General features: G+C 32.1%; 14 protein-coding genes and 1 pseudogene across 33 annotated transcripts; 7 read left to right on the forward strand and 8 right to left on the reverse strand.

Annotated features, from left to right (window-relative positions):
* Positions 1–649: 649 nt before the first annotated feature.
* On the reverse strand, positions 650–5,174 carry LOC124841833 (uridine 5'-monophosphate synthase-like). 4 transcript variants are annotated; one of them, XM_088098798.1, is made up of 8 exons: positions 5,157–5,174; positions 4,955–5,002; positions 2,504–3,384; positions 2,227–2,310; positions 1,880–1,962; positions 1,698–1,785; positions 1,358–1,612; positions 650–1,054 (listed from the first exon to the last, which is right to left on the reverse strand). In XM_088098798.1, exons 3-8 carry the CDS (start codon positions 3,299–3,301, stop codon positions 926–928), a joined length of 1,437 nt encoding a protein of 478 aa, XP_087954924.1. In that variant the 5' UTR covers positions 3,302–3,384; positions 4,955–5,002; positions 5,157–5,174; the 3' UTR covers positions 650–925. The 4 variants fall into 4 exon arrangements, with proteins under 4 accessions (XP_087954924.1, XP_087954923.1, XP_087954926.1 ...); XM_088098797.1 differs by lacking the exon at positions 5,157–5,174 and having other exon boundaries at positions 4,955–5,096; XM_088098800.1 differs by lacking the exon at positions 5,157–5,174 and having other exon boundaries at positions 2,504–3,357; positions 4,955–5,090.
* Positions 5,175–14,206: 9,032 nt separating this feature from the next.
* Positions 14,207–20,609, reverse strand: LOC124841831 (uncharacterized; annotated as a pseudogene). Its single transcript, XR_015781881.1, has 14 exons — positions 20,433–20,609; positions 20,132–20,256; positions 19,867–19,987; positions 19,702–19,766; positions 19,471–19,584; positions 19,191–19,264; positions 18,687–18,725; positions 18,536–18,607; positions 18,252–18,365; positions 17,625–17,696; positions 17,489–17,525; positions 17,048–17,160; positions 15,385–15,591; positions 14,207–14,735 (listed from the first exon to the last, which is right to left on the reverse strand). The product of XR_015781881.1 is annotated as an uncharacterized LOC124841831 (transcript).
* Positions 20,610–22,136: 1,527 nt separating this feature from the next.
* On the reverse strand, positions 22,137–26,167 carry LOC148192471 (E3 ubiquitin-protein ligase DIS1-like). 2 transcript variants are annotated; one of them, XM_088098869.1, is made up of 4 exons: positions 26,001–26,167; positions 24,426–24,658; positions 23,132–23,518; positions 22,137–22,559 (listed from the first exon to the last, which is right to left on the reverse strand). In XM_088098869.1, the coding sequence occupies exons 2-4, from the start codon at positions 24,630–24,632 to the stop codon at positions 22,239–22,241; spliced, it is 915 nt and encodes a 304-aa protein (XP_087954995.1). In that variant the 5' UTR covers positions 24,633–24,658; positions 26,001–26,167; the 3' UTR covers positions 22,137–22,238. The 2 variants fall into 2 exon arrangements, with proteins under 2 accessions (XP_087954995.1, XP_087954996.1); XM_088098870.1 differs by lacking the exon at positions 26,001–26,167 and adding an exon at positions 25,588–25,925.
* Positions 26,168–33,263: 7,096 nt separating this feature from the next.
* LOC124841836 (uncharacterized) lies at positions 33,264–45,836 on the forward strand. 2 transcript variants are annotated; one of them, XM_088098868.1, is made up of 11 exons: positions 33,264–33,489; positions 33,579–33,635; positions 33,815–33,969; positions 34,372–34,647; positions 35,073–35,202; positions 42,808–42,915; positions 43,026–43,128; positions 43,206–43,331; positions 44,803–44,990; positions 45,105–45,232; positions 45,571–45,836. In XM_088098868.1, exons 2-10 carry the CDS (start codon positions 33,583–33,585, stop codon positions 45,199–45,201), a joined length of 1,236 nt encoding a protein of 411 aa, XP_087954994.1. In that variant the 5' UTR covers positions 33,264–33,489; positions 33,579–33,582; the 3' UTR covers positions 45,202–45,232; positions 45,571–45,836. The 2 variants fall into 2 exon arrangements, with proteins under 2 accessions (XP_087954994.1, XP_087954993.1); XM_088098867.1 differs by having other exon boundaries at positions 33,264–33,465.
* Positions 45,837–48,052: 2,216 nt separating this feature from the next.
* Positions 48,053–51,738, reverse strand: LOC124845039 (F-box protein SKIP5). Of its 4 annotated transcripts, XM_088098871.1 has the most exons (6): positions 51,543–51,738; positions 50,496–50,640; positions 50,334–50,412; positions 49,136–49,194; positions 48,419–48,572; positions 48,053–48,340 (listed from the first exon to the last, which is right to left on the reverse strand). In XM_088098871.1, the coding sequence occupies exons 1-6, from the start codon at positions 51,679–51,681 to the stop codon at positions 48,191–48,193; spliced, it is 726 nt and encodes a 241-aa protein (XP_087954997.1). In that variant the 5' UTR covers positions 51,682–51,738; the 3' UTR covers positions 48,053–48,190. The 4 variants fall into 4 exon arrangements, with proteins under 4 accessions (XP_087954997.1, XP_047178024.1, XP_047178023.1 ...); XM_047322068.2 differs by having other exon boundaries at positions 48,053–48,572; positions 50,496–50,677; positions 51,543–51,737; XM_047322067.2 differs by having other exon boundaries at positions 48,053–48,572; positions 51,543–51,736.
* Positions 51,739–55,504: 3,766 nt separating this feature from the next.
* LOC124845042 (DNA-directed RNA polymerase V subunit 5C-like) lies at positions 55,505–57,600 on the forward strand. Its single transcript, XM_088098872.1, has 4 exons — positions 55,505–55,803; positions 55,882–56,058; positions 56,709–56,822; positions 57,181–57,600. Exons 1-4 carry the CDS (start codon positions 55,579–55,581, stop codon positions 57,304–57,306), a joined length of 642 nt encoding a protein of 213 aa, XP_087954998.1. The 5' UTR covers positions 55,505–55,578; the 3' UTR covers positions 57,307–57,600.
* Positions 57,601–59,724: 2,124 nt separating this feature from the next.
* LOC124845038 (protein LNK2) lies at positions 59,725–70,870 on the reverse strand. Of its 4 annotated transcripts, XR_015781934.1 has the most exons (9): positions 70,562–70,869; positions 66,982–67,324; positions 66,686–66,815; positions 65,812–66,121; positions 62,131–62,835; positions 61,869–62,026; positions 60,414–60,787; positions 60,113–60,341; positions 59,725–59,947 (listed from the first exon to the last, which is right to left on the reverse strand). XR_015781934.1 is itself a non-coding variant. In XM_047322065.2 (8 exons), the coding sequence occupies exons 1-7, from the start codon at positions 70,583–70,585 to the stop codon at positions 60,445–60,447; spliced, it is 2,013 nt and encodes a 670-aa protein (XP_047178021.1). In that variant the 5' UTR covers positions 70,586–70,870; the 3' UTR covers positions 59,725–59,947; positions 60,414–60,444. The 4 variants fall into 4 exon arrangements, 3 of the variants coding, with proteins under 3 accessions (XP_047178021.1, XP_047178022.1, XP_047178020.1); XM_047322065.2 differs by lacking the exon at positions 60,113–60,341 and having other exon boundaries at positions 70,562–70,870; XM_047322066.2 differs by lacking the exon at positions 59,725–59,947 and having other exon boundaries at positions 60,017–60,333; positions 70,562–70,870.
* Positions 70,871–73,797: 2,927 nt separating this feature from the next.
* LOC148192472 (uncharacterized) lies at positions 73,798–76,917 on the forward strand. 2 transcript variants are annotated; one of them, XM_088098079.1, is made up of 9 exons: positions 73,798–73,970; positions 74,056–74,142; positions 74,267–74,354; positions 74,591–74,770; positions 74,872–75,051; positions 75,166–75,339; positions 75,556–75,707; positions 75,840–75,966; positions 76,565–76,917. In XM_088098079.1, exons 2-9 carry the CDS (start codon positions 74,096–74,098, stop codon positions 76,574–76,576), a joined length of 960 nt encoding a protein of 319 aa, XP_087954205.1. In that variant the 5' UTR covers positions 73,798–73,970; positions 74,056–74,095; the 3' UTR covers positions 76,577–76,917. The 2 variants fall into 2 exon arrangements, with proteins under 2 accessions (XP_087954205.1, XP_087954204.1); XM_088098078.1 differs by having other exon boundaries at positions 73,799–73,970; positions 74,059–74,142.
* Positions 76,918–82,366: 5,449 nt separating this feature from the next.
* Positions 82,367–89,335, forward strand: LOC124820100 (beclin-1-like protein). The gene is given in 11 exon segments (XM_047291731.2): positions 82,367–82,725; positions 82,927–83,267; positions 83,360–83,530; positions 85,075–85,199; positions 85,371–85,419; positions 85,853–86,011; positions 87,054–87,139; positions 87,716–87,787; positions 88,181–88,330; positions 88,976–89,138; positions 89,140–89,335. Coding segments are annotated over 11 exon segments (1,518 nt in total). The 5' UTR covers positions 82,367–82,574; the 3' UTR covers positions 89,191–89,335.
* Positions 89,336–91,886: 2,551 nt separating this feature from the next.
* LOC124820105 (uncharacterized) lies at positions 91,887–100,165 on the forward strand. 6 transcript variants are annotated; one of them, XM_088099694.1, is made up of 9 exons: positions 91,887–92,037; positions 92,794–92,857; positions 93,917–93,992; positions 95,977–96,154; positions 96,446–96,526; positions 97,982–98,231; positions 98,322–98,418; positions 98,932–98,997; positions 99,752–100,165. In XM_088099694.1, the coding sequence occupies exons 4-9, from the start codon at positions 96,007–96,009 to the stop codon at positions 99,944–99,946; spliced, it is 837 nt and encodes a 278-aa protein (XP_087955820.1). In that variant the 5' UTR covers positions 91,887–92,037; positions 92,794–92,857; positions 93,917–93,992; positions 95,977–96,006; the 3' UTR covers positions 99,947–100,165. The 6 variants fall into 6 exon arrangements, with proteins under 6 accessions (XP_087955820.1, XP_047147699.1, XP_047147695.1 ...); XM_047291743.2 differs by lacking the exon at positions 93,917–93,992 and having other exon boundaries at positions 95,965–96,154; XM_047291739.2 differs by lacking the exon at positions 93,917–93,992.
* A 3,284-nt stretch (positions 100,166–103,449) lies between these two features.
* On the forward strand, positions 103,450–106,485 carry LOC124820106 (annexin-like protein RJ4). Its single transcript, XM_047291744.2, has 6 exons — positions 103,450–103,608; positions 104,912–105,057; positions 105,172–105,390; positions 105,485–105,697; positions 105,826–105,915; positions 106,054–106,485. Exons 1-6 carry the CDS (start codon positions 103,536–103,538, stop codon positions 106,255–106,257), a joined length of 945 nt encoding a protein of 314 aa, XP_047147700.1. The 5' UTR covers positions 103,450–103,535; the 3' UTR covers positions 106,258–106,485.
* A 3,622-nt stretch (positions 106,486–110,107) lies between these two features.
* LOC124820104 (annexin-like protein RJ4) lies at positions 110,108–112,326 on the forward strand. The gene is made up of 6 exons (XM_047291737.2): positions 110,108–110,222; positions 110,417–110,562; positions 110,744–110,962; positions 111,233–111,445; positions 111,660–111,749; positions 111,836–112,326. The coding sequence occupies exons 1-6, from the start codon at positions 110,150–110,152 to the stop codon at positions 112,037–112,039; spliced, it is 945 nt and encodes a 314-aa protein (XP_047147693.1). The 5' UTR covers positions 110,108–110,149; the 3' UTR covers positions 112,040–112,326.
* A 2,952-nt stretch (positions 112,327–115,278) lies between these two features.
* LOC148192473 (uncharacterized) lies at positions 115,279–120,808 on the reverse strand. Of its 2 annotated transcripts, XR_015782309.1 has the most exons (8): positions 120,347–120,799; positions 119,484–119,543; positions 119,077–119,325; positions 118,882–118,958; positions 118,418–118,495; positions 116,160–116,292; positions 115,864–116,073; positions 115,279–115,780 (listed from the first exon to the last, which is right to left on the reverse strand). XR_015782309.1 is itself a non-coding variant. In XM_088099555.1 (4 exons), the coding sequence occupies exons 1-4, from the start codon at positions 120,756–120,758 to the stop codon at positions 118,873–118,875; spliced, it is 807 nt and encodes a 268-aa protein (XP_087955681.1). In that variant the 5' UTR covers positions 120,759–120,808; the 3' UTR covers positions 118,518–118,872. The 2 variants fall into 2 exon arrangements, 1 of the variants encoding a protein (XP_087955681.1); XM_088099555.1 differs by lacking the exons at positions 115,279–115,780; positions 115,864–116,073; positions 116,160–116,292; positions 118,418–118,495 and having other exon boundaries at positions 118,518–118,958; positions 120,347–120,808.
* Positions 120,809–124,295: 3,487 nt separating this feature from the next.
* On the reverse strand, positions 124,296–128,383 carry LOC148192474 (flavin-containing monooxygenase FMO GS-OX-like 2). The gene is made up of 7 exons (XM_088098722.1): positions 127,779–128,383; positions 127,542–127,612; positions 126,703–126,852; positions 126,401–126,483; positions 125,894–126,029; positions 125,191–125,364; positions 124,296–124,663 (listed from the first exon to the last, which is right to left on the reverse strand). The coding sequence occupies exons 1-7, from the start codon at positions 128,302–128,304 to the stop codon at positions 124,481–124,483; spliced, it is 1,323 nt and encodes a 440-aa protein (XP_087954848.1). The 5' UTR covers positions 128,305–128,383; the 3' UTR covers positions 124,296–124,480.
* A 1,148-nt stretch (positions 128,384–129,531) lies between these two features.
* Positions 129,532–137,470, reverse strand: LOC148192475 (hyperosmolality-gated Ca2+ permeable channel 2.5-like). The gene is made up of 10 exons (XM_088098721.1): positions 137,410–137,470; positions 135,960–136,100; positions 134,651–134,714; positions 134,267–134,479; positions 133,305–133,505; positions 132,550–132,848; positions 131,863–132,142; positions 131,346–131,624; positions 130,559–130,792; positions 129,532–129,903 (listed from the first exon to the last, which is right to left on the reverse strand). The coding sequence occupies exons 2-10, from the start codon at positions 136,001–136,003 to the stop codon at positions 129,754–129,756; spliced, it is 1,764 nt and encodes a 587-aa protein (XP_087954847.1). The 5' UTR covers positions 136,004–136,100; positions 137,410–137,470; the 3' UTR covers positions 129,532–129,753.
* Between the last annotated feature and the right edge of the window lie 7 nt (positions 137,471–137,477).

Below are 137,477 nucleotides of genomic sequence, written 5' to 3' on the forward strand. Positions count from 1 at the left end.
ACTTGTTTAAATTTATTTAATATTTTTTTTCCATTTATTCATTAATTATATTTCATCACTTTTGTCTTTTTTATTATTATTATTAGAAGATGAAATTGGATGTTGTAATGTAATTAATTTGAAATATTTGTATTTAGTATGTAAATATATTATCTTATCTTAATATATATTTTCTTATTTTAATAAATATGTACTTTTTAAATTTTAAACATTTGTATATAGTCATATAAAGTTTATTTAAATTTTAATCAATCAATTATTAATTAAAATTATTTGATAATGACAATAAATCTTTTTATCTTTTTATCTCATTTAATCTTATATTTTTAGTTTGTTTACCAAAGACTTAAAAGTCTATAAAAATAACCATGAGTTTACATAAAATATGCTTTTAAGTGTAAATATGTATACTCTTTTGATCCATATATATATATATATATATATATATATATATATATATATATATATATATATATATATATATATTTAATGTGTTTTAAAATTTTGATTCAAACTAAGTGTTCTTGAATCATCCATATATATATATATATTAAAAAGATCTTAACTAACGATACAATGTTACGAAGCTCGGTAGGAGACAACCTTAACAAACTCGATAAAAGAAAATCTTAACCAACTCGGTACGGCATGCTCAACAAGAGAAAACTTCAACAAGCTTAGCAAGAAACAATATGAGCAAGTTCGGAAAGAAACAACCTCAACAAGCTTAACAGGAGACTAGCTTGGCAAGGCAAACTTGAAGTGAAAAATAAAACTAACAAAAAATGATCCCCTCAAATATTGCAGTTGAAAAATGTCATCAATGTTATATTGTACCCAAAACAATCTTCCTCTGGGTGAGATTAGATGTCTCATTAAAACATAAATTTGACTCATCCTTTTCTTATTCTGTAGGGTTCAGGCATCAAGAACACTTGGCCAAATATGCTTTCCACCCTTCAAGTCGGTATTCACGAGCTGCCTCAGCAGGATTTGCTGCTTTGATTATGCCTCGTCCCACAATGATTATGTCACTGCCCCTATCATGAACCACCTGAAAAAGAAAGTGAAAAAGGAAAACTAGAATCAACTTTTTCATAACCTAAAATTGGTGTAAAAATTATTTCATATTTTTCTATAATCTGATTCAGTTTTTTTTCTATTTCACTTGTAGAAATTCAAACAAGTGAGATTCTCTTTTTAATGCTCTATGCAGAAAGCAAGGGACTGTATGGTAGAAACTAGCACACCCTCCCTCTTCCTTTTTCCTCCATTTTTTTGTTTTCAATCTAAGAAAGAACAACAAATAATTGGGGCAAAATACTTCTGCAAATCATTGTCAAAAACATTAACTTACGGAGTATGGAGTGTTGTATTGCTGGCCTAAAGCATCTCCACCGGTTACCATTTGAACTCCAGGGGTTGCCTGAATGAAAGAGGGATTTATAGGTGCTCTTGGCCATGATGCAGGATTGACTGAGATGAAGCCAATTACAAAATCAGAATGATCCTCAGCAATTTTTACTGCAGCTGCGGTATAATCTCCCTTGGCAAAGTTACCTGCTGAACTCATTTCAGCAAGCAGTAACAGACCCCTGCCACGAGGTAAACCCTGAGTATGGTTCAAGAAACTAGTTAGGCCATGAGTTGAGGTGTTGCTATGGTGTAAAGTGATTATATTTACTACTAGTGCATACCTTCAATTTTAATCCATCAACAATTCCAGGACCTGAGATTATGTGAGCATTCACTATATGAGCCCAATCCAATATTTGAAAGATACCTCTGAGACAGTGGAATAGAAATATAAGTCATGTTGAATGCAAAAATGGATGAGAGGAATGCCAAAAAGGATTCCATGAAAATTGAGCAGGCTTACCCTGCATACTGCATAGTCACTGTGTTACCAATATCAGCAAATTTACGATCCTCAAAGATCAAGAAGTTATGTTTTTCTGCAATCTTCAATAGAATAAAACATACATTAAACTCAAGTAGACCATAAATTTAAAAGATTGCTTGAAACATATCACAGACAATGCTCAAAATACATAACATAAGGCCCTTATCATCATAGGTTAAAAGCAGGAATCACCATCCTGTTTGAATAAATCCAAGCAAACAGTCTAGGTGTGATTATGTCAATGATATCAGGAACCAAAAGGTTTCTTGAGCTATCCGGAAAAGAGAAGAATATGAAAAAAAAAACTTCTTTTAGCACTATACCGAGAGAAGCTTTGAGCCAAATTCAGGAGTAAAATCTGGAAAAATGTCCACATGAGTCTTCAGCAGGCAAATCTCAGGTCCAACCTGAGAAAGAAAACCAACCAAATAGTCAAAAGAAAATATATGATCATTGTCAATCTTCTAATCAGAATCCAATTGATGTTAATAGGTCAGAAAACACCGAATTCTTTAAAGTACAAAAGCAAGAAAGAATTCTGCAAACTGATGATCCGAGTGAGAAAAATAGTAGTGTCCAAGAAAATGACATCAGAACTACCTTCTCAGCGATTTCAATCAATTCAGCTGCAGTTCCAACATCGGCAGCCAGACACAAATTACTCGTCTTCGCAGCCATGATCTCAAACAACCTCTTTCCCATTGGATTCTTTGAGAGCCTAGCCCTCTCCTCAAATGGCAAAGCCTTGACCTTTGTTGCAGGCTTCTCCACCTTTGGCACAGCCGCAACCTTCCGATTCTCCTCTAAGAACTTTGTAACAACCTCTACCATCTCCTCATCAAGTTTCCCATGATTGCCCAAAATTTTCACCATATCCGTCAATTTAATAATTGCATGCAGCTTGATGCCATTCTCCTCCAAATTTTCTCTCCCTCCTTGCTCTCTATCAATCAAGACAACAGCATCACTGATCTCCAACCCAGAAGCACGTAGTGGTGCCGCTGTTTCCAAAACCGATGTGCCGCTTGTAACCAAATCCTCAATGATCAAGCAACTTTGTCCAGCCTTGAAATCACCTTCAATAGCTTTAGCAGTGCCATAATCTTTGATTTCCTTGCGGCGCATGACCATGGGAATGTTTTGGGTAAGGGAGACACATGTAGCAATTGGTAAGGCAGTGTAAGGAACACCACATACAAGATCATAGGAAGTGGAAGAGACAGAGGAAATAAGGGTTTGAGAGATTTGCTGGAGGAGAGAAGGGTAAGATATGATGAGGCGTAGGTCTATGTAGATTGGTGAGAAGATGCCAGATTTGAGCTTGAAGTTGCCAAATTTGACAGCTGAAATCTCATGGAGTTGAAGAACTAGAGACTCTACCAATGATGATGCTGACATTTCCTTCCTTTTTTTCAGTGTGTCTCAGAAAGAGGATTTATGATCTTAGAGATAACCTGTCTCACCCAGTATGCATAATAAAACTGCTAAATTAAAAAGCTCGAACAATTAGTGTGCAGAAGTAAAAACTGCATAGATATTTTTGTTCTACAATTATAAGCAACAGAATGGAATCCAAAACATAGACTCAGAATCATAGTTACAACATTCTCACCTTACCTCAGATCAAATCATAGAATGAAATCATAGATTGACCAATTCGTACAACTTAATCACAATCATAATAATAAATAATGCGCAATGACTAGAAGAAAAAGAAAACTGGGTTCAATAGCATAGCAGGTAGCATAGCAGGTCACACAGACATAGATCAATCCGACAACCTCAACACAAATTCTTAAAAGAGGAGCCAAACCATAATCCGACCAAAATAATTATAAGACTTCTAAGCATCTTTGTGGAATGCCTTCCAAAACATGGTTTTGGCCAAAACTTATTAGATCTTAGAAAAAAAAAATACAATCTACCTTATAAATAATTTAAAACGTAATTCTCAACTGGTTAAAACATAGCCCAAAATCACCTAAAATATAAAAGAAATCAAATAATTTATAGCATATAAAAAAGACAATAATATCAAATTTACATAGCATAAGCTTATAATCAAAGAAATAACCAGAACGATCGCAGATAGGTGAGGCAGGAGAAAAATAAAAATATTAAGCACGGGTATCCAAATACTAAAAGAGAAATTTGGTGTTGATAATTCTCATTATCATATTACAAGTTATAATCGCACAACTAGATATAAACCGTGTATAGCAACCCATCAAAAATGAACAAAGTAACCTTGAGTGATTCTATGTATGCATTGTATGAAGAACCTATTTCTGAAAGCTTGTACTAGTTGCAAATTCATATCAACTATATCACGGTTCCCATTTTAGCATGTAACATCATGTATGTAATCCTAAAAGCATTCCAGAAAAGATTGACTATACTGAAGTCAAGCACTCAATACATCAAGACAGTCGATGTAAATGCACTCATCATCAAAATGCATTGAAAGACATACACCCACGTTTAGCTCCCCCATACATACAACAAATAAAACCGGTAGTGAACACAGTAATCACAGTTCAGATCCCCAGTATTACTCCCCATTGAACAACCCAAAAGAACTAAACCCTTCCTTATTCAGCTCATCCCCAGATGCAATTCAAGCATCCTCAAAATACAAATTCTAAATGCCACACACAAACGTCCAATCAAGTAACTCCGAAAACCATCGCATCCCTAAATTTGTCCTTTTTTTCTTGCACAAGCAATAAAAAAGAAACAAAAGAAATCAGCACACATCTATCTCCAGTCTTTCTCATTATGTAATATATATAATTGATATTAATAAGAGTACCCGAATCTAAATAATAATAATAATAATTAATAGTAATAATTAATACTTATAAAACAAAAAATCGAAAAAAATTCCACAAACTTTAGAATCAAAGGATACGCCAAATCTACCCCATGAATTGGATTCTCGAATACAAACTGAAATCATTACATCAACCACAGGTAAAGATCGAAAACCGTATCGAAAATACCCAAACCGATTCAGGTAACGAAGACCTTGTAAGGTGAGAAGGACGATACCTTCTTGAAGCTTACGTGGTTTGGAACAGATTGTGAAGTGTAAAAACCCTGCAAAAACCCTAAGTCACTTCTTTCGAATTTTTCTTTTTAATCCAATCAGCAATCCCTCCTCCTCCAACTCACACGTTTTGGGCCGTTGGGCGTTGCTTGTTATTTTCATAATCTTCACTTCACTTCCTCATTGAGCTAAAAGAACACACACCTGAGAGAAAGAGAGAGCTGTGATGGATGGAGATAGAAAGACGGCGCTGCTTAAGTGGCTGCGTACAATCTATGCAATGCTCTTTATTCGTAAAGAAATGCCATGTCTGGAACTGCGCTTTTATATATTTATTATATATCATCTAACCCTTCTATTTTCATTTATTGCCACTTGGTCCTCTACTAATAATAATTACAACTCGGTCCGTTAAAATCTGTTAAGAGGGATCTCTTCCTTTCGCAGGCAAACGCATGGTTCTACCAAGTTGATGGTCTTTAGAGAGTTAACATTCAATCATTTTAAAAAAATTGATAATTTTACTGCTTTCTTCAGCATTTGTTCACTTGAATGAACTTGAGTAAGAATTGAATGGATTTGAGAGATTTAAAAATAATTTTTTTATTGTTTATTTGAGTGGGTTTGAGATAGGTGAAATGGATTTGAAAATAAATTTTTTTAATTTGTGACATCAATTAAATAATACACTAATTCTCATAAAATTTATTTTCAAATTTATTCACATCTACCTTCAAATTCACTCAAATAAACAGCAAAAAAATTTATTTTAAATTCTCTCAAATTTACTCAACCACCCTCCTCAAATCCATTTAAATGAACAAAGGATAAAAGATGATAATCTTTTTGAAAGAAAAACACAAAAAATATTTTCTATAATTAAAATTAATATTTTTAATGTTAAAGTCATACCATGTAGTGCTTAAATCCTCATATTTTTATCGTCTTCTCAAGCGAAAACTTATCAAACAGAATATATTATATATATATATATAATGTATTTGTAAATAACAAAAACACTTTGAATTTGTCAAAATTTAATGCTTATAAAAGTCATATTTATCCTTTAATGTAAATTACTTAATTGAAATATAATGAATTTTGATGTAATTATCTTCCTACAATAAAGTATAAACAAACATATTTTAGAAAATAATTTGATAAAAATTAAGCTGTCACAAACAATGTTCTGAAAATCCCTTCAAATAAATAAAAATTTAAAATGAAAAAATTACTTTAAAATATTCTTTTTAGATATTGTAATATCTGAATTATTGCAAATATATTATAATATTATGATTTAAATAATTAATATCTATAGATTAAATTTCAATTAATGATTTTAATAACATAATTTAATATGTAAAATAATAAAATTTTTAATTTATTCAACCAAATATATTAATTAACTAATTAAAAAAATTAAATATATACATGATCAAATTATATATTAAAAGATTATGTATTAAACAAGAAAATTTCTAAATAATCATCAATTTTAACAATAAAAAATATATTTAGAAACCAATTTAGAGATCAATTTCATTCCTAATCAAAATTTTGGTAGTTAATGTTAGTAATCAATTTAGAGACTAATTCATATAAAAAACTATTTTAGTTACCAATTTAGAGACCAATAAAACTTTTTATTCATAATTGAAATTATTTTAGTTATTAATAATTTTTAATTTATAAATTAGTATTTAATTAGTCACTATAGTAATTAATTATTTTTAATCACTAAAATTTGTCATCATTTAAAAATTTTCTTGTGTATTGTAAAAAAATGGATTATATATATATATATATATATATATATATATATATATATATTATATATATATATATATATATATATATATATATATATATATATATATTATATATATATATAATATATATATATATATATATATATATATATATATGTATGTATATATATATGTATGTATGTATATATGTATGTATGTATATATGTATATATATAATTTATATAAGGTTTAATCCTTTACTACATTCCTATTTATGTACGAATTTCTCAATTGGGTCCTCGTTTTTTAAAGTGTATCAAAATGGTCCCTAATTTTGAAAATTGATATCAATTGAGTCCTCTCCGTTAAGTTGGCTGGACGGCGTTAAAAAAATTGATGAGTGGATGCTGAGATGACGAACGAGCGCTCGTCCAGCAGCGAACGAACGCTCGTCCAGCAGCGAACGAACGCTCGTCCACCAGAGAACGAACGCTCGTCGACCTCTTACTGCTGGACAACCGTTCGTTCCACACTGGACGACCGTTCGTTCGGTGGTCGACGAGCGTTCGTTCGCTGATGGACGAGCGTTCGTTCGCTGGTGGACAAGCGTTCGTTCGCTGGTGGACGAGCGCTCGTTCGTCATCTCAGCATCCCACTCATCAATTTTTTTAACGCCGTCCAGCCAACTTAACGGAAAGGACTCAATTGATATCAATTTTCAAAATTAGGGACCATTTTGATACACTTTAAAAAACGAGGACCCAATTGAGAAATTCGTACATAAATAGGGATGTAGTAAAGGATTAAACCTTTATATAACTTACTATATCTTTAACGAGTTAAAACTGAATTGGTGATATCAAACCATTTGAGAAAAATGATTATGAAAAACAAATATATAATTTTTTACAACATTGAAAATAAGAAACATTGATGAACAATTAATCTATATTGTACTATTTTTAAAAAATGAAACACCAATATAATTCTAAAACATTTCATTGAGTAAACTATGACTATCTTTCAATCTTTTTAAATTCAAGTGCAAGACATAACTTTGAATGTTCTGAATGACGAAACATCCATGTTTTGATGATATCATTACTTTGCAAATTATGATTTTCGAAGACAATTTTCCACTCGCCATTCAACACATAATATTTGTTTGCCCACTTCTTGAAGGTCAATGAATAAAGATTCTCATAATCATAGTAGGCACAAACCTCTACTCCTTCTTGGATATCATCCTCATATTTCAATATTTTCGCAACCGAAATCGCGACGGGACAACGACCCGAAAAAAGAAACGAACGGGTTTTAAAAAAAAGAGATTTGGAGTCGCCACCATAGTTTATTCTGGAAAACTACGGAAAAAACCATAAAATGATAAGGCATGGTCTACGAAAATGAGATTCTAAGTTCGGGAGTCGGTTACGTGTAGGGAAGATATTAGCACCCTACAACGTCTGCCCTAAGGCAGTACCTTTAACTAAATACGCGAATATAATGTGGTTTTCAAAATGTTTAACTATCCCCTAAAATAAAACTCTAAAAAAACAAAATATATTTTTTTGGTTTTTTGTTAGAAAATTTTGTATGAGAAATTGTTTGAGGAATTAATTACGGATAAATTTGGATTTTTGGGGAAGTGAACCTGACAAGGACTAGCCTTGCTCCTACGTATCTCCACTTTTGATGGAGAATCAAGGATCACGTAGTTCTGGCATAAAGATTGTTTGTTTTTGAAAATGTGGATGTTTTTAGTTTTTGAAGATTTTATATTGTTTTGGTATTTTTATAAGAGAAGGTGAAAAGTTTTTTTTTTTGTAATTTTTAATTATGGGAACAATAAAAGCCTATAAAATTATTTTTGTGATTTTATGTTTTTTTTTATTTAAGCAAACAAAAATATCAAACAAGAGAGAAAACAAAATAAAACATAGCAAAATAAAACAAACGTAAAAAAATAATTTAAAAAAAAACTTCTTTTTTTTTGACGTTTTTATCTATCCGGACGAAATTGAGTATTGACAAATATTGGTAAAAAAATATTTTTCAGCTTCTTTTTTATTGAAAAGAAGTCTATTTAAATTAAAATTCACATCACTCTTTGTGAGTTTTTTTTCAAGACATTCTTCACTATGATATAAGACATAGTTTCTGTAATTTGCAAAAAGTGGTGAATAATAAGCGTTATTATGATCATTCTCATGAATCAAATATTCATGGGAACAAAAGTGTCAGACCTCGGAAAACGCATCCCAAAACCATGCTCAGATGCATTAAAAACGCACTCAAACTCCGATGCACTAACGCCAGGTGTCAAGAATGGAAGATTCGGAAGTCAGTTAGTGGAGTGCAGGTGTCGACAGGAGAGTGCACGACCGTTTGGACGTGGGGTAAACGAAAAATGAATTTTCTGAAAACCCTGCCCATTCTCTTCTGCACGCACCTTCTCCTTCAATTCTCTGACTTTCCATTTCCTCCTTCTTCTCTCTAGAAAACCCTTCCTTCTCTATACTGTAACTCACCCTTTCTCTTCTCCGATCATCATTCAGAGACCGTAGAAGCATTCACGGCGTCTCAAGCTTCACTTTGAACCGAACAGTTCTTGATTCTGAAACTGGTAAGTTTCTCGTCTTTATCTGTTCGTCCGTATGAACATGCAAGCCAAACTCTGGTTGCATGCAGTCACCTTATCTGAACCAATCTTGGTTTTCTGTAACTTGTTTTAGTTGAAGAGTTTGGTTGAGCGTTGAGGGTAGAAGAAATCTTATTGCTGCGAACTGAGTTTTGGTCTGAAGGACGTACGTTCACACTAGAGGTAAGGGAAGCTTATTCAATTTAATTCTTATGTTTTTGACTATACTGCATGAACGTTCGTTGAGTTGTATGAAGCATGACTATGTGATGATTGATTATTTGATATGTGAAAATAACTGAGTTGATGTATGAGTATGTGAAATGGACTATAGTAGTAAGTATGAAATTATGAAGTATTATGCTGAGGAATGAATTTGAATATATGTGAATACTGAATAATAAAATCCCTATGATATTGAACGTTCGTCATTGAACGGTCTTTGACCGTTCGGTGTTTCTTATGAACTCTTTTGAGAGCGAATTCTTTCATTTGGAAAGAGTTCTAGTTGAGGACGAGCGTCCTCTTGTAATAGTGCTACGTTTGAGCGTTCGGCCAAGCGTGGATGCCCTGAGTGTTATGTGAGGATTTGAGAATCTTGTAAACATATATCTGGATACTTAGTCATTTTAAACCCCATCTCCACCATCTAGTATCATATGTATTACTATGAATATTTCTATTATGAGTTTAAATCAGTGATGAGTCTCGACCCGAAGCGTTCGTGATGAGTGGCGCTCGGTCTTATACCGAACGCTCGTACTCGTCTTTAATCATCAAACTTGTTGAAACAACGTTCGTCCAAATTCAGTAAATCCTTTACCGTATTCGGTCATTGACTGGCATTCGGTTTCTGAAATTGAATTATTCTAAGTATGGTTCCTTAATCGTCTTGAGGTGTCTATATCCATTGGATCCGGCCTAGAACCTCTGTACTTAAATTCTTCTTTGAGTATTGATCTGATCTTTCGAGAGTCAGTTCATTTAACTGATTCAAGTGGCAAATGACGTTCGTCATATATGGTATGTTATTGTAGTCGGTCTTATTTTGTTCTGGAACGGGAGATTTCTCGGACTCGTTCTTCGCGTTCGTCCTCGTTATGAAGAGGGCTGAACGTTCGGCATTGTATGTCCTTGGAACTGAAGATGAAAATGATATTAAAGTGAAAAAATTATAAAGAATGAACAGTATATGAGATGAATAAACGGTTGTGGATTTTGAACGAGCGTTCCAGGGAGGAACGACTCTTGGATGAAAGTTGGAATTCTGTAAAGTATGAATGTGGACAAAGCTTAGCTGGCGATTCATCCTGATGTTCCGTGAGTGCTCGTCCTCAAGTAGAGGGGGGTATGTCATGTGTGGGAACGGCAGGAGGTCCTAGTCCTTAGAGGTACTTTGGATGGAACGGACTAACCTCGGGTGGCAGCTGATGAGAAATTCCAGTTACTACACCACCCGGGTGCACGAACGTCGTAGCTACACAGAATTCATACAGTCCGAACAGTCAGTCTAGTATCAGGGTTGATTGAACCTTATATTGAAATGTATTTGATATATTTGAATGTGTGAAATGCATGTTATTACTTGAATTAAATTAAATAAGCTTACCCTGTATTTTCATTGTGTTGTCCTGTATCTGTACGTCCGTCTTGTCCTTCCAATGATCATCCGTGTGGATGTGAGCAGATGGAGATGCGCTACTGGAAGAGGCGCTAGAAGAAGGAGTTTTTGAGGAAGAGAATCTCGTTGACGTGGAAGTAAAGGCCGAGCAGTAGTACGTTCGGTTCGCTGTATAGTTTAGCTAGTATAGTGTGTTGTCTTCGAACGACCACTTTCCCTTTTGCTTGTTTTAACCGTTCGGTATTCTGTTTTGTAAACCGTGCGGTCAGTTATGCTTATATGGTACACCTCTAATATTTGTACTTTGTTTTGTAAGGTCGTTCGGCCATGAGCGTACGCTCGACTTTAGTGTAAGACTGAACCGATATGTTGATTAATGTGATTATTCTATTGTATGGTTTATTACTGTATTTATGGGATGTTACAAAAAGCAATTATTTGACGATCCTTCAAATATTTGGAATTCATTATTACTTGGCTTCATATTCTTTTCACCTTTTAAACCTTCAAAAAGAAAATTAAAAAAATATTTATATATATAGTAAAAAAATTTGTGCATGGCATATTCTATAATAATATTCAAATCTATCAATCAAATATTAAAACACATATTTATGATGATAAGATATTATAAATTATATATTAACAACAAAAAGTTATCTATTGCAAATTTAGATGTAATTGTGTATTTTCAGAAACTCATTTTTAACCACTTATACATATTTATACTTAAAAAACGCATATACATATTTACACTTTAAAAACACATTTATATATACAAAATATGTATATCTCAATAATATAACACAACTAAAAACACCTATCTATTATTATGTATTAGTTTTAAATATACACAATAAAAAATACGTAATCAAACTTTAAATATACATTATGTAATCTTACCTGGAAGCATTGTTGAATCAAGTTGTAGAAGAAATGTCTTTTTTCTAAACCTGCGAACTCTTTTACGACGATTCTTTGAAGGTTTAATCCTTTTCGACATCCCTATTTATGTACGAATGTCTCAATTGGGTCCTCGTTTTCTAAAGTGTATCAAAATGGTCTTAATTTTGAAAATTGATATCAATTGAGTCCTTTCCGTTAAGTTGGCTGGACGGCGTTAAAAAAATTGATGAGTGGATGCTGAGATGACGAACGAACGCTCGTCCACCAGCGAACGAACGCTCGTCCACCAGCGAACGAACGCTCGTCCACCAGAGAACGAACGCTCGTCGACCTCTTACTGCTGGACGACCGTTCGTTCCACACTGGACGACCGTTCGTTCGGTGGTCGACGAGCGTTCGTTCGCTGATGGACGAGCGTTCGTTCGCTGGTGGACGAGCGTTCGTTCGTCATCTCAACATCCACTCATCAATTTTTTTAACGTCGTCCAGCCAACTTAACGGAAAGGACTCAATTGATATCAATTTTTAAAATTAGGGACCATTTTGATACACTTTAAAAAACGAGGATCCAATTAAGACATTCGTACATAAATAGGGATGTCGAAAAGGATTAAACCTTCTTTGAAATACGACAATTCTTTGAAAGCAAGTTTCGAATAATAAGAGGAAGACAACTACCAAACGATAGTTCACAAGAAAAAATCTCTTTCCAACACCAAACCCAAAAAAGAAAGAACTTTTGAGTAATGATAAGAAATAAATGAGAATGAATGAGTATTTTATGTGAACTCATATTGTTTTTATGGACTTTTAAATCTTTGATAAAGAAACTAAAGATATAAGATAAAATGAAATAAAATAAAATTAAAAGATTAAAAGATTTATTAATCGATAATTGATTAATTAAAATGTGAATAAACTGTATATAAATAGATACAAATAGTATTTAAAATTTAATATTAAGGTACGAAAATATCTATTAAGATAAGATAATATATATTAAGATAAGATAATATATTATATACTAAATACAAAATTCAAAATAGTTATAGATAATAATACAAAAGTATGATAAAATATAATTAATGAATAAATGAAAAATACATTTAAAGAAGTAAAGAAAAAAAAGGTGAAATTAAGAAAATATAAAATATAAAAATATAAATAAATAATAAACAAAATACTAAAGTATGTTTTAACTTTTTTTGTTTTAAACAAATAAAAAACAATATTAAAAGGATAATTAAATAAAAATGTTTGTTTGTTTTGTTTTAATATTTTTATTAAGTTTTCTTTCTTTTTCAAGAGATTTTGGTATGAAAAGTCTTCTTCTTTGTATCAGCACACCTCACTACTTCTTCAATACACACTGCTTTAATTCGCAGAACCTATTACATTTCTCATATTTGCATTGCAGCGTCTTCCTTTTCTTTTCTCTTATCTACATACGATGAAAAAAAATATATATCTACTTGTGGATATTTGAGATAAAATTATTAAATAAATATTTTTAATGAATATATATTGATAATGGATATGAATATTTAATGGGTGTTAATAATTATTATCTAAAGAAAATATAAAAAATTATTATTATTATTAACTTTTATTTTAGTATTTTTTTAAACTTATGTTATAAAAATAATATTATTTGTAAAGTTACCTTTTAAAGTAGCTTATAAATATATAAAAAAAGGCATATTAATTTTTAAACAATCACTTATATATATTTCTTTCAATTAAGTATTTTTAATATTACGTATTCTATTATTAATCTTAGCCTATATTTTTTTAACGAAATTTAAAATAATGTAAAATTATCAATAATTAATAATGATATATGTGTATTTATAAACATATCTAATACAAAAAATTATTAAAAGGGAAATTCATTAAATAGCTTAAGGATAAAAAAAATTATTAGAGGTTAATAATGTTTTAAATAATATTGCTTCTAGTAACGTCTCAAAACACATTACAAGCTAATGAAAAAGTTTGCTTATCGAACACTCTTATTAACATCAAACAAGTTTTTCATTTAGGAAAAAACTAGAAGCTAGCTCAAAACCCTTCTCAAACAAAAATTACATGGATGCCAAAACACAAATAAAGAATTGCATAAACAAGCTTCAATGTGGTCATTCTTTTGAAAAACATAAATTTCATTTTTTTTTCTAATAAAACAACTTTTTGTATACATGAGAAACACAGTTTTATTTGTTTCTCTATTTCCTCTTTATCTTTAGGATAAATTACCATATTTCTTAATCCTATGATTTGTTTCCTAACTAATCAGAATTATGGTTAGTGTAAATAAGAATCAATCCTATAAGAATTGTGAATATATCAATACATTATAATAAATCTCAGTTACTATATCAAGTCAGATTTTAACATTAACCAATTTATGATGACTTCTTACGATAGGGCCTTAAAATGTTAAGATACATCAAGCTTGCAGGCAATAAGAACCAAAGGACTGGAAAATTGATAAAAAAAAACATTTCTTGTTTCTTCAAGAAGGTTCAATATGGGAACATGATCTTCCCCACCAAACATTTTCTGGAAAATTCCTAGGCTCAGCCTACCACTCACTCAAATACTGTACAATGCTGAATTGCTTGAAGAGAAGTAATGAAGCCTTTGCTTCTCTTCATGCTTAGACTGGCCACATAGCTGCATAATTATTTTAGCAGATATTCAGGCCCGTGAAGGTTTCAGAATACCTATTTGACCAGGAAGTTCCATCACAAATTAGGATTTCAACCTTACTGGAGTGGCACTTCTCAGTTCTCCTGGCTTTTAGTTGTATCTATTATCTTCTCCATCTGTAAATTAAGCAGTTCATGCACTCTCTGCTTCAACTACACAACATAAGCAACACAACGCTTATTGATCAACAAGCTCATTCTCTGTTACCTATAAATAGGGAATTCTTAACTGACAGTAACTGCCTTTATCAGAATCCATAGTACAGTTAGATTTCAGTTAAATAATTTCATTGAAATCCATCAAGACACATAATTTTAGTTCAAATACATACATACATACATAGATATATATATATATATATATATATATATATATATATATATATATATTATGTATATATATATATATATATATAATGTGATTGAGCATATTTCAAACCCACGCGAGGGAAATGGCTTTGCATCATGCCAAAGAGATTAGCAGTTGCCTCAAAAGGATGCATTATGCACTAAAAAATGGGATGGAGCACAAAGAGTGCCACTATGGCTATCATTAGAAGTTTTCTGTTCATAAAAGAGTGATTTATTAGGGGAAAAAGTGGTTATGATTTGGTAGGCTGAGATTCTGCAAGACTTTCAGCACATCTAGAATAATATCATAAATTGTTTCACAAGTAAAGAATTCCATAAACCAGCTTCAATGTGGTCATTGTTTAGCTAATTCTATGGCGTTATTCTAACATACACCCATCATATAAGAGATTCTAGTCAAAATGTTAAAATAAGAATAGATTTTCCTCACCTCAAGTAGCCCTTCTCGTGTTTTCACAGATACATTAATAGCTCCATCAGGACCTGATTTCCGGTAGTTCTCAAGCTCAGATTGTAAGGGATGCGGCTCATCTGTTGCATAGACCACAGGAGAAGTCTTCAACAGATCACATTTTGACACGACATCAACCCATAAATGCCCAGTGAACCTTTCTCTGAGTTCTTTGTATATTGAAAACTGCATATAACCAACCGTCATAAATTGAATGTAATAGACAAAAGTTATAACCAAAAAGTCTTTCTTTGTAAAAATTTTCAGATTAATTATACACATAAATTCCCATTTGCCAACAATTACCCAATGGGATGGCAAGGTTTCTCCACTAAACTGAAGTACACAATTACACATAGACAACCATAAGCCAGCAATGTGTCACAATTTGAGAATAATAACATTGTGTTAGGACCAACCTTTTCAACTGTTTAATTTTCTACCCAAATCTAGAGTAAGCACAGTGCTACACAAGCAAGAATGGAAGGAAGTAGCGCTTAATACACAAGGAACAGACCAAGAACAGATGTCCATCAACCCCATACAGTGGCCTCTTTTAGCTTATAATGGCTAGTTTTTTCATTTCCCAACTACCTGAAATGGCTATCTTTTTGTCTATACTGCATGTAAAACCGGCCAAGAAAACAAACACATGTTGAGCTGTGAAAAAAAAAATTGCACCAATAGTTACCTGGGTAGAAGTAGCTGAACTGAAATAAATATCCAGCTCCCATTCTATATCCCTATCTTATCCCTTTTTCCAGTATATACTTCACATTGTAATCTTAAATACTGTCAGCATGGATGTGTTGGTACTCTTCATCATTTATAGTCCTTTAAGTTTAAAGCCATTAAATAGCTTTAATAAAATTCTTCAAAGATAAGAATTGTAAAATGTTTTTCCTCTCTTGAATTTGGAACCACTTTTAACTAGCGTAAAGATCTTAATAGGTTGGTGATATTTTGCTGCAGTCCAATTTGAATTGATTGTTGTAGCGATCAATTAGTTTTATATGATTGAACCGAGAGCAACAGAATCTCATGTGATGCATCCAAGTTAAGGTTAATGAATCCATTTTTTGTAATGCACAAGAATCCAATAACTTAGACCGTAGCTCATTAACAAAGGAACTTTCTCAAAGAAGGCATAGCACTTAATTTTTTCCCCTTTACAGTAGTATGCATAAATCAAAAAAGGATAGGAGCGGATGACCATAAAGAGAAGCACAGAATATCAAGCATCCTCACTTGAGTCCATCCCAATTGCTTCATCATCTCTAATTTCGTTATTGTTTTATTTCTGACTGCTATTAGATATACCTTTCATAGCTTTCTATGGAAGTAATTACATAATAAATAACCGAAAATTGATAGCCCCACAATACATTAGAATGAAGAATCACTGAAATTGAACACAAACACAAGTCTTTCATTGGCATCTAAATCTTATGGAGCCATAAGTCTAACTTAAGCCTATGTAGACTAGATAACTACATGATTCAAACCTTGAATGCAAATTGTCTTTTATGCATTTTAAGTTTGAACGCAATGAACCAGATAACTATCTTTATAGCCACTTGAAGAAGATTTATATTTCACACTTATTTTTAGTTTTAATAATTCAGTTGCCAAAGAAGCACACCTGATCGGAAGGTGAGGTCCCACACTCCCCCGAAAGGTCATGGACATACAAAACTGCTGTTGGCAGGTGTGAAAGGACGGCCAGAGTCAACTTTTCCAAATTATTCCTGTCCTCTAAATATCCAAACAAGAGAAACAAATTAAAAGGTGGGATCGATTGTGCTTAACTAAATAAAAAGGAAAACAAAACCAACAGTAAAATTAATTCATAATCACAAACTGTGATTTATTGGAGCTAACTTAGAGGATACAGGAGGTCTAAGATCCTCCAACAACCCATAGTATTATAATATATACCATACCCCTCCTCTTAGGAAAACTGATCCTAAAACCAATGGACTAAAAAAATTCTCCAAGAAAAACTTTGGAAATATAACATTCACCAAATAAGAAAAATCAGGACAACTAGAAAACTGATATAAACAAATGAAATGTTAATTACCATCATCCCTCCTCAGCAGGCCCGGAGTATCTGTAACCTACAGATGTGCAAGGTATAAAATTACAATTGCATGATATGGAGTTCACAATGAGAAAAGAATTCTAAAAACAAAATAAAAATTCACAAATTTGCTAACCTGAAACTTCGTAATGTTAAAAATAATATGACCCATAAGAATTCCTCTTGTTGTGAAGGGATAGTTACAAATCTGAAATTTTAGGTAGAAAGCAAAGGAGAAAGGATGAGAAATAGTGTGGATGATGGAATCTACAAATACTCAGCAACTAACAAGTTTTGCTTAAGCTTGAAGCAACATATGTCAAGATTTAATTTAGTTTAGTATCGGCTCACTGTACATATGATTAGTTAGGGAAATTATATATACAAAGTTACCTCACAGTCTAGTAAAAATCATTCCTTCGAGAGCAAGAGAAAGAAAAAGCACAAGTATAACATAAGGCACTCGAACATTTCTGAACCACAACCACATAATCATTGGGAATGGTCACAGATCAACCAAGTAACAATATAGAAATATTTATCCTTTAGTTACAATTAAAACCAAGGTGGTTGTATCCTGATTGATACCGCATGTATTTTTAATCTTTTAGGCACACCAATAAGGAGGAAATTTAAAGAGACGTACATTTATTGGAAACATGGATAGGATATTTAGTAGGATAAACAATTCCATTCAAGCCCAGATTTTTAAAGAGGCTAATGCAGTTTTAACAAAGAATTATTATAGCATTTAGTTGCATACCTCAGGTTTGCCGGTAGAGAGTACATGGACCAAAGAAGATTTGCCTACATTAGGAGCTCCAACAAGACACAGAGTTGGCATTTCCAAATTGATTACTGGCATTGCTCTGAGAGTCTGTAACATTTATCATTATCAGCTGGATGATATAAATTAAGTTGATGGATTATTATTTGACAAAACAAAATTAAATTTCACAGGTCACCCAAATTGTGAACCCTGATATGTATGTTTGTAGAAAACACAGTCAAAACCTAAGTATTTCATTTGCTGAAAATGCAGAATACCTTAGCTATGTCTAACAAATCATCAACAACTTTTCTTTCTTGAGCAAAAACCTCTTCAATTTTCTTAAGACCCTGCATAAAATCATGGTGCATACTGAAATCTTCGGAAAAATTGGGAAGCAGATGATTCCTCAAAAGATCTACACCTCACCTCACTCAACCTTTCCTCTGCTTCTCGCTTTGATGAAGACTGTTACAAGATGAAATAAATCAATTATGTTAGCAAAGCAAAGGATAAAAAGAGAAATCACCAATTTAAAAGATGATAACGTAAAGAGACATTGGAACAGTCCATCCGAAAGAATTCAACTCATAAAAGTAACAGGCTGAGGCTGACACGATGGTACAGATAGTGACATAAGTAAACCTCATACTTTAATAATGAAGCAGTGAAGACTGTAAAAATTATATAAAAATCTCTTTTTCTGAAAAAAGTTAAATAGCATAAAATCTTGCCATTGGGGAAGACAAAATTTCATACCTTCAACAAGAACAAATTAGTATTGACATCAAGACCTGGCATAAATATTCCAAATTTTGCTATTAAGGCTTCCTAAATATCATATAAAATAATACTTTCAAGCAGCATGATGAAAACTACATAATTACCCAGCGAAGAAATAGATCAAGATCAAATGTAAATTACTAAATAAACCTTAGCACAAAGTGAAGCATGTTCCTTTCCACAGATACTACTCTCTTCCTTAAACCATCTACCTTCTGTAGCACCTGTAAAAAATATTTAAAAACAAATTAGACAAAGTCTAAAATAACAATTTATATGAATGCAGCCATTATCCAAGAATATGTATCCATGCAGCATTGGGAATGATAAATAATGATAAGACTATTATATGTCATGTAATAACAAAGTGAATGCACTAGTGGAAGTTATAAAACATGTATAGTACTGCAAGACTGTTTTACTAACATACCATTTCATAGTATCCATCTCCAAGAGTTAGCTCAATCAGAGATCTTTCATAAGGATGAAGATATGTTTTGTTAGGAAAACTCTGCACATAGGTCCTCAAGGGGACAGCAATTTCCTAACAAGAGTTGCGCTATTAACTTATGATACATTCTTTTTCCTATAAAATGGACAGTAGAAACTGGCATACAAATTATAGCTCAAAGCATGACATATTCAGAAGTGAAAAACATACTTTCATCAATGCATCAAGTTGCTTTGCACCCTTGTTTTTCTCCCTTTTCGCAATGTTGGCAATTCCTAAAGTTTAAGCAAACTAAAAGTCAATGTCAACCATAGGGTTTAAGATGTAAACACAAATATCAACCAGGAACCGAAGAACATAATTTCAGCCAAGTACCTTTCGTTGGAGAAACCTTCCTCGCCTTTCTCAATGCGGATCCTAGAATGTCAATTGATGGCATCACTATGGGCAACTTTTGAAATGCCCCAATAGATTCAGTTTTCCTAGATGGCTTCTCCTAATTCAAAAATCCCTTCAAACAGTAAAACTAGCAAATCTTTCTTCCAAATTACCACAAAGACACTATTAAAAGGAATATACACATACAAACATAAATATACATAATACTTAAGCAATATGCTCATACTACATAATCACATACCATCGTATTTTTTTCTGTTGGGTGTTGAACAGTGGGATGATAGCTTCCATTGGAAATTTCATATGAATTAGTTTGGATGGCTTTACATAAGTACAACATGGGGTGCATTTTTACATTAGGTGTCCCTGCATTATGTACCCAATAGCAAACAACACTCTTTAAAGTGTATTAACTCAAACTAACCCAACAAAATAACAGATTCAAGTTCATTGCAGCAATAGTTATAGCATGAAATGGTTCGATTAAGATATGAGGGCTGGAACAAATCTAAACAAAATTGAAGGAGTGAAGCGTTACTTACGTTGGCTGTTTGTGAGGAGAAAAAAAGAGGAAGGAAAGACGTGGCCTTTGAGGAAAAGAGAAGAAGGGGCTTTCATGTCTCTGCTTCTTCTCTTGCTGTGGATTCGAACAGAGGAAGCAACGGCTAATGTTACAGAGAAGCTAGCGACCACTTTTATAAAACTCTGAATGACGTTTTCGTTCACCGATAATAGTCTACTTTACATAACATGAAATGTTTTTCTTTTTATTTTATTTTAAAAATTTGTTTGGTCGAATTTTAACATAATTTTTTTTATTCAATGCCAAATGAAGAAAACAATTTATCTAGGACAATGCCCTTAAATGGAGATGGTTAAAATGATTATAGTTAGAGGGTAGTTCAAAAAATAAAAGGGTTGTATATTTCGTAAGGTTTAATATGATTAATTACTATATAAAAAATATAAATATAAAAAAAATTGAAAATAATTATTATTTTAATCTTTTATACCATAAATTGCAAATGTTTATTTTTTTAATATAATATACACAATTGTGAATATCCTATTTAGTTATATATATATATATATATATATATATATATATATTATATATATATATATATATATATATATATATATATTATCGTAGACTCGTTTTGCGAGTTCTCTTTAGTGGATTACTCTTTAACTAATATTTTTAGTCTAAATTTTTTTGGATCGAAATTATCTACTCTAGACTAAGATCGATCACTCTCAAACATAGTTCTTTTGCCTAACTTGTCTACGTCATTCACTTTGGATCAATCAGTTATAAAATGACTATTAATAATAATAAATAAATTTCTTAATACAGACATGATTTAATCGTGATTAGATCAATAAAAAAGTAAAAATCTACATAAACTATTATATATAAAAGTCTAAGATATAACTTTAAAATAACATGCACATAGCATTGATTACTAACTAAGCAGTCATACTAACTTTAACATAATAATATCTTTTGTAAATATCATCTAAACGGACTTTAAAAGATGTAAAAATTGAACAGCAGAACAAAAACAACCTAGGAAGTGGTTCAACCCGTCCAATCTACAATACAACACATCCCATGGAAGTATTCTCTTTTTCTAAAACATAATGGTTATCTTCTTACCACCATTCTCACCTATATTGATGATATTGTTGTTATAGGCAACAACACTAAAGAAATCCAATGCTTCACTGCTCTTTTACATTTCACCTTTCAGCCCAACACATCGACAACACAGCCTCATAACACTAGTATAGCCTAGCAGCACACCGTTTTCTCGTTTTTGTTTTTCCTTCTTGTTAAATAGAAGTTCACATAGTATATCAAATACAATATACACATTAACCATTTTAGTTCTTTTCAATAATATTAAGTTTTCTGATTTCTCTTCTCCCTCTGATTGTTTCTTTTCCTTTCGTTTCTCTTTCCCTTTCTAGCAGCCTGGTACCTCATGACCTTTAGATAAAATCAGGAACTAAAAAACTTTTAAGACCTTAAGGATCAAATGCACGGAAGAGCCTGCAATATGAGTAGAAAGCATGTGCCTTTTGCAGCATAGAGTGGGAAGAATGCAGAAGATAGGAGCAAGCTAAGATTACACATCTATATTAAAATATATCATAATGAGCCTTCTTGTTCATGTATTTTGATCTAGAGCTAAGCAAGAGATGTTGCCACCCAAAAGGTGCCAAAACCTGCAAAATAAATTACAAAATGCAATACATGAACAGAAGATCCATACCACTACAAAAGAATTAAGAAATAGGTACACTACAAACTAATGTAGCTAATACAAATAGGTCATCATTGTTCACTGCTCTTTCCAAATTCTCCCAGTGACTCGTAGTTTCAGTTCCTTCTTGTCACCCCCAGAAAAGAAAAGAGCCATGCTCCTCTGAATGATGAGACCATCAAAACTGTCACGAACCTTGCGGTGGCTATCCCTAATGCTTCTGGGCACCCCTTGCCAAATCATCTTCCTCCCATTTCCACCCACCTCCAGACTGTACGTGTAGTTCTTCGCCTCATTGTCGTCCCCCATGAACCGCAAAAAGGCGATGTAGACAGGAGCCATTCCTAGCTGAAAAGCTTCAAAGTGTAGACAGAAATACTGACCAAAGCAACTGAAAACCTACAAACAAAAGTCACCTCCAAAATCAACTAAGTGTTCACATGTTTTGCACAAATCTACACTATATGAAAGCAAATTGTGTTGTGTTGTGTTGTGATGTGTTTTGTTGTGTTGTGTTATGTTGTATTGTGTTGTATTGTGTTGTGTTATGTTGTGTTGTGGTGCTATACAAAATGTTAAACACAAGTTTGATATGCTGCAAGATTGAAAAACATTAATCTAATGACTTTTCTTGTTGAAGCATAAGAAATTTACAAATGGTGATTTAGTTTAGTTTAGTTTACTTCAATTCTATGCTCCCATCAAGGTATCTGCTGACGAAGAGAAACGTATGTGGTTATTTACATACTAACACAGCTGAAAATAACACAATTTCATCACTGGATCCTTCAGGATTGCTAACAAGTAAAAACACACTATTATTATTGGTTAAAGTTTAATTGAAATCATGAGATTGTGAGAAAGACTCATCATACTGAAAGAACCACATCATTTTATGAGTCAGTCACAACAAATAAAAACCAATAATAACAAGACAAAGGAATAGAGAAGGGAGTTCGGCAAAACATTACCGTTAACATCCACGTGGCATTTTCGACTTCTTGTGGATTTGTTTTGACATAACGGTGATTGAAAGTACAACCATTGTGCATGTCCACTTTATGATCATCTTTCAGATGGGTCACAAGGTAAGGTATATCACCCATAACTGAACATTCTGAACCAGCATATGGGCAATTATAAGGTCTAAATGCACATTGAGATTCATGCTTTAGCTTGCTGTAATATGGGTATATGCCCATGCATCCAAAACCTTGATATTTACATGGAAGTTCTAATGATGCAGCCACCTTTTCTAGTGCCAGACATCTGATATTGCCAAGCTCGTGCCTACATGTAGGGCACCGATCATGGACTCTGGGTTTGCAACCAGAGCATAAAGTGTGACCATTTGAACACTGCAACAATAATCAACAAAGCAAATGCTGTTATGCAAATTTTAAAAAGGTTCTTTGCTATAAAATTGTTAAAGGATGATTATTTTGAGTTGAAAGAAACATAAATAAATTCCAGGAGATACATATGACAAACACCACTGAGTCCTTGTTAAGTTAAAAATGTGCTTTCATCCTTGTTCCATGCATGAGAGTATCACATCCTCTAAATGAAGTTCAATGGATTTATTTGAAATGACATGAAACTTATGAATCAGATTTAGTTATTTGACATTTCAAACGAGATATTACCCCTAATTTATCATCCATTTCCATAGCATGTATAATCCAAATTTCTTCATATCTTACCAAAAACAGTTGAAGATATCCAATCATCTCACATAGATCAGCCTATAGACATGAGGAGGGGATTACTTTTGAATCGCAATTAGTTCAATGACATGTGTTTGGAAAACTACTTCAGAAGTCCTCTAATTTTAATAGTTTTTCACAAGCAATGGTTAACTCTAAAAAGTTAGACAAGCAAAAGCACCATATACAGTGTTTTTCACAACAATTACATAGGAAAAAAATGCATGGCAAACAGTTACATAGGTGATCCAAGCTCCATACTTGGCATAATAAGAAACCCTTTCAAGCTATTTTTTCCATTCAAAAGTCACTTGCACATAAGCTTGTTCAAATCATGAGAACTAAATTCACACCTAATCATAGAAAAAGGCGAAACATTGCAAATCATGAAACAAAATCAAGGGCAAAGTACCTAGTTTTCAAAAGTCAATAGGACATCACAATCATTTTCATAAATCAAAGCATCAAAGCACAGTTGACCCCAGTACTACTAAATTAGAACCACATGTTATGTTAGGAACCAAACAAATCAGAGCAATTAACATCAACAAAAACAAACCTGGTGGATTGGAGGGTACATAGCATTTAAACACACAGGGCACTCTAACAGCTCGCGAACACTGCTTGTAACAGTCCCGTGAGGTTTAAGGGCAGTCTGCAGAGGCTCATTCACAAGTTCACCAACTTCAGTTGGCTCTTCCGTTTGAGGAGGATCGACGCTTGATCTGCTTCGGATATCATCAAAGAATGGATGACTAGAAGCCATGTTTGTCCGACCAACCCCCAGAAGCCCTTTTCAGAATGAAAAAGAAAAGCATTTCATTAATCACAATCAACCACATCAAATTTGATATGTAGAATTCATATATCTTACTATACAATATACATTATCACAGTTCACATAATTAGTAAGTATTACATGCATATTACCAACTTATTTTAACTTAGGAAACTAACATTTATATCCCTTCTCTATCAATTCTCTTGAACTAGAGTAGTTTTCCTGTATGGGAAGGATTAAGGTACAAGAATTACTGACGACAGTAATATTGATTTTGAAGTATAATTTAGAAACTTTGTATGGCTGAATAAAGCATAAAGCTGATGAATATAATTCACAAAAGCAAACAAAAGAAATCTAACTTCTAAAAGCTGCAATCATCATTAAAAAATATTCAAAGTTCAGTCCACTTTTCTACCTTAGGAATTGTTTTCAAAAGCACTGATCTATTGGGTATGTTTATCAAGTACCCATCAAAATAGCTTAGGTTTTCCATTTGCCTTAGACATTCAAGAAAAACATGAACGGTAAAATGAAATGGAATTACACAAAATTGAGACTAAAATCACCAACATTAGCATCAAATTGTGGCCTAAAGAAACTAACACTTACGAGATAAAAGTAATAAAATAAAATAAAAAGGAAACATATTGTACAACAATTAATTAACATAAAATTAAGTGATGAAAGTAAACAACGGCAAATAACTAAAAGATAATACAATACAAAGAAACCAGTAACCCAACTGTTAATTGATGTATGGCTGTCCACAAAAACCCACAAAAATCATTTCAATGCACATGATTATCGAATCAAAGTCAATACACAACAAACATATGAAAAAGGTCAACGGACACAGTGCCATCATAACCTAACCCCCAAAGCCAAAACAAGCCACATACATGCATGGTAATCCAAGGTACCCATTTTGAAAATTTACATTTTTTGCATGACCCCGAACAATCCAAGACACCCCAATGGACCAAGCAGAAACTGAAGCACGCGGATCAATCACAAGGGGTAGCAACAAACTGTTCCATCAATTCCACACGCTCAATAACCAAAATCCCAACCTTGGAAACATCAAACAAATGCTTCGGGTTTCAGACCAAACCTACCATAAATCTACCTACGACACACAAAAACAACACTCTCACCAAATTTTAAAAAAAAAATAACAATAATGAGGTGGGTCACACGAAAATTTAGTTCAAAATTGAAACTTTAAACACCCCGTGTATGAAATGTTTCGAAAAATCAAAACCCAGAAACGAAAACATACAAACTTCTCTAAAAAAGAATAAAAACTCAGAAAGAGAGAGAGGTAGAAAGTTGAATAGAAGAGACAGATACCTGAAATGATGGTTTGATCAAAGGGCCATTACAGAAACAGAGAGGAAGGGTTAATGATGAAAATTTTGGTGGGTGAGAGCGTGTATATGATCTGACAAGTGCAATAAATAAGAAAGAAGGCACGAGTGCGCGTCTGTGAGTGGAAGAAGAATTCAAACCAGAGACAGACAGAGGAGAGAGAATTTTCTCTATAAAAAACAAATCAACTAGTTAAAAATAAAACAACTAGCTTTGAAAATTTGAGAATTTTTCATCTTTTTCTCCTTCCTTGTCATTTTTCTTTCAAACATAATATATTGTCTTCAACAACAACAAAAAAATCTTAATGCTTTTTAGTCATTTGAACTTAATATTCTCAATTATGTTAGTCCATAATGGTCTATGAGTCTCTCTTTTCCATGAAAATTTACAAATTTAGCTTTAAAAGAAAAATTGATTATTAGTTCCTCTCCATTTATTAATTATTTAAAGATAATTTAAGAAGACGCATAACAATTATAGACAAATTTAATTCTTTAAATTAAGTTAAACAAGTAAAAACTTGCTTAATAAACATTAATAAATTATAAATGTCTTATAAACAAGGAGGAATGAAGTATTTTATTATGAGAGAGTAGATGCATGTTTGAACTTTGAATATGATTTATAGTATGTTTGGATTATGGTTATATTAAATGTAACATACTTTTTTTTCTCAATTCATTCATTACAATTATTGCTTCACTTTTATGTATTTTGGAGAGCTTAAATTTCTGTTTAAAGTTGGTTAGATGATAATCCATACTAACTAGTAAGTGTAATGAGATTAAAGTATACTTCATTTATATAATAACTTAAAATTAAAAATTATATAAAAATATTTACTGTTGTCAATGCCGATATTAATTACGCTGTGTTTATATAGAAGTAAAAATATGTTTTAAGAATTTAAGTGTAATTTTTAAATTCTTAAATTTAAAATGTAATGCATATTTTTAAGGAAAATGTAATGAGTATTATTAATTAGGAAAAAATTATGAATTCCAAAAAGGATATGATGAAATAAATGTATTCCCAAAGAGTTTTAATTTGTTAACAGCGAAAACTTGTATACACTAATAATGTACGTAAGTGATACTAGAAAAGAAGAAGATTTTTTTTTAGAATCTATTCATTATATAAATTAAAAAATAGGCTTAAATTAATTTTTTTTTATATTTATATAATTATTTAGTCTTATCCCTGTATTATTAAAGGCTTCTACTAAGTTCCTCAAATTTTAAATTAGCATCAACTTTGTTCTCGCTATAAATTAGATATATTGATTTGTTTTTAATATTGAATATTTATCATAATTTAACGTGGATTCTTTTTAAGAGGAAAAGGAATTAAAATTTTAAAGAGTTTAAAAAAAAATTATAAAAAATAAATTATTGATCTTAAAAGAAAATTAATTTTGATTATAAAATATTATTCTTAATGTTCTTTAATTTTTCATAATTATATAATATAGATTTTTATAGGTTTTTTCTTTCTTTCAAAAAGTCATAATTATATTAATTAATTTTAGTCTTATTTCGAGGTACAGATTCAAAGTAACGGTTAAATATCCAGTAAATAGTCTAAAAATCTAAAGTTATTTTCATAATGGTTCAAAAAACATACGAAGAAGACATTTTGATGTCAAAGTCAGCTTAACATTTAATCGTCTAAATATTAATGGTAGAATAGATACATATCACTATCTCTTTATTCCAAACTTATATTTATAGATTTTGGAATAAATTTTTAATTAACATCAATCTAATTACGGTATAATTGTAAAATATTTGATCTCTAGGTTATCAGTTTTAAGGTTAATTGTCTTAGCCAAGTGATTTTCTAATCCATAACTAATCGAATACTATACAAATCTTATTCATAACCCAATTTTAAGAAATTAACAAATGCATCATAGTTTTACTCACAGTAAATTTTGAAAGGTTTAATCAAATATTATATTTTATTTTACAAAATCTTACGACTTTTACAATTATGAATAGCAATTTGACGAAGTGGAAAAACAACTAAAAGAAGAAATTTTGTATTCATTTTCAAACTTTCAAAATAATTTTTTTGTGATATATAATTCTTTTTATAAATCATGTTAAGACATAACTGAAAAATTTATTTGAGACACCCATCATGACTTTTATGATAAAAAGTAATATTAAATTGTGGTTATTTAATTATGTTATTTTGTGTGAACAATGAAAAAACTCGTAAGATCTTCTAAATGAAGATATTAGAAGAAAATTTTAAAAGAAGAATGATAGACCCAAAATACTTAAAAATCAACTAAATTTCTTATGTTAAAAGAGAAAACTCAATTTTCTTACAAATTCATATATATTAATTATAAAGTGTATTCTTTTATAGGATGAATTAGAGAAAACTACGTGAATTACACGTTAGTTTTCAATTAATATTCTTTAATATCCATTAATATTGTATTTAATTCTTATTATATGAATCATTACTTTCTATGTTTAATTAAAAGATAAAAATTACAATGAAAACTGATCAAAAAATCTCTTAAGATCATAACAATACTATAAAGAAAATCATTTCTTTTATTTTTTTTTTCAAGAATTCAATATTTTTATTCTTCCAAATCCATGCAATATGAACTTAATTCATATATGAATGGTAAGAATTAAAGAAAAGATAACAACACAAATATATATTAGTCTTTCCTCACAAAAGAACCACGTTTAGTTGTTTAATCACACTGATTAATTAGCTCACTAATTTTTAAGTATTACAAAGATCTTTAAGACTTTGTTCACTTGAATGGATTTGGGGGAGAGTAATTGGATTTGAGAGGATTTGAAGATAAATTTTTTTGTTGTTTATTTGAGTGAATTTGGAGATAAATGAGAGTCGATTTGGAAGTAAAGTTTATGAGAATTAGTATAGGATTTTATTGACGTGATAGATTAAAAAAATTTACTTCCAAATTCACTCTCATCTCCCTTTAAATTCACTTAAATAAACAACAACAAAATCTATCTTCAAATCCTCTCAAATCACCTCAATTATTCTCTCTCAAATTCATTCAAGTGAACAAGACCTAAAAGAACAAGAAAATATACAACATAACAAAAGATTGAATCTTATAAAAACTTCTATCATCAGTTGTGAAACCTTATCACAAGCTACAAAACATCTTGAATCTTATAAAGATCTCTTACAATACAAAGATAAAAACTACTAAGAAAAGAAAAAAAAAGTTTTATGAACAAGATCATTTGGATAAATTTTAGTGTAAAGATTAAATTATGATCTTGATAAAGTGATTCTTGTATAAAAGTTAAAAAAAAAACTGTATTTAGAAAGCAAAACTCATGCTTAAATGTTTTTCAATACTGTACATTTTATTAATTCGTGATTAAATTCGTATTTAAAAAGAGTAAGTAGCGTAACTTTGTAGATATGATAGTTTTAGTTGGTTGAAACAACTTTAGAAAAAATAAAACAGTTGTACAAAATTCCATAATTTTTCACCAGCAAAATGACATTTTAAGTCAACTTGAAAATGGTCTTTTAATGATTAACTAGATATAACAACCTCAACTTCATTCCTTTGATATTTTAAATGACTTTAGTTTATTAAAACAAAAATTTAACATATCTACTTATGACTTGATAAAAATGTTTTTTCCTTTTTAATTATGAAAGTTTAGGAAAAAGAGCTTTAGACAATAGATAATATGATCAAAAAGCATATTAGATAGATGATAAAAAGCATCTTATGTATAAAATAGATAGATGGTAAAAATCATGTTATGTAGACAGTAAATATTGAGAGTGTAACATAGAAGAGTTGGGTTGTTATAGAAAAAGTTGTAGTTCAAGTTTTGATTTAAACGATATTTTATCCTATGTTTTTTATAATCAGTTTTATCAATATTTTTAATTAGATATCATCTACTGGACTGTTGGTCTAACAAAAACTTAAGCATTATTCTAATTACGGTTTAATCTTTGATCTGAATGGATGAACTGTACTAGTTGTTAACTGTTTGGCTTCCACTGAATACGATAAAGTGTGTATGATTTAATAGTAATAGAAGAAAGCTGATTAAGGGCCATGTAATAATTATGTGTAACCTATGTAGTTTCCATGGTTTCACAGAAAGAAAAAACATTATGAGAAGATTGATTTGCAACGCCATTTCTTTCCTTATCTTTAACAAAAACTTTAAAATCTGTAACAATAATAATAACAGTAATTATTACTGTATATATAAACTCTATAAAATTGACAAACGATTCCTCTTTTTAACTAATTTTTTTAGACAATCTTTCCCGACCTTAATCCTTTAAGTAATTGTTATTTTTAATTAAAGTAATTATTCCTAATAAAAAAATCATCTACACTATAAAAGAATTATTTATAATAAAATTATTTATTTTATAGTTTTTTTATAAAATTTATTTTATAATTTGATAATATTTTATTTCAACAATTATTACCAATAACACTAATAAAGAAAATTTCATTATGATTTTGCACTTTAAATAACTACTATTTTAAAATTAAAACAATTACTCGTTATGAAAAAACCACTCCATTGAAATATTTTATTTTAATAGTATACAACTATTAAAAGAGACTTCACACATCAACAATTAAAAGAACAAATTACTCAAAAAAAATATGTACATAAGACTATTACACTCATCTCATAAAGTAATTATAACATCTTATACACACATATACAATGATTTTATAATACTTAGAGTATTTGTATACTAAGTCAAAATTATAATATTGTTTTATAAAACTGAATAAGACAAAAAAAATCTAATAGTCTAACTCTAAACTTCAACGCTGCTCCCATCATGCTTTGTATCAATTGGAGTAACTTCAACTGCATTAAAGTGATAATTACAAATAAAAAGGAACATAGAGAGAACAACAAAAAGGAAGGGGTAAGCTAATATATACAAAAAACAATCATATATCATTTTTATATAAGTAAGCATATAATACATATAAATCAGTCAATCCTAAGACATACGATCATTCATTCTAGACTTGACCATTTGAATACATGTATTGATACTAGATTCTATGGTTTCATCACCTGTATGTGGTGGAACAACTCACCCACTCAAGCTACCACACATCAAAGTTAATGCGTCAAACATCTATGACCAAGCAACAACCACTAGACTAAGGACCTCCTGCTACACTTTACGACACACCCAACCCTTTTTTACTTTAGACTGGATGGTTATTAAGAGTGTCAGGATAACTCCCCATACAAAGTCTCATCAATACATACATTATTGAAATGCCACCATAAAATCTCTCCAAGAGATTCATGGAATTACGTCAAACACATATATTATACTCACAACTAATAACAAACTCATCATCATCACAATTTGATACTTGAGTAAACACTATACATGTTCACAATCATGTTATTAACCAACCATGGTTTCATCGTTCACATAATTACATACATTAAGCACATCATAAGAGGTGTAGGTAAGCTTAGTTAAAAATTTTATATTTTCACTCAGTCATCAGATATGATAGCAAAACTATTAGTACTTGACAATACACTCCCTCAACTACCAGATATGCTTGCTCAGTGAATAATGCCTGATACCACACTCACTCAATCACCAAAAATGTTCACTCAGCGAGTAGTACCTGACAACACTCTCACTTAACGACTACATTGCTTGCTTAGCGAGAATATCACTAGAACTAACTAATTTAAATCCTTTCAAAAGTCGCACAATGAGTATATTCTCACCCAACGACTATTAAGTCAGTGAACTCTTAGACTTTGACTTCAACCAAACAAGTTTGCATAATTCTGCAAAACAAAGTTCTGTAGATTCTAGTCTTGCAAAACCAGTTTAACACTAACTACAGATGCTTAAAACAACCAAACATCATATTATATATAATTCAATTACTTAAATCACCTTAAATGACATCTCAAATATACAACATATCTCCTATTCAGTATATAATCACCAAAGACAATTCAACCCGCCTAACCTAACTCAACAGGTCATATTTCATCAATCATCTCAATTACACAAATCAACTATCATACAAAAATACAATTAATAATTAAAAGTTGTCTATTAGTTAAAATTAAGGTAATTAGTTTCTCTTACCTTTTAAAAGCTCAAAAACTTTATAGAACTTAAATTGACCTCATCGATCACAAAACTATCTACACTTACAAATCACAAAATAATGATCATAGTATGCGGTTAGGACCACTGATTAACAAAGAGTCTTATAGAAGACTTGGACAACACATGAAAAATACAGTTGGCTTGCATGTACGGGAAATGAATCAGACCAAAGAAAAAAGTAGAAACTAACTTACTATTTTGCATAAACTAATCGGATAAACTGGAAGATCTCGTCTCAATGATGACTTAGGTGGTCTCTGATAACAATGATGAAATCTCTTAGAAAGAAGTCAAATAAATCTAGAAAAGTAGTTTATAGAGATAATATGTTTTAAAATAATGAAATTCCTTCACAACAAAACTTATTTATATTAAAACTTTTTAATTTTAAAATAGTCAAGTTTTACTATTTTTAAACCACGACCACTTTTAAGATACCATTTTATAAGGTTTTACATACCAACAATAAAAGAATTATTTATAATAAAATTATCAAAATTATTTATTATCTTTTTGTAAAAATAAATTTATAATTTAATAATAATTTTTATAATAATAATTTTATATTATTAAAGGTGAATATACTATGTGTTTTCATTAGTTATATAAAAAAATACAAATAAAATATATATTTTATATATTATGTTTTAGTTCTATAATTATAACTATTATTTCTCTCTTACAATGTTCCACAATTATCTCACCATGCATGTTAAAACTCTTTTTCTCCCATTTGTTTTTGCTAACCTTTAAATACTAACATTACATTATATTGATGGAAGAAGTTACATAAAATCGAAATAATTACTTAAAACAAATATATCCTGCCTAACCAGGGCTAATTTATAATCATTATTAAATTATTTCTTCACAATGTTTTGAATTTTCTCTGCATCATTTCATATACTTTTTTTTTGTTCTTTTTCAGTAACTATACTTTGATCCAAACATTCTTAACTATTATAGTTTATGAGTAGTAAATATTATAAAGTATCCCACATGTTATTATAATGTATTATATTCCAAGACAATTTTCTTTTGCATATTCAAAAGCAGAACATGAAACCTTAATATTACAAGCAACAGATACAATTTCTAAGCATTTTACAGTAACAACGGTGGCGGGTATCTCGGATTCAAAACTGGATTATCGGATTCCACAAACCCAACTATATAAAGCACACGGAACTGGGAATAAAACTCAAACCCAAATACTAACACTCTCCAATTGCATCTCCAATTTTGAACTCCGTATTACTAACTTCATATTTTGGTACTCTAACTCTTCTTTAATTAGGTCACCATTTTACTATATTTTCAATTTTCCGTTTCTCTTTATTGTTATTATAATATATACTATACTTTTTATTGTGTTTTTTTTTTCAGGAAAATGCCAGACGTTCAAGCCCTTGTTAATGGATTTGTGAATCTGCTCAAGAAGCGGTGAGTTTTTCTTCTCTGGTGATGTTTGAGTTCGATGAATGGTGTAATTGGGATGAGGGTGTTACTTTTGAGGTTTAGGATTTGATTTTGTTTTTTCTTTCTCTGTATGTGTGTTTGATTCGGTGTTAAATTGTTGTTTTTGTAATTTCTAGTTATTGATTTTGTTGTTGTGATGGCAGTAAAATTGAAGGGTCTCAGGCCACAGCGAAGCAGACAGCAGAGTTGCTCCGGTCAGTGATTTCGCATCAGCGGGTGCCACACACAAACCAGGCCACATCTCTGATTAATGCAGTAAGGGCTGTGGGGGAGAAGATTATTGATGCTAATCCTATTGGTATATATATCAAGTTTTCATACTTTTTTTATTTTATGACAGAGATATACTTTTTATGGTATCTGGTAGTTTGAATTGGTATTTTTTTAGCATGTGGGTAAGGGTTTGGTCTTGAAGTTCATGTATACGGAAAAACATTTATTGAGAGAGATAAACACCTTAAACGGATATGTACCATTAGGGGGACTAGTCTCTGGTTCTTGGCTGGTACCCTGGGTACCCCAAACACATTTTGTGTGTGCTGCGTTTAATGTTTTTATGACAGTCAAAGAATGTGTATTCTGATTTTTGTGCTTCCTGATTTCCTGGTTAAGCAGTTCTGGTTAAAGGATCCTTCAGTCATTTGGAATTGGGAAACATTAATTGTTTGCATATTGTAACATGTTATATATGGGATTGCAGAGTTATCTGTGGGAAATATCGTGAGGCGGGTTCTTCACATTATAAGGGAGGAGGATCTTTCCCTTGTTACAGATGCTTTGGCTGGTTCTGGAAGTGATGATGAAGATGATGTCGAGCGAGATGATTATCCTGCGTTATCTGCTGCTGCTGTTGCAGCTGCTGCAAGAAGCACCTTGCGTCCACCCTCATTACAAACTCTTCTAGAGGATGTGACCGATTCAGCTGCCGTTCCACCAACTCCTTCCTCGACGGGTGACTCTGATGGGAAAAGTAGATGTGAGGATGACGTGAAACTTGAGTTTTGTTATAACTTTTCGATCTTGTTCGTGATGTATTCTTTCTGCCTTTTGATGAAAAATGTTGATATTTCAAATGCAGAAATTCAAGCTTAAATGCAATAGAAAAGTTACTTTTTCATTTCAACTTTTCTCATGCAAAAATATTATGCTAATACACAAAAGAGGTATTCTTTTAGATAATTATCACCGATAAAGTTAATGCTAAAATGCAATATGTAATTGTTTTTCTTATTTTTATAAAAATATTTGAACACTTCATTGATATTACTTGATAAGTTTTTGGTTGATTGATCCCATTGATTATTGTAAAATATTGGGTCCTAGTTGCTGTGTGGCATTTCATGAAGAAATTGTTGTTTTGGTATTCAACTACGTTTATCTTTTGGTTTTCTGTTATTACAGCTGTTGAAAAGGGTACAAGAGGTCGGAAGTTGAAGCATGATGTCATTGAAGCAGTCAATGAACTTATTCAAGACATAACCTCTTGCCATGAACAAATAGCAGAACAAGCAGTAGAGCATATTCATCAAAAGTTCGTTTCATCCGAAACTACTCACAGACATGTTTATCTCTTGCTACTTTAAAGTGCTTGTTTCAGAACATGCCATTATAAGATCCCAAAAAGCAGATTGATCTGAGATTCAAAACTTAAGAGGAAAAACATATTTACATGTCAATCTATTTTTCCAAGACGTAATCTTTTCTTTTATCATCAATGATAAGACAGTTGGTCTTCTTATCACTGGTCATAAATACGCATTGGTAAAGGGTTCCAGCACCCAAGAATTCTCTTTGGTTAACTGAAAGCTTGTCTTGTGAGCTGAGAATTGTTACCATGTCATATAGTGATTAATAACATTACAACTATTTCAAGATGGGTTAAATTCTTAAATCGCAAACTAACTGTTGTGGTGATGTAAGAAGCCAATGCATATATTCAATGCTTGATGCTTTTCTATTAGGACACATGGAGAATAGAAATTAGTTAAGATAGTTAGAATGAGTTACTTGAGGTGTTAGTTAGATATAACTAGGAAAGAAGGAGAGGAGAAGGAGGTGAATTTTTGTAGATTGAGTTTTAGCTCTTTGTGAAGGGGAAACCCTTGAAGGACAAAGTGCTCTCTTATTTTTGTTCTTTTCAGTTATTCAATAAAAAACCTTTCTTTTCTTTCTCTTTTCAATTCTTGGTTCCTAACAAATTGGTCCAACTTGTTGTATATGGAGAAGGGGGAATTATGGAAAGTAAAGTGTGTTCTTTGGAAAGATAGGCCAGCAAGCAAGGAAGAGTGATTGTGGAGATGAACACAGATTTGTCTAGTATTAAAGATACCCTATAGGAACATGAGGGAGATTGAGGAACTTCTTCAAGATATCAAAAAAGGAAAGAAAGAGATCAAAGAACGGTTACAAGAAATCAAGAAACTCTTTGAAGGAGGAGAGTACTTGGTTAATGATGAAGAGAAGAAGGAAGAAAGATATCTACATTAAAAGAGTGGCGTTGGTCATATTTGAAGGGAATGACTCCTCAAGGTTGGTGTCACAAGCAAATCAAACACCATAATATCAATTGCAGGGCTGCAATCTAACATTCAAAATCAGATTCCACAACAAGATCCAAAGGACTTGATTAGAGTTATGGAAATTGCTCTAGATGTGGGAGAACGGTTAGCAATGAAGAATCACACCCTTTTGTAGTGAAGAAAAAACCAAAAGAGAAGTGAGATTTGTACTAGACTAAAGATTATGATGGAGGAAGAAGGGGATGCACCAATAAAGAGAGTGAAGATTATGTGCTGTGAAGGTCATTTTCTTGATAACCCAGTTACATAGTTAACCAATAAGAGAGTTGAAGGTGGAGATGCAGCCAAGCAACATTTTCTCCCAAAATCAGATTTACGTAATACGAATAAGAATTCATTGTTGAACTTAAATTTGATAATGATTGGAACATCAATAACATTGGAATTTTGGAATTCCAACTTGGTGGGTTCAGAGTATGTTATACAAAAATCACTCTCATCTTCGACACCACCCAAGCCTTCAGACTAAATTTGCAGGCAGTAGCCAGTGTGTTCCCTTCCTATGATATGAAAATATTACAATGCTATCAGGAGGGTAGATAACATGTTGATGAAGATGAGCCATTGTATCAAGCTTCCAAGTTCCAACCTTGAGGACAAGGTTGATTTTTGGAAGAGTGTACGGTTAGGACACATGGAGAAGAGAAATTAGTTAAGATAGTTAGAGTCAGTTACTTGAAGTGTTAGTTAGATATAAATATGAAAGAAGGAGAGAAGAGGAGAAGGAGGTGAATTTTGTAGATTGAGCTTTAGCTCTTTGTGAAAGGGAAACTCTTGAAGGAGAGAATGCTCTCCTATTTTTGTTATTTTCAGTCTAATCAATAAAAAACCTTTCTTTTTGTTCTCTTTTCAATTCTTGGTTCCTAACACTTTGTTTTTGAGTTCTTTTTACGTTGATTGTTATTGGATTGACAATGGCAAGGACTGACACAATGGAAGTTTCCAATTATTTTTGGTTTAATTAAGTATTAAATGGTAGAGTTTGGCAAGCTACTGTATAGTTAAAACTTCCCTTGTAGTCTGTTTGTACTTTATTTTACCTTTCCTTGGGGACTGCATTATTGGTCTTGGATGTAATAGAATAAATAAAATGATGATTTAATTATTTTATTTTGTGTGGCCAAGGGTGTTGGAATAAAACAAATATTGGGACCCATTCCACTATGAAATGCAGGAGCCATTGTTCCCCATCAACAAAATAATGCACCAAAATGTCTTCCACTTTGCTTGCTTTTCTGTAAATTCAGCTCACCACCTCAACAACCATTTTGTTTGTTTTGGCTTTCTCACTTCTTAAATTTGAGAAGCTAGGCAGCATCACAAGAATAGAGAGAAGGAGAAGAACCACCGAGAATCAAAACCGGTGAAGAGAGAAGCTAACAGAGAAAAGAGAGAAGTGAAGCCACGGTTGTGTGAGAGAAAAATAGAGAGTCTATTTTGTGAGTGTGTGACATAGAGAGAGTTTTGTATACCATCCGAGAGAGTGAGATTAATTGAGAGATCCTCAGAGAGTGAGCGAAACACTGTAATCATACTTTCATAGTGGAGATATTTTTCTGGACTAGGTCCCGTGGTTTTTCCGAGAGGATTTTCCACGTTAAAATTTCCGGTGTTATTTTTCTTACGCATACACTTCTATTTCTACGCTTCCGCACAGTGCCCATTTTGGGGTTCACAGAGGAGGGAACAAATACCACTGTTTCCCAACAGTGGTATCAGAGCTACCGGTTCGAAAAAGTCAGAATCCTGTGAAACTCAAGATGGAAGGAGACATGTTCAAGCTAACTGCGGATAATTATTCCTACTGGAAGCCGATGATGGAAGATCATCTATACTGCAAGGATTTGTATGAGCCGATCACAAATCCGGAAATTCCGGAAGGAAAGACCGAAAAAGACTGGGAGATTCTGAATCGTAAAATAGTGGCTATGATTCGGAAATACATCGACAAAAGCTTGTTTGAGCATGTATCGACTTATACCAATGCGTATGAGTTATGGACAAAGCTTGAATCTATGATTCAAAAGAAGACTCCCAGAAATAAAGCTCACCTTGTCAGACGACTCGTAAAGTTGGAGTACACTGACGAACAGAATATGATCGAGCACCTCAACACCTTCAAAGGTATTGTGAACCAAGTAATGAAGGCGGATATGAAGATTGATGACGAGTTACAAGCTCTTTTACTCCTTAGTTCTCTACCGGAGAGTTGGGACACATTGGTGGTCACTCTCAGTAACTCAACACCAGATGGAAAGCTCAGTCTGGATAACATCACCGACAGTTTACTGAATGAAGAATCCAGAAGGAAAGAAAGGGGATCAAGTAGTTACTCAGAAGCCAATGTTGTTGAGAATAGAGGAAGGAGTGAACAAAGAAGCAAAGGAAAACGTGAAAAGTCACGAGGAAGATTCAAGTCTCGTTCCAAAGGTTTGACATGCTTTTATTGTGGAAAAGATGGACACAAGAAGCCAGAATGTAGATTCCTGAAGAGAGATCAGAAGAATGGAACTGTACACCCTGATGTGGTAGATCCCAAAAAGAAGCTGGAAGAAAAGACCACAACGGCGGTGGTATCAAATGATGAGAATGTGTTCCTTATCACTGAGGTAAACTATCTAAATATTGCTTTTGATGACTGCACTTGGATAGTAGATACCGGAGCATCTTTCCATGTTACTCCTCATGAGGGATTCTTCTCATCCTATCAAAAAAGGAGACTTTGGAACAGTAAAGATGGGAAATCATGTCATAAGCAAAATTGTGGCATAGGAGAAGTGACTTTGACGACAGAAAATGGAAACAAACTTGTGCTGAAGGAGGTAAGACATGTACCAGAGATGTGTCTAAACCTTATCTCAGTTGGCAAATTAGATGATGCTGGAATGAACAACCAGTTTGGAGATGAAAAATGGAAACTTAGCCGAGGAAGCATGATTGTTGCTCGTGGCAAAAAGGAAGGCTCTTTGTATGTCATGCAAGGAAAGATATGCAAAGGAGAGACAAATGTTGCTCAAGAAGAAAGTAAGGAGTTGTGGCACAAAAGACTAGGCCACATGAGCGAGAAAGGATTAGAGATCCTTGCGAAAGATCATCTCCAGAGTATAAAAGGACAACCACTTGAATATTATGTGAAGACTGCCTAGCAGGTAAGCAGCGTAGAGTGTCCTTCCGTAGATCTGAAAATGGAGGAAGAAAAGAGCATATTTTGGATCTTGTACACTCAGATGTTTGTTCAACATCTGAAAAGTCCCTTGGTGGTGCTCAATATTTTGTTACCTTCATTGATGACCACTCCAGAAAGTTGTGGGTCTATCCATTGAAGAGAAAAGATGAAGTTCTACGAATCTTCAAGGAGTTTCATGCCTCAGTTGAATGTGAAACTGGTAGAAAGTTGAAATGCTTGAGAAGTGATAATGGTGGAGAGTACAGAGGTCCGTTCGAGCACTATTGCAAGACTCATGGGATCAAACATGAGAAAGTACCTCCCAAGACACCTCAGATGAATGGTGTAGCTGAACGATTCAACAAAACGATTGCCGAGAAGGTCAGGAGCATGTTGTCTCACGCAAAACTTCCCAAGTCATTCTGGGGGGAGGCAGTGGTGACAGCAGCTGATTTAATCAACTTATCACCTTCAAGACCATTAAATGGAAAGATTCCAGAAGAAATATGGTCCGGTAAAAAGGCCTCATCGCAACTTGAGAGTCTTCGAATGTAAGGCATCAGTTCACATTCCGAAAGATGAAAGAGCAAAGCTTGATGCTAAGGCGAAAGAATGTGTATACCTTGGTTTCAGATTATGGGATCCTGCAAACAAAAAGATTGTTCGAAGCAGAGATGTGGTGTTTTTTGAAGATCAGACAATCCAAGACATCAAGAAAGTGGAGAAACCAACATTTAAGGTGATAAGAGATCAAAGCCCTATTGTGATAAACAACTCAGGGGGAGAGACTCATCAAGCCGAACTAGAGTTACAACTTGATGAAATGGCTGAAGAAGCAGATCAACCTAATCTGACGGAAGAAGATCAACCAATTGAGGATGCTCCGCAAGAACCCCAATTGAGACGATCAACAAGGCAGAAGCAACCGTCAAGAAGGTATTTTTCAGATGAATATGTTAATTTTACTGATGAAGGCGAACCTCAAAGCTTTGTAGAAGCAATGGAGATGAAAGACAAAGACAAATGGTTGCAAGCCATGGAAGAGGAGATGCAATCCTTAAAGGAAAATCAGACTTATGATTTGGTAGAATTACCTAAAGAAAGAAGAGCATTGCAGAACAAATGGGTGTTCAAGCTCAAGAATGAAGAGAACAACCCAAGCCCAAGGTACAAAGCACGAATTGTCGTGAAAGGGTGCAACCAAAAGAAAGGAATAAACTTTGATGAAATATTCTCACCAGTAGTGAAGATGACATCCATTAGAGCGATTCTCGGTCTGGCAGCAACACTAGACCTGGAGATTGAACAACTGGACGTCAAGACAACATTCTTACATGGAGACCTAGAAGAAGAAATTTACATGAAGCAACCAGAGGGTTTTGAAGAACCGGGAAAAGAACACTTGGTGTGTCGTCTTAAGAAAAGCCTCTATGGTCTGAAGCAAGCTCCAAGACAATGGTACAAGAAATTCGATTCCTTCATGATCCAACATAATTTCAAGAAGACCTCCGCAGACCATTGCGTGTTTGTGAAGAATTATGAAAATGGTGAGTCCATCATACTTCTCTTGTATGTTGATGATATGTTGATTGTAGGGAAGGACAAAATTAAAATAACTGCTCTCAAGAAGGCATTGAGCAAGTCTTTTGCCATGAAAGACCTGGGTGTAGTAAAGAAGATACTTGGAATGAAAATCTCCAGAGATCGTTCTAGAAGAATGCTATGGGTATCTCAAGAAGATTATATTGAGAAGATTCTCAAAAGGTTCAACATGCACAATGCCAAATCTGCTCGTGTTCCAATTGCTGGACATTTCAAACTCAGCAAGTCTCAATGTCCAAAGAATGAAGAAGAAAAGGAAGAAATGAACAAGGTACCCTACTCTTCTGCCGTGGGTAGCCTTATGTATGCAATGGTTTGTACAAGGCCAGATATTGGCTATGCTGTAGGAGTTGTGAGCAGATACCTGTCGAATCCAGGAAAGGAGCATTGGGAAGTTGTTAAGTGGATACTAAGGTATCTAAGAGGATCTGTCAAAAGAAGCTTGTGTTTTGGCAATAGAGACCTAAAGCTAATCGGATATTCAGACTCAGACATGGCTGGAGATGTCGATTCAAGGAAGTCAACATCAGGTTATCTGATTACTTTTGCAGGGGGAGCTGTTTCTTGGCAGTTAAAGCTAGAAAAATGTGACATTGTCTACTGCTGAAGCAGAGTATGTTGCGGTGACTGAAGCCTCTAAAGAGATGTTATGGATGAAGAATTTCCTAAGTGAATTAGGACATAATCAAGATGATTATGTGGTGAACTGTGATAATCAAAGTACCATCCATCTAACCAAGAACCCCATGTTCCATTCACGCTCGAAGCATATCGACGTGCGGTGTCACTGGATACGAGAAGCGCTGGATGAGAAGAAATTGAGGATAGAGAAAATCCATACAGACTTGAATTGGTTTGACATGATGACTAAGTCAATACCAACCAAGAAGGTTGAAGACTGTTGCCAAGGTGCTGGTATCTTGGTACCTTCAAATTAAGTCAAGAAGTGATGGAAGACCCATTTTTGTTTTATGGGAGAGTTTTGTTGGAATAAAACAAAAATTGGGACCCATTCCACTATGAAATGCACGAGCCATTGTTCCCCATCAGCAAAATAATGCACCAAAATGTCTTCCACTTTGCTTGCTTTTCCGTAAATTCAGCTCACCACCTCAACAACCATTTTGTTTGTTTTGGCTTTCTCACTTCTTAAATTTGAGAAGCTAGGCAGCAACACAAGAATAGAGAGAAGGAGAAGAACCACCGAGAATCAAAACCGGTGAAGAGAGAAGCTAACAGAGAAAAGAGAGAAGTGAAGCCACGGTTGTGTGAGAGAAAAATAGAGAGAGTCTATTTTGTGAGTGTGTGACATAGAGAGAGTTTTGTATACCATCCGAGAGGGTGAGATTAATTGAGAGATCCTCAGAGAGTGAGAGAAACACTGTAATCCTACTTTCATAGTGGAAATATTTTTCTGGACTAGGTCCCGTGGTTTTTCCGAGAGGATTTTCCACGTTAAAATTTCCGGTGTTATTTTTCTTACGCATACACTTCTATTTCTACACTTCCGCACAATGCCCATTTTGGGGTTCACAGAGGAGGGAACAAATACCGCTGTTTCCCAACAAAGGGTTGATCGACATGACTAACGTCTAGAATCCATACCTTATTCTTCTATTTTCTACTATTTATTTTCTTACATCCATCTTGTCTAAGTAACGAAGGCAAACATTACTCTGTTGATTGATGTGATTATGTCTTGATTTTATAGTCTTATTTTCCTTATTTCTTAGAAAAAGTAAAATCTTATATTCTCTTTCTTATTTGTTTACACACTGCTACTTTTCAGTGAGGTAATATTGACGCTAGGCAGTTCTAAAACAGTGTTCGAATTTCTTTGTGCTGCAAAGGAGAAAAAGAGATCATTTAAGGTTTTTGTTGCTGAAGGTGCCCCGAGGTTTGTAGTTGTGGCTAATTAACATTTGCAAGGCATGATTCTGGTTTATTAGAAAGTATTTGTTTGTGTTCTTCCAGAAACAGCTGAATGTTTTTTGCATATGCAATCAGGTATCGGGGACATCTCCTTGCGAAAGAATTGGCTGCTAGAGGCTTACAGACCACAGTAATTGCTGATTCTGCAAGTTTTGCTATGATTTCCAGAGTGAATATGGTGGGTGATTCTGATGTAAATTTTTGAATCACGGCTCTTGGCAGATTTTAAATTAATTTCAGCTTATAATTATTTAGGTTATAGTTGGTGCTCATGCCGTCATGTCTAATGGTGGAGTAATTGTCCCAATTGGGTTGCATATGGTCGCACTTGCAGCTCGTAGGCATGCTGTTCCTTTTGTTGTACTTGCTGGAAGTCATAAGGTAAATTTTTAATACATTCTCTCTAACACCCTCACATATGTCATGTTATAGGAAGCAAGAATTCTTTTGACATTTGATGTCTCTATTATTTCTTTCCCATTCTGTTATAGAGTGGATAGGTTACTGCCAAATCTGTTGGAGGCAAGGAGTTTGATATTTTTTTTAAACTCGAGATTTTAGAAATAGTTGTTATGTGCTGTGCATTTACTGATCTAATAATAATATACATAAATTTGTAAATTGAAATATAAGAATCTAAAAAATGACTGCAGTGTTTTTAGATATTATACAGGGTTTTCAAAATGAATTACCATACAATAATTGATAGTTCAACCAACTTGTAGGCAACGTAATAATTTGATTTGAATTAAAATGAAGTCTTAACTGTGAACAAGTTTGAACCTGATTTTTTTATTTAAAGAAATGTAGAAATTGAGGATAGTCATAGAAATATTTAATTGGCAATGAATGATCAATCTAAAATGTTCCATAGCTGTTAAACCTTTGTCCTTGTTTAGGCTATCTAGACAACTTATTATGCACTAAAATGGTAATGAGGGAGAGGTGATAAATGATGGACTTTTGGAATTTATAAACAAATGAGTCTTTGAAATAGATCTATGTTATGGTATAGCTAATATTAGCGCTGTAGACATAGTTCGTTCTCTGTCTCTATCAGTCAACTTATTCCGTTGTGATGGTTATCTACAATTATCAACTGTGTCTGTAACTTGTGTGCGTATATGATACTGATACTTTCGATACTTCACCATGATGGTATCACTAATACACTTTGATGCACCACTACTTCAATATGCATCATATATCCATATCCAATCCTGATACTCTGTTACTTTACCAATATATATCAATCAAGTATCTAGACCTATGAAGCACAAATAATTTTATTTGTTAACGTATTTGATACTTTTAATACTTCACCGATATGTGCTGCTGAAGCGTCCTCACTTTTAGAGCATGTATATCTGATAAAACTACCAGATACATACAAGTATATATATGTAATATAGAAACTGTCCTCTCATAAATCAAAGTGGGAAAATGTCCTCTTTATGAATTATTTTTAAAAAAGTAATGAGATTGGTAGTGTTATTTCTTTATGTAAATAATAGGAAGTAATATTTGAGAATAAAGATTTATTCCTTTTTTATTTTGACAGTATCTAAGAAATGTGGTTTTAATTTGGATCTGCATAGTTGCAATTATATTTTTGCTATGTTTCAAGACTTTTTATACACTTTTAAATATGTACCATCGTATCCTATTCTTAAATTAGTGTATCGCTGTATGGTATCAGTGCATCTTAGCTAATACACATTACCTCAAGCATTTTCCTTAATTGCAAGTACGTAGACCTTGTTACCTCATCCTGATATGGAATTAAATTGTGATCTGCTGCTTGTCACCCGACTATTTGACTTTATTGAAAATTGATTTATTTTATTGACAGTTGTGCCCTCTGTATCCTCACAATCCTCATCTCCTATTGAATGAATTGAGATCCCCATCCGAGCTACTAGACTTTGGAGAATTCTCAGATTTGATGGATTCTGCAACTGCTGTTGGTTCTCTTCATGTTGTTAATCCTGCATTTGATTATGTGCCACCAGACCTTGTTAGTCTCTTCATTACTGGCACGTAAGTTAAACTGGAATTAATCAAGAAAACTAGCTCAACTTCATTGCTGAATTGAGAAAGTACATGTATTAATCTTTTCCTTTTCTTCCATTTTCTGGTTTTGGAACTTCTCAGTGGAGGGCATAACCCATCATATATGTACCGGCTAATAGCTGATTATTACTCTGCCGCTGATTTGGTGTTGAAACAGAGACCTACTACAGGGAATTGAGTTCAGCTACCCCAATGTTTGGTCTATAACGGTAAGCAATCTATTAAATTTTTTAATATGTTTGCATTTTGTATTTGTGTTTTAGTCTATTGCTTTAGAGTACTGATTAAGCAGTACTCTATAATTGTATACTCCTTGTTTCACCAGTCTTCATTCTTTTTTATGAGGGCTAATTTTGAATAAGCATTTTAATTAGAAATTCAACATGCAATTCTTCACTACAAACATATTATCGATGATTTTTCACTGTAACAGTCAATTATCAACGTTGCTGTTATCCATCCATCTTAAGGATTTTGCACTGATATCTGCAATGGATTTTGTTTTAAAGGAAAGTCTATTTAATGACATTTGGTGCTCAATTTTCAGGTTGTTTGAGATGTTCTCTGAGAATGGCGGGATGGTGATATATGTACAAGAAAATAAGTCTTGTATGAGAAATTTTAACAGGGGAAAATATATAGGAAGATTCTAACGGGTATTTGTTTACTATTACTATAGTCATTTCAATTTTTTGTCTGGTCATGGGCAATCACTTAGGCTTACTAGTATTTGTTTACTAATTAATAAATTATAACAGCTTCTTAGACATTGTATACAAATTGTTTGAGAAAGTTGATGAGTTGGGACTCTAACTTCTTGTTTGGACAAGAAAAAATATTTTACTTAATAAAGCTAAAAGATGACTTAAGAAAATAAAATTTAACTCTAACTCAATCTCAGTAAAGTGAAGTTTGTATTTATATATTATAATTTAGTTATATAGTTAGTTGATATGAGATTTATAACACCTTTTCATGTTAAGAACGGAATATCTTAGAATGAGATTAGATAATCTGAAAGTGGATGACATGATAAGTTTATTAAAGTAAATTAGAATATAATCTAATAACATCTTAAAGAAAATAAAATTTAGGTTTAATTTAATTTCATAAAATCAATTTAATAAGATGAACTTTGGAACCACTTTTATATAATAATAATGGTTAGATATGTAATAAATGTGAAATTTTCGAGAGAATGTTTGCAGGTAAAAATTAGGCTAATACAATAACTAATTATATTACTATTATTATTATTATTATAAATAATTGTGTTTTGATAATATTATTAAAAAGTAATTTAAAGATAATTCGTTTTATTATTATGAAACAAAAAACAAGTTTTTTTTATAAGAGGAGTGTACGAAGCTGGAAAGGAAAAATGTCACCAAAATATAATTGACAAAATTTTAATATTGTAGAAGGTAACTTATTCTTTTAAGTTTTTTATTTACAAATATAAGTTATTATCTTAAATATATAACCTATTCTTTCTTTTTCTCTTAAAAACAAGAAACGGTTGAATGTAAGATTTAACCTGTTAAAATCATGTTCTAAGTAGAAGGGATTGTCTTCAAAAATGCATATGAAATTTTGATCTTCATTTTTTGAACTTTTACACATTCTGTTTTAGGTAAGGACACTTTTTGTGTGATTCACATCTTATTTTTTAATAAATTAATATTTTGAATTTGTTATTATATTAGAAATCATTTTTATTATTTATTTAATTTATATTGTTTAACTTTTTAATTAATATTGTGCCTGATACAAATTATTTTTAAAATAAAATTTTATCTATTAAACTAATTTTGTCTTAAAACTGGTGAAATAATACGATGTTATTTTGTAAATACTTGTTACTTGAAAAAAAATGGCTTGAAATCAATACTAAATATTCGTACTTTTATACAGCTACCTTTAATTGAAGGTAATTCTTTATGCAAGAAAAAATAACTTAGTTAGAGTTAAAAAGCTTTGGAATAGGTTGATAAAACCTCAAACTTCTATCTGCATAAGCATCCTACTCTTTATTCGTATTACTAATGTATTTGCCTTTTATGTGTTGATTAAGAAAATGAGGGTATACAAATTTTCAATCCAAAAAATCTAAATAAGAGATAAAATCAATTATAAGGGAATTGGAATTGACATTGAACAAGCTTTTTTGATTGGCCTATCCATGATATTTGGATCGAGTGTTTCATTAAATTTCAGTCGTGCCTGGTATGTTAATGGATATGATTTTTGTTGTGTGCAGTGTTTATAATGTTAGAAATATTTTGTATTGAAGTTTGATGTTTTCAATTTAATAGCAGATTATTCATAATTTGGTTGTTGACAATAAAAACAAAAATACATTATGTGTTGATTGAAGCTTCGAAAGGTGTGAAGACCGTATGAATAAGCATCAAAATTTAACTTATTGCTAATAAAAAATTTTAAGTAATGAATCTCTAAATTACTCAACAAACATAATGCAAAGAATTTGATTAATATAATTTAGTAAATTCTTCTCAATCATATACGGAAAAGTACTATATAATGTTGGGTGTTTCTTTCTCCACTCATCAATATATATATATATATATATATATATATATATATATATATATATATATATATATATATATATATATATATATATATATATATATATATAACAATGTTTTAAAACCATACTCTGATAATTCTAGTAGTTCATACATACATTTGAGTTTAATATATTTAATATGTTTAATTTGAATCATATTAAGCAATGATTTTCAATTTTAGTACTGTTTTAAAAAATTACACTGGCGTTTATTTTATTGAGTTATATATATACAGAGATACATACTCCAAATGAATCTAAATCTCTAAACATATCATGTCCTATATTTCTCAAGATGTGATGAATCCCTGTAACAAATAAGCGTGGCATCCAATGTCCAATTCGTCCATCATATATTCAATTTCATGATATGTGAGAGTAACTTGCCTTATAAATTATTGCATTAAATGTAGACAACTCGTTATGAAGACCATGGTAAACTGAATGTTTGTTGCTTATAAGACATTCTAATAGTAAATCACAAGAACCAAAAGAGCACAAGTCAAAGAATGAAAATACCATAATCACTACTAAAGTTACAGACAAGTCTAGGTAACCAGAACAAATAATGATATCAGAGAGGCTTGTCATGGTCAATTTGATCACACATCTGCTCTACATCAAACCAGAAAAGAAGTGAAGTTCGAGCATAAATCACTCTCACACGTTGCAAAGCCAAATCCCCACTTGTTAGAACAGCTTTGGCACCCCCTTCAATTCGGGTCTGTGAAACAAAGACACCATCACTGTTACTCTTGGTTTGTGAGGGAAGCACCTCACTGCTACTACTGGCTGTACTCACAATGGGACATGAGAGATAATCCAGAGGATTAGATTCACATTGAAGTATGCATCCATCTATAGTTAACCTTCCCTTTCTATGTAGCAAGCAGCAACCAAGCTCAGCCCTCACAGTTAAGTTTGCTAATTTGCATGTGGATAGGAACTCTAGTGCACTGCTCCAACAAAACAAAAAACACATACCAAGTGTTGTTGAATATTGTATTATCTGGTGGTACTTTTCAAGGGATAAAATTAATGTTGACCAAGATTGTAAACATTATAATGCATGATGATATTGTGAAATTTTCACTTCAATCTTTAAGGATGTTTGGATTCCAAACAAACAACTTTTGACTCAATGCATTGGAAAGTATAAAACCTCTGTTCAGTTCAATGTTTCAAATACACCCTAACTTTGCAAAATGGCATTGGCTGAAACCAACTTATCCCTTATAATTTTGTAAAATGTCAGTCGAAAATGTAATGATCATCAAGGACGAAAGTAAAAGACATCTTTCTATGAGAATTTGTTTTGTTTCCATGAGTCCTTTCCAAGCTACTGGATAATGGTTGAGATGGCTACAGATATTATGAACTAACATTCATTGAAAGAGGATATAGACCTTTCTGTTTGGCCAAGAATCTTATCCATATAAACCCAGCAGCATAGAAGTGGTTCCTAGCTACTACCTCACAAGAACACACTATACAAAGTTTAAATGAAAGGAAAGCAAACCTGTCTGAGCCTCGAGAACAAACAAGTGTTGTGTCATCTGGAAGTTCACCTGCACCAATCTGAACAAACAACATTGATTTGGGAAAACCAAAAATATGGAGATTTTCTATCATTAATGCTTCCTTGAGAATTAGAATCACGAGAAGGTAGGACAACCTCTAACTACCAGTAATGAATTCGAGTGCATGAAATTAGCAGTGAAACCAGTAGCACTGTTTGTTTTAGTCCTTTTATTAATATTATTTTAATACAGTTCTGAAATATCATTTTAGAAAACAATAACAAATGAAAAATCTTGTTTTAGCTCCCTATTTTCTCTCCACTGGGATTAAAAGCACAAGCATCATCATGAAAAGAGGACTTCCAAACATGTCATCAACCTCAACCACTTTTGGGGTGGCGATTGGATGCAGAAGAAAATAGTGCTTCTTAATCTCCATTGTGATGGTAGACGCATCCGAATCTGAGAAAATTCTTCTTGTTGGCAATGGAGTCTGAACATTCTTGCTGTGCTTCTTTTCTGCATTCTGATTCCATTTTTAATGTTCTTTTTGCCAATTTGGTCACCTAATCACTCCAACTTGCGGTTCTTACCCATACTTCAATGAAACCAACTCCTGATCTAGTGTTAATAATAAATCCAATCCACGACATAGAAATTTTTGAAATCTACTTATTTGCAACATCACTAGTTGACCTAAACAAATTGGGATAACCTTATAGAGAGCAGAAGGGATGCACAATCATGTCTTATTTTTGTGAAACAAAAAATTAAGAGATAGGAGTCCTGCTCAGTACTCAGAAAAATAACCAAACAGCAAACAATAAAGACAAAAAAGGTGAAAATTGATGCAACAAACAATAAAGTTTCCCAATATCAATCCAAATATCTTGCTAAGAAGTACCCAAGCACTTGTAGAACCCAACCTTAAAAGCTAACTATTAAGGAGGGAGAACCAAACACTTGGAGCATCACATACCACTCGATGTGGGACTTAGGCAACCCAGAAAACCCAAGTTCCTATCATATCTCAACCAGTGAAACCCCATTAAAAAATGCACCTTTGGTTAGCTTTGGATAGACTCTAAAAGTCAAATGCCTAATCTCAAGGATGGTTGTTAGGGGAAACTGGATGAGATTCAAAAATCTGACTAAAGGTAGAATAATCTACGCACACACACAAATTGGATAACTCACTAAGCAAAGTGGTTTCCTTATTTGAATGTTTGCGACGTGATGACTTCCACCAGCTGCTATTAAAATGGTATCACCTGGTCTGCATGAAAGAAAGTGACGATTAGAATCCATACCCTGAAGAAAAATCTAAAATCATACACAAATAGCATTAATTTTACATGCCTTGAAGCAGTAACGGCAGTTTCAATGTTGGGGAAAACACCAGGTTCGGATAAGTCTTTCACTGATCTATCTACCCGAAGCCACAAGCGAGGATGACATGCCAAATAATTCCATCTGTGGCAAACGAGGGCGGTATTAAAGCGATCTGCAAACTCAATAGCAACGTTGTGATAGAGAATGATCTGCAGTATGTTATTAATTTCTTAATTTCTTCTTTCTTCCATAGAAGGAAAATTAATTGATGAGAATATCCAAGTGTAAGGACCAAGAGAGTAAGGATATAACATCATCTCAAACAAGCAGAAATAATAGAGAAAAGCTAACATTGTAGCAGGGCTTTCACCTGCCCAATCTCTTCAAAAATTATAATATCATGTCCTTAAAACAAATATGGGCTGAACAAGAAAACCAAACAGAGAGGGCGAGAGGATAAAAACACAATATTGAGCCAAAATAGATTTATCAGCAAGGAAACACTCTCCAACATGAATGCATTCAGCATCAAATAACAGATGCAGGTCCAATTTACTAGCTAAAATAACAGCTCGATGACGGAAAACTATGGATAGAATACAATCATGTCAACAAGGATGGGGATTGTAAGTTGTTAAATTCATTTTAGAGGCTTCACTAAACTTGCATAACATGAAACTAAACATGAGCATGGTTGTATTTTCATTTCACAATTATCCATCTTAAGGCCCCAAATTTTGACCACATACCCAACACACAAGTTGGTTCAGGTATCAAATTTTAAGCTTTTCATTCTCATAATACAACAAAAGCAAAGAAATAAAAAAATGTTAAACACCAATTAATCAAAATATTTACAAAGAGGGTGAGATATAAAAACAAAACCTAGTTCATGTTGCTAATTGCCAGCTTAAAAGCAGGTTAAGTACCATAAATCTCACGAAGGCACATCAAAGTAGCAAAATTGAACAAAACAAAAACAAGGGTGTTGTTGAATTGGGCGAAAAAGATTGAAATTTTAGAGAAAAGGAATTAGGAGGTCAAGGGGAAAAAAGGAGAAAGAAGGGGTTATACCTGGAATAGGGAGAAGGAAGCTGAAAATGTGCATAAGACATCCATCATCGAGATTGCTGATATGGGAAGAAGAAGAAGAGGATGACTTTGTCCTTTGCGACCTCTTCAAGTGTTGCTTCAGTGGTGGGTCATCCATCATTGGCCTCGTGTTCTTCTGTGAACCAACTCCATGTCCCTCTTCTTCCTTAGGTTCGGTTTGGCTTTTATTATGCATCCAACGAAACGAATATTTTAGTTTTTTTTTCAAAAAAAATATTGGTTCTTGAATTATTTAATTTAATTTTAACATTTCTTTAATTTAATCTTCAATTTTAATTAATTTTTTAATAAGGTTCTTTTTGCTAATACTTTTTAAATGTGAACTTTTTTAATTTTTAAAAATCTTTTTAAATTTTATAATTTTTTTTAATTTAAAAAAATATGTTCACATGCTAAAGTAAAATTGTGTAGTCAATGTTTTATATTTAATTTAAATTTTATGGTTTTGTTTTAGTTTTATTTTATTAAAGATAAAATAATTTTGTATCTTTTTAAATTGAGACTAAATTTAATTTTTATATAAATTGTTTATCAATAATTTTATTAAATGTTTTTTATTTAAGGTTATAGTTGGATTAAAATTAAAATAAAAAATTTAAAAGTGAAGAGTATCATTATTGGTTTAAAACTTTAAGAGATCGAATAAATAATATATAGTAATATTTATTTAAATTATCATTATTATTACATTAAAATTTTGTGTCCTTATAATTATAGAAACATGGAGAGTGAATTCAACTTTCATTTGGACTCTGACTTGACAATAAGTATAATTATGAATGATAAAATTTGGAAAACAAATGTATATACTTAGCTGATTATACATAATTGTAGAATAAAATATCTTATTATATGGTTAAATAATATAGGGTTAAATATGTTTTTAGTCTCTCATAAGCGAATTTATTTTTAGTCCCTCTTTCAAACTAAGGTACATTTTAGTCCTCCTCCCAGGAAATCATAATTTTTCGTCCTAAAAAACCAACGACGTTAAAAAAAAGCTGAGCTAGCTAACGGTGGAGCGACATGTCATTTTTTTTACTGAGTCAATCTGTCCCTCACCATACGGTAATGACTGAACGGTATTGTTAATGGTCGAACGATTATGATAACTGAATGGTGGTGGTGAGTAAACGGTATTGGTAATGGCCGAACGGTTATGACGACTGAATGGTGATGGTAATCGAACGGTGATGGTGACTGAATGATGATGGTGACTGAATGATGATGGTGACCGGACGATGGGACACAGATTAACTCAGTGTCAGAAAAAAAAATGACGTGACACTTCACCGTTAGCCAGCTCAGCTTCTTTTTAACGTTGTTAGTTTTGAGGACGAAAAATTAAGGTTTCCTAAAGATGGAGAACTAAAATGTACCTTACTTTGAAAGAGAGACTAAAAATAAATTTGCTTCATAAATTAGGGACTAAAAAAATACTTAACCCAATAATATATCACATGTGAATTATTCTAAAGTTAACAAGTTTGAAAATTGCGATTTTATTTTTCTATTATATGTGTATTTAAGGATTAAATAATAGTATAATATATATTTTTGGGTATAAATAATAAGGCTTTTGATTATTTTATTTGTGTTAAAAAAATTTAGTTTGACGATTAATATTTTATGATGATATCTAGAAGTTTGGGTTTATTGGGTTATATTGTGTTGGAAAAAAAAATAAAGAAAAATAAAATGTAGATTTGGGTTTTTATTAAAGTTGTCGTGGATATGATTATATTTATATAAACTTTTAAATTTTAAATAATGTAAATTGAATGAAGATTGGTGGTTATAGCTAATTGAGTGAATAATGAGTGATTTAGTTGGGCTAAAAATTAAATTGGGTGACAATTGCGAGATTATATGACTTATTAATGTATAGGATTGTTGGGTGTTGCCTTAATTGTATACTACATGTAGTAATGATATGAGTTTAAGTTATGTGGTTGTTTGATAATAAGAAATGGAATGTGAATTATGAACCTAATACTTGCATATGTGATGTGATGGTGTAGATGAGAAGCGTGTGCCTCGAAGGTGAGGGGCCTCTGGGAGCTGACCTTAAGGAAGCTCTAGGAGTTAAATTTGAGGACTCTAACTATGGTCTTTGGGAGAGCAGCAAGGAGTGATGCATCTTTGCTAAAGGTGATGGGGTTTTGGGAGCTAACCTTGAGGACTCTAGTTGTGGTCTTTAATGTCCTGTTCTCTTGAGTGGATTTGAGGGGATTTGAGAGGATTTGAAGATAATTTTTTTTATCGTTTTTTTGAGCAAATTTGGAGGTAAATGAGAGTGAATTTAAAAATAATTTTTTTTAATATGTCATGTCAATACAATTCTATACTAATTCTCACAAATTTTATTTTCAAATTCACTCTCATTTACCTCCAAATTCGCTCAAAAAAACGATAAAAAAAATTATTTTCAAATCCTCTCAAATCCCCTCAAATCCATTCCCTCAAATCCACTCAAGAGAACAGGGCCTAAGAGAGCAACAATGAGCAGTGCTTCTCAACTAGAGGTGAGAAGGCTCTAGGGGTTAACCCTGAAAACTCCAGTTGTGATCTCAGGGAGAGTAGCGGGGAGTTTGGACTCGATGTAGTTGTACCGAAGGTGAACTTCGTCAGAGAAACTCTCTAGGAAAAGTCATACCTTTGTACTTTGTAGAGTAAAGGAAGTAGGCTATATTTGGAGATTCCTAGGGAGTAAGAAGAGATAGTGGTTTTAACTCTAAAAATGAGGTAATTTTGGATGATAAGTTACATGTGAGGGTATGTTGATTATTGAACCTCTTGAGTTGTGTTTACATTTAGATTTATTATTGTTAAATGATATAACAATCATTTTCATTTAATTTTTTACTATTATATGAATTAAAGAAAGATTAATTATTATATTTTTTTTAAGTTAATGATGATTGTAAAACTTGTGTTATATGTAAGTAGATAATGCTGTAAGTGGTAATTCAAATACAAAATAACAAAAAAGTTTTTGGAATACGTTTTCTTTTATTTTATATGTATTTAAGATATATCTTAATTATTAACTAGTTTTAAATGTGTTTTTGTTATTTAAAATAAATTTTATTGAGTGAACATTTATTTGATGAAATAAATAAACGTTTTAACTGTGATCCTTAACATTTAAAAAAGAAATCTTAACGCTACCATCAAGAAACTTTAGATTGTTTTTGGATAGAAAAGCTCTCTTCATATTTCTACTCCAAAAAAATTGTAATTTGTCTAGGTCAAGGATGGTGAGACAAGGATCAATCCTGGGTAAGAACTGCTGGGAATGAGACGTCACGTTGGATGTTCCATTTGAAGAAGTCATCTTGAAAACGTAAAAGAAAAAGACGGACAAGGCAACGGAAACAAAGCAGACTATGATGTTCTAGTGGAACATCACATATGAAGAATTATAGTGGAAGTTTGTGATGTTTTCTGTATCATATGAACCATAGCGTACTACTGATTTTTCTATCTTGGTTCAAGTTATGTAACTACTTTATTTTATTTCAAAAACTCCTATCTATGTAATTACACTTAATATATATGTGCTCATACATGCTATTTATTACTTAAATTTGTAGGAACCCTGGTAATCGAGGAATTCCACTTTTAAAGAGTTGTTACAGACATTACATTACTTTCTTACAAAATTTCGTTTTTTATACAAATTTTTCTTTAAAAAATTTGGTGATTTAAATTTCTTTAAAATATATGTATTTCTAAATATTGATTTATTTAATTTTAATATATATTTATCCGAATACTTATTTATATACGAATTTTCTAAATATTTATGTATAGTTTTCCTAAATAATTAGGATAAAGGCAAAGGTCACACACACTATTGGCATGTGCCTGTTAGTCTACCCTCCTCCCACTAATATATATATATATACCTCACTCTCCCATAACAGAAAAGTGAAACGACAGATAATTTCATTTGTATTTGTATTTGCATTTGCATCTACATTTTGCAGCGACAATGGATTGCATCGCAAGTTTGATAGACAACGGGAGCGTTGAGAGCAGTCGCTACTTCCTGAGCCGTCGAACGGTGTTGGAAATGCTCGCAGACAGAGGCTACGACGTCGTTCAGCACGCAAACCTCATCTCCTCGCTGAGCGACTTCCGTTCCCGCTTCGGTCAACAACCAAACCATGAAGCCCTCGGTTTCTGCGTTTCGCATCTCTCCAATCCCTCCAACACTGTACGCATGTTTCTCACTTCTCTCCTCGCCCTTTTATCTTCCCTTCTCTGTATTTTTCCTCATCGTTTTGGCGTGCAGGTCCAGGTCGCGTTTGCCGGAACCGATGCTATAAAAATGGGAACCGTCATGGAAATATGCAGCCGGATTGTCGACAGCGGAAACTTGAAATCGCTCATAATCATTGTGCAGAGCAAAATCACTTCCTTCGCACAGAAAAAATTGATGAACTTGCCATACAAAGTTGAGATTATCAGGGTAACAAATCATTTTCATTCAATAAAATTTACTTTAATGATTGATAACTTATGGAAATTAAGTGGAGAATCTTTTGAATAATTGTATAATATGTGTAGGATTTTAAATTTATATATATATATATATATATATATATATATATATATATATATATATATATATATATTGAATGACTTTGAAATCGAACCGACTTTTGCTTCTCTCACAAAGAGAACATAATTTAATTATTTATTATTTAATTTTTTAATGTATAATATAAAGTAAGCTTAATGTTTTTTAATTATTATAATGATTTTTTTTTAATTTTGTCTTGCTGATTTAATTGTTTGACATAAATTACTATGATTTGACATAGGTTCTCACATTGGTTTATTTTTTAAAAAAATTTGAAACAAATCGAAAACATTAACAAAAGTGGAAAAATCATTATAGCAGAAGGAGAGAAAAACAATTAAACCCATAAAATATTTTAAAATCAGAGACGTTCCTCGTTTTTGTAAAAATATGTGTTTATATGTAGTTCAATGATGCATTTTTTTTTCGAGAACAATAATTAAATTCATATATAATCTTGTCCTTGTTTAGAATATATATAAATTTTGATGCATGAGGGTATTTGATATATATACTTTTATTTTTTTCTTTCTTAGCTTGAAGATTTGCTGATCAACATTACAAAGCATGTTTTACAACCAAAGTATGAGATACTGACTGATGAAGAGAAGAAAGCACTGCTCACCAAGCATAGCTTGGAAGAGAAGCAGGTAAAATATATGTTTCTAAACTGTTCTATTCATAAGAAATTATGAGAAAATTTGCATATTTGGAAACCACCTTTAACAATATACATTATGAATTAGATATGTTTTAGCTGAAAAAAGAATTAAAGCATCATATTCCTTTGTTTTAGAATTATGTATTAGATATGTCTGCATTTTCTATTTGAGTGAATTCTTATAACTCTGCTAATGTACTTTAACTAGTAATTTAACTATTTTAGGTTAACTTGTTACATGATTTAAGAGTTGAGTAATAAACACTATTAATTGTATTTTGGAATTTTATGCAAAATAGTTACTATTTTTGAATTGGTAGTGGCATAAATGAGAATGTCTTTTTCAGCTTCCTTGCATGTTAAAAACTGATGGTATAGCTCGCTATTATGGGCTGGAGAAAGGACAAGTTGTCAGAATCACTCATAGTGGTCCAGTGGTTGATTCTCACGTGACTTACCGTTGTGTTGCATAGTACATCTGTTTCATATGATGCTTAAGGTAACAAAAAATAATTATATGTTATATCTCTTTAAAAACTGTAAGCAATGATGGCAAAAAGTTTATTATGGTGGAGCCATTGCAAGAGGAGGCTATTAGTAGAACATTTTTAAATGTACTTAGAAATATAGTAGAATTATATTATCATCACATATGTTAGATTAGTTAATGTGAAATTTAAGGTAGGTTAATGATTTTTTTTTAATCTAGGCTACTAAAAATATGTTCTTCTATGTTTTCTTAATTAGGTCAAATTTTTTGGTCACCACATGTTACTTTTCGATGTTATTTACGTCTCAAGTTCCTTTATTTTAATTATTTTCATTAAAAAAATTTCTCTCACAAATTTTTAGTGCTTTTCAGGGTTTTGAAAAATAGAATTCAAAATAATACATTTCAAATTCTATCAAGAAGCTGTTGGATTTTGAAAGGAATTAAATCAACAAAAGTTCATATTCTAATTATTTTAAGTAAAAAACAACTTCTATCTTGATTTTTCATTAAAATATAAAGCATACCTATAACCCTCCTTTATTGTGACCAATTTAAAAGGATACATAGGTCTTATCAGGGAACATATGATAAAAGGAACTTTTACATTCGATGAGATGCGCTAACATGATTTCTTTTAAAAAACGAAGATAATTTGATATTTTATAATATTTATCGTATTATATACTAAATTAAACTGATGTGATATTTGTATTACAAATATGTTACATTTTTGTATTTTTTTATGAAATAGAAAGCCGTAATAAAAAATTTGAGCTTCAAACTTTCAAAAAGAACTTGATTTTTATATCAAGCACTCTGATATAGGCCTGCTCTAAACTACATTTTTTTACGTTTTATTGTTTATATAATTGTAACTAATTTAGTTGATTTGCTTTGTGTATATACTTATTTTTATAATTTATTTTAACTTTGATATTAATTTTTAATTTCATAATTATTGTAATAATGAAATTTTGGTAAAAAAATTAAAACATTGAAGGATATGGATTCTTTAATAAGAAAAAGCCGAGAGTTATACACATGCATTACCTTCTGCTTATGTAATTTAAAAAAGAAAAAGTAACAAGAGGTAATCCTATAGGTTGTATACATTTTAAGAATTATGTATTACTTTAATTTAGATAGATACAATTGGAGTAATATTGATATACTTTCTAAACATTATTTAAGTAACATAAGTTTTGTTATAAATTGAGTATAAATTATATAATTAAAACTTATTGGAAGTGTAATAATTAAAAGAAACTATTCTTAAATCATTTAGTCTATTTTCTTACATGGCAAATAATATTAATTTTAATTTTTATACATAGCTATTTCATTTAGACCTTTTTGATTTTGACTTTTCTGTCTTAATAAGTTTAATTAAGATGATTTTTTAATAGATTTAGAAAAGATTTAATTAAGTTTTAAGTTTTGTAAAAAGTCTGAAAACTTTCAATTGAGTAATTATTAAATTTGTGTTACACTGAATTCTCCAAATTTTTAAACTTTTTCAATTGAGTGTTTATTGTTAGATTTTTCCTATTTACTTATTTTTTTCTATTTATAATTTTACAATCTTATAATTTTATAACTTTATAAAGTTATAACTTTATAACTTGATAATTTCATATTTTATAATTTTACAATGACTTCATAATTTTATAATTTGTAATTTATAAATTTTTACTTTTTGCACACAAAAAATCCCTAACTACCTTTTGTCCTCTATATCTTTTAAACCTCCCTTCTTTGACTATAAACTTCGTTGTGAATTTTGTAAAAGATAACACTCTTAGTTAACTTCTTCCGCATGGGAACCATGCCTAAATTTAAAGGGTTTTCCTGTGCAAACTAACTTTCCAAATTGAGTCTTGCATATTTCCTTCACCACCCAACATTTCGAAATATGTTGAAGAAGGGTATTTTTGGAATGTGGGGATGCAAGAAAAAAGTGGGGGAGGTGCAAGGAGTAAAACTCTTTGCATTATTCACTTGTAAAAGCTCCTGTGCAATATTCACTTGCAAAATGTGGGTGAGGAGTGAAGGGGCGAGGAAGATTGGGATGAGCGTTATTTTGGGATTAAGAGTTTTTTTGGGGTGCAGGAAGGGAAAAAGGGGAGGTGCAGGAAGAAATCCCCACCTTGATATATCTCATCCCACGTATATATTATTAATCTTTTTCCGTATTTTATATAGAAAAAAGAATAAGAGTTTTAAATAAAAAGAAACATGCCGAAGCAACCCTGAGTGGAAGGTTATAGCTTGGTTGCTCAATCCTAACCATGTGTCCTCATCGCCATTATATCCCCATAATCTATTTCTTTCATATTAAGAACCTGAACACTCTTCAACGTCAGACAACATAGAAAGCGGTAACAACTTTAAAAAAATCTGAGAATTAAATAGATGATTTTTTTAGCTTATATCATGCACTCAAGCTGCAGGCAAGGACGAAAATAGTTTACAGCAGGTATTGAGTGCACTATCAAAATGCCACTAACAATCTACTTTGCCTTCAAAAAGCATGGCAAATATAAGCATCGACATGAAATACAATCGATGGGAATTTGGGAGACTAACCGAGTAAACTGTCCCATATAAGAATGCCAGTCAACCTGAAAATTCAATTAAAATGAACAGAAATATTATGGCTTGATATATCTCTCTTAGTATTTTGACATAAATGGTGAAAAAGTTAAATTCACATTAAAAATATTAAGTTTATGGCTCAATCTCAAATAGTGACAGAACTTAAAGAAATACGACATAAACTTTAAAACCTGGTCTAAGTCAGTCAGTCAAAGACTTAAATTTGACATCTGAGTGCAAGGCATTTTTGTTGCAGTTATGAACGATACAACATAGCACTCGCGACCTTAAGTATGGTCAGATACTGATATACACACTCCGTCATGTTTTGAAACAGAAGAAACGATAATAATATGACAACCATGAAACTGGTTCCCAGGATTCTACAGCGATAACTGTGCTTGCTTATGATCTGAGTGGCTGACAATAAAATAAAACATTTGAATTACCAGTAAATACATATATAATTGAAAGAAATAAGGAAGGGTTTACCTTCAAATATCTGGAGAGCCCTCTTTCTTCTTCATTGAGAGGCTTCAAGTTCCTGCGTGTTGGATGCATTCTCAGAAGTGTCTAGGCAGGGACTGTTTCTAATTTGATCCATAGACTGGGTATCAAACCAGGAATTCTTCAGCCCAAGGTGAGAAAGTTGTTGATTGTTTTTCGAGTCATCGTCTGGTAAGCAACTCATGGGAAAGTTCACCAGGTTAGCTGCTTTGCTTTCACATTGCACCTTAGTAGAAACAGGTGACTCAAGCTTGTCAGAATAGTTCTGGGTTAGCTCCACAGGACTATGAAAAAGTAAATGGGCTATGGTTCTATCAATGGGATTCGTTTCTGTTTCAACATCTGGCATCCTGGCATATCTGTAATACCAACATGGTTCGTACAGTAAAAATAGTTAGCAACATAGCAACTTTAGAGTTAAATCAAGCTGATGATACATAGCAACTTGTGCAATCAACCTACTTGAGATCATGGTTGATACAGTAAATTCATACACTAAAGATAGTTAGCAACATAGCAATTTTAGAGATAAATCAAGCTGATGATACATAGCATCTTTAAAGTGAAATCAACCTATTTGAGATCATGGTTGAAACAGTAAAAACAATGACGGTTCTAAATTCATTGTTGTTGTTTTACAAGATAAACATGCTTATAGTTATACTGCAGTTTGGAGATAATACTGAAATATCAAATAAGGTAAACTATAAACTGAAGCCCTACTCCATGAATTGATGTTTACTTGGTGTAACCTATTTAGCTACTATTTATGAGTAAAAGTGCCACACTTCCTAGACACGAGTGTGATAGGTTCAGGGGTAAAGTCTATACTAGGAGAAATAAATAAAGGAGGCAGTTCTAACCTCCACAGTTGTAACCTTGTAAAACAGACTATTATATAAGTCTGTGTTTAGGCTGTTAGTCAGCTTTTGGAGTTTAGGAGGAAAAAGATTTGGGAGAGTTAAGGTCCTCTAGGAAGACCTGTGTGTTCTGAGACATCTTGGTTGTATTCTTGCCACATTGGCAAAACAGTTGTGTTCATAATAAAATCATTCAAGAACCTCCTCTTGGATCTTTCTGTAGCTACTGAGTGCCCTATAAGAGTGAAACAACCCCTACGCATGAATAAGTACCCCAAATAGAGGAAGATTTGAACTTCCAAGAATATAACAGCAAGAAACTCAAGCACCAGATAATTTACTCATAATGTACTCCCAACATTTTCTGTTTAAATTTGCCCATTTGTCCATTAGTGAGGTAAAAGGAAAAACACAGAACTCAGTAGCACCAGAAATTTTCACATAAACCTATGGCATTTTCCTCCTATTCTGCTTTTGATGTTAATCATGATGGAATCATACTGAATTCATAATAAGTGCTCTTTGTAAAAGCAGAAAGTAATGGCCTTTAAAGTTGTAGTGCATTTGGTAATTTTTCTACCTATTTTGACTGTTGCTTTCTTCTCTTGCCACAACTTCAAGTTCGTCTCTGCTACTTTTGTTTGTACTGTTAGTATCACTAGCATAATGCCTTTGAGTTGCACTTTGTGCCAACCGGATCAAACTGTCTCTGATGCAGAGTCTTATTTTGATATCCAACTGTAGAAAAAGTTTGCCTCGGCATTGTAGCCATGTCAAGATTAGTATACAAGGAAACAATTCAATATATTATATAATATTAGCTAGTATCAATTCAACCATACCTTTGATATAATATCCTGAAGTTGGTAAAATATGGTGTCTTCAACAAAATCATTTCCAACTGCTACTGACATTGTATTAGAATCATCTTGTTCAATAGGTGGATCTGGAGCAGGAGGAATTCTTAGATCTTCATCAGTCCCGTCACTGAGATGACTTGGGATTTCTGGAGGGCATTTCTGGGTGCTTGATTTGCTATTACTAGGGACTTGATGGCCCAATTGTTGCCGTTGTTTCTGAATAGCAATCAGTGCCTGCATTTGCTGCCGCCTCCTCAATTTTTCAATTTTCTCCTGAGGAGTCATGATTTGAGGTTTGAATGAGTCCACAGAATTTTTCACAGGATTCATTATACCAGGAGACACCTCGTACCCAGAAAGCACAGGCTGCTGCCTAAGATCACCTGATGAAGTCTGCGACAGCATTGGCATAGCAGGATATGTACCAGTAAGGTTCTCATACACAGAAGACGCCGCATATGGATTTACAATATTCTGAAATAAGGTTTCAGCTCCTTGGATCTGCTTTTGTTGACCAAGAATTGGAGAGGGAGAAGATTGTATGACAGATGGTGATAATTCATTCTCAAATTGTCTTGCCAGTGCTACTGAAGGAGACCAATTACCATAAAAATCTTGCAAGTTATTCTCCTCTTGTTTTACCTGTGATTTTTTCCGAGTTTTCAAAAGATTCTTTTGCCTAAAAACCTGCATATATATGAAATGAAAGAGATCAGGTACTTACTTGACCTTGAGAAGGAAACAGGTATAAATCTTCTGCTAGAGCTGTAACGCATAATTATGCCAAGGAGATTCAGCCATGTATGATAGACATACACATCTAATCAGAATAAAAATACATTCAAAGGACACAATATAAGCGCAATTCTAAACACAAAAATGTTTAAACAAAAAAGATATCCATCAGGGAACCAGTGCTTTCTAAAGAAGTTGCATATTTCAAATTTCCTCAACCTAGAAACCAAGACAAATATCCCCTACTATATAAACTCCTAAATAATGTAAGTTGTTTTTGGAGATAACAAAACCATATATTGCCAAAATGGTTGGAGCTTAACTTTAAACTTTCAAAATGAGAAGGTATAGAAACCAAACAACCAAAGTAGTTCACAAGTGACAGGACTAGAGATATCAAACAAGGAATGTTGGTACGGTGCACTTAGGGATGAAATCAATAATATAAATGAAATACGCGTCATTTGCCCATGTATCATTCCTTTTCATTTACAACTAGCAGTTGTCCATTGCAACAGCAACATGGTCACTATCACTATCCATTCCAACACCAACATGGTCACTATCACTACTCTAGTACCTCCGGTAAAGGACATACCTTATTAACACAAATTACACATGATTATCAACATTGCTGAGCAAAAAACAAAACAAGAACAAAATACATGATTATCAACACACTCCTTTTAAGTTGGATCAGAGATGCTAATCAAGCCCAACTTGTTATACTGACTTGATGTAATTATCTTTTACTTCTCTAACTAATATCATTTTGAAAACAAATTATGCTATTTACATAATAAATATTTTATTACCAATATTGACAGTTGTTGAAGGTAATATTTGTGGTCAAAGTTAGTAACAAAATATATTACTTAAATTGATAAATTACACCCATCTTGTAAACTTTAGTGTAATTACAATTAATTTTTCTCTTTTACTCAATATCTAACAATTTGTGTTTGGTATCTTGAGAATCTGCCCCAGTCTTGCCTTGAAGAAAAATTTCACTATTGTAACCTGAGATTTAGCAAAACATATATGAGAATGAAATTCAAAGAAAATATTATTATTGTTAGAGATACAATTTGATTACATTAAATCCGGAGATATCATACGATTTGGTAGGGAAATATCTAAACAAATATTTCCCAGATATTGATTGTTTCTCATTATTGTATCTCTTCTTAAATAAAAAAGAAGACTTGTGTAGACAACACACGAAATTCATGACATTCTTTCATGGCTTCTCTCTTCTTAACAAGGTATCTCTTAAGAAGTGAATTTTAAAGCTTAACTAGACCCTATAAAACTGTATTGTATGGTGAGGTTTGCACACCCTTATATATTGTAAATTTACTTTATCTCGAGTCGATGTGGGATCTTCAACACACACATCTCAGGCCAAGGCATATACATTTCGAGCATGAGACTAAATATTAATGAGTGACCCGATAGCAACTTGATAGCAGATGGCACAATAAGACCAATGAACAACAAATCACGCTAGGATAGGCTTTGAATGACTCTTATACTATCTTAAGAAATGGACTTTAAGCATAACTCAACCCTATAAAACTAGCGTGTAAGATGAAGTTTTCACCCACTTATATACAATAAATATGCCTTATCACTAGTTTATGTGAGATCTCCAAGGGTACGATAGTGGTAACATCCTCCGTGACCATTTTTTCACTAGTCCTTTCAACATGGATCTCCAAGCCTAATGAGAAGCACACCAAATTCATGCTTTTCATATGGTCCACTATTGGTACTTCCTCTCCAGCCATGACTAGTAAGAAATTCAATTCCTCTTTCAAAGTTTCTAAAGTTATATGTATGGACTCTTAGGTTCTAGACTCTGGTGCGACAAATCGTATAACCCCTCATTCATCTCTTTTAACCAATGTGTCTCTTTTCGGTAACCACACTATTGTTTCCAATGGGACTCGTACCCCAATAACTGGACGTGGTAATGTTTCTCTTTTGGACTTTAAGCCTAACTCAACCGTATAAAACCGGCTTGTAAGGTGAGGTTTACACCCGTATATATACTTTAAATTGGCCTTATCTCTAGTCGATGCGGTACTTTCAACACAAATCTCTTGTATGGGACTAGACATTAATGGATGGTCCAGTAGCAATTCAATAACGAATGATATGATATGCCCAACACACACAAATCTCGCTAGGATAGGCTCTAATAAGACAAACCCAAGACCTATAAGAATTTTCAACCAACACTATGTGCCAACCAAGTGACATGAAGCTAAGATGTTTACAAAGTCATTACTAATGTTAGAATTTGATTCAAATATTTGCAGGCTGGGAATGATTGACCTCTATTGATCAGATTGAGGGGGATTGTTTGATTTGGTTTAATACCAATAATAAAGAGTGGTTAATTATTGATAGAGAATATTGGTTCCTTTTTATAAGATCTAGTTTAGTTAATGTTCAGGGATTCTTTTCTGTTGTTAACTCCTACTCTTTAGCTTCACAACAACCCGTCTGTTGTATATGATGTACCTTGGTTTTATAGCAAAACGATAATCAGATTTACATAGTTTAACCATGAGTTGCCATAGGCAAACAAATGGAGGAACCTATTGATAAAGAAGCTTCCCCTTAGTAGCATATTCATTTGTGTAAAAGAAAAACAAGATTGTCCGTTGCAAATGCATCCAACATAAAGGACTTGCTCCCTGCAAAGGTTTCCCTGTAAACTTAATCCAGCTACGATTTCTTTCATAAATTGTCCCAAGGGTCCAAGTTTTGCCATTTTCCTCAAACACCAACATATATCACAATAAACAGCTATTGAACATATTGTCTAAAAGAGAAAAGGGAAACAATTATTCATTTACTACTCCACTTTGCAAAAGGATAAATAATGAAAATATTAGATCATTGTGAAAATTGGCATACCTGCCGTTCCTTTTCAGTAGGCTTGCTTCTAACTCCATCATTTCCCGCATTACCTGTGATTGTGCATGAATTTTGTAAAACTTGGGATGCAGGAATCCCAATCTTCTCATAGCTGAGGTCCAACGATTTGCCACCATTACATTGAACATACTCTTCTTTGATTTCCAAAGGATCAGTTCCGTTCCTCAAAGCACCAGACAAACTTGGTGTATCCAATGGTAAAGGTGCTGGATTGTTGGTCACATCTTTGGAGGACCAAAGGTCATTAGAATTATCAAGACTTACATGACCGAATATAGGGTCATCATTGCTGAAAAATCATCAATTGTGAGAATACCCAGTCAGAAAGATGCCACTGTCAAATAAATGACTAATAACTGTAAGAATAGATGTATGTCTAAAAATATTTACTGTTAATCAGAACTCTGAAACTTCTTTCCGATGTTATACATCTCGTGCACCATATGACGAAAACCATGGAGGTGTAAAACTATCAAGTGACTACATTTCTAAATTGAAACTTTGGCAAAATGAAGTCATCCTAGTTTAAAGTGTAAAATTGTTATAAAAAAAACAAATAATGTAATCCCCTTTTTTCACTTTTAATGATATTACTTTATTGCTGAACCTTCAAAATTTTCCATTCATGTTTGATAGAAGGAGCTAAAACTATGATTGGCAAAGTGAGAGCAGTAATGAAAAGTGATGAATACTACCACAGTTCTCATAAATAGGATGACAGGTGAGAGAAAAGTTTAGACCATTTTAGGCTTCAGTAATTAAGTAAAAAGAATGAAATGATATTAAATACACTTGTGGCAAAGTGCTATAAGACACATGTATTATATAATGCAAAATAGATAATTTACTTTACCTAAAAATTCGATCAAGGTCATCAAAACTTCCTATGTTGGCCCATTCATAATCAACAAAATCACCTTGCTCTTTACCTTCATTAGCACTTCGGAAAATTTCAGCATCCTTTTCATGCTGTTTAGATTCTCCTGTCAAGCCTTAGTACAATTAGAAATGGCCAAGTATAACTACATATCTTGCATGTTTATTATTTTGTGAGACAAGAAGAAAAAACATCAACAGATAGGGGCCTACATAAACACAAAAATGAATTCACAGGTTTCTGGTCAGAATTCCAGTAAATAGCAATTTTACCAATTCTTGAACTGAATTTGCCAAGTTCTCTGAAATTTTTAGATACTTCAGTACCAAGGGTTCCCTGATCAATTTTAGCTGAACTGGACAAAGACAAGTCAGGCCAGGCATCTGTTCCATATCCTGAGACAGGTAATTCTACACTATTATCCAGGTTGGAACTGCTTCCAAGCTTTCTTTCATAAAAATCACTTTTAGCCTCTGGTCTCTTCAACTCCGTGAGCTTAGTTGTAGAAGCTTCCTGATTGAATTCTTTCTTGTTGCTAACATCTTTATTTATCTCTGGATAAGGCACAATATGATCATCACTCTCACCTCCTTCACCCCATATTATGTTAGCTAGCTGAAAACAGTCCATCATTAATGATTAGTTTGAAAATACCATTAACGAAGTACACTCTAGATGTTGACAGTAGTAACATAAATAGACACCAGGAAGAATAGTAATGTGCAAAGCAAGTGAAAAAGACATAAAATTTACAAAAACTTTACTACCAACTACACTCAACATTTCAACCAATGAAGGATATCCCCAATTTAATTGTGTATTTCAGTGAAACACCCAACTAATTTGGTATTATCAAGTCGAAAATTGTAATATGGTTGTGATTAATGGATATTGGAGTGATCGTCAGATCAGTTCACTACTCCCCTGTTATAACTTTTAGCTACTCATGCCAATGAGATAGTGTACAAAGCTTTAAGTTTTGCCTCCTTCTAATTGGTTTGATTGTGTCACATGTATCAAGTACAATGATTGTCGTTTTTGGTTCAGACTTCTTTTCTTGGGTTGGCCTCCGCTGGCTCTTCTGCCTCATCTATGGTAGACACTACTATTTTTCAAAAACTTCTGTCCCTCCATTGAGAAATTGGATGGTTCAAACTAGTCTACTTGGGCTAACATCATATTATGGATTAGTGGTAGTGGTCCAGGGTACAAATCTCACCTTATTAGTATCACTAGTTTTGCACCCATAGCTAATTGCCCACACAAGGAGAAGATTCATACCCAACTGTGTAGAGTCATTTATTCACCATCCATCATTTCCACTTTCTAGCCACATGTAACATGTGAATCAACATAATGATGACCTATATAATACCTAAACATTTTGACAGGCCTATCTACATACCTTGGTTGTATTTATTAATGTCATATGTTTGTTGTTTGTTTTTCTTATATTGTAATATAGTTTTATCACTTTTTCTGTTTTTTATTTCTCTTTATTTTGTCATTTTTGGAGGTTACACTATTTTGTAACCACCCATAACTGCTCATTACTTCTCTCTTTCTCTCTAGAACTGTTCTCTTCATCCTCCATTGAGCTACTGTTCTGATATGGTATTATATATACATATACATATATATATATATATGTATATATATATATATATATATATATACATATACATATATATATATATATATGTATGTATATACATATAGATATAGACACACACACACACATAAATATATATAGCTGAGAGAATGCATTTTTTGTTTGGTTTTGACTGTTTGATTCAATTGTTCTCTTCATCCTCCATTGAGCTACTGTTCTGATATGGTATTACAGCTTATAAAGCCTTGTAAAGAAGGGGATAGAAAATCAAGACTACAGGTGATGCCTGAGGAGTGAACTTGTCTCACTGTAATTTTAAGGTGGCTCCATACCACAGGAAATCAAAAGCTCTCATCGACCCACACTAAAATAATTTGTGATACAAAATCTCAAAGAGTAACTGTTGTTTAAAGACTAGAGAAGGAAGTCAATCGATGATACAAGCAGCTGTAGAGACACATTCTCCCCCAAAAGAGATAGGAACTTTAGATTGAAGGTGATTTGGTTTAACCACTGAATTTTGTTGTGGCCTGAGATCTGATCCTATAATTACTCGCCTGCACAGCATACTTAAAATCCAGCTTCAATTTGACCAACCAAAACCCCAGCCTGCCCAAAAGATTATTCCTATCTTACCCATTCAAACAACATCTCTTATCCTAACCAAAACTGCCTTGTCTATGCTAAACTTTCCCCAATTAACAGAAACTGCCAAATTTCCACTACCTATTAATTCACCTATTGCCACCAGGCAGTAATATATCCAGAATGGAAAAGAGCTATGAAGGAGTAATTACAGGATTTAGAGTGTAAACTTGGTCCATAGCACCACTTCATCCCAACAAAAATTGAATTGGATGTCATTGGATATATAAGCTGAAATATAAACCAGACGGTAACAATGATCAATACAAGTCCTGTTTGGTGGTGGACAGATACACACAACAAGCTGGAATTGATTTCAGACACATTTTCACCTGTTGCAAATCTCACTTCTGTTCAAGTTTTGTTAGCGGTTGGAGTAGCCAAACAGTGGCACCTTTTAGGGCTAGAGGCCAACCAGGCTTTCTTGAATGGAGAATTATTTCTACAGGCATTTACCATTAGGATATTCCACTTACAATAAAAATCTTGTTCACATGTTGAACAAGTCATCATAGCTTTTGTGAAAAATCATCCATCTTACACGCCAATGGGTTCAACCAGCCAAAGCACAATTATTATTTATTTACTGTTGACTTAGGAACCACTCACTACTTGTGCATCACACAATTCTTGATGCACTCCCAGACCTCATACTACCTTTGACGATACTTGAAACTTTCATCACTATTCCGCCTACTCACCCACTGCATCCTGCTAACTGAGATCTCTATTCTCTACCCTTCTCTTTTCATTCTTTATGCTCAAAATTCCCTTTCCTGAGAAAATAAATTGTTCATCAATTTTCTCTTCACAACTTTCTACCAACTGTGGGCAATGCACGGTGGCTCCAAGGTTCAACAACCAAAGAATCTCTCTCTCTCTTAATGTTTACTTCTCCTCTCATTCTTCTTCAACCTGCCACCGACCTTTGCTCAGGATTCTGTCGTTCAGGACTTGAGGGAAGAATCTGGCGGATCTGTGAATCTCAGCTGCTGAAGTAAAATTTCATTCAACAGTTTAGAGAATGATTTGGTCCTTTCTCTTGGCTTGGACTCCACCAGACCAGGACTCGTCAAAGCATTTTTCCCCCAGTCTACGAAGGATCATAATCAGTGAGATTGGGGTGAGACTTTTACAATAGCAGCTATCATGACTATGCCAAGTGCCTTAGTTCCCTGATTACAGTGACAGTGGCCTTTTAGTGCCATGCCATCTTCCACTCCCCTAGATCCAATCTCAAATTAGATGGTCATGATGGTGACTTAGTTTCCAAGGCTTCTTCCTAAAGAGGGCTAATAGGCCGTCTCATGCATTTGACCATATCTCGACATTTTCATCACCCAAGCCACTCGTGTAAGGAACGCTATGGCCATCTAAACAATTAAACAATATTTGTCTCTCTCTACCTATCTCTAGCTAAGGGTTAGGCCTCCACGACATCCCAATATTTGCACGACATAAGCATGTAACAACAAGAAACTAAGCAGGATTACTAATACCAACAAAATTACACTAGAAAATGGATCACATACTAACAAAAAAAATAAACTAAAAAATTCCAAAAGAAAAGTAAAATGTTGAAAAAATGTACACACCTCTTCGTCGTTCCAATCAAACATTTCATATAATTCGAGGAAACAAAACCGCAAAAGCGAAACCAGAATCAAGCATCAGGCACCGCATTAACACAATCATCGCCGGATTCCCCTTGAGATCACAGAGAAACGCACTCCATCAAACCAAGTTGAGAACGAAATGGCGTCGCTTCACACTTCACTGATCAACAGAGGAACAAACAAACATGCAACAAGTAAGAAAAATCGAAGAAGAAGCGCAGACCTTCACCAAAGCAAAGCAGTAACGGAGTTTCGAGAAAGTAGAAGAAACAGAATAAGATGTAGAGAGAAATGGTATGGTATGGTATGGAGTCGATTGCACGTGACGTCACGTGCGTAGGCGATTGGTTAACAATCAGAAGGTGGGTCTCATGCGTGCGACACGTGTGTGTGAAAACGTATCTGAAGTAGTGGTCAGAAATGGCTCTATCAAATACTCAAATTTCATTGGCTACGTCTTCCCCCTCTAGATTTTGCGTTTTACGATTTGGCAGTGTCGTTTTGGGATTTTTCTTTGTTGGAGAGCTTGTGAGCTGTGTGGGCCCCACGAAGGATCTGTTTGGTGGCTTGGGTCGCTTAAGGGGTCGCTTTCAGATGGGCCTGGCGTGGTTGTGTCCATATTATCCGTGAAGAAAAATCAACTTTAGCATTCACATCTTATACAATCAAACATTAATCAAAATCAAATTCAAATCATAAACCGTTTTCTCCTTCGGGGCAGTTTGGTTCTTCTGCACTTCTGCTTCTGCTGTTATGTATAACACCTAATATTACGCCACTTTACTTTTTATAAATAATTTTTTCACACGTCTAAATTTTTTACATTTAAGTAATATTATTTTTCTTATTTTTTACACTCTTTCTTCTTAAAAAAAATATAAAATTTTATATTTTTATAACTATTTTATTATACTCTGTATCATAACATATGTTCGGTCTGAGGAGAAAGTTCACCGGATACACAATACCAATGAGATATGACTCCAACTATATAAGGGGTCGATACCACCCTATATCAAAAACCTTAAGACAATGGGTCAATGGGTCTTTCAATTTTATATAGTGTTCTACTTTCTCATTCTTATCCAATATAAGACTTAGACTCATACTTGGATTCCCAACAACATACATTACTTTTATTTTTAACTCATTTTAGCAAAATTCAAAGAAAAAAGTCTAGCTCAAAAATGTAACTACTGTAAATGAAAAATAATATGTTCACACACAATTTGTTATTATCCACTTCTTCCTCAAAGAGTGTGTCTATATATATATATATATATATATATATATATATATATATATATATATATATATATATATATATATATATATATATATATATATATATATATATATATATATATATATATATATATATATATATTATTTTCGATGTTTATTAATTAATTGTTGAAAATATATGAATTTTTAAATATCATATTTTATGGTAAAAAGAAAAAAAGAACTAGCACTAAATAATATGATGAACGTGTAGATACCCGATATAAAAAAGTTAAAAGTTTTCATCTTAGACCTATATGTTATAGAATGATTGCCAATAATTATATATTTTAAATATGCAGTTAATGGTATGATAGGTATGTCTGTTTATAATTTATGACAATTAATAATAGAATTGTTTTTTTTAACGGCTTTCTTTAGGCATTTTTTTTTTACATTTTGTCTTATTTAACTGCTATAGGAATTTATACAATAAAGTTGATCACAAGAGTTCAATTTTTATCATTCTTTGAAACAATTTCCTAGTTGTCACAACAAATCTTTCTTGCATTGACATGTAAAATCTTTCTTGCATTGACATGTATATTTCATTGTTGTCACAACAAATTTTTACTATTTTTTGAAGGATCGTGACAATAATGTTGTTGTAGTTTTGTACAAATGGTTTTCTTGTTACCAAAATTAGCTTTGATATATTGTGGTAATATTTTACAATTAGATAAATCATAATCAATCATTTTACAATTTTAATCAAATAGAGATAGTCTCTCATATTTCACATCAATAATAATAAAATGCAGATAATGACCTTTCTATCAGAATGTGATTAGGTAATTTAAACATAAGTCAAAATCCCATGAGACTTATTCTTGATGTAATAATCTAAAGATAAAGGTGTGCCAATTCCATATGCAATGAAAATAATCACTTTCAATTGCCAATATTTCAAAGAAAGATCATGTGTACAAACCCAACATTGAGTTCTCATGAGTTTCATTGATATAGGAGCAAAGTTATTTGTCCAAGCAAAAACATGAAGAATACTAATAAATTTTACATTCCAACAACTAAAATCATTCTGGTATCATCCAGTGAAGAGAAAACAAATTCATAGATCTTTCGCCAAGAGAAATGTCTTCTATTGACCCAAATGCGTCCAAATGACATCATGTTTCTTCCAAAGATCTAAGTGCATAAAAGGTTTGTCACCTCCTCTCAACAATCATTTTCAACAATGAACACAAAAAATGTACATTTGTCCAAATCTCAATAAAACATATAATATTTACTTTCTCACAATTACTTTTCTTATTAAGTAATAATAATATTATTATAAGTTTTTTTATTTTTATATTGCATAAACTTAAAATTTCTCGTGTACAAGAGGACCTTGTTGATTTCTCTTCAAAATCCTTCACATATTATTAATTTTTGAATACAACATAAGATACCTCCAAGTGACAAACTTAAAATAGTAAAATAACAACTTTGAAGTTGGAAACCAGTGATAGTGAAATTCAATTTTGCTTCTATTTTTTCAATATCACGACTTTTTATTACACAAAAGTCTTGTTTTCATGCCACAATTCATAAGTTTTGACGTTCGTACCCAGCACATTGTACACTTCGATCATCCCCTAGAAACATCGCTCTATCATTTAAATGAATTTTATTGTGGTTATATATTGATATAGCGATATTTAAAAATATAATTATATCATTTTCAACTATATGTTATTATTATTATTATTATTTCAATTATAATTAGTATTTAAAATAAAATTTTGATCATCATTATTATTATTTTTTGTTTATATTAAATTATATATATATATATATATATATATATATATATATATATATATATATATTATCGAGAAAATGAAACATCTCTAAATGAACAAATAAAAATATATATATTGGTAGCAGATGTATGTATGATTATTTTCCTGGGTTTATGACCTTGAAATTATAATTATAACTTTTAAGAAAAAAAGTTTCTTTGGTCACCCATCTTGCCCCGTTCTCAGTTTCGCAAATCCCTTCCTCCGTCGCAGTATCTCATTCTCAATACCATCCACCGCCAAGAAGCCGTCACCTTCTCTCTGTCTTTGGTCGTTGAATCTTTCTCGCTCCCTCTCTGGTTCATTTTTCCCCTTAACCTTTCTTCATCAATAATTTAATTTCTGTTTCTATCAAATTTTAATCACTCACATTCCTACAAAAAGAAGGTTCAGGATTGGAGATTATAGAAAATCATCTCAAGTCATGGAAAGCAGTGCGAAGCATTTAGATGAGGACGTTATCAAGGAAGAGTAGGTTTTTTTGAATTGTTCCTCTTCCTTGAACGTGCATCAATTTGTGTTTGCTTCAAATTTTCTGATACGCAAGTAATAAATTGGAGCCTTTATCTTTTAAAAATCTTGTCGTTTTTCGCAGAGAATCGCCTAAACTTGCGGCGTTGTTGAAAGAGATGAAGGAAGGGTTCGATACTGTGAGGCTTAAAGTTCAATCTTTAACTGCCAAAGTGAGTGGCCCTTTTTTCAATTCAAGTAATTTTTTTTAAGGACTCCGTTAACGTCATTTCAAATTCATATAATATTAAGATTTAAAAGAAGTTTTTCTGTTGGTTGGACATGAAGTTTCGCAATTTGGGCCTTTTTGGGGATTCTATAAGTTTTCTGTTATAGCTAAATATACCCTCGTATCAATGAATGATATGATTATTATTATTATTGTGTCTCTCGATGTTTCTTATACCAGGTGAAAGAAGGTCAGTATCCTACAGCTGATGGATTTAGCTACCTTGAGGCTAAGAATTTGCTGCTTTTGAATTATTGTCAATCCCTTGTTTATTATTTATTGCGGAAGGCTAAAGGGTTATCAATAGAAGATCACCCTGTTGTTCGAAGTGTTGTAGAGATAAGATTGTTTTTGGAAAAGGTATAGTTTTATCCTTCTGTGTGTTGATCTTCAAGGGCTTCCATGTGTATATTTACATTGTATTATGTGTTAAACATTTGACTTCCTGGTTTCCATTGCAGATTCGGCCAATTGACAGAAAACAACAATACCAAATCCAGAAACTAGTGCAGGCTGGTGAAAATGCAGCCAAAAGTGATATTCAAAGTACGGAGCCAGATGCGTCCAATAAGAGTGAGGATGCATCAAAGTATCGTCCCAATCCTGACATGCTAGTTAGCAAAGTAGACTTAACCTTGCAGGTCAGTCAGTGTATATGTGATATTATAAATGGTGTAAAATTTGGTGTACGCAGGGTGGTAATATCTTGAAAAGGGTATTTTCCTGGTCTATCTAACTTTTATTATATGATGTAGGATGGACATGATACATATCAACCTGTAAAGTTTGCCCCTACTTCTATGGATCTAGAAAAACCTTCTAAGCATGAAAGAAATGCCTTGCGAAGAGAAAAAGAAATTCTGAAACAAGCTAAGCAGAGTGATTATATCAGGACATTGATGAATGATATGGAGGAAAGACCTGAAGAGGTAAAGTTATTTTTATTGCTGAATCATTATGACTTATAGTATGCTTGGGTTTCAGTTAAACTCCTTTCAAAAGTATTTTCAGACTCAAATGTACAAAGAGAGCATCCTTCTCGAAAGTACTTTTAACTCCTAAGAATATTTTTTGAACTATTATCCGAACTTGCATTTAATGATTTTACGTAATGGTTTGTTTTGGCTGCTCACTACTCTACTCAGGTGAGGGATTTTGAGGGAGCTAGCAAAGAAGTTGATAGATTTGTCTCCAAGATGGAGAAACGCGCTCAGCAAGAGGAGGAGATGTTCACTCGTGTTCCTCTTACGAAACAGGAGAGGAAGCGAGAAAAATACTTGAAGAAATCAAGAAATGGGTATGGGAAGTGTTTGGAATGTTTTCCTTTTGTTTCTCCATTCCTAACAAGTAAAAAGAATTAAATGTGTGATAGTATTTTTGTTTAAATACATTTTTTTCTCTCTTAGCTTTTGTGCTTTTTCTATTTCAGGTTGCAAGGTCTAACAGAAAGTTTCTATGATGAAATCAAAACATTACCCTTTGAAGATAGAACTGACGAGCAAGTAATGGGATCTGGTAAAGGTAGCAGCAGAAAGAGCCGAGTACACAAGCGAAAGGTATGACATTTTATTCTTTGAAATTATTATGTGAAAATTGTAGACTACTTTTTTGAACTTCATATACGAAATTTTGTTTAAGTCGAATTATGTGGATGTGGTTTATGTATTGTTGCATCTGCATTGCATATGACCAACCAAATTATTTGATGATTGCTCTAATATCCACTGTGTGTAATAAAAAATTATTTAAATAAACTAATGTCTTATTCCTCTGGAGTAAGCGTGTAGAGTTGGTTATTTGTCGACTAGTTTTGTAATTTTCGAACCAATTTTTGGTCATGGAGAGTTATACTATATGTACAGTTGTTTACTGATAGTTCTGAGCTGTGTGCTGAACACAGTAATAAAAGTGATACTATGATACCCGCACAATACGAAATAAAGTTAAAAATGCCCCTTGAGGGAATTTGCTCACCACCAACACAAATTTTGTATGTATTTGAAAATTTGAGTTTTATCCATCAACAGATACACACTTTCCCTTCCCTTATGCTTGGCTTTTAATTTGAAAAAGGACTTTTTAGTGTATGCATTATCAACCGACGTGATTGCATTGTACTGTTACAGAGAACTAACAATTTTGGCTTCTTTGCAGAGGAAACACTGAAGGAGGAGATTTTCAAGTTGGTATCAAGAGTCAAATCATTGTATGTCATTGACGTTTTTGTCCTTCTGTCGTTCGTCGTCACTGTGCACTGTCACCGTTGTTGTCCGTTGTCGCTTTTTTTTGATGAAGTTAAGGTTATGTGTTCCTCGAGAAATGTGAGTCAATTGTAAATTGTAATCTAAAATGTCTTAAGTCAGGTATTTTGTTAGAATGTTAATTGATAATTGTTGTTACTATCAATAAGTTATAAGTTAGTTGAACAAATTAAAATAGTATATGCATAAGAATTAAAATGCTCATAATCTGAATCTATGAATAGAAAAGTGATATTAAGTTTTGTATATTTTGAAATGGTTTTGGTGACCGTGAATGAAACTCTTTATCACAAGAGTTGGTTCAAATGCACCCACGGAGGGTGTGTTATTAATCTCTCTAATTACATTGCACACGATGAGAAACTCTATTGCAAGCACCACCACGTGCAATTGACTAAGGAGAATGAAAATTTAAGCCGAAGGCGACGATGGGAAGAGTGCAATTCAAGAGAAAACCAATGGTGAAGTAGTTGCAGCTGAGACATGAAATGAAATGAAAATGTAGATATAACATGTTTTAAAGCTTGTTCCATGAAGAACTATTAAGTAGATAAAATATTTGTATTTTTAATGTTCATAGTTATTTTATATAATATTAATTACTTTTGGTTTCAGATTATTATTATATTACTAATCATAATTTTTATTAATCAAATTAAGCAAATCATTTAAATTATTAAAAAAAATTAAATTAGTTGCATTACCGGTTTTTTAACCCAAAGTATGTAAACTTAGAAATTTTCGGCGATTTTGGACAACATACACAAGACCCCGCAGATTTAGACAATCCATGTAAGACGATTTTAAGTAGCCCGAACAACTATCGTCGGGTTTTGCAAAACCCCCCACAACTAGTGACAATTTTCATAAAATCCTGTAAGTGGCAGCGGTTTTTACGAAACCTCCGCAAATAATGATAGTTTTGAACAAAATCGCAAAAAATTATTTGCAACGGTGATTTTCCCAGCAATTTTGTCAACAACAGGAATTGCATTTACTAGAGTTAAAACGGTCGGTAATAAAAAAAGAATCCCTACTAAAATCACAAATTTTTGTAATATGAAAACTAATTTCATGAATTTATAAAAAATAAGGACCTAATTAGAATAAGTTTTGAAAGAATAACTAAAATCAAAATCACTTAATAATATAAAAAAACATAGTTAACACATTAAATATATAAACAATAATAAATTTCATAAAAAGAATTATATAAAATTTTAAATCTCTAATTTGAATATCAACAAACAATAACTAAAACTATGTTTTTTAACAAAATGATTACTATAAATATATAATAAAATAATAGTAATTTTAAAAATATTAAGATACAGGAGGTAGATATCTTTCTAACAGTTAAGCATGTCAAATCAAATTTTTATCTAATAATTTTTAAATAAATAATTAAATGATTTAATTGCAATAATTATAACTTTTAAATATTTTAGTCAAATAGAGACCAGATCAAAATGTGTAACATCCCAAAAATATAGTAGAATTGATTACATTTAATGATATCCAAATCAGTCTTACAATTACAGTAATTAAGCTTACAAGTGACCGAACGTTCTTTCCTAACTTTACAAAATTTACAATTTGTTCAGTAAACAAAACGACCGAACGACCAAATATAAGCAGAAAGAAAATGGGGCGCTCGTTCTAAAGCAGCCCGCTAACTTAGCAAAACTAATACATAACCGAACATATTACTGTTCGGCCTTCACTTCTACCTCCACTAAGTTTGCATCCTCCAAAATTTCTTCTTCCAACGTTTCCTCAAGCAACGCCTCCCCATCTGCTCACATCCACAAGGATGATCATCGCATAGACAGGACGGACGTACAATGACGATCGACAACGCAATGAAAAACGAAAGGGTAAGCTTATTGAATTTAATCCAAGTAAATAACACATTTCATAAACAGATCAATCATGTCAATAAATTCCAATATATATAGTTTAACTCATTCAATTTCTCAATCAACTTCTGATACTAGACAGACCGTCCGGACTATATGAATCTTGTGTAGCTACTACGTTCGTGCACCCAGGTGGTGTAGTAACTGGCATTTTAACATCAGCTGCCACCCGAGGTTAGTCCCTTCCATCCAAAGTACCCCTAAGGACTAGGACCTCCTGCCGTTCCCACACATGACATACTCCCTCTACGTGAGGACGAGTACTCACGGAACATCAGGATGAACGTCGGCTAAGCTTTGTCCACATTCATACATTACTATAATTTCAACTTTCATCCAAGAGTCATTCCTCCCTGGAACGCTCGTTCAAAATCCATAAACATAATTTCATCTCTTGAACTGTTCGCACATCATAATACATTCTTTTATTTACATTTTCCTTCTATGTTCCACTTCCATAAAAAGACGAGCGTCCAATCCTCTTCATAACGAGGACGAACGTCGAGAGTGAGACTGAAAGACTTCTTTTCCGAAGGGATAAAGCTGACCCATCTTTTATGACGAACGTCATTACAACTTAAATCAGTTAAATGAACTGATTCTAGAACGATTCAACTTATACTTAGAATAATTCAAAGACCAAGATTCAGAGTCAATTCAAATAAATGGAGATACCAAAGACGAGTACTAAATGTACTAAGTACAATTTAGTTAGAATAACCGACTGCCAATAACTGACCAAACGCGATACGTGAATTTATTGAAGTTTAGGACGAACGCTATTTAATTCAGGACGAACGCTATTTCAGCTCGTTGATAATTACAGAAAGAATGAGCGTTCAGTATAGGACCGAGCGCTACTTATCATTTACATTTTTGGGACGAGCGTTCGGTATAAGACCGAGCGCCACTTAAGACGTACGCTTTGGGTCGAGACCCATCACTGATTCAAAATCATAGAAAGATGGATTTATATAAGACGAGATGGTAAAGTTATGTTTTTAGCAAAAAGGCTAAGTGTCCGAATGTAAAATTTCAATCTTCTCAAATACTCACGCAACACTCAAGATATCTACGTTTGGCCGAACGCTCAAACATAAGACTAACATAAGAGGGCGTTCGTCCTCAGCTGGACTCCTTTCAGAATAAAAGAATTCTATTTATCAAAAGAGTTACTAAGAATACCGAACGGTCAAAGACCGTTCGATAACGAACGTTCATTATCATAGAATTTCATATTCAAAACCTCTCTTACAGTAATTCATTTTCCAATATAAACTCTCATACATTTAACTACTCATACCATAGCACATTTCATAATTTTCATATATCATCTCATCATCAAAATCATATACCAAAGATCAAATAATACATATTTCATGCTTCATAAAATCATGTAACTTCATACATCACAACACAATACAAGAATTAAACTTAATAAGCTTCCCTTACCTGGGTTCGTGACTGAAACGTCTAATAATTTGACTCGTCCACAACAGTTTTCTACCCTCAACGATTCTCTAAAGTTCTTCACTAAATCTAACCAAAAAAATGTAGAAGAATTTAGCTGATACCCTTGCATGCAGCCAACTGTTGGTTTGCATGTAACTCAGAAACGAGCGTCCAGAGTCGAGAGACTTACCGGTTTCAGAACTGGGATCTATTCGGTTCAGATTGAAGCTCTCAACTCCGAGGATGCTCCTACGGTTTCTGAATACGAATCGGAGAAGACAGTGGTAAGTTACAGTAGAGAGAAGGTAGAGTTTCTAGAGAGAAGGTAGAGGAATTTGAAAGTTAGAATCTTGGGGAAGAAGAAGAAGCATGCAGAAGAGTGGGAATGGGAAGAGGGTTTTTCTGAAAAATCATTTCTCTTCCCACGTAGGACGAGCGTCCATTCTCCTGCTGCCACTTGGACTCCACTAACTGATTCCAGATTATCATTTAACGACACCTGTCGTCCGTGTGCAAAGTTTGGGTGCGTTTTTAATGAAATCCGACAGGGTTCTTAGGCGCATTAAATGCGATTTAACAGGTGGGGTTTGGAGGTATAATTACGGGTATTACAAAATGCATAGTAATTTTAATATTAAATGAAACAATAGCAAAAAGACAGCAATTTAATAACTTTTGATGTATTAAAACTAACTCTATCAAAACTTTCAAAATTTAAAGAGCATCACATAATTTCTCTATATAAACGAACACGAAAGAGAAAGAGTTTTGGTTGTTTATAATTTGGTGGACAACGATAAGATGTGTGAGCATTGAAAGTGACATAGATTTTCTTTTATATTTGTTTGTGTGGTGTTGAGCTAAAGCACATGCTTAAGAAAGGTGCAATGGCAAAAATATTTAAGTATTGATGTTTTCAATAGTTTACTCAATAGAAAAGGGTGCGTTTTGACATTTTTTTTTATAGAATAATAAATAAAGCCTATATGTTTACATAAATTTTAATTAAATACATAAATAATTCTTAAAATATAAATAAATATTTTTTGTTTTTTAAAATAATAAATAAGATTTTGTTGTACGCGGTTTTTATTTTTAATATGATAAATTAAATTTTCCATTAAAAATATGTTTTTTTAATTATTGAAATTAACAATTTTTCAGATCTAGTCTATTTATGGTCTAGTGTCGGAATACTTATGCTTAGGTGCTCATCAATGATAGGAAGAAGCAAAAAAAGAGTTATATGAAAATAGTTATCACCACATGATCAGCCTATTTCTTTTGAGTTTCCCTTTTCAGTTAAATTAAATAACTAACTTCAAAATCAAATTTGTTGCTAGTGTCCTTTTTTAAAGTTTTAAAATTTTGATTGAGAAAAGGAAAGAAATCTCACAGAGATAGGCTTTTACAAAGTGATAGCTTTTAAACTTTTATTGAAAAATACATTTATGTTTAGTATTTATGAAAAAATTACTCTAAATAAAAAATAAAATTATTTTGTCATAATTTATTGAGTAAATATTAGTTTTATAATTTATTAACTATTTTTTTAACAAAACCCATTGGATTTATCCATTTACCATTGCTTAATAGTGTGAGAGTTGTATGTCATTTACCTTTTATTTCACTAATTTACTATTATACCCTTTGAAGTTTTTTTTTTTAATTTTATGTATTCTAGTTAATAAAAATGATAACGGATTAGGTTCACTATTTAACTCGTAAAATAAATTCATCTACTACTGCTTCCTTACTCAAGTGAATATCTATTTAAAAAATATCTATTGATAAAAAAATATGTTGTAGTATTTAATAAAGAATTAAATTAAAATTAATTTATATTTTATTAAATTAAATTTAATTAACATTGAAATTAATTTATATTTTATTAAATTTAATTTAATTAAAATTAAAATTAAAATTTAATTTATATTAATTTTAATTTATATTATATTTTATATTTTTTTATAATTTTATTTTAAAAATTTATAAAATATTTATCGATACTCACAAGTATTAAATTTTTAAATAAATATCCAATAAGTTATGAAATAAATAACATATAATTTTTTATTCAGGTAACAGATAGACCTACCCGCATCCAACTAGAACTATTGTCATTCATATATATATATATATATATATATATATATATGTATATATATATATATATATATATATATATAATGTTTTAGTATTCATTGGGTGCGTTTACTAATTATGGGGTGCAGGAAATTAAAGGCGACCAGAGGTTTGGGTTATTGAACCGGACCTTGCCCCACCCGAATCCACCAACTCGTCCAATAATGACCCGTACTAAATTGTGCTGTGCTTAGGGATCAGCTTTCAGTTACTTGCTTCGTCGGAATATTCTCACCTTTTTCAGTTGCCTGGATTACTGTCTGTCACCTAAATCACCTCACCCAGGCCCCATATTATTGTTACCCTTTTCTGTTTTCTTTTTCATTATTCTGTAATATAAATCAAGAATCGTCGAATCGGGCTTCAGTGAAGGAACTAAAGAAAACGATGAAGAAGGGCGATAATAAGGGTCGGACTCGGACCTTCCCGGTGGATCCGAACGTTCCCCGATGGGTTTGCCAGAACTGCCGCAACCCTCTCTGCATCGTCGGCGTGGACTCTTACGCTGACAAATTCTTCAACGATCCTTCTCGCTCCGGTTAGTTAGGGTTTTATTATTGTTTTGTTAATTTAATTGATTGTCTCATGTTATTGATCTGGCTGATTTATACAGTTGCTTACGTTGTTGATTTTGAAATAATGTTGGTATCGGCATTGGTTTTGAGTGAATTGTGATCATTCATCAGTGAATAGTTGTGTTGTGGTGATTTAATTTTTGACGAAGAGAAAATGAGTATAGGGATGCAAGGGTCGTCCGTTCATGGTGCCAGCAGTGTGCTGAGTGCAACTAAAATGGACAATTCGTATGTTGTGCTTCCCAAGCAGAGACCCCAGGCTCAGGGAAATGCTCATCGCCCACGTGGTGATGCTGCCGCCGCCGCCGCTGCACAGCCTGGAAAGGCGATGGAGGAGTCGTTTGTGGTTGTGTACAAGTCTGAATCGGGGACGGATGGAGGCGGGGCTCATTCGCCTGGCGCCGGTGCTGATTCTGGTGGCCATTTGCAGCCTCATAACTCTGGGTTTAATTCCACTATTACTGTCTTGACTCGAGCGTTTGAGATTGCCACGACGCAGACCCAGGTTTGTTGACTGAAACACGTAAATATGGAATGTATTTAATGGGTTTATTGGTTATTGGGTATAATGTCTGTGTTTTTTGGGTATGGTTACAGGTTGAACAGCCTTTATGCCTTGATTGCATGAGGATTTTGTCCGATAAACTTGATAAAGAGGTTGAAGATGTGAACAGGGACATTGAATCCTACGAGGCCTGTCTTAAACGCTTGGAGGGGGAGGCTAGAGATGTCCTCAGTGAGGCTGATTTTCTTAAGGAGAAACTGAAGGTGCTCATCTGGTTTACCATTTCTAGTCTGTGTATTACGTAACTATATATATAATATTTAAACCATTAGTAGTGTTAACTATGGGGAAACATCCTAGTGTTCATAATCTCTTTGACTAATATCTGAATCTCGGGCCAGTTTGCATTTAATGCTATGTTAGTTTGTTATGAGATAGAGGTAGATGGGTAAGACATAATAAACTTATAGTTAATGCATAGTAATTAGATAGGCTATTGCAATATCCTATGCCTTTTTCCTTTTTGGCCATACCTTCCAACTCCTGAAGTGGTTTCTTGTCTGCATCAGTGAAGATGCCATTTTCTCTTTTCCTCCTCCAGTGTCTGCTCCCTTTTGGCAGCAGTGCAGCATGAATTGGGGTTTTCGGACATATATAAAAGTATGTTTACCAGAGAAAAATAAGTGTATGTATGAATATATTTCTAAAATTATATGCACCTCTGCAATATTTTATGCAAAAAACTTGACCATTACAAAGTTTTTTGATGATATAAAATTTGTGACCATAAGGATGACAGTGATTTAAATTTGGATTATCTATTTTATATTACAAGCTTGGAAGAAAAGAGCTCTGATTAGCATGGTTCTCATGCATCTCTTTTAAGGCTTGGGAGAGAGAGGACAGATAATTTTGCTAGAGGTTGAAGAACATTCAGTGATGTCAGGTCAGAGAAGGTGTTTTCCTCCAATACTAGTGTTGGGATTACAGAAAAAGTTGGTTTTGGGGGCTTGGGTTTTATGGGATTAGGTTTACAAAAGCCCAAAATTGAAAAAAAAGGAAAAAATTTGACCCACTTCTGAAAGTTGGCTCACAAAAACATTATCCATGCATATTTTGAAAACTCTTTGATTTCACAGTTTTTATGATTCTACAGTCTACCAGTTCTAAGATTCGATGAAACTCACTAAGGCATGACAGAAAAGTAGAATTGTGTGGTCCTTTTAGATGGAATGCGATTCTGACTACCATGAGAATGCCATCCAGAATTAACTACAGTGAATTGCACCATTATGAATCTATTATGGACTGTTAGGCAAATTGCATTTTATTGCAACATCCTATGTTGGTTAGCATTTTTTTAAATATTCCAAATCTATCATGAGCCTTGGATGACATGTTATGGTTGTTACATTTCAATGGATTTGTTCTAAGTGTGACATGGCATCATTGCTCCCTTCACTTTTTCTTATTTGTCTTCTCTGTTGAAGTCAATTTTGTGGGGTTGAGTTGGACTTAAAGTGCACTTTTTAACAAAGCTATATATGTATACTACAATGTAAAGTGTATTTATTTATTTTTATTTCGGTGGGAGCCCTTTTCAGTTTTGAAGCAGGAATGTTCAGTTAATAACGTTTTTTGAATTTAAAATTTGCAGTTGTCTTTTTTTAGTGGAAATATGAAGTTTTGATTGGAAATGTCTTTATCCTAAGAAACAGTGGTTTTATTAAGATGATTTTCTTGATTGTACCATTAAGCTTTCTTCCAAAGCTTAATCAGTGATTTTGTACTTGGTATACCATTCAAGATTGAGGAAGAAGAACGAAGACTTGAAGCAGCAATTGAAGAATCTGAGAGACAAAACGCTGAAATAAATGCTGAACTGAAGGAACTAGAGTTAAAATCAAGTCGCTTTCATGAATTGGAAGAGAGGTGCATTTTTCTCTGTACCTTGATGACATGATTTTTCCTGATAAAACATCATAATCCCGAAATAAAATTTCAAAAATGTATATAAAATGGCGCTTTTTCTTATTTGGTTTATGCTGATGCTTGTGATGCTTGAAATCAATAATTGATTATACTTGTTTAAATGTGTAACAGGTATTGGCATGAGTTCAACAATTTTCAGTTTCAATTAATTTCACATCAGGTTTGTCATTGTCCTGCTGCGCCCTTCACATACCATCTTGTTGGGTAGAATTGTTCTGGCATATTTTTGTTGTTGTTTATGTCTTATGCTAGTCTGGGAAAGTTCTAAAGGATCATTGTCAAATGACAAAAGTGGCTTCATCTGTTTCAATTAATAGCTCTACTTCTACTGCTATCTTATTGGTCAAATATGTCACTGATATCATAGAGGAAATAACATTCATTTTCAAAGGACCATCCTTCTTCATGTATAAAATTTTCTTTCCGACTCTATTTTATGTTTGTCTTATATTATGTTGTGTTACTATAGGTTTCACTTATTTTGATACTATTGTAGTAAGAGTTTTAAGCATGTTTCGGAAAACTTTGCCTCTTTTTTCTGAAACATATAACTTCCAAGTCTGGGAAATAAGCACAAATACTTGAATTAACAGGAGGAGAGAGATGCAATCTTGGCAAAGATTGAAGTTTCACAAGCTCATTTAGAATTGTTGAAGCGAACAAATGTGCTCAATGATGCCTTCCCCATTTCTCACGATGGAGAGTTTGGAACAATTAACAACTTTCGACTTGGAAGACTCCCTAAAATTCCAGTACGATGCTTAGCATGCTTTATTTCTGTCTTTTATTACTGTCTCCATGTGTTATTTCTGTCTTTTATTACTGTCTCCATGTGTTATTTAGCTAATATGCATACTTGGTTTTCTCTGTAGTAACTGTTACCTTTATTAAAGTTTACAATAATTGATAAGCTACCATGAGATATCTATCATCTTAGGTAAAAACTTGTGATCCAAAGTGCTGGTGTTAGCATTCCATTCCAAACTTTGGAATTGTGGTGCATAATGCTAAAAGGAAAGACAAATAACATGTATTCACCATAAAATGATTGTGTTGAATATATTGAAAACTATGTATGAGATTAATCTCTAGTCAATGTAGAACTTCCAACACCCCCCTCGCTGAGATATATATATCTCGAGCATGAGACTAGACAATAATGGGTAATGCGGACTCTAATACCATGTTGAATATAGTGAAAACTATGTATGAGATTGATTTCCCTTGTGTTAAATATATACATAAGGTCCTCTATTTATAATAGAAGAAATATGGGTTAAGCCCAAAATACAAATAAGAAATAGTAACAAACTAACTAAAGATAAAAAATAAATATAAAATAAACATAATATATCTAATAGATTGAAAAAACTGACATGGCTCCTAGTAGTAGAAAATCTAGAGATGACTGCTAGTACATTATTGCATTCTGGATTAATAATTTCTAGGTCTTTAGAAGTTTTGTGGTAGATGTTGATAAGAGCTGCTTTTATTTTATTTTTTAAAAATTCTTTTAAGGCAAAAAGTTAAATTTCTTTTGCTGTGTTGTGCTTTTGAATCAGACAACTAATATATGGTGTTAATTCTTTCAACTTTGCCGTCATGCAGTCATGTTTTGCTTTGGAATGTTCCTTGATAAAAGAAAATGTTGTAGCTGCACGTGTCCTTTCCTCATTTGGTGATTAGAGATGTTATAATTATTTGTCCTAGAGGATTTATTAATCTTAAATTCTTTTTTCTTTCTACTTTGAAGTTTTTGATTATGATGTTTACTTTGCTATTATGAATGTGTAGGTTGAATGGGATGAGATAAATGCTGCCTGGGGCCAAGCTTGCCTTTTACTTCATACTATGTGCCAGTATTTCCGGCCGAAGTTTCAGTATCCTTTGTCATTAAGCATATTGGATAAGTGTAGTTACTTTTGTAAATTTAGCATAATTCTCTTTTATGTCTGCATGTATATGTGTGTGCGTGTAGTGATGAATCTAGTTCAGGACTGGAATTTACATTACAGCTATTGAAGCCATCTGCTAATTACTGTTTTTTTTTTTGTCAAGTTCTTCTGAGTGCTGCCTGGGCAAAACATCACAAGGGATGATTTTAGGCAGACAAAGACTGTTGTCTTCGTAGGCATATATTGTTACTTGCTAATATCTTTTATGAAATTCAAACCAAAATTTCTTAAGTATTGCCTCTTCTTCTGAATTGACACTACCAGGCCATTATAGTCTAGTTTGATTTATGATTTATGATTATTCTTCTTCTTAAGTATTGCCTTTTCTTAATTTCCTCTTGTTATTGTCAGTTTTCATATAATTCAAAGGAATGACTAGTAATATACCCTCTCTGACCAAAGACATCATATGAAACTGTGATTCACATATCAAACTCTCCCAACGGGAATAAGATTTTTGTTGATTTGCTGACTTGTAACTCCTAAACTTGTTACCTTTAGATATCGGATAAAGATAATTCCTATGGGTAGCTACCCTCGTATCACAGACACCAATAATAGTACCTTTGAGCTGTAAGTATTTCGTTGTTCTACATATCTACTTCAATTGTAAAATAGAATTTGATGCTGTCTGAAGTTGAGAACCAAAATCAGTAGTGCAATGTGTGAAAGAAATCAGATCTACCAGCTGATTGATTGGTAGCAATTTCTAAATGTCTGTTGTTAGTTTTATTACTTCTGTTTCTATGTATAAACATTAGGATAAACCTCTACATTGGGGTTCTTACACTATTTAAGGTCTTGCCATTTACTTGGCAGTTGACTTGTATGCGTGCTGAGATTGTGGTTGGTGTTATGACTTGTATAAAAAGTTGTAAACGAAGCAATTTAGTAAACTTTCTGTCTTTAGTTTTGTTCTTAAACTTGGCTACTGAATCATATTAGTAGATGGTATTATGTTACCAGGTTTGGTCCTGTCAACTTGTTCTGGAGTACACGTTATGACAAAGCAATGACATTGTTTTTAGCTTGCCTCAAGGATTTTGCAGACTTTGCCAAGTCTAAGGATCAAGAGAATAACATACCACCTGAGAAATGTTTCAAACTGCCTTATAAGTAAGTACTGAGTTTAATATATTCATTCACAGCAGTGTGTTTTATCTTTGGATGCTATGTGAGAATTGGATACAGAAGAATTTTGCTTTGATGCCATCAAACAAAACTCCTTTTGAGTTAAGCATATTATGTCCTTTGGCTAATTGATGGTGGAGAGAGTAGAGAATAGGAGGGCCAGATGTCTACTTCTACTACCCCTGAGCTTGTCTAATAGAGTAATCTGGCTTCAGGCATGATGATTTAAGATCTCGATGAACATGTTGAGTCCTTAGCCATTGCTTAATACCCTGAAAGTGCAAACAAAGAAATAAAAGTGAAGTCTACTAAGTGTCTTTAGTTGTTCTGATACACATGCAGGCCTTTCCCACTCTCTTGAACATCATAAAATGGATGTAGAATGGTCGGTGATGACCCAAGCCTTACTATGCTCGGTTTGGAATTGAGTTAGTATTAACAGAACAACATGTATTCCTTCTTGAGCTTTTTAGTATAGTATGATTGATTTTGCTTAATTTACATAACTCTTTTTTTTTGTAACAAATGCTCAACAAAGATATCAGGTGAAGATCATCATCATACATTAACTTTACTTGTTTTCCTGCATTAGTTTGATGTTTGAGAATGACATTTTTGGGTAATTTGTAGGATTGACAATGACAAAGTGGAAAACTATTCCATCACTCAAAGCTTCAATAAACAGGAAAATTGGACAAAATCTCTGAAGTACACGCTCTGCAATTTGAAATGGGCACTCTATTGGTTTGTAGGAAATACTAATTTCCAACCTCTTTCAGCAATGGTATCTTCGCATGCATGCTGAAGTACAGGCCGTAGGGTCCGTGTACACCAAGTGTACATAAAAATACGTAGCCTATAATTTAGGCTACATTCACTTGTACATATCCATGCTTGATAATGCTACAAAGTCTTTTAGAAGCTATACATACCAACTTTTTGTATCTTTGTGAGCTTCATTCTCATTGAATAAATCCCCTTTTTATTCAAGGCTGTTTGTCTGATTTTGTTTCTATTTATTTATCTTGCCCATTTTCTTATAAAGCAATTAACTAAAAAGTAAGATTGTACATGGAAACTTATGTTTGTGGGTAGCTATTTGAAGCATAGAAAAATTCATACAGTACTGAATAAATAAAATGCATTATTTATAATGATAATACATTAAACACTATAGTTAATATAAAAAATCACGGTAAACCCAACTCATGTTAAATTAATTATTTTTGCAGTTTTTTTCTGTTTTTTTTTGGAATGAAGTAATACAGACATTTAAAGTTGATATACACAATTAAATAAATGCTGCTATTACATGCAGTTATGAATTATACATCATTTTTGTAATTTCTGAATACTTATTTTTTGAATTTTATGTTTTAATAGATAACTCAATTTCTCGTAGTAATACAAGATTAAACAGATTTTTTTATAACAGTAATACTAGTTTAGGAAGTCATTTAAAGTATAGTAAATTTTCTTATGTCAACGGATTTGATTTCTTTTCATAATTGAAAAACTAACATTTTTATAATTAAAAATATATATTAAATATTGAAAACCGAAATTATTTTTCAAATGTAGATATTGTTTATCAAATATCATCAATAATATTTATTAACACCATTATTATCATTTTTTAAATTTAAAATAATTTAATTTTCCTAAAACATAACATGTTAAGACAAATTGAATAAATGAGTCTTTCAGAAAAAAATATTAGAACTACTTTATCACGCACAACATTCAAAAATAGTTTTACCATTAGTATAATATTTATTTAATATCTCATGAAGTCTTTTTTAAACATTGCGTTGGGTGATTGAAATAAATAATAACAGAGATAGAACAAATTTGCTTTTGTACTTAAGAATGCAGCGCAAATAGTAAATATAGATCTTATTAAATATATTCTTTTAAGATGAAAAAACATATGATATGATAATACATAATCAGAAAAACAAATTAATGCAAGTTATAAAGAATCAATATTGGAGATGGAAATCCCTTTCTGCCCCTTAATACCTTTTTCACTTCTCATATACAAAGCTATCAACTTGAGCTATGGTTTATGGGCAAGTTTAACTCACTCTTAAATAAATTCCTTTTAGGAAGATTATATTTTGTAGATTGTTTTTAAATGTAGGGTGTTGCTCCCTCCACCCCCACACATCTCTTCCTCCACCTCCCCTTTACTATTTTGCCCCTTCCTCCACCTTTCCTTTACTATTTTGCCCCTCAGTAAAATTTTATTTTTAAAATTTTTGTTTTTTAATTTTATTCATTTATAACATATTTCACTGATAACCTACGTAGTTTCTTGTATGAGTAAAATATTTTTCTACAAAGCTTGGTGATCGTGAAAAGAATTATCAAACAATCTTCTTCTTGTTCTCGGTGCAGTACGTGGTGCAGTGCGTTTATGGTGTAGTGTCCTTGTCGTGGTTCCTCTCCAGGTACGTAGTCATAATCCTTCCAATAATCCTAAACCCTAAATCCTTCCCATACTTCCAATAATCCTTTTAATATCCAAGCCTATAATCCTTGCATGAGCCGCAAAACGTAGTAAAATAAAAACGAAACGTAAAAGGAACACTACCTATGGACGGATGACATCCTTCAACGGATGTCAACATCCGTTTAAGGCAAAACGGATGTCGACATCCGTTTAATCCGTTTTGCCTTCAACAGATGTTGACATCCGTTGAAGGATGTCATCCGTCCAGAGGCAGTGTTCCTTTTACGTTTCGTTTTTATTTTATTTGTTTATTTTATTTACAGTAATTTATATTTAAATTTATAATTTTAAATGTTATATATGGTTAGTTTTTAAACGTAATAATTTTGTTAAAATATGAATTTGTTAAAATATGAATTTGTTATAGGTGGAGAAGAAGCTTAACGGAAGAGAGAAAGGTAAACGAAAATGGAAGAGAGGAAGAGGTGCAGAGGGAAGTAAATCAGAAGTTTTAAATAAATTAAAATATTAAAATAATAAAAATAAAAAATTTTAACTTTTGAGGATATAATTGTCATTTTAGAAGGATATAATTGGCATTTTAGAAAATTGGGGAGGTGGAGGAAGAGACGTGTGGGGTGGAGGGAGTAACACCCTTAAATGTATGTTGTTTTTACTTTATAAATATAGCCAATTTTATTGGTATGTAAAAAATTAATACCTTCCATTACCAATTTGTTATTGAGATGAAAATTAAGTGTTTACATAACTAAAATATTTCTATAATGATATATGAGGAGAATAGTGTTTGTTTTATAACTTTCTTTCTTACATTTTTGTTATAAATATAACTATTTTTGTTGGATTGTAAAATAAAATTCATAATAACCAATTTTATCACAGTGATTAAACTTACAAGTAATCTTATTATATACTTATAAAATTATAAAATTACTAAAATATAATTTTTTTTACATACAACCTTTAGTAATTTTAATATAAATTTAGAAAACATTTTTTTTTAATTTTTTTTTCATTTTAGATATTTTTTATTACAGTAGAAGAGAGCTACAGGGTGCACAGTTATTTCCGTCTCACCATACACTGCACTCCTCACACTAAATCTCTGAGTTGCTCCAGTAAATCACCCTCTAAATTAATCCCAACCCGAAAAGTGTGGTTTGTTCGGTTCCTTTAAGCTCTCATCATCACCCCTGAGCTCGCTGTGATCATGAAGGTCGTCATGACCATTTGTTCCTATGTAAATTCATTTTGACATGTTAATCTTCTAAGTATTTGTTCACTTGATGCTGAATTTGAAAATTTTGGTATTTTGGACTTGTTTCTGTGAGGATACTGGGTCTTGTGAGGCTATATTGGTTTAAGGAATTAGGAACTTGAAGTTAGGCAGTGATTTTTAAATGTTTGAATTTCTTAGTAGTTGTTTGGTTTCTCATTTGACAGCATTATATGCTTCTGCTTGAATCCCTCCAAGTGGATTGAAAAATGTATTGGACATTTATTATTTGTTTATACACGGAAGAAAAATGGGGAAGAGGACAGAGTTCACGTACAATTGGTACGAGGGATTGATAAGGGTATCCAGAGTTAGGAACAATTGGTGGTGATGCCTTGGCATCTTCAGTGGACTTATTACTGCTTCAATTAGTTCCCATTAACGTATATGTTGTGTTTTCTTTACTTTGGTCATTCTTATTTTATGCTATTGTTGTTAATTAATTTTTTCTACATTTTTCTGCAATCAGATGTTGATTATTATTATGGTTGAACATTTTAGTCTAATCTCAGTTCTGCATTTAGTTACTTGATTTGGTTGTTTTTTCTTCTTTTATAATTCTGCCCAAGTATTGGCTTATGTTTTGTTGTTGGATTATTATTTAGACTTTGCTACGATGCCTTATGTATACTTATTGTACAATTCTCTTAAGCTGAGATGTAAATAATGTTGTAAATATCTGGTTTTTTTCTGCAGAAGCTTGATGATTTGATCCCACCAATTCATAGTTTTTAATTTCAAATCCTGTGTGTGTAAAAGGGTAAGTTTCTTTCTTACAGTTCTTTAACTGTTTGTTCATAATTAAAATGCATACCCAGCTTCAGTGTAACAATAGAGGGCTATGATTTGATTGAAATATCATGATAGGGGTAGGATCAACATAAAGCATACGGGTAGCAAATATAATTATCCCACTAGTCAAAATATAACCCGTTATTTATTTGTTTTGTAGATAAAATAATAAAACAGGACTTGTGCGCTGAGTTTGGAGTCAACTAGTTTAAATAACATTGAGCTTTATTAAAGGGTGTGAGTTTGTATTTATGGACTCTTGTAAATTTGTGTCTTGAATTCTGGTTATGCTTTGGATAGAAGATATACACATCTAGAGTAATAAAGAAAAAGAAACGTGGCCTAGTTATCAACCATTTTGATGTGTCTACAACAAATCTATTTATATAGGCACTAGGATTTAGGGTTATTAGTCATATGTTTCTCACAATCCTATTTATCTAGAAAATCTGTGTTGGAAATTCCACATCAACTAGAGACAAGATTGATTTATAATACATATGTAGGTGCAAACCTCACCTTACAAGATGGTTTTGTAGGTTGAGTTAGGTTTAAAGTCCACTTTTTAACATGATATCAAAACCATTATTAGAATCTATCCTAGCGAGATTTGTTGTTTATTGGGCATATTGTTCCATCCGCTATTGGACCACCCATTAATATCAAGTCTCACACTTGAGATGTATATACCTTAACATGAGGGGACATGTTAGAAGTCTCACATCAACTAGAGATAAGACCAATTTATAGTATATATGTAAGTGCAAACCTAACCTCACAAGTTGATTTTTGTGAGATTGAGTTAGACTTAAAGTCCACTTCTTTACAATTTAATTGAGCTATCTATTTCACTAGTCACCAGGATCTTCTTAATCATCGAACTAGGCACAATACACCTTTATCCCCTATATATCAGGTAAGTGTATGATTAGTCTTCTTTAGATTTCTGTTAGTTTAAGGTTTATAGATCCTCCATTTATGTCTATTCTTCTAATCTTGATTTAGATTTTTTGGACATTTTGATCAGGGATTGCCTGGAACCCTAGTTCTCAACTCCCTGTTTGTCGTAAACTGTAACTTCAATTTAACTCTTATAGTAGTTGGTAATATTCCATTCTATGTTTTTTCATTATATTTTTTTTCTCATTCAATTTCTTTGTTAGATGTTTTGTCCCTTTGAAATGACTACAAAATGTTGTTGTCTGTAACCATGATTGTTTTGTTTATTCCCGTGCTCAACCTGTTGTTTGTTGTAGTTTACATTTGTTTGTCCATAAGGCTTTGTTCATGATTTTAAATTAGAGGATCACTTTCTGTGAAACTTTAACAGTTTGCAGTTTTTTTCTTAGTAGTGCATGTTCAACAGTGGGTTGTGGAAGTTTAAAATCTCTAAAAATCTAAACGTAAACACAAATAATATCCTCTATTTTGGTAGTGTGGCCATTTTCACTTTCTCAGGTTACGAAGTCTGTTTATACATCCCAAGTTGTGTAAATTTTAAATTGTTATGTAAAAGGTTACCTACAAGCAATAGGGTGAGCCTGCAATTAATCTTTGCGCCCACTTCCAAGTAGTGTGTATATTATGATGAGTGAAAACCGAGTTGCATATATTTAATAGAACAAACAGTTGAGAATATCTAGTTTGGCAAGTACTTATGTCAGTCCATGCAATCTCAGTATCAGGTCAAAGTAGGGATCAAAATATAAAAGACCATGTTTAAAAGAATAAATGGATGAAAACTGAACGGATGAAGAACTAATTCACTATGTTCAATCTTCATTGAAATTTGAGAATTGCAAGGCTGTAAGTTTGAATGATGAATCTTGTCCATGATTAATAGGAAAAGGCTAATGTGGAATTGAGTTTTGGAACTTTTTCTTCAAATATGAGATAAGGTGTCTAATATTTGAAAAAAGGCTAGTTGATGAAAGGAGTATTAAAATCCACAGGTGTTCCAAAAATAAAATAAATTCATGTTAATAGATGCACAGATCTCACCAATTTATAGAAATGGTTTGAAGGCATAGTAAACTGCAAATGCACTCAATATTCTATTTTCAGTTTCAGGGATAGGGATTACTCTAAAGAATTCGTGATTAGGTCTTTAGTTTTGTCTATGTATGAGATATTACTTTTCTGGCTTTCTCTTCATTAAGAACTTTTAAATTGGGTCCAGTTTGAATATTTCATAATAAGTGGTGTACTTAGCCAAACAAACTCGGTGAATAAAGAGATTATTTTCAGATAATCCTTAGCCACCAAAATTGTTTCTTTCTTTCTCTTGGGGACATTGTGTCTTCTTTCGCTTTCCATCTCATCTACTATGATTCTAATTTATTTTCAGATAACAAATCTGTTTGCTCGACTGATATATTTCCTACCATCTTAAAAGCCTTTGTTGTACAAATTTTTCCAGCTCTCACCAATTCTGAACTACCATTGTCCTATGATTTGTCTCATTATAATTGTTCTAAAAATTCTACCTTTAGTGACAGTTTTGTAATCTCCTTCTAGTGCTTAATCAAACTTTGATTTGTTTCATTCTAATAGTTATATTTTAACTTTTGTTTTGACTGTGGCAATGGTTGGTTTTATGCATTGCCATGGCATTTGTACAAAAGAAATGCTCGTAACATGTATATATTGTATGTACAGTTTCTCAAATTTGATCTGACACTGCTCTTTTATGACCATATGGGAATGGTTTATGGTGAAACTTGCTAAGTGTTTTTGTTTCATTAAAAATGCTGTGCCTTGCTTAATGATTTTCACTTGAGCATTACCAGTAGAAGGTAATGAAATCTCATGCCAAGTCCTGTATGTGCAATCCTTTAAAAAGTTTATTTTGCAATCTCATTTAGTATACAACTACCATGGATTTATCATTACAAATTTCAAAGAATAAGTACATAAAGGACTAAGATGCAACTTAAATGGGGGAGCAATCCATTTTTGTATCTTAAAGTTGAGCTATACAATTGCATAGAAACACAAAGGGATTTCTTATTAAAGATTTTTATCATTCTTTGATTATTATATTTGTTTTATACGAGTTACCATAAGTTTGATCAGTTTCATGTACAGATCTTCGTATATTATAAAGTTTAGACTGAAATGGAGGCATTGAAATCATGTTATGGTGATGGATCTTCTGATTCAGATTCGGAATCTGCACCTTCAGCTCCAACCTCTACTCCCCCAGCAGTATTCACACCATTGCCACCACCTCCTATCTCTCTCCTTGACCCGACAACATTTCTTGGTATTCTAGGTTTTAAGCTGATTTTATTTACTCATTACTAGAATGAAAAAAAGAGAATGAAGCTTTCATCTTGTTGGATAGGTTTAGGCGATCCAATAGGAAATAATAAGAATTGTAAATTTCACCAACCTGAAAATCTTGTTGATGTTACAATTTTTTTCTGAATTCATAAACTCATATTTCTTATGATGAAAGTTTCATTATAACCAACTTTATTTCTTATTATTTGGTAGCAAGCTTTGTTCCTTTTGTAGACAACTATTCATGGTTTTTATGGTAAATGTTCTTTAGATCTGCAGACAGGTCAGACAACAAGAGTTAGGAGCTTCCCTCACGTTGATGGTAACTATGCCTTACATGTTTACATACCAAGTAAGTTAATTGTGATCTTTGAAAGAATTTTTCTTTGTAAAAATATCTTTATATGTTTAAACGTGATGGTTTTTCTGCTGTGGTGATTTTTAATGAATTTACCCTATGCATTTGTCTGTGCACATTAGAATGCCTCACATTTAAATTTACTTTTCACTTAGGCCTATTACTTTCTAAGTGTAACATCTAACCCCAACAACGGAGAGATTAGGTACTCGTTGCCATGAGAAGCATCAAAATCTAAAAGGAAACGAAGAATCCTAAAAACATGAGCTAGGAGAGTTCTGAACAATGGAATAGTGTAATCTCGTGAGTTTTAGCACTTTGACCACTGCCAAACATTGCTCAGCAAAATTTCTTTGTCGAGCAATTTTTCTAATCTTACACATTGTCCATATTTCACTCAGCAAAGATGCTTTGTTGAATGAATCTTTGAGGAGTTTACTTGCTAGTCCAGTTTCATTCGACAACAAAAGTTTGTTGAGCAATTTTTCAAAAATCATCTTAGCTTCTTTTATCTCTTTTGTCTTGGGTTGATACCTTCATCTTTTTCCTCCTTCCAACAATATGAGATTGCATCCACTTATTTTAATTTGGTTATATATCTAATCAATATGAGATTTCCAACAATAACATAATTGTCCTTGTGAGTCTCACCGGTTACCTTTTCTCCTTTTAATTTTTCTCTTAATTAAAATATACTTTTTTCTTGGGGATAAACAAAGGTTTTGAGTTTGGGAGAATTTGATAACAACTCAGATTTGACTTTAATGTTAATTTATTTTTCAAGAGTCATTATGATTCTTTTATATTTGTGATAATTGCTCTAAATAGAAAAAAAGCCATAGTAAAGTAACTTCTGAAAATTAAATCACAAGTAAAGTCAAATTAAGCTATTCTCATACATTCTCATGCAAAGATGATTTCCTTGGTTGCACAAGATATCTATGCCTCCAAATTATTTGAGTCCTTTACAGTTTAGATGTCCTTGTGCCCTGTGATGCATCTGCAACAAGCACAGAGCAAGGTGCACTTGGTCTGGCATTTCAAAGCACTTGTTGGAGCATATTGTGAATGAATATTCTCATATGGACAGCACCTTCACTATAACAAGGTCCTGCCTAGGTCAAGCAACTGGTCCATTGTCTATGTCTGAACTTTCTGCTCTTGACTCCTGGAAATTTCTCGTGTTAGAAACAGGATCACCTGCACGATGTAGTTGTAAAAGTGATATCCTTAAAATTGAAAGGGGCATTCTCAGTTTCAGTTATGATTGTCGTTCCTAGAATTTAGATCAAGTTCAACCACCACATGCAAGGCTATTTTATATTTTATTGTTCCCTTACCAGTACCTTGTTGATTTCTTCATATATTTTTAATAGACTTCACCATGCTAGTAAGTTTGTTCAAAAGCTTTTCATGATAAATTATACAAGGTGCAGCTTTTGTTTACAGTTAACATTTCATCTCCGTCGAAGAAAGAACTATCTGCTTTCTTGAAAAAAGTGTCATCTCGGGTGCCAAATCTTAATGTTGTTGATGTCGATGTCCCATTAAACATCCTGTGCCAACATGATGAGAAGCTCGAACAAGTTGCCTTAGGAAGAGAATTTCACATAAGTTTGGGAAGAACTGTTCCAATACGAGTGCACCAGATTGACTCAGTGATCTCAATGCTCAAACAGAAGCTTCACATCCAACGCCAGTCAGTTTTATTTCTTCTATTCTTCACTTGTGAAAATGGAACAGTTTTTTCTTTTCCACCTTTTTTCCTCATTGTTTCCCTTTGAAGTAGGTATTGGATAGACTTTCACAAGTGGGAGGTCTTTATTAATGATGATCACACACGCACCTTTCTCTCGGTAGAAGTTGTTCAAAGAGGGTTAATAGAGGTATGATTTGTGGCCTTACATTTTCTTTTTGCATGCCCCTGTTACTTGTTTTACTCTTCAATCATACCCCAGTTGGATTTATGTGTTGCACTTGTCGCTTAAATGTGATTGTTAGGGGCTTAATATTTGTACCTTGGTTTGTTTTCTATAAAGCTGCTGATTTAGAACATGTTAATGCTCTCTTGATTCATGTCATTCGTAATATAACTATAGGAAGTTTGGAAAATTGCATTTGAAACTGAATTAAATCATTAGGGTGACGTGAAAAACTAAATTAAATAAAGATGGAAATGTAAATTCTCGAAACTCATAGTTCATCCTTTTTATCTTGTATAGGAAGTTGCACATATATAATTGGGAAAAGACTAGAGATGGGATGAGAACCTCTGGAAAATAGAATTGATATGTGAAAAGACTACTAATTTCTCACTGTTTAATCTTATGCCAATTCATTCTCTCCTTCTAGTTTATCAATTAATATGAAATGTATTTTTTCTTTAAAATTAATTGCAGATTACAAAGCAAATTGAAACAGTCAATACAATTTACAGACTTCATAATCTTCCTGAGTTTTACAAGGTGAGTAGTTTTGTTGAGTAATGCTGCCACCCTAACCACTGCATCATAACTACTGTCTTATCCCGATCTTTTTAAGTTTCTAGGCAAATTCAAAACCGTAATTACGTAAATGAATAAAAAAATTTCAAAATTACGGATATTGGCAAGTCGTGTAGCCCCCACACTAAGGTCATAATAGTAAACATGTCCATATAGTTAATAATTCTTACATCTTTGTATTTACCATTTTTGAATATTAATAAATTGTACTTCTTCCTTGTATCTTGTTATCTAATTTATACAATTTTATCCAAATTATGACGAGTATAAAGTAAAAATCACAAATTTTCTATGGTTAAATCCATCGATTATCAACTCCCATGATCTTTCATGTATTTTACCCATTTTTCCATCCGGTGATCAATTATGATTACACCCGCTGGTAATTGATTATAATAATATTATAATCAATTAACAGTGAAATCGTACATGATTTCAACGTTAAGTAATTGATTATAGTTTATTGTAATCGATTATCCGGACAAAAAATATCTGGGATTTCACAAACTTCACCTTTTAACATATGTCTGAAGTCGTACACCTGAGCACAACTTCTTTGTTTGAAGTTGTGTGGGGCTGCATAACTTGTCTATATGTAATTTTGAAATTTTTTGTCCATTTAGGTAATTACGGTTTTGAATTTGCCTAGAAACTTTAGAACACCGTCTTATCCCTGATTCAATTCTGGTATTTGAACTTGAACTACACTTTACAGGATCCACGTCCGCACATATCCTTGGCATGGTCACCGGGTGACATTGCCCATTCACTGAAGAAAGTTGTTGACGAGGAAATGAAGTACAATGCGGGAAAATCTTTCAAGAGTATTTTTAGCTGTAAATTCAAAGGTATTGAATGTAAGATTGGGAAGAAAGCATATGTAATATGCAAAATTCCCGATGGACAATAATAATTCGTGCTTTCTAAAGAAAATGTTTCCTAAAATGTTGGGTTTTCTTTGTTTGGTGGCAATCTGATCATGAATAGATTACCAGGGAGATGTGAATGTGTAACATAACATCGTTATTTATTCCTTGTGAGTTGTAGACTACACCAAATGCTTGTAGGAGTTCATCAAAGCTTTGTAGAGATTACTTCATGAAATATTATCATTATTGACATATTCAGAGACGAGATGTATGCTCACTTTTCTTCCATTGCATGGTTGTATTTTTTTATTAAATTAAAATTAAAAATAAAAAATTACATCGTTTAAAAAGAAAAGAAGACCATAGAAAAAGTTGAGTAATTGTTAAGGATACGGCAATTGCTTTTAACACCCTATTATTTCTTCTTCCTGTACATCCCGAGATGTGTAAAGACAAAAAAATATGTAAATGGCTATTATTTTCTGCATAGCCATGACTACTAGCTGTGTACACAAAATTACCAACTGCACCTCCACAATAATAAGAAAAGACTTAAAAATCCTCCACCACTGTTATAAATATAAGGGTCCACTATAAAAAAAATTATTATTTTGCGGGGATTATTTTGTGGGGTTATAAAAACTTTTTATAAATTAATATTATTTAAGATCTTAAAAAGAACTATTTGAGTGCTCATAATATTGGAGATTTTAATTGTTTTTTAAGAGGTTTTTAACCTCTCCAATTTATAATACAATTTTTACTATTTTACTTTCTCTTTTACACTAAAATTTTTCTAAATTTGTTACATGAATTTACTCACAACGTACCTCTAATTTCTCATTTCCCTTAAAGATTTTGAAGCAATCATATGATTTTTCTCCGAAGACAACTCTTCCTCCTTTCTCCTCAACAAATGCGGCTCCCCGTAATACAACTCCGTGTAACGTAGTTCATCCTCGCAATGAACAAAGCTTCAAGCAATGAATACAACTCCCACAACGCAGTTCATCGTTGTTTCATGGTCTTTGTTGTCAGGTAGGGTTCACGTGGAGTTTTCATTTTTGGTCATCGTCATAGCTCGTCATCGCATTGCATTGTCTCTTACCCCAACAAGATATATTTCTTTATTTTGAGTATTTTCTAAAGAATTTTTCTGTTTGTAAGGTGTATTGCGTGTGCGTATTCGATAAATCACCAAAGGGCAACATCATGCAAAGAATATGTCATCCCTTACCTTTATTTTCACTGACGTATGCCATCAATGTTACTTTTAATATCTTATTTGTCTCCTTCATTCCTTGAAATGGATCAACATTACCTTACGTGGGAGGTTCCTTGCTCAAACTAATGCATTATATGTGTCATTACAAGTTTTGACTCATTAAACACATTTTAGCATACCTAAACTAGCTAGAATTAGAAATTTTATTTTGCATTAGTTTTTTCAATATATTCTTTGTTTTAGACTTTGATTAGGATCATATTAAACATGTTTAGCTATTAAGATCATGCATTTATGCATTGCTAAATATTCAGACCCAAAATTGCAAACATATTGTGGAGTTAGAATTACAGTTGTTAAAATATTTTAAAATAAAAGATTGAAGTCGTCTTTGTCATTTGTTGGGGATTGAAGTTTTCATATAGCTTAGTCATTATTGTATAACATGTTTGCCTTTCTAATACTTGAACATTTGACTTCCCAATTAAGCTCAATGAGAAATCTACTCTTTCTAATAATATGCCTCTATCTGATCCACTATTGTACTATTGTTATTGTTGAGAATTTAATATATTTCCATTACTTGTCTTAATATTGTTTATGTTGTGAATTAGTTTCTTATTTCTCCTACTACAGTGCATTGGGAAACTATTATCCACATTCTTAGATACCTAGCTTTATCTTTTCCTCATCATCTTCCTTAGACGTTGTATGCTTATTCTTATGTTGTTGATTGAGTTGATTACTTTACTATATAAGTCTATTATAGATTTTGTGCATTTTTTCTTAAAAACCCTCTCTTGTTTCTCATTTCTTGATGAAGTTGAATATTGTGCCATAACTCTAACCATTAATGAGTTACTTTGTTTGCATTGGTTTCTTTCTAACATTAGTCATTTCTTTTTCTGGATAACTCCTAAGTAGTCTGGTAACCAAAATGCTATAAAATTTAGTGATAATTCAATTTTTAACGAGCATATGGAGAAATTCATTGTTCCTAGTCGTTATTTTATTTTTATCATACATCCATTATACTATCTTTCATCTCTTTTAGTAGCTATGCATTTTGTTAACTTATTTACGAAATCTTACACTACTAAGTGTTTTTATGTTTTAACTAACAAACTCTCTAATACATGGTGTTAGTCTTTTTGTTCTTATCATATTAATACATTTATATCTTTATTATGTCTTAGATATATAAATTTTCTATTAAAGTTAATGTTAGAAATTATATTCCTCTCCTTTTCCAGTATCCTTATTTGTAATTTTATTGTTTTCATACATCTTTAGATCCTTTAAACAAAACTATGTGGATGTTGAATTTCTCAATTACAATTAAAATTATAAATTCTTTATCAATAGATATTAGTGGTTAGTTTTGTTAGTAAAAAAAATTAAACTCAAAATCTCTTGTGCTATCGATCTAATTTTATATCTTTCAAATATTTGTTGAAAGAATTAAATTTAGCACTTTTCTTACTTTTTTTTTCCAACTTTTATCATTAAACCAATATTGTAATTTTAAAATTATAAAATTATATAATTAATCTAATTTTTCCATCAACTTATATTAAATATAAACAAAAAAATAATTAATAATATTAATTGAACTATAAGTATATATTAAATATAAAGATTACATCACACAGTAAACTTTTGACCTCACATAATATGTTATAGTCAATTATCACAATATGTAAAATTATTTAACCTCACTTGGGTTGATCAAGATAAGAATAAATGCCTATCACGTAACATAACTACTACACTCTAAAATTTGGTACTTCAGTCTCTTATATAGTACACTTTGAAATTTGATACTTCAATCTTATCTTAAAAAATGTTTCAATAAATTTAATAACGCCGTGAAAGTTTCAAATTTTTATACATATAAACAAAAGTAATATATATATTTATTGAATTCGAATTCAAAATTAAGAAAAAAAGATGAAAAAGTAAAAGAAACGTTACATGGGGATAAAGAACCCTATGACAGTAAATGAGCCGTTGCACAGAAATAATGAACCCTATAAGACAGTGGTGACATTTGTTCTTCATGCAAACAGAAAAGGACAAAATCTCACCTCAGGCTATGTAAATTCATAATTGACGCTTCATAAGCATTTTACTAGCAAACAAGTCTCAGCTACTGCAGCCAGCTCCTTTACATAACTTTATTTGTAATGCTTATTATTCTTTCCCTTTCTTCACTTTGTTTCTTAACGCGTTAAAAGATGCTTATTGAAGAAAGTGCACTGAAACGTATACTTAGAAACATGTAATATTGTGAAGGCGATAACTCCAAGGGAGCCATTCCTTCTATAAATTGAGATCAGAGCAAATGTGCATTCTCACATCACACACACATAGTTACTTTCAGAGTGTTAGAAAAGGTTATTCCAATGGCCACTCTTGTTCTTCATCATCAAACTTCTCCTGCTCAAGATGCTGAGGCTCTTCATCAAGCTTTCAAAGGTTTTCATAAACTTATACCATTTTAATTATTTATTACTTTCTCTGCTCTATCTATGTTTGATGCTTCTAATCATGAATTTATCTTCTTTCTGCTACATCTTGTCATTAGTGTTGATTAACTTTCTTCTGTTCGTTGTTAAGGATATTTTTTGTTACTTATGTTTTACTGTCATGAACCATTTCAGACATTCTTGATATGCTAAATCTATGGCAGATATCTACATTCCTGTTAATATCTTTTATTGTTCTGATTATTTCTCTTTTAACTTAGCAGGGAGAAAATGATACTCTTTTAGTTGAATAAAAAGTAAAAGCTTTCTTGATTTTTAATTTGATTTTCTTAAAATTGGTTTTCTCTTCTCTGTACCAAATGATACACCATGGAATAAGAGTAAATCATGAGTTATTCTGTGCACTAGTAACTTGTGCCAACCGAGTGAAAAGAAAAAGCCGAGGTACTTGAAGAATGATAATAATATAATATCTTGAAAACTATAAAAGATCAGCATAAACCTAACCCATGTTAAATTGTGTATTTTTGCTGTCTTTTTTAGAATAAAGTCATAAAGACATGAAAGTTGATATACATCATTTTATAATTTTTGTACAAAATTGTTTTAATATTTTTATTGAGTTAAATAAAGATATGAATGCACATGCACACACATATCTACTTTATATATACATATATATATATATATATATATATGTATATATATATATATATATATGTATATATATATGTATATATTTTATTAAGTTAATACTATATGAATGTCATGCACATATATCTACTTAATGTTTTATTATTTCATATTAAAGATAAAACAATTGATTTCTTTCTCATTTTGAAAAGCTAAAAAAGTTTTTAAAATTAAAGGAATTATAGAAATATTAAAAAATTGTCCTGTCCCTGTAAATGCAGTCTCAAATAACAAATATAAATCTGATTAGAATAATATATTTTATAGAATGAAAACACAATTGATAACACAATATATTTCCAAGACATTGGTATTATTGAAGACTCTTTAAAGATGTAAGAAAAAACAACATATAGTCCTTGTTATCAAATACCAATACAGAAATTGCGTGTCACTAAAAATTCTTTAATTTTCGTCTGACATGGGATACAAATATACAATGTGAACAAAATCTTTTTGTTTGACTTTGTTCTATACAACAGTCAGTGACGTAATAATATAATTTGTTTTGTTTAATGAGATACAAACATAACTGTGACAAAATGAATATGATGACATGATACTTAAAAGGAAACATGACATTGTTTTTGATGATTTAGGATGGGGTTCTGATGGCAAGGCCATTATAGCTATACTGGGTCACAGAAATGTTCATCAGAGACAGGAAATCATAAAGGCTTATGAAGAGATTTACCAAGAGAATCTCATCAAACGCCTTGAGTCAGAGATCTCTGGTGATTTTGAGGTATCATAACAACACTATCCCATATGACTTTAGAGTATCTAAGTAATTGGTTTTTGATAACAATCATGTGGTTCCTTTATCCTTACATTATGAAGAATTGTGTTCATAAATCAGAGAGCTGTGTATCGGTGGATGTTGGAGCCTGCAGATCGTGATGCTGTTTTGATGAATGTAGCAATAAAGAATGGTCCAAAAGAGTATAATGTGATTGCAGAGATTGCTAGTGTTCTTTCAGCTAAAGAACTTTTAGCAGTTAGGAGTGCCTATCATGATCGCTACAAACGTTCTTTGGAAGAAGATGTGGCAGCACACACCACTGGCCATCTTCGCCAGGCAAGTCATTTTCATACAAATAATTTGAGTGTTTGAAGTCACTTAATGAAATTTTGAATGCTAATGGTCAAAATCTGTGATTGGTTTTGAGCAGCTTTTGGTTGGACTGGTGAGCTCATACAGGTACGAGGGTGATGAGATCAATGTAAAATTGGCACAAACTGAAGCTAATATTCTTCATGAATCAATCAAGGAGAAGAAAGCTAACTATGAAGAAGTTACAAGAATTCTCACCACAAGAAGCAAAACTCAACTTGTTGCAACTTTCAACCGCTATAGAGATGAACATGGATTTTCCATTAGTAAGGTACTGATAAATGCAATACCCATTATATATAACTCATTAATTTCTACATGTTTGATAGCTAAATTTGTTTGTCTATATTTAATTTATCTTAAAGAATGATTAAAAATAATAGTGTATTTTCTTTGCAGAAATTGGTTGATCAGTCATCAGATGATTTTGTCAAGGTATCGCACACAGTCATTCGTGGCATCAATGACCACAAAAAGTACTATGAGAAGGTCAGGTTCTCACTTCCCTAAATGCAAGTTTGAAAACACAACATTAAGAAAAAGACTAACAAATCAGTTTCTTTTCTGTATAAGAAAATAGACATTGTATCATTGTAATCTGACCCTAAAGTTTTGTATTATGAATAGGTTTTACGCAATGCAATGAAAAAGTTTGGAACTGATGAGGATGGGTTGACTCGTGTGATTGTAACAAGGGCTGAGAAAGATTTGAAGGACATCAAAGAGGTGTACTACAAGAGGAACAGTGTTCATCTTGAAGATGCTGTGTCCAAGGAAATCTCAGGAGACTACAAGAGGTTCATCCTTGCACTGCTGGGGAAGCAAGACTAAAGAACTTGCCCTAATTAAGGGCATACCCTAGAAATAATGAGTTTCTGATGTGTTGTTTCATTAGGTCAGTTTGTGTCTTGTTTGAGGGCATATGTGCCTTTTCCTTGAGTTATGTGTCAGTACTTTGTTTTTCTCTTATTTGACAGCATCTATCTATGCTGTTTTCCTTTCAGAATTCCTTTGAGTTATGTTGTCTGTTACTTCATTTAATAAAAGCTCATTATCAAAGATTGAGTTCTTCATATTATATTATATTATATATATATATATATTGACACTGAAGGGACAGGTAAATAAAAAATGTTTTTATATTATATAAATCAGAATGAATATTTTAAATGGGGAGGTTTATTTTATATAGAAAGAAATTAGGATACATACTGTCATTATTCTCTTAATTAAATATTTTTAATATTTTTATATAGGTTTATTCTCTTAATTAAATATAATCTTTCAATGCACTTGTCCTTACATACCTAGGTGACATGTTCTTTTCATTTTTTTATCTTAATCCACGTTTTTTTTACTTTGCTTTATAGGAAGTGTGGTTTGTGTTAAAATCTTCTTGAATTAAAAAGATCCAACACATGTTCAATAGAGTACTACATCAACAACTATAAAGATTATAATTTGTTAAGAGTATATTAGTCTGATTAGGCCTTTTAGGTCTATTAGCATTAGCCATTAGCAATATTAATCCAAGTTTAAGAATCAAAATGAAACCATAAAAGTAGGATATCTCTGAATGAGTTTTTAATAATCTAATATTGAGATTTAATCCATTTAGATAAATCTCTTAAAAGTACAAGAATATGAAAATGAATAAAATCTTGTACCAAAGATATAATCAACAAAATAAAACATAAAAATGTAAAAACAACAGAAATATTCACGATAAAATGTGAACTTGAAACATTTTAAGAAAATCATAAGTAAAATCACTAAAGAAGAAAAAACAATAAACAACTCAAATCAAATCACATAAATGTGTGTAAAACTCGTATTAGTTTCAAGAACTCTATGAGTATACAAGGAATAAAAACATAAATGAGAAACGTGAAAATATTAGAAGACGATGAGGATGAATGAAGATAAATGAAAAGGAAATCATCAGTCGAAACTAAAAAATCCAAGATAAGACTCAAAGATTAAGAGAATTCTAAGCCAATGAGATAAAAACAACTCTTCAATTTCTTAATGATTTACACTAAACTTTATCACCTATTCAAACCATACAAATATGGAAGATAGATCTATAGAGAACTCATAAGTCTTTGATTCCAAGTTTATGTTACATTATGCTGAAACATTTTATAGTTTATCGTAATCTTATTTACCCGTAATTTAAAATCAAATAAAGATATTAGTCTCTAAAAATTATGAAAGAATATTTATTTTCTTTATATAAATTAGGATTTTTATATGGAAAAGACAACTGTTTTAATATTTTTTAAGAAGTCTCTAATAATTTTTTTATTTCTTTTTGTATATCCAATAATTTCACATAATTTAAAAATTGATATAAAAAATAATTTAATATTTTTAAAGACAAAATCCTAACAGAAATTTCAAACTCAAAAACAAACTTATTATCTCGAGAGCTTTAAGGTCAAACACTTTTAATATTTATTGTTTTCTTTTTCATCTCTTCTTTATTTATTGAAGAATTGTTAAATAGTTTAACTTTTAAAAATAGTCGAATTTAAAATAAGTAAAATCTGATGTCACCTGACTTATTTTAACCCATACGTAAAAAATAACAAATTAAAACACACTTTACATCGTATAGAAGAGAAAACTACATGAAAAAGAAAACAATCAGCTTTGATTTTATAAAAAAAATAATAATTTTACACTGCGAGAAACATGAGAACTGATTTTATCATTTTTTTTTCTATAAAATAATAGATAATGAAATTTTAACGACATTTTAACGATATTTTAACATAATTTACGTGTCATTATATATGTGATTGATCTAAAATTATTATACAATTAATAATAATTATTATAAACATTATTATAGACCAATCATAAAGGACACGTAGATAATATCATAAAAAAATGTTGTTAAAGTATTAATTGAAAGTACAAATCCTATGCAGTGGTTGGCAAATTAGGTCGGCACCTAAAATGTATAATTATAAACTATTACTGTCTTTGGCGGGAGGTTCTAACCAAACAAATAAGACAATAATGTACAAAATTAAACTAAAATGAAGTGAAATGGTTTCATCCAGTGGTTTTAACAATCGTCGTACTTTTTATAATCGATAATCCAATTCCTTATTTTTCATAGATAGAATAGGTCGATGATTTCAGTGAGAAAAAGGAAAAAATGTTCTCTAGAATCTTCTCAAAATATTAATTTTAATAGTTCTTTCTTAGTACAATGGCACGTCAATGATTCGTCTCCAATCACTATTCTTCATTTTTTTCAAAGTTTTAATTTCTAACATTATTTTGTTCTCCTCGGCAACTTACAAGAGTGGCAATTGAGAATACATTTATTTTCTAACACATTATTTGTATTAGTTATAATTTATTGATCACTATAAAATTTGTAAGAAAAAAAGAAAATTATTAAGGTCAATTTGTTTTAATTTGCAATTAATTTTAATTAATATTTTTTTCTAAATTTGAAAAGGAGTTGAATTTGATTCTTTTGTAAAGGAAAGATTTTGGTAACGTATCGAAGGTAGAAATAATAAATAGGACGGAAGTAGAAAGTTATCTTTATTTCTAAAATAATAAATATATTTGTTGTGACACCTGGGCACTCACGAGGGCGGAGAGTGATCGCCGGTGTAAGAGATACGAAGTATAAGAGACACAAATAAAGAGCGACTCCAAACTTCCAGTGGAAAGGAAATATGAAAGAATCGAACATACATCGGAATAAGAGAAATCTAGAGACGGTATAAGTATGAAACTATACCGTTGAAGGATAGTTTAAAGGAATTGATTTGACTATTCATATCATCAAAATGCATTTGTTTTTCGGTAGCGTAAACGATAACATTACATTTTTCACTGAAACTCTCAAATATATATTTATTTTTTCACCCACAATGATCAACTTAGTGTGATGTAGGAGTCTAAAATATATTTTAGGTTTAATCCTTTTCGACATCCCTATTTGTGTACGAATGTCTGAGATAGGTCCTCGTTTTCTAAAGTGTATCAAAATGGTCCTTAATTTTGAAAATTGATATCAATTGAGTCCTTCCCGTTAAGTTGGCTGGATGGCGTTAAAAAAATTGATGAGTGGGATACTGAGATGACGAACGAACGCTCGTCCACCAGCGAACGAACTCTCGTCGACCTCTTACTGCTGGACTACCGTTCGTTTCACACTGGACGACCGTTCGTTCGGTGGTCGACGAGCGTTCGTTCGTCATCTCAGCATCCCACTCATCAATTTTTTTAACGCCGTCTAGCCAACTTAACGGAAAGGACTCAATTGATATCAATTTTCAAAATTAAGGACCATTTTGATACACTTTAGAAAACGAAGACCTATCTCAGACATTCGTACACAAATAGGAATGTCGAAAAGGATTAAACCTATTTTAATATATTTTAGAGGACATAGTGAACACAGAAGCTATTGTATAATATGTTCAGTTTTTAAGAATATATATATATATATATATATATATATATATTGAAATATTCAAATTTTTTTATATTAGGTTATGTATCATCGTGTTAGTATGTTTGAATTTATTTGGAATAAAACAATTATAATTTATCATGTGAGTGTTGGACATTGTTAAAAAGTTGTTAAAAAGAAAATGGTTAAAAAAATATTTTTCATATATATAACTTTGCAGCTGTGTGTATAAATTTAATTAGCCAGAAGCTTAGAGTAAAAGTAAACAATTGAAGCATGGCTACATTGGTTGCTCCTCCCAACCACTCTCCTGTGGAAGATGCAGAATCTCTGAGGAAGGCCGTGAAAGGTCAGATACTGACATGATTCATCATATTTCCAAAAATTCATTTGATCATAGGTTTACATATTTTGAGTCCATCATCAAATTTCCAATAATTTGGTAGGAACTTGGAATAGGTGATGAGCATGCCAGATTTTTCAAAATTGTGATTTATACAAAAAAGACTAAGATTAAAGCAATGGATTCTGAAAACTTTGTAGGTTGGGGAGCTGATGGAAAAGCCATTATATCAATACTAGGCCATAGAAATGGTGCACAGAGGACCCAAATCAGAGAGGCATACCAGAATCTCTTCCAAGAGGATCTCATCAAACGCCTTGAATCCGAGCTCTCTGGTGACTTCGAGGTACACGAAATTGGCACTGGAAATCTCAGAAAAAGTTTCGTATTATTATTGTGAAATCCAACTGCTAAGAAAAAGTTAAACACCATATTGCTTTAAAGTCGTGGATTAGAAGCTATGTCAATCTATCTTACTAATAATGTAATTAATAAGTATTGTTGTGTGGGTTTTATGTACGAAACAGAGAGCAATGTATCGTTGGATATTGGAACCTGCAGAACGTGAGGCTTTGTTGGCCAATATAGCCCTTAAGAGGGATGAAAAAGGCTACCAAGTGATTGTGGAAATTTCCTGTGTTCTTTCACCTGAAGAGCTTTTTGCTGTGAGACGTGCCTACCACAACAGGTTCAAACGTTCCATGGAGGAAGATGTGGCTGCTAATACCACTGGCCATCTTCGCCAGGCATGTCTTATATAATTCCACAAAACTCAGATTGAGTTTCTTCTTGTGATTCTTCCATCTTAATTGAGTTTTGCCTCCATAAGTTTTAATGCAGAACACTATGATTAACTGAATGAAACTAATTTTCACTGGAAAGTTTCACCCAAAATATATACATTTTGTAATTTATACACACTTCATATTTTGCATTTGAAGAGAAAGAAGTCAACTGGTGAAATGATTTAGGGTATTTATTCATGATCTAATTAGGGTTTGGTTAATTTGTTTCAGCTGTTGGTAGGGTTGGTGAGCTCATTTAGGTACGGTGGCAGTGAGATTAATGCACGATTGGCACAATCTGAAGCTGATGCACTTCATGAGGCTATCAAAAACAAGAACAAAAGCAATGAAGAAATTATTAGGATCCTTACCACCAGGAGCAAGACCCAACTTGTGGCCACTTTCAACCGTTACAGGGATGATCATGGCATTGCCATTACAAAGGTACAACATGGAAGAACCTCTTATTTACTTTCTTCATGTTAAGATTTCATGATGTTATAATTATGTTTTAGACAAAAAAATGTCTTCCATGATGTGTGTCTGTGTTTCACGTGTCATATGTGTCGGGACACAAGGAGACGCCATTTGTAGGACCTGATAGCAGAAATTTTTTGAAGAACTAGTTTTCTTAGCTTGTTCCTTTTTCCATTTGCAGAAACTGTCCGATGAAGGGTCTGATGAGTTTCATATGGCAGCCAATTTAGCTATTAGTTGCATCAATGATCATAAGAAGTACTATGAAAAGGTGAAAATCTTATGTGCTTCTTTGAACATGACATGATGAAATACATTTGTCATACAAAGAATTGTTACTCTGAATCCATTATGCAGGTTCTGAGAAATGCCATGGAAAGTGTTGGAAGTGATGAGGAAGCATTGACGCGTGTGATTGTGACAAGGGCTGAGAAGGATCTGAAGGAGATCAAAGATGTGTATTACAAGAGAAACAGTGTTCATCTTGAGCATGTTGTGGCCAATGAAACTTCAGGAGACTACAAGAAGTTTCTGCTCACTCTGATGGGCAATGATGACTGATTTACTTATTCTAAGGATACAATACAACACATATTTAACAGATTTCATAGTATCCTTTTTTACAGAGTGACCTTTGTTGTATAAGCCATGGTTATGAATTGTGGTTTGAAAATTGCAATGGTAACCATGTGTTGTTTTGGAAAGCTTTGCTATCACCTTAGAATTTTTGCAACATTGATCTTAATTTTATAATTTTTTGCAATCAAACCAATTAAGTTGGTTTAATATTTGTTAAATAAAAGAAATTCAGGTCAAATATTTATTGAATACATAATTTGCAAATCTAATCAATTGGAACTAAATTAGTAATTTTTTTAATTAATTATTATTTCAGAATTTTATGTCACTATATTTTTTTATGTAATTTAATCATAATAAAATATGTGAAATATTTTTAGTGATAATTTAAAATCTCATTAAAACTCATTGTTGTACTTACTCTCAACCACAACAAATTACAAAGTAAGAAAAAGTAAAACAAAGCCTCTTACATATTAGTACAAGTTTTACAAGGAAACTACCTTTACTTATACAACAACTTTTACTAGCAATTATATATGTTAAGCTACGTAGGAGTGACTTAAATTTGTGTGAAATTGATTCCATTAAAGAATATTTAAATTATTTGGTGTGAGTATTTTTTTTTTCCATTAAATGAATTACTTTCATGGATACTTTTCTTTTGGTACTTTCGTATTCAAACTTATACTTGACTAGATTTTGGATCATGTGTTACTTAGCCAACATCTTAACATAAGAAGGTTGGTTATGACTTATAAGACTTTTGAACACATTCCTTTGATGTTCTAAGAATAGTAAGAGAAAGAAAACTTATTTAAAAAAATTTAACTAAGCAAGCATCACTTCCAGACAAAGAATATACAAACGGTTACTTTTATATAGATCCTAAATCAAACGGTTAACTCTTGTATATTGTTGATTTCCTAGTGTTAGTTTCTTTACTTTTATATAGACCCTAAATCAAACGGTTAACTCTTGTATATTGTTGATTTCCTAGTGTTAGTTTCTTTTCAAAACATATTCACTTTTGGTTGATATATGCTTTAACTCAAATGATTTTCTAACAATTATTGCTTTTACTCCTATGATGTTCTAACAATACCAATTTGAGCATACAAATTCAAATGACCCATACATTGTGTCAAAATTATCCTTGGGATGCATTCTTAAGAAATTCTTTCACAACTTTTAAACTTTGTAATGTGTATTGTGTTGAACATGTGTATTATGTATCTTGGATTTAGTGTTCCTTGCATTTTATTGACTATGGCTTGTGTTCATGTTGACAATACCTTAATGTTATCTTCATCTTGCATTTCATACATTTTTGTCTCATCAAGATGTGTATTTTGTTAGCATTATTTTAAATATAAAATAAATATTATAGCATTTTCAGTTTCTATTTTTAAGGAACATAAAGTGGTCCATTAAGCCATTATTTTTATCCTTTTAACTGCATAGAGGTTATGGAGCCGTTATTGATTTTTAAACGTAAAGCTCATTTATTTTGAAACCTGTGATGGCCAGACTTTATATAAGGGAATGGGTTACTCTCAGTTTTGATTACTAAGCTTACTCCTCTATTCAGAAAACACATCATCGAGTTTGAGTGAGTTAAGGTTTAGCAAAACAAAGTTGTCTGTGTTTGGATTACAAAATTGCAATGGCAGGAGGTACGCACATTATTCTTTCATTTTTTGCTTCCGCTGTTTTTGATCTGAATGTGTTACTGTAATGTTAATATAACATGTTTAGGTCAATTTTATACTCTACTATTTTATCATGTTTAGCATTTTGAACTTATTGAATCATAAACTTATGTACTTTATCTCTCTTTGATGTATATTTTGCTTGGAGAGTTTCTCTTGTCTTGCTATGCATATAGTACTTTTGTCCAATCTCCAAAGACTGTCTAATAAATACATTTAAGCATCTTATGTTAAGTCTAATTTCTATTTCACACTCAAGTAGTTTTCTAGATATACAAAACTATATTATTATTTGTTAACATCAAAATATGAGGATCTTCAACATGATATACAAATTAAGATTTGTATTTTATTATAAAACTCATACATGCCTTAACAAAAGAAGACAATCATGAATGACTTTATGTCTTTGTTGTAACTAAGAAATACCAATTGCAATCAATTATCGTTTTGAAATAAAGTATTGGCCCATACAGACACTACAAATAGTCATTGTTCACCATATATGTTAGTAAATTTATTTTATTATAATATATATTATCTATGACGTGTCACTTGAACATCATAATATCTTTACATATACTCTGACCGGGACCTCATATTAGAAGAGAACACGTAGGTGAAGTTCCTCAAAAACATATTGGCTTGAAGAGTGTAAGTAGACAAATTGAAAGAGCATGAGTACATCTCAACCTTTTATAAGGACACAATCAAATACAAGTACATTGTTTATTGCAGAGAGATTAGTACTATAAAAAAACAAAAAAGAATGGGTGTGAGAAAAAATTTCCCTTACATAATTTTAACAACCTACAAAGCTCTCCGTACAGTATCATATGTCATCTATCCGCAAATCTCAACTTTAACAGATTCCATCTACTTGCAGATAGAATAAAACAAAAGGAAAAAGGAACTTGCAGCTAAAAGCAGCCAGTTTTCTCCAACTGTCAAGTGCTGATCAACATGTTTTCTTCTCTGAGTTCAATCTCAAATGGTAACAATTAGCCCTTTGCATGTATCCACTGGGTCGCCAAGCCATGGTAGCATAAACCAAGACAAAGCAAGGGATGACACTTATACATAGAACTGTCTCAGGGGGCTCTGGTTGCAAGTAAAGAGGGAACAAGAAAACTGATAAGAGAAGATGAAAGATAAATAACACTACTGCCAACGTTTTGTTATCTAAGAGACTCATTTCTTCTCTGAGGAAAGCCAAAACCATAATGAAGAGAAAAAGAGAAACTCCCCTTTTATTACCTTCTCAGATTCTTCGATTTGAAGGTTGTAATTTATCTCATGTAATCTTATTTCACCAACAACAAATGTACAGTTGACACGTTCATTCTTTAATGTTGTGTCGGAAATATTAAAGCGTTTTTACCCAACACAGGATAAAAAACGTTTCTACTGCTTTTATAGTAATCGAACTGACAACCTTCGATGAAATGGAGGGGGCACTGTTACAATGTAATGTTATAGTGTGATTTTCCTTAGGGGAGAGATGGCAGGTTAAACCTAAAATTTGAGAAACTTGATGAAACAGTGCTGTATTTTCAACAACACGATAATAATACAGAGTTGGGGACCAGTTGGTCCCATTAAGGAACAGGAAGAGGGAAGAAAAGATACAAAATTAAAATTCAGTAATCCAGAAAGCCAGATTTCTAGAAACATTTATTTACAAACCATTTTCTAAGAGTCGTGATTAATTTAGCACGGGTAATAATGCAGGTAAAAAATTACACAATCTTGTGTAACACTCAGAATTATTCTGAAGAGAAGCTACCGTTCTCATGATGACTGTCTCTACTGGTATCACTTATTTAACAATGTTCGGTGCAAGTTGGGGCCAGCCTCGGGACATAACGGTCACTTGTTGAAACAGAAATTATTCCTTTAATTGCTGTCTGCTTTGGTAGACAAGGCGTAACATATGTGGACCATCTGCATAATATGCTATGTAGTACATACAGAGTAAAAGCAGCTTCACGTCAGATCCATATTCAGAACCCTGCACCAGAGAAAATGAACACAACAAATTACTTCAAAGATTTAAAAAATAAATCGAAAGTGCGAATGCTATATAGTGCTGACCTGTAAGCAACTTTGGAAAAGAAAATATTTCTTATGTATATAAGCTTCTGAGGCTCATTTTTTACAATTCAGAGTCTCCTCGATACTCCTAATTATAACACTCATGCTGCCACCGCTTTCCAATGCTTTAATAGCAGCTCGGTGCGCAGCTCTATGCCACTTGAGCAAATTATATGACTGCAAAACTGACCATCTTGCTTGGTTGGACATCTGCCCAAATACAAGAATGTCAAAGTTTAAATATTAATATCACAAAATACAAACCACCAGAGCAGATGTATCAGTTGTGGAAAGACCTCAGCTGTTGACAACGGAGGATCAAGAAGAAGACAGATGCCTCTAAATAGATTTTCATCATTTTCTCCACCCTCTGCCTCACCGTATACAAGCGCTTCAGCTGCAATACCAGCAAAAAGTACCATGCAGTACCTAAACCATTGGTTAGTGGTTGGTTGCATTACATAAAGCACCAGTCTCACTTGGAAAAAAATTCGGGATGGGGGGTGGAGGAGGAGGACTCGGTCCAAAACTTTCAGCAACAAGTTATTATGTTTCATATGTCCATCAACATAGGGCTAAATGGGCCAGAAGACAAGCTTGTATGTGCCTACTGAGATAGTGACCAGAATTGAAACAGGAATAGTGAATTAATACCTGAAGAACCTATAGTTAGGAATAAAACTATTTAACTTCACCATTACAGTTATTAATGGGAATAAGATATCAGAATTCGAGGACAGAGGTGCCTCCCAGAATAAAGAAGAGAAGGAAATCTCATTATATTCTGTATATATCTCTCATTGATAAGAATTAAACAAAGGATGAAGACACATGAAAACGAAAAGAAATAGGATTTCTGATATTATCCCTAACAAGGAGTCTGAAGATACAAGATACAACAAAGATCTTTGTTAAGCCTAAATAAAAATATGGTGGTGATCTTTCATGAATATATCATATGGTATGGGGATGTAGAGTAAATGATTTCTATTATGTGTCTAGTAAGCCCTAAGCATATGGAAATTAAGTTGTCTAATGTGTTTGCCATTTAGAGTGGAAAGTAATATATTTTGCATATTTGAACTTCATTTTCGTAACTATTTCTTCTATTTTTACCAATTTTTCTTAGTACAGGTTAATCCTTGGCTGTGCTTGTGTTGTAGGCACATATTTTGTGTCAAAAGAGTACTTAATCCATTAAAAAGAAGCTACAAGATCTCTCTGAGGAAGCTCAAGTCTCAAGATATTAGAAAAAAACAAATTATAGAAGTTTTCATTACGCATGACCATGGCATCTAGAGGCCTGGTTGTGATCTTCTCTCAAAGCTTATTATAACCATTATTTTAAAGGCAGGGTCGTGATCTTCTCTGAAAGCTTATTTTTCTCAATATCAAAATGTCCAACCATGACATTCACAGGAATGACCATGGCCCGTGGTAGAAAAATGTCACCCCCATGACTTCTTTCTAGGCTTTCTTGTTCTACATTTTAATTGCAATTTGGGCCCATAACTCTCTTACCCAATGTCTTTAAATAGATTATTCCTCTCTAGGCTTAGGCTCTCTACATTTTATTCTCTATTAAGTAGATACCAAAGGAGACCATGGATACTTCTCTTTTCTAGGTTTGACATTTCTGTTACTTTACTTTTTCCATGACTATGAGTGAGTAGTGTCATTATTATGGGATTAAGGCATAAGTTGACGAATGTTGAAGTTTAATTTATTTTTTTCTACAATTTCTTTTCATTTCTCCTCCTGATTTCTCTTCTATTGGTTTTCATCTTTGTGATGCGATTAACAATCATTTTTCATTGTCATAAATGCTTAGGAAAGGACCAAGAAGTGAATCTAATCATTGGAACTAAAAGGGAGGAACCTAGATTTACATCACAAGTGTAGATTTAATCCTTCAAGGAATCAATGAATTAGCAAAGAACCTGAAAGTTTTCTTACATCAATTTTATCCCAATTAATTTGCTTTCCTAGTTCCATTTTAAATTTTCTGCTTGAATTCTTTATTTCACAATCAATACCCAAATTCAATTAACTTCTTTTCCTTTTAATTTACATTAAATCGAAATAATTACAAAGCCAAAAAACACTATCAGATAGTTGATTACAATCGTGCACTTGTAATTTATTGTATCACTGGCAGAAAGTTGTATTGTAATGCCACAAAATGTTAAGGCCTAGGTATTGGAGTTGGGCATAAAAAGGCTGAAGGAATGGCATTTATTAAGACAGGAAATGAGGTGAGGGGATGATGAGCTAAGTTATCCATGTGGTTCTAAATTTGTTGGAATTACTAGCTAAACCCCTATTGGAACTTGTAGCAATTAATTTCAAATTTATGCAGAGTTATTTTTGTACCTAGAATATACCATGATTATACTTAGAACTAAAATCATACTTGTAAACACAAAATTTGTCAGTGCAAATAGATACTATCTCAGCTGAGTAACTCATTTAAGCTACTCAGAAATTTCATCATCATAATGTCTAAAACTTTCTAATGTATCACTATAACTAAAAGCTATAATGTTATACATACCTATCAAAAGTTGTACCATCAAGTCGGCCTTCCGCAAGGTTATTGGCAAGTTTTTTCATCCCAAAATTGAGTCCCTGCCTGAAAAACAAGGATTTACTGCAAGTAAAGTGATGTTGAACAATTAAAGAAAAACTTCAAGATTCAGGATTTCGTATTTGCTACAATACAAGTAAATAATGAAGCACATTATGTAAAATATTATTAAAGTAGAAAAATAGGAAATAAGAACAAGACTTGTACTTGTAAGTGTACAAGTGTTAACAAATACAAATAATTCAAAATCAAAGATACTGCAGATTGATCACTAAACTCGTCAATGCATTAACCAATCAATGTAGTCAATTTTCAAAAATCGACGTAAGATAATGAATGAAAAATATTCAATCATATTTAACACACAAATAATTGTACACTGCAACGAAAGATTAAGAGGAAAAATAAACTGTCCTTGAATATTAAAATACCTGTCCTTGAATGCCCATTTGCATTGCAACTATAGGGTCTAAAATCACCCCCCGAATTGGGCAACCCATTAGGTAAGCTGAAATTGCATTATCACGGACCTTGTAAGACGGGTAGCCAATTAATCAAACATAATCCAAATTGTATAACCCCACATGTGACCTTTAAAATCCATCTTAATAAACAACACTATTTACCTGTCACTAGATGTCCAGCTTCATGAACAAGAATTCGGCGCCTAAATGGTGGCCAGTAACTTGAGATTTGAGCTAAACAAGTACCGCCGAGAAAGATGGCATCTGCAGCTGCTAGACCCAATACCACTGCAAGGTTGGGCCTGAGGTCAATTCCTTGTGATATAAGAAAGGAAACCGCACCAAGAAATGCAGCCAAAACAATATTTGAACCATCTGAAAGACCCCACTTCTTGGGAGCAAGTTTAGTCACTGCCCAAAAGAAAGGAAAAATTATAAAGTATAACCATTTTTCTGCAGCATAGAATTGTATAAAAGGTTACTTGTCACAGCATAACATAACTTAAAAAAGAACTTTTAGCAATTTATAGCTAAGGGCAAAATATTGTGTCACAAATTCATATTTTTACCTTCTAAACCAGTTGAGTAGCTCAAGACGTCTGGTGTCACTTTCCTCGGTCCATCCAAAACTATACAAGACACCAGAAAAAGGGGGAGAGAAGATAAAGGAAAAATAATACCTGTTAGTGAGTGCATGAAAAGGCTTCACTAGAATGATTATAGAAAATTGTTAGAATCTTGTAAATATAGTAATAGTGGATATTAGGATTTATTAGTCTTAGAGAAAATATCATTTAGTGTGCTCATATAATTGATTATGTGAGTTTTCTTGCTAAAAAAATCACCAATTTCAGTGGGGAATAATCGATTATTAATGCATGCATGCTAAAAGTATGAAACGGAATTCCAATTTCACCAAATGACCCTACTCTTTATTCCTACCATGTGTAATTTAACATAATATGGAAACAAGGACAGCACAATCGTCGCCTAAATAAACCAATTACCATCTCTCTTGTATTCCATCAAATTAACCACAGACACTTACAAACTGTCTACTAAGATCTCTCCTCTTTTCACCTCTCTTATCTCAATCCAAACAATCTCATTTTCTACTCCAGTTCTTTTTTTTTTTCTTTTCAACTCACTCACTTTCTATTTCCCAATCCAAACAAAGTGTTATTCTCTGTACTATAAAACATTCCTTTTTACTCCCCGTATATATCATCTTTTAACCTCAATCCTCAACCTAGAGACTAAAATAGATTAAAAGGAAACGCACAGGCACTAAAATGCAAGTGCCGTGACTAAGGGAAGTTTTTATAAACATACTAACTATATAAATAATCAAGCAGAAGCAAAACTATCTTAACATTACTTATTACTAGTAATTACTGATATTATCTCGGAAAAGAAGATGACCAAAACTCACCAATGTTTCTGCATTTTCCGAAATTGGGCAAGAAACCCCTATCTTTGAGGAACTTGTAAGCGTTAGCAACAAGCTTCATGTCGTCAGCGTTCAAGCACGTGTCTAGAACCTCCCAATCCCTCTGCGGCCCGAACCGTTCCGACTCGAGAAATCGTAGCCGAGTCAACTCAGTTGCCGGAGAAACGCCCTCGACGAGCGGCTCTTGGCGTTCCCTTTCGAGGGACTTCAGGAACCTCAGAGCTCCGGCAAGGTCCTTCCGCTTCACCGCCTCCTCGTACTCCCGCCATTCTCGGAAAGCTCTGCATAGAGGAGTCGCAACAGGGAAAGTGCGGGAAAATCCGAGGGAAAATGGTTGGGGCACGAGAAAGTGAGGGGAAATTTGGAGGTTAGGGAAGAAGTTCGAAACGGCCATGAAAACAACACGAGAAAAAATGATAGTAGTGTGTCTATTCAATTATTCCAAAAACTGTTAAATCAATTATCAATTATATGTTTATGAAAAGAAAAAAAATTACAGTAATATTCTTTTTCTTTTTTTTTTCTATTTAAAATAACTGTCTACAAATTCAAAGAGTTCCTACCAATGATTAATTTACATCATTTTCACAGTGGTTTGGATTAAAGGTCCGCCTTTAATAATTTTTTATAACTAAAGTAAGAAAAAAAATAACTTGTTTACAGATTAATTTATAAAAATTCTATTATATTTTATGTAAACTAATTTTAGTTAATGAAAAGGTTTATTTTTATAAATATTTATGTAAAATTATCTAAACAAGACTTAGATAATATTTACTTGCACGGGTTCATGGTTAAAATTTTGGTTAAATATATTTTTCACTGTCAAATTATTGACTAAAATCATATTCTATTTTTATTATAAAATATGTATCAATTTTTTCTTTACATTTTATAAAAGAATGTATACTATCTTTGGTAGCAAAGAATAGTTAGGTTAAAGTCTCTCTCCTTACTACAATTATGTCCTTACTACAATTCTCTCCCCAATTATAAGAGACCTAGAGGTGGATTTAGATGTGATGAACTTGGTAATGGTGTACCTCACCTCTTACTAGGATAAAATTTGTAAGATTTTAAAAATTTTAATAATTAGAAAAATATTATTATGTATTATTATATATTAGTTAATATTCTTGAATATTGTTATATTATTACTTGGGGACAGTAACGAGTCAGGTTGTGTATGGATAATGTCTACCAGCAACCCGATCCGTAAAATAAAAATTTCTCATGTAATCCACTTGTTATCCGCATGAGTACTTGTTTCAAAAATACCCATGGATATTTTAAAATTTGTGAGTATATCGCAAATATTAAAAAATATATATTTTAAAAATAAAAATTTTAAATATAACTACAAAAAATATAAAATTTCATATAAAAAAATAAAATATAAACTAAATATTTATTTGTAATTAAATTTAATCTGATAAATTATAAATTAATTTTATTTTAAATTAAATAAAGTATAAATTGAATTATTAATTTTATTTTATGTGGATAATAGGTACTCGCGGGTCGGATAGTATAATATCTTCACCCGACTCATTTATAAGCGAGTATTAAAATACCCGTTATCTGCAACTCGCGGATAATAATTACCCACGGATACCAACTATCCATCGTGCAGATATTCGTGGATTCAAATATTTTTGTCATCCATAATTGTTACAAATAAAAATATATTTTGAGATATTTTTATATTCATTTATATATTATTATTAGATAATATAAGTAAGAATAAAATATTAGGTTTACAAATATATGGTTGAAGGGACGGAAGGAAGAAGTGAAAAGTGAGAGGTAGGACAGCTTACATTTTTTTTTCTTGTTTTCCTTAAAGAAGTGAAAAGTGAGAAGTAGGACAACTTACATCTTTCTTTTTCTTGTTTTCCTTTTTGTTTTTTTGTTTGTATGTGATGTATTATTTTATGAGTTTAAATTATGAAATAAATATTGCTTAATATGATTGTGATGACATGTAAATGTATGTTTGTGTAATGGTGACTCAATGAAAGGTAGGCATTATGTTAGTCTTTAGTGATGAGTATGAGTATTCACTTCGTCCACAATGTCTTGGATGCAATTTTAACTTTAAAGTATAAATTTTTAATTTAGCCCTCAAGATGGGAGGTTTATTTAAATTTGTTAAACAATAATCAATTTTATCCATACTTTAAAGTAAAAGTGTGATTACTTCATTTCTTATTTTCTAAAAACATAATAATGGTTTCCTTCTTCATTGGGAATTGTGATTTGTATTAATAAGGATTATTTAGGAGCCATATATGGAACTCATGTATGAATAAAAGTCATAAAATGAGATGCTCCCAGGTTTCAAGGGAGAAAAAAGAACTGTTGAACTCAAAATGTGTTTCTTAAATGTGATTTCAATATGAAATTCACGTTGATTGAAAAAAGACAATATCTGGTTCAAGAATTTTGAAAGATATTCTTGTACACGATGATATGTTGGTTGCAAAACTAACGCCAAGTGCACCCGTCATGGTGCTAAATTTATTCACATGAAAATGAAAAATCTTCATACATAGTGATAAAATTATACACGTAAAAATGAATTAAAAAGTAAAAAAAAATTATCAAAACAATATTTTACATAATAAAATAACTAACAAATAAAGTATTAAAAAGGCTAAAAAAATTAAAACAATTGCACAAAAAAAATGCATAATTAAAGATATTATAAGATAAAAAATACCTTCGATTTCCAAATATAAAAAAGTCGAATCATTGAAAGATAATAAAAATCATTTTAACAAAACAATTTTTTTTCAAATAAAAAATTAAAAGTAAAAAAAGAATAAAGAAGATAAAGTTTTATATCATCTAATAAACGAAGAATTGTAGCAATTGAATATTTGAAATTGAAAATCAAACTTTTTATATGAAAAAATAAACTATAACTAAAAATATTAAAAATGAGTAAAAATAATCAAAAATAAAACCTAAAATCTATTTTATTAAAATTGATAATACATTTTGTAAATATAAACTAAAAAAAAGCATGATAAAAATTGTTATAAGATAAAAGTATCACAAAGATAAATTTTGTAAATATAAACAAATCATACAATTAAAAGAAAGAATATATATATATATATAATATATATATATATTATATATATATATATATATATATATATATATATTAGGTTGACTAATAAACTACATATACTTTAGGAGTTTATACAACAACAAATGAAGACTATGTATATATTGACACAAGTATAATAAGTTTTTCGTCAAAAGAAACGAATCGAATTATAGTCACAAAAACAATCGAGAGAAAAAATATCCAAAAAAATTCCATAATAAAATATGTTCCAAATTTTCTAAACGTTATTAACCAAAAAAAAACCAAATATTTCTATTTAACAAATATTAAAACTAAATTAAATAAAAATATATATAAAAACTAAAATAAATCATAAAAATAAATATAAATATCAAATTACTAATTAAAAAAAAAAACTCTCATAAACACTAGAAAATCAATAAAGTAGCTAGTAACCTCTTTGACTAGCCTATTAACTTTACCAAACACACTCTCAATATTTTTCTAAATTCATTTTTATTTATTACCATTTTTAAATAACAATTATAAATACTAATCTTCTTAAATAATAAATAATTTCGCTACTGAATTAGAAAAAAAAACATATTACATAGTCTTTGATGTCATCTTTTACCAATTATGTCAATTACATTGCCTTATCTACATTACAAACCATTTTGTAACATTTTTATTTCTGAACTAATTTGAAAGAAAAAAAGCTTCATTAACTTGTATCCTTATAATATACCTTTCATTTTATTTCTCTTCCTTTTAGTTCATTTTCTTCTACAATTAAATTCCTTTTCGTTTTGGTATCTAAATTCCAAGGTTGGTTTCAGAAACTCCACGGGATAGTTTGGCAGAAGGAATCATTTATCTAAGAACCTATAAAACTCGTTTTTCCCCCCAAAAAAAAGTCATCTTAATCGTCTTACTTTTACAGTGTTCAATATGTGATTTAACACCAAACTTTTGGTAATTTAAGTTCAGATAGGAAATTACTTACAATACTTCTACAGGGAAAGTACTACATTATTTCATTTTTGTGTAAGAGATGCATCTTTAATGATTGCATTCCAGTGAGCATCATCCCATTGATCTCTGTAATTTTCTAGCGTGCCAAGTAATAAAGGTTTGATGCTCTCTAAATACATTTCCTCTCTCCAGGGCTCTCTAGGAAGCAAACCTACTTCAGCAGCTAACCAATTGCAATAGCCAACCTAGAAGAAAATTTTGCAAATGTGTAAAGATAATCAGAAAGTTAATGTTTGGCACCTTCATTAAAAGAAAAACAAAAGGTAACAAATTTTGAAAAGAAACATCATTTAGTATGTCACTTTCTATGAAAGAGTATATTTTTACCAATAAAGGGTGCAAATGAGTGAAGAGAAAAAAAGATAACTACAACATGATCAAGAAAGAAAAGTTATATATTGTTTCACAAACTACTTTACATTTTAGCATTTTCCAATGTGAAAACATTGGAGGAGTTCTACCAAAGAAGTTATGTCATATTTTAGAACTGAACAAGATTGAATAGTTAGAGTAACAACCAAATCAATGTTCATGAAACATTTAGAGTATTTGAAGACCAATTTATGACAAAACTGATGCTACAGATAAATCTTACCAGACTACATGGTTTACTTTTCAAACTGCTAAAACAAACACACGCTTGTGAATGCTTAAAGATCTTTCAGTATTCATCCCACAAATATTACTGGAAAAGATAAAGAGGGAGAAGTACCTCTTTAAAATGCAAGTAATGAGTCATGTGTCTGGGAAATCCATCTTTTTCTATTTGTTGATAGTATTCCTCAACATAAGCCATCATCTCCTTTTCAGTTGGTAACAGGACCTTACCAGATAAAACACGTGCTACCCACTTGCATTGCAACTCCGTCATTTGGAAGATGATGTCCTGATCACAGTAAATTATATACATTTCAACATACAAGCAATATAATTTTGGTAAATTTTCCGACATGGCATTTTTTTATGATGATAAAGTCCAGGTACACGTAGACTTTGAAGTTATACTTTTGAGACTAATGCTGATTTTACATCTAATTCTTAAAATCTAGGAGAGACCAGAAAGAAGAGTGTGAGATAGGATAACTGATGTGATGAAGAGTGTTAGACATCTTAGATATCTTATCTTTTATCTTCTGCTTATATGGTATTATTTCCTTCCTATCATTATTTGTATTTTGGACTTATCTCATATTTTCTTTATTATAAATATAGTATCCTACGTGTATTTTCTACACAGAAAATTAATCCTATACCTAGTTTTTACTATATTCAATAAAAAGAGATACAGAAAAAAATGAGTTGTCGGAAGGAAATGTTGTAAAACTTTGTCGAATGTACTCTTGTTTTCAACATGGGAACAATTGTTTTCACAGTGAGTTATGGCGTTACAAGAAGAGAAAACTGTAGCCAATTACCTTTTCAGGAATACCAATGAAAGAGAGCCAAGGAGCCAATGCAGGAGGAAAGACATGCTTGTATAATGGGCCAACACGATTATCCTCAATGGTCACTATTCCATTTGTTTCAAGAAATGGATACTGATGTTTGTATCTGTCAAAAGTAAGCCATAGATGATGTAAGCAACCAACATCAGAATATAGGTCTTCTTGGCTCTGGTTTTCTTTTTCAAACTATTTTCAAATCAATTCTGAAAAAAACAAATTACAAAATCGGTCTGAAGATCAAAAGTTTGAAAAAAAAGTTTAAAATGAAGTCATGGCTATAAGATCAAATCTCTATTTCAAAATAGTTCATTAGTGAAGCAGTGTTATCCCAGTCTTTTATTGTTTTTCTGAAATAATAAACTCAAACATCTATATAGTATTATTATTTTCTATCTCTTGAAATACCTTTCTAGTTCAATATTTTAAAAAATAAGACCATAAAACACCTATCATATTATAAATATATTATATGCATACCCAGTGCAGTAGAGTATGACATCTGCATACACAGAGGATCCATCGTCAAAAGCAACCAACCTATCTTCAGATACACATTTTACCTGTACAGACATGATTGATATGAAACTTATTTCACAGGATGCCTACACATTACGCTAGTTATAATGAAGCAAAAACAGCTCCTCACAGACACCAAATGAATTAGGGGACAGCAAAGATCTCATTCCTCATGTCATGTCCAAAGAGCAGAAAAATGTAAATAAGATGTTTTCTGACTAAAAGGCAACAGTAGAAGCTATACTGCCAACTGTTTAGCATACCATTTTATGCTGCCACATGTTATCATGATTTGCTAACTTCACAGCCTTTACATCTGGACTTCTAGTTGCTATATGAACCTCCTTAGCTACTGTTGCAATTTCTATTGAGATGTCAGTGGCACTAGATGCAAATCCAATGACAACCACGACCTGTTAATAAGGAGATATCAATACTTAGTAATTTTAATCAAAACTATTAGGGTTATATTTTAATAAAAAACTATTAGTGATACATTTCATATCCAATTGAATTTTATACTTTGTCATATACAAAGCTACGATATTACTTTAATTATTAAGCAAGGAAGTAAAACATCAATTGAAATCAATACATGCAATAAGAAACAGAATATACCAAAGCAACACATTAGAGCTAATTTTCTTACAAAATGGTTTAGGCTTAACTCAATCCTACAAAACCATTTTACTCTTGGAACATGCATAACATAGTGATTGGCCATTTCAATGTATCTAAGATAGACTTTGATACTGTCTCACAAAGTGATTTAGACATAATTCAACCATACAAAATAAACTCATAAAGTGAGGATTTATATATTGTGCTTTGCCACTGTCACTATCTTATTTTATATGGGAGTTGGGTTTTTCCCAATAAATTGTGTTATCTACAATGAGAAAGAAAGCGAGAGAGTCCTTTGCCTACAAGTCAAAAATGCTTCAACAAACTAGTTAATATGAAGCAGTTATCCATTTGGTTATTGTTGCCTGATACTACTTTGCAATAAAAAATAAGATTTAGAAGATAATTATGGTCCACTAGGAATCTAGGATACTACTTTGAGATATAGAAAGGTCTTGCTTAACACTGTTTACAGCACCTGATCCCGAAAAGGTTCTGGCACTCGGTAATTGTGACTATGAATTTGGTATCCTGGCCACTTTTCCATCCCTGAAAGACAAACCACAAAAATGAGAAACCCTGTGGAAAGTGAACTGTTTCAACATCTCTCCACAAGCCATAACCTGGGCGAGGAGCATTGTCTCTTGAGCTGGGCGACCATGGCGTCGCTTGAGCGACCACATTTCACTTAAGTATGCAATTATTCTCTACTTACCAGGAATTGTTGGCACCCTGGGTTGAGTGAAGTGACCAGAGCAAACAACAACAGCTCCAACAATCTCCCGACTCAAAACCGAGTCACAAGTCCTTGACTCAACCACCCACGAGTCTCTCCTCCCCGCGACTCGCTCTACCCGAACAACCTCCCACCCGAACCGGATCAACCCGAGAAGCCCGAACTCGTCCGCGAACTTGTTCAGAAACCACAGCACCTCCTCGTGACCCGGAAAAGTCCTCGAGTCCCCATCCGGACGGTCCGGAAATGGGTAGTCGAGAAAGCCCATGAGCTGCCTCGGCAGGTTGGTCCGGAGGGAGCGGTAGAGGCTCGTGTGCACGACCTCCCGGTTCGGATCCGAGCCGACAGGATCGGAGTCGATCCGCTGGTCGTAGCGCCAAGTACCTCCGAGGTGGTGGCTTTTCTCAAACACGACGACGTCGAGGCCCTCGCGGCAGAGCTCTCGAGCGACGGCGAGGCCGGCGACGCCAGCGCCGATGACGGCGACTCTGAGAGGATGAGACATTGCGATGGAGAAAGGTACGTCATGGGTGGTGTGATTGGAGCTCTTATTCTTCACACTCTTTGATTGGAATGGAAAAAGTGTTCGTAAGAGAAGTTGAAAGTTACTTCTTATCTTAACCTTTGTTTAACCTTTTGTTTCACCATGGTCATGGAAACTGAGCGTTTGAATAAACTGTGAGATAAATTTATTGCAAATTACTATTTTATTTTATTATATTTATTATTTCTATATTACTTTTTTAATTATTTTAATATTATTATAATGAATAAAACGTGAATATTTATTGATGTTTGTTATATACTTAATGTTTTATGCGTAATAATTATGTCCAAGAGTAAATATAATTAATTATATAAAGTAAATAAGTGTAAACATTGATAAAAGTGTGTAGTATAATTAATTATATAATATAAATATTTACGGTGTAATTTTTTATATTATGTTTTTATTTTTATGTGGAAAGATTTGGTGAGTCTATCATTTAATTGATTTATGATTAATATTAAATGATTTTGAAGTTGTATTAGTGTTAGTATTTATTTAAAATAGTACTGGAAGAAAATTTTAATTATTATATTAAAATGTAATAAGTGATAATAAATTTAAAAATCAATCAAAATCTTTAAACAATGTATAAAGTTGTTGAAATTGCTTTCAGAAGAGAAGTTGAAAGTAACTTCTCATCTTAACCTATGTTTAACCGTGGTCATGGAAACTGATAATAAAATAAGTGAAAAATAACGGAAACGAGCTATTGCATCATGTGAAATAAAGACAATTTTTTTAATTCTATAAGTTCAATAAAATCAAATTAAATGTAAATTTCTTTATTATTTTAAAACTTTATATTCATATTTGAAGGTAATTTAATTTTCACAATCACTTAGTTACGTTGTTGTTGTTGTTGAATTAATAGTATTGCCACATTAATTGTTATAACGTGGCATGCTATATTTATAAGTATCTCATCGAGATTATGCTAGGTAATTCAAGGGTAATAAAATTATAGGACAATATTATAAAAAGGTTATGTATCAAAAGCACTTGAGTGCAAACTTCACCTTAAGTTTATCATATCTCATTTCTTCCACTCTAAGAATGTTGATAAATAAGTCAATTATTAATATTTAAACAAAATAAATTGATATTATAACTTAGTTAAAAGCAAACTAAAATAAAATAATTAGTATTTTCTTCAGAAGCATATTAAAAACTAAATCTACAAACTCTCACAAAAGGAAAACCTTTGTTGTTATAAAATAAAATATTAGAAACAAGTTTAATAGCTAAAATTTTAAAAGCAAAGGGAAGATGTAATGCATGGATTCCTAAAAACTTCCCTCAGATTCCTTGAATTGACCATGCCCTTTCTTCTGCACTTCCTATTATTCCTTGATTGTGGTTTTTTTTCTACTGAAAATAAATAAAACATAAATGCAAAATGAATTATCAGGAAGAAACCAAGGGTGTGGAGCTGGACTCTGATGCCATGAAATTCACCGGTCGTAAACCTGGTGGACAGTAGGCATTCATTGCATTCTCATAATGTAACTCCAATAGTCCACATTTCTCATCAAGTTCATCATTTTCAGCAGCATCCTAAACGAACATAAACACAGTTTCAGCAAGATATAGCAACACAAAATATCTGTGTGTACAGGAATAGATAGATATGCACATCATAATCATACATGAAACCATAGGCTTCAAATTTATTCAGACTTTGTTAATTCATAAGGGTCTTTTTAACTTGTGTCATTGGCAAAATAGGTTAAGAAATCAATAATTGAAAGTTTTTTTTTTCTAAGTCTAATGGGTTTATATTTTTACCTGAGGAGGGTTTTTATTGAAGAGATAAGTCTTACCACGTATAAGTCATTGAACACCACTTTTAACCAAAAAGCTTAAGGTTCTAAAGGAGTTATTAGGGAGAGGATATATATATATATGATTTAGTCTAAAAGGCATAAGATATTTGACACCACTTTTAATCCAAAATCTTAAGACAATAAATTTATGGATCTTTCATCTTATATAATGTTTAACTTTGTCTTTTTTACCTAATATGAAACTTAAACTTAGATTATTCACAACAAAAATGCATTAGAAACCACAGAGGAGATGCATGATAACAACTTTTTAATAGTTTGATTCTCTTAACCGTGTCTTATTAACCATGTCTTAAGTTACTGGTTAGCATTGTCTTATTTTTAACCATAGACTTGTCCTCATTAATAATTGTTAGTAACTTTACCAGGAGAGAATAATGGTGGAAGGAAGGGAGAAAACGCATCTTGCAGTACTCATTGAACATCAATGTGAATATGATTAATGGAATGGTTGAAATAGAAGCAGCTGGTTTTAACTTCAGTCCAAATAAACCAATCATGGTTATCTGCATGAGAATGATTGCAAGGAGAATGTAGTGATGAATGTACGGCCAATATTGCCCACATGTTTGGTAAGTAGTTTCATACACGTCCTGAATCTGCAAAGGTAAGTTTTGCACGTCTTTAAGACAGCATTCATGGAAGACAAAATGAAAAATACCTAAATATGTGTATGAATTGGATATTTGTCCATGCAAGTGAGTGCCTTTTCAGAATTCAGCATAAGAAAAACTTACAATAATGATATTTCTTGAGTACAGAATAATAATGTAGTAGAAGGATCAAATATCAACCGTTGCATATGTATAGCATCTATTGCCAACTTGCATGATACAATCTAAATCTAATCTTAGAGGCGTTGTTTCTAATGTTAATAATTTGATATATTTGTGACTTGAGTTTAACCTACATAAGACATTAACACTACTTTTAACTAAAAATCTTGAGACATTGGATTTATGAGTCTTTAATCTTTTATCATCTTTACCCGATGTGGAACTTCGACTCACACGGAATATTTTCAAGACAATTTTAGACTAACACAGGATCACATAGTAAAGCATCTTAAACAGACCAGATCTTTTAGTGTGCCTATGAATTTGTATTATAAAACACATGAAAAGGGTGTTTGCAGATACAGAGAAAACTCACCTGGTTGACAAAGACGACATAGCCCAAACAGAAGTAGACGATAAGAAACGGTAGCAACAATGGTGCCACTACTGCGTACACTATGCCGATTAGAACTGAGAGAGAGACTAAAGGGATTATTCTAAAGTAAGGAAATGAATAAAGGTAAGGACTTGTCTCTCTTTGAGAGCCATAAACACGAGACTTCAAAATATCCCAAATTAGCATGCCAGGCTGGAGAACCTCCAAAGAAAATCCAGAGAGACCATCTGTCAAGATGTATGTCACAAAGAAATCTGCCTACAACGAGTACAGAAGAAAGAAGTCAAACTCATTAGAGGACTATCCAAATGTAACAAAATTAGGCAAAATTAGACTACCCAAATGAACTTTTGAAATTTGGGAATCCAAAATTGGATTCACACCAAGTCTAAGATGTTAAAAACATAATTTAGCCTAAAATAGTTCTTGAAAATGTGGCTCAGTTATTGATTCAGAACTATTATGAAGAGTAGCATAAATGAAGTAACATACTTACTTGGGCAGAGACAGCTCCGGCAAGATGAGTTGGAAGGGCTTTGGGTTGAGTAATAAATTCTCCAATTAAATCAAGAAGGGATCCTGATAACACACTCCAGAAGAACACATTTCCAACCAGAAAATAGAAAACCATGTTGCAGGCTTTCATCTCCTCCTTACTTCTTGCAATACATCCAGCTATTTTAGCCATAGCAAACATTGTAAAAGGCACAATATATATAAATGCTTTGAGTACAACACTTGGAAGAAAACCAGTCACTATAGAGCTTAGTCCGGGTCTGATGAATGGACAATTTGTTCTCAGTCAGAAAAAGATAAGAAACAAAATACTCTATTTTCTACGTTAGGAACTAATCAATAAATTACAAAGCATGTGATATCAAACTTAAACAAGGAGATGTTCGTTTGCATAAAAGGTTATTTGTGAAAACTCTTTATTCTTTTTTATAATGAGAAAAACCTTGCAATCTCTCTATCATAAGGACCAAATTGATTTACTTTTATATTAATTGATTGAGTAGTCACAGGAAAATTTATCATAAAGATTTTAGAAGTGTTTTGCTAAGAGGAACGCTACAAAACTGTAAAACTTGACAAGATCTAGCCACAATATGTAATGAAATATTCAAGCAAATGTGATATTTTCTTAATTATCAGAAGGGAAAGAACTAGTTATGTTTCTCACATGAGCTGCACAGCCGTGGCCGGAGGAAACCATTTCTTAAGTTTCTCATATTTGGCTATTCCTTGAACAGCAGTAACTGGAATGGCAAAGAAAATTGTAAGAAGAGATGCTGCAATTACAACGCCTAGTCTATATAGTGGAACTAGTTTGTAGGATACTCTCATATTCCTCCATGAAACATCCCTTGGTTCTGGAGCAAGTTCAGTGATCCAAAGAAGTGGATGAGAATGCTGTTGCAAATGAGCAGCTGCTGCAGCACCCGAACGTGACTTGAATATTACAAAAGCAACAGGCAACTCCTAATGTATGAGACAATTAAAGATACTTTATTTTTCAGCTTTTTTAATCACACAATGAATACAACCTTCATAAATAATTTTTACTTTCATTTTCAAAGAAGCAAATAGGAACACACAACTGCAAAAGATACCCATGTTCTCATAATATGGACATGGATTTTTAGCCAAAATATATCTTGAACATGTCTCAAGAATTAGGATCGTAATATTTCTAGTTATGTACTGAGAATACTTTCTTAAGTATTTCCAGTCCTATCATATTGCAATTTGAATCTTCTCCATCATTGAAAAGCTTATAATATTTTGATTTGTAACAAAAACTTTCCCTTTTTAATCATTAATACATCTAATTTTTCCATAAAAAACCAAATTGTTTTATAATACTTCCAGAATTGTAGAAGAGGAAACACGCAAGCACAACGAGATGGACGTGTTTCTACAGGCTAAAGCTGCTACCTTTTTCTGGAGCATGTCTCTGCATTGTAACTGATGGATCTTGTGAGTAAGGGCTTGAAGCTTTTCCTCGAGCAAATCAGAATCACCTTTTGAAGTCTCTCGATGTAATAAACCCAAGAGTGATAACCTATTGTTACTTTTGTTGGCTATACAACTCTTTCTCATGTCCTCTATTTTTCTTGAAAGGGACTTTGCATGGCTCTACATGTGACAATATATGTTAGAGGATCCATTACACAGGACAAATTCAAACTGAATTTGTTCTCTTTGATGTTTTGAACAAGTACAAAATATCTCTGCCATGTCTGAATTGAAGAATAATTTTTTCCATGTAAAATATACGTTCCATTACAGGTGAAAAATCTGAACTGGTTTCAAATCCAGTGTTGGAAAATAAAGTGCTTTATTAAAAGAATATCCTACCAATTAATAAGGTTCAATAAATTTCATCTTGACACACTTATATTCTAGATCGAAATAAAAGTACTAGGTTAGGCTCTATAAGGCTATGGTACCATCTTAGCAAATGACATTATACTTAACTTTACAAAAACGAGTTGTAACTTAAGGATTGCATTCTATTTATATATTATAATTTGACCTTATTCTTAGTTGACATGGGATTTCTAAGGTTGGGTTGTTCCAATTCCAATTTTGAACAATTGAGAACTTAAATATACAATTCATGGGAAGTTGACTACAGAGCTCTTTATAGATTTCACAGCTCAGGTTACAGAACAATCAATGTCACTAGCTTCCTTTCAAAAATTGACCATGGCTTATAAACACTAAATTAGGTAATAAGGAGCATCTCAAATACTATTTTTCACATAATATCTTTATCCAATGCTCATGATTAGTCTGTAGCATAATAAGAATAAATTACAATGAAGCAATGCATAAATATCATATTTAAGAAATCAAAATTGTAAATTGTGACAGTGCCTGACGGCATGCCTTACCACCGATTCCTCAAGTTCTTCAGTTTCGTACACCATTTGGTAGGAAAGGTAAGTGTTTGGATAATGTCTCCTGAAGAAATGATCAACGCAACAGTCACGAGCCTTGTGTTCCATGCATAATGGAATTTCACGAACTAGCACAGTAAATTGATCAGGCCTATCTTTTAACTTTTGAATTTGCTGAATCCTTCTAATCAAAATTTCATTGTATTCCTGGTTTTGCATAAAGGAAATAATAATGTTAACTTGACTAAACACTAAGTTTGCTGAGTATCACTACTTGTCTAACACTATTGGAGCATTATTGTCTGTAAAAGGTAAACCATTCTTCCAATAAGTGTTTTCATACAATAATGGCAATAGTAATCGAACAGAGAATTTCACCTTGTATAGTAGGAACATCCCGTAAAAAGATATAAAACACAAGCAAACAAAGTGCACCCAAAGCCTGTTAGAAAATCATGAAACAGATCATTTTTAATGCTGTCACCTAAATTTGAGTCAGAATTACATTTGGTCTAAATGATAAATGCTATAACAAGATCAGAAAATGAACATACAACAATAAAAATCATGACCTGTTACCTAGTCCAGGATTGAAGATTATTAAAAGAGATTTGACAATAAATTGAAGAGGAAAAGATTGCAGGGCACCACAACCGTTAACCTATTGCACAATGAAGTAAATCTAACATTGATAGTGTATGATTGAAAAAAAAAAGAAAAATAAAACTATCAGCTTGGAACATGGGGAAGTCAGCTTCAAACATGGCAAAACACCAAAATAACAATCAAGTTTTTTATTGAAACGTTTTCTAAATGCAAGGGTTGTATTGTAGTGAAGTGTTCATAACCAGCTTTATAACAAGACAGTTGATTATTGAACAACTCCAAAATGAGGCAAACAATCTCTCACCTTATCTATAATATCAGACTTGGGGGCAATAGTCTATTTCTCCTTATCTAATAAGAAAATAAGATTATGCTGAGAGCGTGAAACCAATTAATGGCATAATGGAAGAAATCAAATGTGCAGGAAACAAAACACAATTGCACAAGGATTTAAAACTGAAAGTGGAGCATTATAAATGTTATTAGCCATCTATAAATGCTATTGTTTACTTATTGGTTAAGCATTATAAATTGAAACACAAATGCATAAGAGGTGTGACTTCTATATTTAACATCCGTAGTGATTGGGCAAAAATAAATATCCCCACAAATTAACCTAAGCTTTGGGTTCCCAAGGCTAGTAAGATTTTCACTATGACATGATCTGACACATCATATCTGGAAAAAGCATTAATAAAAAAAGTCACACTTTTCTTGTAGTTAAATTCCCTGCACCTGGCATTAGAAAGGAAAATCACATGAGGAAACAGAATTGTTGAATAGTAAATATATTGAAGGTATTATCTGTTAACAAAATTTAACATTTTCTTCTCAAATATTCTATTTGACTTCCATTAATGATATTCTTTTCATAAAAAAAATCATGGTTTTGTCAACATTGCTTTGATTCAAACCCCTAAACTTTTGTGGTTAGAGATTCAAAATTAACATGCCCAATTCACAAAAGCCATTTCTTTTAGACTTCCATAGTAGGGGAGTGAAAAATCAAAGTACATAAACTCTACCAAACAAAGGATCATCATACAAGTAACCCTGTCTAAATCTTCCAAAACAACCTTACCTATTTGAACCTATTTTAACATTAGATATTGTGAAAGAATCCATTGTAAAGTAACTCCCATTTTGAACCTCCTGGGCACCATAATTGACAGGGAGAAGAACCACCAATCCAACAAGAGAACACACGAGGAAAAACTTAATGCTGCAAACACAAAAAAATAGTAAATATAAACATAAGAATAAAATAGTAAAATTAAGCAAAATACAATAACGGCAGCGTTATTATTGCATGTTATTATTACAGTGCAGCAGCATGAATGTTAAACATTGGATATTAAGGTAATTTGTTATTCCATAAGATAAACCTCTTTTCTTTCTCATTTCACAAATCAAAATACTAGTCTTTGACCGTAACCTTTCTATCAATTTTAATGCATAATCTATTTTCTTACTTCAAATCTTTATTTATAAATTTTTTGGTAGATTTTATAAATATTTTGGTAGATTTTTTATTAAGATTAGCCTAATTACAATCCAACAGTAAATAATTATACTTTAAATTTGAGTTAATCGATTTTAGAATTAATCTACTTTGCCCTTGTTCAGACCGATCCATTAGATGATCGTATGGACTATTTGGTTGATAATCCGGCCCCGGTCTATTAGATGATAGTCCGGGTTGAGACTTGTTGTCAACTTGGTTGACCGTCCGAATAGTAGTTGACCGAACAGTTGGTCAATTTTCTATTGTCAACTATACTTTTAATAATTATTTTAAATAATTTCAAAATATATTTAAGATTTTTAAAATTATTTATCATCACATAACAAAAGAAATTAATAAATTAACTAAACTTTATATCTAATTTTTAATCATCAATAATAATATTTATTTTATTTAAATTATTCTATTATATTTTAGTCAAGTTTATAATCATAATTATATTTTTTACTAGTTTTTTTATATATTTTAACAAAAATTTACTTCTAAATAATATTTTAAAATCAAATTCAACTTAAATATGTTAATTCCTTATCTAAAATCAATAAAAAAATTAACTTTTATATATTTAATTAATTATTTAAATTTACTCTTTTTCAACTATTTATTTTATTTTTATTTTCTTTTAGTTTTGAATTTTTTATACCTATTTTGGAATAAAAACCCTACAAATAAAAAAAATCCAAAATTTACAAAATTTTACTGACATAACTAGATACGCGAATCAGGGACAAGAATTCAATTTCATGAATATCCTCTACAATGAATGGGTTCATATTGAAAAATAAATGCTAAATTGTTTTTTAAAAGAAATGAAAAAAAAAAAACTTTTATAGGTAGTCTGAAATCTGCTAGATTTGGCTTGAATATAACCTTAATGTGTTAATAAGTGGCAGATTGAGTCGACGGAAGAAACACGCGCTAAACAAAAGCTAAATAGAGGGAAGAACGAAAGAAGAGAAAGTGTATGTGAAAAAACCTGAGAGAGGAAGTGGGAAGATGAACTTACCCGAATTTGAAGAGTCTGATGATAACAAGAGAATCGAGGCCATGAGCGTCGAGGATCTCAGCTTCGGT

The sequence above is a fragment of the Vigna umbellata genome, chromosome 9, assembly GCF_029865625.1.
Source record: "Vigna umbellata cultivar VRB3 chromosome 9, Vumbellata_1.0, whole genome shotgun sequence".
Taxonomy (NCBI): domain Eukaryota; kingdom Viridiplantae; phylum Streptophyta; class Magnoliopsida; order Fabales; family Fabaceae; genus Vigna; species Vigna umbellata.

Coding starts and splice junctions, on each gene's coding strand:
- LOC124841833 (XM_088098798.1), bottom strand. CDS start 3,301: ATGTCAGCATCATCATTGGTAGAGTCTCTAGTTCTTCAACTCCATGAG. Junction 2,311..2,503: donor TGATTGAAATCGCTGAGAAG/GTAGTTCTGATG, acceptor TTTCTTTCTCAG/GTTGGACCTGAGATTTGCCT. Junction 1,055..1,357: donor AATACAACACTCCATACTCC/GTAAGTTAATGT, acceptor TTTCTTTTTCAG/GTGGTTCATGATAGGGGCAG.
- LOC148192471 (XM_088098869.1), bottom strand. CDS start 24,632: ATGGCTTCTAGTCATCCATTCTTTGATGATATCCGAAGCAGATCAAGC. Junction 23,519..24,425: donor TGTACCCTCCAATCCACCAG/GTTTGTTTTTGT, acceptor TTATTGTTGCAG/TGTTCAAATGGTCACACTTT. Junction 22,560..23,131: donor ATGCCACGTGGATGTTAACG/GTAATGTTTTGC, acceptor TTTTGTTTGTAG/GTTTTCAGTTGCTTTGGTCA.
- LOC124841836 (XM_088098868.1), top strand. CDS start 33,583: ATGCCAGACGTTCAAGCCCTTGTTAATGGATTTGTGAATCTGCTCAAG. Junction 33,636..33,814: donor GTGAATCTGCTCAAGAAGCG/GTGAGTTTTTCT, acceptor TTGTGATGGCAG/TAAAATTGAAGGGTCTCAGG. Junction 33,970..34,371: donor TATTGATGCTAATCCTATTG/GTATATATATCA, acceptor ATGGGATTGCAG/AGTTATCTGTGGGAAATATC.
- LOC124845039 (XM_047322067.2), bottom strand. CDS start 51,681: ATGATGGATGACCCACCACTGAAGCAACACTTGAAGAGGTCGCAAAGG. Junction 50,641..51,542: donor CTTCCTTCTCCCTATTCCAG/GTATAACCCCTT, acceptor TTGAGTTTGCAG/ATCGCTTTAATACCGCCCTC. Junction 48,573..49,135: donor TGTTCTCGAGGCTCAGACAG/GTTTGCTTTCCT, acceptor TTGTTGGAGCAG/TGCACTAGAGTTCCTATCCA.
- LOC124845042 (XM_088098872.1), top strand. CDS start 55,579: ATGGATTGCATCGCAAGTTTGATAGACAACGGGAGCGTTGAGAGCAGT. Junction 55,804..55,881: donor TCTCCAATCCCTCCAACACT/GTACGCATGTTT, acceptor TTTGGCGTGCAG/GTCCAGGTCGCGTTTGCCGG. Junction 56,823..57,180: donor ATAGCTTGGAAGAGAAGCAG/GTAAAATATATG, acceptor TGTCTTTTTCAG/CTTCCTTGCATGTTAAAAAC.
- LOC124845038 (XM_047322065.2), bottom strand. CDS start 70,585: ATGTTTGATTGGAACGACGAAGAG. Junction 67,325..70,561: donor TTGATTGGAACGACGAAGAG/GTGTGTACATTT, acceptor GACTGTTTTCAG/CTAGCTAACATAATATGGGG. Junction 66,122..66,685: donor GACCTTGATCGAATTTTTAG/GTAAAGTAAATT, acceptor ATGATTTTTCAG/CAATGATGACCCTATATTCG.
- LOC148192472 (XM_088098079.1), top strand. CDS start 74,096: ATGGAAAGCAGTGCGAAGCATTTAGATGAGGACGTTATCAAGGAAGA. Junction 74,143..74,266: donor GAGGACGTTATCAAGGAAGA/GTAGGTTTTTTT, acceptor CGTTTTTCGCAG/AGAATCGCCTAAACTTGCGG. Junction 75,052..75,165: donor AAGTAGACTTAACCTTGCAG/GTCAGTCAGTGT, acceptor TATATGATGTAG/GATGGACATGATACATATCA.
- LOC124820105 (XM_088099694.1), top strand. CDS start 96,007: ATGGAGGCATTGAAATCATGTTATGGTGATGGATCTTCTGATTCAGAT. Junction 96,155..96,445: donor TGACCCGACAACATTTCTTG/GTATTCTAGGTT, acceptor AATGTTCTTTAG/ATCTGCAGACAGGTCAGACA. Junction 98,998..99,751: donor ATCTTCCTGAGTTTTACAAG/GTGAGTAGTTTT, acceptor TACACTTTACAG/GATCCACGTCCGCACATATC.
- LOC124820106 (XM_047291744.2), top strand. CDS start 103,536: ATGGCCACTCTTGTTCTTCATCATCAAACTTCTCCTGCTCAAGATGCT. Junction 103,609..104,911: donor TCTTCATCAAGCTTTCAAAG/GTTTTCATAAAC, acceptor TTGATGATTTAG/GATGGGGTTCTGATGGCAAG. Junction 105,391..105,484: donor CCACTGGCCATCTTCGCCAG/GCAAGTCATTTT, acceptor GGTTTTGAGCAG/CTTTTGGTTGGACTGGTGAG.
- LOC124820104 (XM_047291737.2), top strand. CDS start 110,150: ATGGCTACATTGGTTGCTCCTCCCAACCACTCTCCTGTGGAAGATGCA. Junction 110,223..110,416: donor TCTGAGGAAGGCCGTGAAAG/GTCAGATACTGA, acceptor AAAACTTTGTAG/GTTGGGGAGCTGATGGAAAA. Junction 110,563..110,743: donor AGCTCTCTGGTGACTTCGAG/GTACACGAAATT, acceptor TGTACGAAACAG/AGAGCAATGTATCGTTGGAT.
- LOC148192473 (XM_088099555.1), bottom strand. CDS start 120,758: ATGGCCGTTTCGAACTTCTTCCCTAACCTCCAAATTTCCCCTCACTTT. Junction 119,544..120,346: donor CGGAAAATGCAGAAACATTG/GTGAGTTTTGGT, acceptor TGTCTTGTATAG/TTTTGGATGGACCGAGGAAA. Junction 118,959..119,076: donor AGCTGGACATCTAGTGACAG/GTAAATAGTGTT, acceptor ATGCAATTTCAG/CTTACCTAATGGGTTGCCCA.
- LOC148192474 (XM_088098722.1), bottom strand. CDS start 128,304: ATGTCTCATCCTCTCAGAGTCGCCGTCATCGGCGCTGGCGTCGCCGGC. Junction 126,853..127,541: donor CAGAACCTTTTCGGGATCAG/GTGCTGTAAACA, acceptor CCTTATTAACAG/GTCGTGGTTGTCATTGGATT. Junction 126,484..126,702: donor ACATGTGGCAGCATAAAATG/GTATGCTAAACA, acceptor ATGTCTGTACAG/GTAAAATGTGTATCTGAAGA.
- LOC148192475 (XM_088098721.1), bottom strand. CDS start 136,003: ATGGATTCTTTCACAATATCTAATGTTAAAATAGGTTCAAATAG. Junction 134,480..134,650: donor GGATGTTCCTACTATACAAG/GTGAAATTCTCT, acceptor ATGCAAAACCAG/GAATACAATGAAATTTTGAT. Junction 130,793..131,345: donor ATGTCGTCTTTGTCAACCAG/GTGAGTTTTCTC, acceptor TTACCTTTGCAG/ATTCAGGACGTGTATGAAAC.